The 140,663-nt window shown below is 54.3% G+C and overlaps 3 protein-coding genes across 8 annotated transcripts; 2 read left to right on the forward strand and 1 right to left on the reverse strand.

Moving 5' to 3' along the window:
* The first annotated feature begins 6,857 nt into the window (after positions 1-6,857).
* REN (renin) lies at positions 6,858-17,294 on the forward strand. The gene is made up of 9 exons (XM_008154219.3): positions 6,858-6,952; positions 9,740-9,890; positions 10,441-10,564; positions 11,395-11,513; positions 12,667-12,863; positions 15,340-15,459; positions 15,862-16,006; positions 16,246-16,344; positions 16,981-17,294. Exons 1-9 carry the CDS (start codon positions 6,858-6,860, stop codon positions 17,140-17,142), a joined length of 1,212 nt encoding a protein of 403 aa, XP_008152441.2. The 3' UTR covers positions 17,143-17,294.
* Positions 17,295-19,258: 1,964 nt separating this feature from the next.
* On the forward strand, positions 19,259-39,392 carry ETNK2 (ethanolamine kinase 2). Of its 6 annotated transcripts, none has more exons than XM_054712106.1 (9): positions 19,259-19,826; positions 21,694-21,953; positions 24,800-24,922; positions 30,409-30,551; positions 31,381-31,464; positions 33,807-33,878; positions 35,425-35,498; positions 37,213-37,391; positions 39,311-39,392. In XM_054712106.1, exons 1-9 carry the CDS (start codon positions 19,572-19,574, stop codon positions 39,339-39,341), a joined length of 1,221 nt encoding a protein of 406 aa, XP_054568081.1. In that variant the 5' UTR covers positions 19,259-19,571; the 3' UTR covers positions 39,342-39,392. The 6 variants fall into 6 exon arrangements, 5 of the variants coding, with proteins under 5 accessions (XP_054568081.1, XP_054568079.1, XP_054568080.1 ...); XM_054712104.1 differs by lacking the exon at positions 39,311-39,392 and adding an exon at positions 38,057-38,290 and having other exon boundaries at positions 19,260-19,826; positions 37,213-37,356; XM_054712105.1 differs by lacking the exon at positions 39,311-39,392 and adding an exon at positions 38,057-38,181 and having other exon boundaries at positions 19,260-19,826.
* Positions 39,393-42,217: 2,825 nt separating this feature from the next.
* On the reverse strand, positions 42,218-90,239 carry SOX13 (SRY-box transcription factor 13). Its single transcript, XM_054712070.1, has 14 exons — positions 90,195-90,239; positions 54,879-55,077; positions 53,441-53,552; positions 53,271-53,357; positions 49,286-49,458; positions 48,797-48,865; positions 48,374-48,488; positions 45,902-45,987; positions 45,600-45,762; positions 45,127-45,236; positions 44,874-44,970; positions 44,475-44,618; positions 43,386-43,602; positions 42,218-42,723 (listed from the first exon to the last, which is right to left on the reverse strand). The coding sequence occupies exons 2-14, from the start codon at positions 55,074-55,076 to the stop codon at positions 42,462-42,464; spliced, it is 1,833 nt and encodes a 610-aa protein (XP_054568045.1). The 5' UTR covers position 55,077; positions 90,195-90,239; the 3' UTR covers positions 42,218-42,461.
* Positions 90,240-140,663: the final 50,424 nt, after the last annotated feature.

Raw genomic sequence — 140,663 nt, forward strand, 5'->3', positions numbered from 1 at the left:
TGACAGAATCCCGTGGCTCAAAGCCATCCCCTAGCTGCCCCAGGCCAGTTCCTGTGGCTTCCGGGGAGAGCGCTGGGCAGACACGGACCCTGTGGCTGTAAAAGGTCTGGTCCTTGGATGGGGCGCTACATCCTGGAAGAGGCTCCTGCCCACCAGCTAGACCAGGTGTGGTGGCGGCAGCAATGGCTTCATCAGAAGGGACCAGAGAGCCAGCCCCAAACTGTGGGCCTGGAGACAGATCTGGACACCATTGCAGGTGGGCGGCTGGGCGACCATCACAAGGCCATCCCCATAGCTCGTCTATCGACGGTACTTGTGGGAAACAGCTCTCCCTGGCAGCACCCCCCGGTGCCGCCCCAAACCCCCAGTCCCACCCTGGGACCTGTCACCCTTCCAGTGAAGGCCTACATCTTGTTCTGTTGGGACAGCCAGCCCCATCTGACTCACGAGACCTCCCTGGGTGGGGGCTGTCTGACCCAGGCCAGGGCACCCTGCCACCCTGCTGCAGGGGGACTGTGGGCCCAGCTTCCTCCCCGGGCAGCCCACTCTGCTCCCAGGAAGCACGGGAAGCCAAGGGGAGCCCCTGGAAGACGCTGCCTGCACGGTGCTCGGCCCGGGGAGCAGCAGTGGGCTCGCTCAGAGCGTTCTCCTGTGTCCGTGGGCAGGCAGGTTAACCGAAGAGCCTGACCCTGGGAGGAGGGGGCTGGCACGCCAGGCTCAAGTGTCCAGGGGCTGCAGGCCCCAGAGCCCGCTGCCTCTTTGCCAGGATCTGCAAAACGCCAGGGACACACACCACAGCTGTCTTGGAGCTTATATTCTTGGAGTGGGGGGATGGAGTGGGGGGAGGGGAAGGAAGAGGGGTTAAACAACCAAATAGAGATGATTTTGAACAGTGACCCCCGCGCAAAAAAACAAAATTTCTATAAAAATTCCTGAACGGTGTCCTCTTCATTCTTAGGCTTCTCTCACTGTGAATGGGTAACAAACATTTTGCAGTGGGGCACGGGCCTCAGCCCACACGCCGAGGAGCCCTGGTCTAGGCCCGGGATCGGCAAACTGTGGCTCTCGAGCCACATGCGGCTCTTTGGCTCCTTGAGTGTGGCTCTTCCACAAAATACCACGGCCTGGGCGAGTCTGTTTTGAAGAAGTGGCGTTAGGAGAAGTTTAAGTTTAAAAAATTTGGCTCTCAAAAGAAATTTCAATCGTTGTACTGTTGATATTTGGCTCTGTTGATGAATGAGTTTGCCGACCACTGGTCTAGGCCTGGGGGAAGCAGGCGGCTTCAGTGCCTTCCCCTTTCCTGGGGAGCTTTCAGGAAGTTGGACAGCTCGATCTGGACGGTGATGCCAACCACGGCCCTGTCCACTGAGGCTTACCTCTCAGCCCAGCCCCACAGGTAGACCTGTGCTGGGTGCGCAGCCCCAAGGCACTGAACCCCACTCTGTGTACAAGGGGTGCCAACAGGGAGCCGGGCCATCCATCCCCCTCTCCCCACGGAGCCCTGGATGGGTCAAGTACGTTACACACATCACTCACCCCGCATCCTCGTAGCCACCCAGGGAGCTGCGCATGGCTGCCCCATTGTCACAGGTGAGAAAGATAAGGTATCCGGACGATAAATAACTCACTCGATGCACGCAGCCATTGAGAGGCCCGCCTAATCAGGCTCCTGACCCCAGAGCCGGCTCCCCGGCTGCCCTGTGAGGCCTCTCCGAGGTGGCAGTCTCCATCTCAGCCGGAGTGGACATCAGAAAAGGTCAGTCTGCCTGTGGGGACATTTTGGGGGCCCCCACAGCTGGGGAGTTGGAATTTCTATGAGCTCATGCCACTACATGGCGTGACAGGGGTGCTGTTTTTATTTGGGAGGGCATGAGACACCCTCAAACAGCCCAGGGTGTCTCTACCTCAGGGAGAGGAATCAGAAACCCGCGCCCACCCCCCCCCCCATTTGTTAAGGGCATATTCTCCAGCTCCCTGGACCACTCTTTCCCACTGTGTGGTGGGAAGAAGCTGATCGCCTCTGAAATCTACTCTGAGACAGCCTCATTGTACAGCAGGCCCTGTGACCCCTCGAACCCTGCCTCAGAGCCTGGGTTTAGGCAGATAGAAGGGGGGGCCGGGGGGGGCATTGCTTTGGGGCCAGGAGAGGGAAGCATTTCTCTGGTGTGAGAAGCACACTGTGGGTATGTGAGAGGGTAAATATGTGTGCATGTTCATAGACGTGTGTCTGGGTGACCCTGTGTGTGTGTGTGAGGTGGGCCCTTCGAACTACATTTGGGGCCTTAGCTCCCACTGCAACCCAAGTGCCCCAGGGTGTCCATTCTCCTGACTCAGCGGTGGCGGGGAGAGCGGGTCTGCCAGCCCGCACTTTCCTCACCTCCTCGGGTTGTGCTGCCTATTGCCGGGCAGATCTATTGGTTTCTAAAGCTAGAGCATTTATTTTTCTGATAAAAAATGATAGAGCCTGGCCGGTGTGGCTCAGTGGTTGAGCATCGACCCATGCACCAAGAGGTTGCTGGTTCAATTCCTGGTCAGGGCACATGCCCAGTTGCAGGCTCAATCCCCAGTGGAGTGTGTGTAGGAGGCAGCTGATCGATGATGTTTTTCTCTCATCATTGATGTTTCTATCTCTCTCTCTCCCTCTCCCTTCCTCTCTCTCTCTAAAATCAATAAAAACATATATTTTTAAAAATATATATAGGAAAGAGGGGAGGGAAGGTCCATTTCCTGGGAAATGTATTCTGGGGATACAACCACTTTCCCTAACAGCCCTCCCCGATCCTAGCTATCCTGCTGGGGACATTCTTAGCACACAAACCCCTCTCACCCTCCCACCAGAACCACTGCCCCTGTATTACCCCCATCCCGAGACACACATGCATATGCACACGCACACACACACGCGCATGTGCACATACACACACACAATATTCTGAGCTGCTTGACTGTCATGCCCTCCTCTGAAAAGGCTTTCCATTTTAAGCTTTTTAATGACGAGACAGACCTCCGGTGCCCTGTGGGGAAAGCGGTCTATGATGGGTCTAGCTGTCCTGCTCAGGATATGGCGTCTGGCTCCATTGCGCTGGGTGCATCTCATTTCAGGAGCACCTGGGACCGGGCTCTCCCTAAGCCCCAGCCCCAGCCCTCGCCGGGCCCCTCCTCCCCAGACCCCTGCGCTCCAAGGCCTATGTGACCTGCCTTCAATTTCCCCTTGAGCAAGCCTCCGGTTAGGATCACCCCAACCCCAACCCTGTGGCTGAATTCCTCTTCCTCCAGCGTCCCCAGAAAAGGACACTTGGTTCTCTCCCTCCCCAGCTCCAAGGCTCCCCTGGCCCCAGCGCCTCCCCAGAGCTCTCCAGGTAATTACTGCGGAGGGTCCACCCACACAGGCAGCCCTGGCTGCTTATTCCTCTCCATTCTGGGTCTTTCTTCTCCCCTCAAGGCCCCATCTGCTCATCTCTGCTGAGCTCAGTGGCCCCATCTGATCGACAAATTCCTCCGAGGAGCCAGCTGGGGCCTGAGCGTGGTGTGGGGAGGAGGGCGGGTGGAAGGAAGACACGTCCGTTTTTATCTTTCCTCCTCTTCCCTGTTTGCTCTTCATGCAGAGGCAGGGCTGGCCCAGAGGTGCTCCGCTCCCCAACTCAAAGCCTCAACTAGTCCCATTTCTACCTCCCTCCCACCTGCCCTGGGGCAGGGACCCTGGAAAGTATTCACGAAACAGAACGATGCCAGGCACAAACCCATGCCTGTTGTGATGCCAGGCACACACCCATGCCTGTTGTGATGCCAGGCACACACCCATGCCTGTTGTGATGCCAGGCACACACCCATGTCCATTCCACAGCAAAAGTCAGGCAGCGTTCTCTCCCTCCACCGTGACCGCTGCTGGCCACGCCCAGACTTGGTCTGAACACAGAAGCTCCTTGGGGTCATCGTAGAGCAAAATGGGATTTGGGGCCATTCTTAGAGAAGCCCCCTGAGCACCACTTGTCTAGAGGCACCCCTCCCCCGAGTCTCTGCCCCCACCCTGTACGCCCGGCCATGGGACCTGCAGCGAGACCAAGGCCGGGCTCCAGCTGGATTTATGCATCTCCTGACATCGCGGGTCTGCCCGTGGGAAAGGGCAGGTACCACGCAACCCTTCCCTCTGCTTCCGCCCGCTCCGCTCCCCCTGACCTCGTGGTGACGCAGCCAGGGGCCCAGATGTGGGTTCTGGGGGGCCTCTGTGAGAACAGCGGGACCCCTGGCTGATGGGGCTTGGGAGATGACCTGATAAGGGTCCCCACCCACGACCCTCCCGCCGGCAGCCCAGGGCATTGAAAGGCCAACTTCAGAGAGCAGAGACTCTCACGGCGGTTCCCCCTCCTCCTCAGGGTCCCCCCACCCCGGCTTTGGAAATGGCAGAGGAACAGGTCAGGACACACAGGACCCTCAACTGCCAGAGCTGACTGCCCCGGCCGAGCTCATGGAGCTCATGCCTCACAGGGCGCTCCTCCTGGTGGGCAGTGCTGACTGGGAGGCATGGCTTCCTTAGACCAGATGAACCAGCCCTTTCTCCTGGCCACGCCTCGGGCTCAGGCTGCAGAAGAGGCCTGCCTGGCTCTGCTTCCCTAGAAACTCCGTCAGGGCTTTAGGACCCTGGGCTGGATGGAGAGGTAGACTAAGAGGAGCCCAAAAGGCTGCCCCTTCCCAGCCTCTGAGCTGGAGTGTCAGAAAAACAAGAGAGACTGTTCTTTTCTTTCTTTCTTTTTAATGATGTTTTATTGATTTCAGAGAGAAAGGAAGAGAGAGAGAGAGATAGAAACATCAGTGATGAGAGTGAATCATTGATCGGCTGCCTCCTGCAGGCCCCACGCTGGGGATCGAGCCCACAACCCGGGCATGTGCAACCCAGTCCCTGACCGGGAATCGAACCGTGACCTCCTAGTTCAACAGCCACTGAGTCATGCCGACGGGCAAGAGAGACCGTTCTTTCCAGACCGGTTACCCTCATTGATTTCCTTGCCTCTCTTCTAGCCCCTGCAGCTCCTGGGTACAATTTGCCTGTGGCCTCCTCCGGTCATGTGTCTCTCCGGACGAGGTGCTTTGCACTTAGTCACCCTTGCCCCTGCTGCTCCAGGGCCAGCCTGCGCTGCGCTACACACACTGGCAGGAGGCGGGAGGCAGGGAGGTGGGGAGGGGAGGGTGCCTGGGTCCGTAGGGGGCCTAGACCTGCTGGCGGGCGCCCTGGCCCTGCCTTTGCCATAGAAGAGTGCCGTGTATTGATCTCAAATATGTGTGAGGGTCCTGTGCACTGGGCTGGGCTTCTGGCTATAGGGCTTAAAAAATGTCCTCGTGCCCTGGCCGGGTAGCTAAGTGGTTAGAGCGTCGGCCCTCAGACTGAAGGGTCACCGGTTCAATTCAGTCAAGGGCACATACCTTGGTTGCAGGCTCAATCCCTGGCCCTGGTTGGGGCACGTGTGGGAGGCAACCAATCTCTCTCTCTCTCTCTCTCTCTCTCTCTCTCTCTCCCCCCTCTTCCCTTACACACTCTCTAAAAATCATTAGTAGACACAGTAGCAACAAAGATGAGCTCCTCTGATTCCGTCTTTGCTGCCCACAGCTGGTGCAGAGAGCACTCTATACCCTGAAGGCACAGAAGAGACACTAGAGTGTCTGAGCAGGCAGGCACTCTGGGGGCCTCCGAGCATCTGTTTCCTTGCACAGGTTTAGGAACTGAGGCCCAGAGAGGGGAAGGGAGGGGTCCAATGTCACACAGCAGGTTGGTGATAGAGCCCAGGTCCCTGACAAAGAGCCCGAGCTCTCCGCACTGCCCGGCGCAGCCCACGAACCGGTTCAGTCGGTAAGGATTTAGCTCCAGAGGAGGATGCTCACATGCAGAGGAAACAGCTGAGGGCCGCGCTCTCATAAGAGGGCTCCTACCCCACATCAGAAAGCAGCCGACTCTGGGCTAAATCAGGGCCCGCTCCCTGGAGGAAGTGGTGGTGACTGAAGTGGGCCCTGAAGAACCAGCAGGAAGAAGATGGGAGAGGGCATCCGAATAAACAGCACCCATGCTGGGATGCAGGGCCGGGTTTGTGAGCTGTCCTGGGCTGCGTGTAAACGACAAGGTCCCGGGAAGGCGAGGGACAGCCCCCAGAGGGAGCTGGGGCCGTGCGGAAAGAGGATTACCGGTTGGACACGAGCCGCTGCCCCACCTCACTCTCCGGCAGAAGCCTCCGGAGCCCCTGAGGCTGCCACCAACACTACACAGTCCCTGCCCCCAGCCCCCTGCTTTCATAGGGCAACGCCAGGCCACTGATGACAGGCCTGGAAGGTCAGCGAGGGGCCCTGGGTCTGGCTGTGTCAGGGAACCAGCCCCGAGGAGTCACCCATGCTCCGGATGGGAACACTGAGGTGCAGTCTGGCAGAAGCCAGGTGGGGGCATAGCCAAGGCCAATGGAGACGATGAAGCTTCGAGGGCAGGAGGTGGAGCCGTGGTCGGGGTTGGAAACGCAGGGCCCATGCCTGGTCCCAGCCCTGACCTCACTCCTGAGCAGCGCTGTTTCCCATCAGCCTCTGTCCCCTGCGGGTCACAGGGCCAGGCTGAGACCTGGCCGCTGGCGTCACTGGGGAGCATTGGGTTCCCACAGCCCTACTTCCTCCAGCCCCTCCGCTCCGTGTCAGAAACCTGGCTACCCTTTCCTCACCCAGCTCAGTCCCCTGGGGGGGTTATTCTGGCTGCCCTGCCATCGGCCCCCGGCCATCAATCCAGTCAGGGCAGGCCTGCCACCCTCCTGTGTGGAGAGCTTAAAAGGAGGCGGTCCTGGGAGCGGCCGGCTTCAGGGGACCCTGGAGCGAGCCAGGGCGCAGGGAACATGGGCGGATGCTGCACGCCGCACTGGGCTCTCCTGCTGCTGCTCTGGGGCTCCTGCACCTCCAGTCTCCCCGTGGACACGGGCGCCTTCAGACGGTAACTCGGGCCAGAGAGGGTGGCAGGGGCGAGGGGCTCCCACCTCCCGAACACTCCTGGCTTTCAGATGTGTGGTGCCATCCAGTCCTCACCGCCAGCTGGGCATGGAGGCGCAGTCCCGTCCAGAGAGGCCAGGGGACTGGTCCGTGGCCACACAGCCGCAGTGGCCTGGAAGCTGGGGGAAGGGAAGCTGGGGGTGTCCCAGCAGCTTGTGCCTGGGTGCAGCCTCCGCCCCCGGGAAAAGGCAGAGAGAGGCAGAAACATCCTCCCTTACTCTCTTCAAAAAGAGAAGAGGAGAGGGACGGGGCCGGGCGTGGAGAAGGAGCTGGGAGCACAGCTGTGAGGACTGTGCCGCTGCTGGGGGCCGGCATTGAACACAGGATCCATTCTCAAGGCGCCTTCGCAGCCCTTTGCATACACAATTTACGTTTATTGAGCAGTGTGCAGGTCATGCGATTTGTGCAGTGACTCTCTGAGGTAGGTATTACCATTCAGTACCTCCCCGCTTTTTTTCTGTGTGGGGTAAAGTTTTTTCTAAGGCTTGCTTTTTTCCCCCCATTACCATGTATCCCCTCTATGCTGTCTTCCACCTCCCCCCATCCCGGGGTCACCACACTGTTACCCATGTCCATGAGTTCTCTCTCTCTCTCTCTCTCTTTTTTTTTTTTTCTTTTTTGCTCAACTCGCTGCCCCCTCCCCCACCCCCAAGCTGTCTGCCTATCTCTATCTATGAGTCTGTCGCTATTTTGCTCGGTCGTTCAGTTTGTCCATTAGATTCCACACATGAGTGAAATCATATGGTACTTGTCTTCCTCTGACTGGCTTATTTCACTTAGCGTAGTGCTCTCCAGGTCCATCCAGACTATTGCAGAGGGTAAGATTTTCTTCCTTTTTACGGCCAAGTAGTATTCCATTGTGTAAATGTGCCACAGCTGTTTTATCCACTCACCCACTGATGGACACTTGGGCTGCTTCCAAATCTTGGCTGTTGTAAATAACGCCGCAATGAACATGGGGGTGCATATATTCTTTTGAATTAGTGTTAAGTCCATTTTTAGAGAGGAGTTCGTGGGGGCTCAGACAAGGCCCAGAGAGGTTAGGTAAGTTGCTCAGAATTACACAGGGAGTAAGGGGGTCACGCCTGTCGCCGCCGCCACCGTGCCCTCACCAGCCAGCAGCCCCTCTGTGCGCGCTCAGCTGTGTCGTGCTGGCTGTGAGCACCGGGGAGCACAGAGAAGGAGCCTAAGCCGAGGCAAACCCAGTGGGAACTGGAGTTTATGGGCAAGTGTCCTGGCAGTGGGGGTGAATGCTGGGCGTGGAAGGATGGAAGAATGGGGGACAAGGGGGTGGAGAAAGGGACTTTCTGAAAGAAGAACGTTGAAAGGGAAGGGCCAGAGCAGAGGCTGTTCAGAGTAAATAGTGGAAAATGCACCCTCTTTGGGGTCAAGCCTTCTCTGCCCCTCCATTTCCCCATCTGTAAAATGGGAATAATAAAATTACCACCTTGTGGGATGACTGAGAATCGAATAAGATCATAATTGCACAAATACTTTTTGAATAGCAAACTGTGATGTATGACAAGTCACTGACAGGCATATGAAACGTGACTTCCACGTGGAATATAAAAGTGGCATCCATATTCGTGGGCATGATGGGGTGCGGACAATCGGGGGAGACTACATGTACAGGAGGACTGGCAGCTGAGAAGTCCCCATAAACTGGGCTGCAATCCTGGGACCTTCCACCTTCCCCACCAACAGCTAGGGACATCTGCCTTCAGGCTTCGGCTAACAGCCTTCATGTCAGAGTTCGGGGCTGGGGCGGAGGCGGGGACTATATAGGAAATAGGGCCAGACACGCCGCCTCCTGGGACTCTGAGTCACCCCTCCCTGTGAGCCTCCGTGTCCTCATCATAAAGGGAGGACAGCCCTAGCGTGGAGTTGTCCTGCCCGTTACATGGGGCATGGCAGCTCGCTCTGCTGGGAGTTCTTCGGGTCTCGAATGCTGCCTCCCACAGGTGGAAGGAAGGCCTCGGGGCAAGCAGCCAAGGGGCTGGGATGAGGCTCAGGAAGGCACACTTTCCAAGGACAGCGTGCACAGGCCCCCCACTCAGTGGGTTTCCTCCACCCTCCAGCCTGACTGAGCCCTGCCCCAGGCACCAGAGCCCCTCGGGGGGCTGTGGGCGTCTGCTGCCACCTACAGGCCGCAGGAGGCACTGCCTCTTCCTGCCCTGCTGGCGGGGCACTCCCAGCCTTCCTCTAGTTTGAAGGGATGCCATTGTCTTCCCTCTGCCTCCCCTGACGGAGCTCCTTAAAGGTAGCAATGGCCTTTATCTTCATACTAGAGGCCCGATGCACGAAATTCATGCAAGGGGCTCAGCCCTCGCAGCCCCGGCTTCATCCAGAAGGTCATCGGGAAGGTCGTTCAGCTGTCCTGTCTAATTAGCATATTATGCTTTTATTATTATAGATTATTATAGATAGATCTCTAATCTCCTCCAGAGGAGGTTTAAACATGTGATTATGGAATGAATGAATGAATGAACGAACAAACGAACGAATGGATCAAAGTTAGACAGCAGGAGGAAGGTAGTTGAGGGTCCTTTAGTACTAGTGCAGGAGTTCACCGAGGTGGGTAAATTCTCCTCCAGAGGCCCAAGGGCGCAAGAGTGATTCTTAGTCGCCTGGGCCAAGGCTCGGGGTGAGGGTCCTAGGTGCGCCAGGGATTCTACCGTTATTGTGGGGGGACACAGAGCTCTCCTCTTTTTCTGTCTTCGCTCTGGGCCAGGATCTTCCTGAAGAAAATGCCCTCCATCCGGGAAAGCCTGAAGGAGCGCGGCGTGGACGTGGCCAGGCTCCGGGCGGCCGGGAGCCAGCTCTCCGGGAGACCGCCCTTCACCAACAGCACCGCCCCCGTGGTCCTCACCAACTACCTGGACGTGAGTGCCCGCCAGCACCTCCCACCGCCTTCTGCTCCTGGGCCTGAGGCTTTCCGTGTTCTTTCTGGGTTGTCTTCCCCTGAGTTGCAGAGGAGCAAGCGCTGAGCATCCCACCAAATTCCCATTTCACAGCTGGGAAGCCTGAGGCACGGAGGGCCGGGGAGAGCCCAGAGGCAGGGTAGGTTTGGAACTCGGAATTCGGGGCCTCGAGCCCAGAGTCACTGGGGGCAGGTGTTCGTGACCTTAGATGCAGGCGCCCGAGATCAGGCTCAGCACAAACCATTGCTTCCTGTGGCTCCTCAAGGGGTGGGGGACCTTCCGACTTCATTTTCAGTATTTTAATGTTGCCTCTTGTCTCACTTCCTGGGAAGTCATAGGACAGTGCTCAGCCTCCCCATCCATGCCCTGCTGAACAATGGAAGCCCACAGAGGCTGTGTGATCTGCCTACTCTCACCCCAAGTGCCAAGGAGGTGGGGGGAAACCAAGGGAGACCCCAAGGTCCAAGGCTCCCCAAGTCCCTCCAGCTACCTCTTTCTTTCATCCCCACAGACCCAGTACTACGGCGAGATTGGCATTGGCACCCCTCCCCAGACCTTCAAAGTCATCTTTGACACAGGATCGGCCAACCTCTGGGTGCCCTCCACCAAGTGCAGCCCCCTCTACACCGCCTGCGGTGAGCCCCAGCCCCCTGCCTGCGTGCCTGGGCAGTCCTGCCTCATGCCCAGCTAAATCCCTCCTGCTCTCATTTGCACTATTTCTTTTCTTCCTCTGCTCCCGCTGCCCCTGAAAGGAGAGGAAAATGTTCCCCTTTTTCCTGATGGGGCCATCGCGGTCAAACAGCAAGCTTTGGGAGACACCTGCACCCCGGCCCCCACTCCCGGCGTCTCGCCCTTCCGGAGACAGGGCGAACTGCGTGCTCAGACCCGCAGGTTTTTGGGCTCTTCCACCCCTCTCCTTAGCCCAGTGGTCGGCAAACTGCGGCTCGCGAGCCACATGCGGCTTGCGAGCCGCGGTTTGCCGCTCTGTTGACGAATGAGTTTGCCGACCACTGACCTAGACTCTCGGTTCCAATAATTACAGGCTGTTGTTGTTCCTTGTGATTAAGCCCCTATCCAGTGATTGGCAAACTCATTCGTCAACAGAGCGGCACACCGCGCATGTGGCTCGAGAGCCACAGTTTGCCGACCACTGCCTTAGCCAACAACTTCCTGTGGAGTGCTGACTGTAACCAGAATCTTCTCCTCACCCCAGGGTTAGGGCTCACTTTGTCATGCTTCATCTGAGACAAAATCCTCAGAGGCCTGGGCACATAACAGGGGCCCAAGGAACACAGTCCTTGGTTGGTGAAACGCGTTTTTCCAAACCTCTGGCCGACCTCAGGACCACCCCATCCCTGCACCTAAGTCCTCACGCACACAGGCCATGCCCACGTGCACCTGCCTCCCAGCCCCCTGCCGGGACCTCCCTCTCGGGGACAGACCTGAGCCTGCGTCCCTCTTCCAGAGATTCACAGCCTCTACGACTCCCTGGAATCCTCCACCTACACGGAGAATGGGACCGAGTTCACCATCCACTACGGGTCCGGGAAAGTCAACGGCTTCCTGAGCCAGGACACGGTGACTGTAAGTGGGACCCTCCCGGGTCATCCGACCTCCTGCCCTTCTGGTCCCCAGACGTCCCTGCCACTCTAGGGCCCGTACTTGGGAGAGGTGCCACCAGCTCCCCCTGCAGTCTGAGAACAGGCTCTTAGCTGGACAGAGCGAACCCCAGCTGCCACTCAGCGCCGGGTGATTCGTAGAGGCTGTGCATCTGACTCACACGCAGGGCTTGTCTGAGCCCCACGGCCTGCAGTCGAGTAACCTGCCCCGGGTGGCCGCGCTCTGACTGAGCCCCTCCCCGGACCCTAGACCCGTGGTGGGCAAACTTCAGCTCTCGAGCCACATGCGGCTCTTTGGCCCCTTGAGCGTGGCTCTTCCACAAAGTACCACGGCCTGGGTGAGTCTATTTGGAAGAAGTGGCGTTAGAAGAAGTTTAAGTTTAAAAAATTGGGCTCTCAAAAGAAATTTCAATCGTTGTCCTGTTGATATTTGGCTCTGTTGACTGATGAGTTTGCCGACCACTGGCCTAGACCGAGGTCAGCGTCAAGGTCAGGGGCAGCAGTACAGTGGACGTTGCGGGCAGGGTTAGTTTGGGGGCCCGGCAGGGTCATAATTAAGGTTAGAGGTTAGGATTAGGGTCAGGGCCTGGTTTGCTTTTCCATTTGGCCTGTGTCTCACCCCTTCCCCATCCCAGGGCTTGTCCAGGCCCTGCTCGGTCAGAGTTGGGGAAGGGCTGCTTGTGGAACCTGAGAAACCGCGTGCGCCTTCCCCTGCCCTTGTCTGTGCAGTCAGGGGGAGAGGAGCCGGAAGATGAACCTGGCTGTGCTGATGAAACTCAGCCCACGATGGGGGTGGGCACTGAGCCAGTCCTGCCAAAGGGAGAGCTGGGCACTGGGGAGGGGGTGTGGGAGCTCCTGGCAGCTTTCCTATTACTGCTGGGCAGGACCCCCTTCTCAGCCTCTGCCCCGCCCCGTCACGGGCAACCCCAGTTCTCTGTAGTTCCGACAGCCTGGATGCATTAGAAGAGAGAACATTGTAGTTGCTGGGGGGGTGAGGGGGGTGTCGAAAGGTCTCACCCCGGAACCTGTGCAGCCCCGAGGCCCCGGGTGTGGAAGCCAGACAAGACCCTGGCGGGGTGGGCAGTGGGCGTGGTCTCCTCTGGTCCTTCCTCCCACAGGTGGGCGGAATCACGGTGACACAGACGTTCGGAGAGGTCACGGAGCTGCCCCTCATCCCCTTCATGCTGGCCAAGTTTGACGGGGTCCTGGGCATGGGCTTCCCTGCACAGGCCGTGGCTGGGGTCACCCCCGTCTTCGACCACATCCTCTCGCAGAGGGTGCTGAAGGAGGACGTCTTCTCCGTCTACTACAGCAGGTGGGCCTGGCCTGGGCGGGGGCGGGGGCAGCGGGCGGGCGGGGGGGGCTGGAGGGTCAGAGGAGAGGTGGCCCAGGATTTTGATGTTCGGGATCAGGTGGTATCCAATCATTCAATCCATATCTAGAGCTGCACTACCCAACAGGGAAGCCGCCTCTCAAATTTACATAAATTAAAATTAAGTAACATTAGGCACTCAGTTCCCGCAGTCGAACTAGCCACATCACAAGCGCGCAGCAGCCACAGTGGCTACTAACTACCGGATTGGGTAGGACAAACCTAGAGCATTCCCATCATCGCAGAGAGTTCTGTCAGCACTGCTCGGGGACAAGAGAACGTGGGGTGATGGGAGGTAAGCATTGCTGTGGCCTGGGGCCTTCCCTGTGAGGGCCATGTCCCTCCCACACAGAGAGAGTGGACATCATTCATTTGCATATTCAATGATTCAATAAATACTGGGCTCTTCTGCATCAAGCACTATGAGGTGCTGAGGCTGCAGCCAGGAACACAGTGTGCAAGAGAGTCCTGCCCTCACCGAGCCGGCAGTCTGGCAGGAGGACACGGAACATGACAGCAGGCAGCCCGGGGCTGAAACCGGAGGGCCTTCACCTCTGGGCTGGGCCTCTGTGCAGGTCTGTGGGCCTTGGGAGGGCCACTGTCAGCTGTTGAGCACGTTCGTGATCTGCTCCAAGCTGTTGGGTTCAGGGGTCCTCAAACTTTTTAAACGGGGGGCCAGTTCACTGTCCCTCAGACCGTTGGAGGGCCGGACTATAGTTTAAAAAAAAAACTATGAACAAATTCCTAGGCACACTGCACAGATCTTATTTTGAAGTAAAAAAACAAAACCGCAAAAACACCCGCCTGTGGCCCGCGGGCCGTAGTTTGAGGACGCCTGCTTTAGAGAAATGGTATGAGTTAGAGACAGGATCCTAAGGGCAAGAACACCGGGCCAGTGGCAGCGAGCATGGAGGGGAGGGTCAGACCCAGAGAAGCCTGGGGAAAAGGAAGAGGCGTGTCCGGTTGGGTGCAAGGGAAACCCTGAGGAGAGGCCACCGGTTGGCTCTGCGGCCAGAGGAATCTTGGGAAGGGCCGGTTCAGAGGTGGAGCGAGGCCAGATGGCAGGGAGTTAACAGGCGAACGCAGGTGCGAGAAAGCGAAGGGCAGGTGTCGGCCCTGCGAAATCCAACAGGGAAGGACTGTCAGGTGGGGGTGCAGGCGGAGGTGGAGAGAGCAGAGAAAAGACGGTGTTTTTAAATGCTAGAGGGCGTCTGAGCAAGCCTGCAGGTGGAGGGACGGCCACGGACAGCAAGAGATTGAACATGTGGGGACGGGATGATAGTGGAGGGCACAGGAGCCCGGAGACCATGGAAGGGAGGGCGACCCAGCAACCGGAGGGAACATCGGAGAATCGTGAAGTGTCGGGAGAGGGGCGGAGGGAACGTGTGCCAGCCCACACGCATACAGACTAGATTTGTAAAAATGCAATGAGTTGCACGTGTACAGATAGTATGTGCATAGCTGCACACCTGGGTGTACACATGAGCATGTACACATGTACACATGCCTCCTGTTAGGAATGCTGGAAGCCCCATTTCTCTCTCTCTCTCTCTCTCTCTCTCTCTCTCTCTCTCACACACACACACACACACACACACACACACCCTGGAAACCAGCCCTAAGGCAGGCTCCGTGGGAGGCACCGTGCAGTGTGGAGGAGAGGAAGGGGAGGGGATCAGCTTCAGACTGGGCCCCAGCAGCCCTGACTCGAGTCCCCCAGGTGCCCCACTCCCGTGCTTGGTGCTTGGATGCCTCCAGGCAAGTAGCTTCACCTCTTGGTGGCACCCTTGCCTGAGGGGCAAGAAAAGTGCAAAAGACCCAGCCTGCCCGGCACCTGGCTAGGGAGGGGCTCCTGAAACAAAGGCTTCCTTCTGCTGTGTCTCTTTCTCTGCCGAAATTCCAAGTAAGGAGAGGACCCCCCCCCCCCCCCCCGCCGCGTCCCCACCCCCACCTGACCCTGACCTTCCACCTGCCCAGAACTCACCTCACAGGCCCAGGCTCTGCTGGACACCGACGCACTCTCCCCGCTTCCTGCTCTCCTCCTGCCCCTGCCCACCCCGCCCTACAGCTCCCCCAGGTCCCTCCCGTGCACCCCTTCAACCCACAGCACCCCAAACCCGAGTGAGGGAGGGGCCAGTTGTGTCTTGTTTGCATTCTTGTCTGTCCTGGTGCCCGTTCTTTTCTGGGACCACGATGGGGGGATGGTTTATTGGTGCAGCTGGACCATCATCCGGGAACCTCCAAGGTTGGGCTGGGGGAGGGGCAAGGAAGGTGGAGAAGTAGCACTCGCTGCAGTTTCCCAGCCTGGCCCCCTGCCCTCCTGGGCCACATCGCCCCCCCCCCCCGCACCCCCACCCCGGGCCCACTTCCCTTGTCGCTGGGGTTACTGATCTCCAAGAACTTCGGATCTTTCCTTTAGGAATTCCCACTTCCTGGGGGGAGAGATTGTGCTGGGAGGCAGTGACCCCCAGTATTACCAAGGGAATTTCCACTACGTGAGCATCAGCAAGACCGGCTCCTGGCAAATCAAAATGAAAGGGTCAGATATACTCAACGCTGCCCGCTCCCCCCAAATGCTGCTGCTGCTGCTAAGTGGGGGGCGGGAAAGGGGTGCGGCTGCCGTCCTGCCCTCGCTCCAATGCAGCTACCTCTTAAGGCACAGCCAACCTTTGCTCTCTGCCTGCTCTGTCCAGGAATGGGGACCGATGAAATGTGAGGAGCAGAAGGGAGGGGGGTACTGAGAGGAGGTGGGGGTCACTAAGCACATGCCCAGAGGGGGCAGCCCCTTTCCTCCTCCAGCTCCTGCCTCAGTCATCCTTCACCGCGTCGCTGGGCCCGCATGGCCTCCCATCGCCTGCCCGCGCCCACAAAAGCCTTGCAGCCTGCTGGTGCCCCATGAGCCTGTCTGCCTGTCTGTCTGTCTGACTATGGCCTCCCCCAGGGTGTCTGTGAGGTCGTCCACCTTGCTCTGTGAGGAGGGCTGCATGGCGGTGGTGGATACCGGCGCCTCCTACATCTCCGGTCCCACCAGCTCCCTGAGACTGCTCATGGAGACCCTGGGGGCCAAGGAGCTGAGCACAGATGAGGTAAGTCGCTGGAGAGGCGGTGCCAGGGGTGGGAGGTGCTACCTGGTTCAGACCCCCAAACCACCCCAGGCGGCATCAGGTCCCAAATGAGGTCCTTTCAGGCCTTCACCTCCTCACCTCTCACACTCTTCACATGTGGCTGGGTCCCCGCCCGAGCGGGGGACAGGCCACAAGCACGGGGCTGGGTCTGCTGGGAGGTCCCCACTCTCAAAGGGCCTCCCTTGACTCTCTCTCCCCAGTATGTCGTGAGCTGTTACCAGGTGCCCACCCTCCCTGACATCTCTTTCCACCTTGGAGGCAGAGCCTACACCCTCACCAGCGCAGACTACGTGTTACAGGTGAGTTGCAGGCTGCCTCTCGGCGGCAGGCGGGCAGGGAGGGCGGGCAGGAGCCCTCAGAAAGGGACAAGTCATTGTGACCGTTTACCCACTAGCCCAGCAGTTCCCAAACCTGGCTGTTAGAGTCTCCGGGGAGCTTCTAAAGGTCCCAGGAGCAAGCCACGTCCCCCACCTATTAAATCAGAGCCTCTGGGGGCAGAGCCTGGGCGTCCGTGTTGTCACAACTCCCCAGGTGACTCCAATGCGCAGCCGAGTTTAGGGATCACTGCGCTCGGCTCCTTCTCTCCCTTTTCTCATCAAATGCTCCCCGTAATGCGAGGCTCCTGCATTCGAATCCCCCTTTTCACTCAATAGACTTAGAGACATGAGATAACTTGCCGGGATCAGCGGCTCTGCCGGTCAGCCGGTGGGGGTAGTGCTGTGCCTACTGCACCGTGTGCCCGGTGTCTAGCACGGTGCCTGCGTGCAGGCGGGGGGCGGTCCCTGAGGAGTGGAAAGGGCCAGGATGCAATGGAGGCGCAATATGGAGGGGGAGAAGAGGAGGGACGTGGCTGAGGAAGGCCTCTGGCGTCAGGCAAGATGAGGGCAGAATGGTCACATGCTGGGCAGTGAGGAAACCCCGGTGCTTCCGGCCAGGACCCCTACAGTAATGATGACCTGTGCACCCTGGCCCTCCACGGTCTGGACATCCCACCGCCCACTGGGCCTGTCTGGGTCCTGGGCGCCAGCTTCATCCGCAAGTTCTACACGGAATTTGATCGGCGTAACAATCGAATCGGCTTTGCTCTGGCCCACTGAGGCCCTCTGCGGGCCCTGCGGCCGCCAGCAGCCCTAGCGAGCGGGAGCCCTCTCTGGACCGCCTCTGACCACGCCTGTGTCCTCATGGGAGGGTTCAGGACACGGAGCTCCTCGTGGATGCTTGCCCTGCCCCAGCCCCGGCTCTTCCCCGCTTTGAGGACAAACAGAATAAAGACTTCATGTTCACAGCCCTATTGCACCTGGGTCCATTAGGGCTGGAAACGGAGGGAGGGGCAGTCACGTGATCATGTCCAGACAGGAATGTGGCACGGAATAACAAACACACTCACCTGACGTCTGCAGGGCTCCGATGGACTTGTTTACACAACCTTGGGTGGGAAGTCTGCAGAACGCCAGCCCCTTCCCCCCTCCGGCCCCTCCGGGAGCAAGGCTAATGCTGTGACCGGAGGCTGTGGGTCAGCAAGATGCCCCCAGCCACGGAAGCCAGCCCCCAGCTCAGGCTCTGCCCTGAGGAGCTAGCCAGGCCTGCCTCTCCAGCGCCGAGGACCCCAGCGACCCCATCCCACCCCCGTCCCAATGGAGCCATTTACAGTGCAGTCCAAGGCACCATCACCTGAAAAGGTGGAACACCAGAGACCTGAGCGATACGCCCTTTTTACATGTGGGGAAACTGAGGCTCAGAGAATGGAAGGCATTTGGCTGAGATCACTCAGTGAAGTGTGAACAATCAAGACCGGAACCCAGCCCATGAGACTTAAGTCTTAGGGGCTTTCCACCTTCCCACATGCAGGCGAACTTGGCAGGGAGACCCCCTTCCCCGCCCCCCCCCCCCACCCCCCCCCCCACACACACACCCTGAGCACAGACATACACACTCTCTCCACCTCCTGAACTTGGGACAGGCCGAGTCTCCTCCTACTCCTACCCCTGGGCGGTCTGCAGGGATGTCCAGCTCAGGTAATGAGGGCCGGTATGTATCCACCTAAAGCCACAGATGCTGTCCCTCTTCCTGGTAGCTGCTCACCCCTCTTTTGACCAGAAAGGGGGAGGCACTGACTGAGTCGCCTGACCAGGTCCTGGTAAACCTCACACCTCTAGAACACAGCCTCTCAGGATCGTGGGGGACCCCAGTCTCCTCCCGGGCAGCATCCCCGCCGGGACAGTGTCCTGCAGAAGCAGGAGCATGATTCTCTGAGTTTGCCTGCCTTGCTTTATTTCTTTACTGCAAAAAAGGCCGGGTCAGCAGCAGCGCCCTCTCCAGCTCCACCTGCTGGGGCACCCTGACCTTAAGTATGCAGCCCCCCATCATCTCCTACCCTGTCCAGTATGATAACCACCTGTGGCTATTTACATTAAAATTCACTGCCACACTAGTCATCTTTCAAGTGCAGGATAGTCACGTGGGGCTAGTGGCCGCTGCACTGGACAAGACTATATAGAACATTCCCATCGTCACAGAAGGGACTCTGGGCAGAGCTGGGTTCTGCACAGCAGCGGTGATGGGGCCTTGTGGGTGACAGGTTCCGGAACAGGACAGAGAGACAACTTGGGGAAATAGAAAGGGGCCCCTTCCCTTGAGGAGTTCTCTGGGTGGGACAGTAAGAGCTCTCCCTCCAGTCTGGTAACTAGTGAGATACCCATTGGGCACCCCGACCCCCAACATGCACCCCCAATGCCCCTTCTCCGTGTGTGTGTGTGGGGGGGGGGAGATATTTGCCCGGGGGGCTTCCCTGCAAGGAACCACCATTGAAATGCGGCAGGGGCTGCAGAGCCCTTTCCCAGGAGTCCAGAGACTGGAGGCAGAGACCTGGGCAGAGGTGGGCCACCCAGTCTTCTGGGTCGCGGCCGGATTCCCCCCCACAGAATGGAGTGGGGGCGCAGGAAGAGCCCCCCTCCCCCGGGCCTGCCCCAGAAAGAGAGAGGCGGCTCCAGCCGAGGTAGGAAGCCACCTCGAAAGCAAGGGAGCAAGCCCTGGGTGGAGGTGGGGGTGCCCCAGGGTGCGGGGGAGCTGGGCCCGAGCCGCAGGCCCTCCAAGCGCCCCGCCCTCCCAGTCAAGGCCACGGCCACCGCCCCGCCCCCATCCTTGCGTCAATGTCCCGGCCCCGCCCCCACGCCGGGGCCTCCCGGGGGGCGTCCACCCGCCCCGCGCTCCAGGTAGCGGTGGCCGTAGCGGCCGAGAGCGGCTGGTAGCGCTTCCCGGTCCTGGGCCGCGCGGGGGAGGAGGGGGCGGAGGGGGCGTTCCCGCGGCCCCCGCCCCGCGGCCCGCGCCCGTGATGTCACAGTCGCGGCCGGCCCCGGCGTCCCCGGGTCGGCTTGGGGCGGCGGGCTGCGAGGAGGCGGACGCGGCGGGAAGGGGCTCCCGAGGCATGGCCTGACCCCGGCCCCTCCCCGCCTACGCCGCCCCCCAGCCGGCCCCCCCTCCGCCGGGCTAGCGTGCGCGCGGCGGCTCCGAGGGGGCGGCCCCGGGAATGGCTGCGCCCCCTTCGGCTCCCGTGCCGCGCTCGCCCTTTTACCTGCGGAGGCCGGCGCCCGGCCCGCAGTGCCCATGGGGCATGGAGGAGAGAGCGGCGGCCGGCGCGCGCGGCCGGGAGCCTCCGGGCCCCCCGCGGGCTGCCGTTCCCTGCTTCGGGATCTCTGTGCACCCGGACGACATCCTGCCCGGCGCCCTGCGCCTCATCCAGGAGCTGCGGCCGCATTGGAAGCCCGAGCAAGTTCGGACCAAGGTACCCGAGCGGGAGTGCGGGCGTCGATCCGGGCATCCCTAGGGGCGTAGGGCCCAGGGCGCGCGGCGCTGAGCAGGAGGGTTGAGGCGGGGGGATTGCATGTGTGTTTCCTTATCCGTCCGCCTCTCGCGCCCTCCACACCCCCCTCCACTCGGGCCCGCGGGCGTGCACCCCGGAGGTCCACCTGTCCACTGTCAGCGTGCAGCGCGCGGGCCCCACCCCCTGTCGCGGCGCACTGCTGCCCCTGGCTGCCCACCGCTGCCCGGGGCGCGTACCCAGCGGGCTCTGAAGCCTGCGGGCAGGAACTTTTCAGGAACCCCCACACTCACACACGTTACTGCCCCCTCTGCACCATGTGGTGGTAGCAAAGCCTCCAGGCTCTGAGCAGCCCCTGCGCTGTGTGGGAGTCCTCCCCATCTCCCCTGGCTCTGGCTCAGCCACCCACCCCACTCCGAGAGACACACACACACACACACACACACAGCGCCTCCCACACCCAAATGGACACATGCGCAGGGAGTCTCTGGCGGACACCTCAGCTGACCTGTGTCCTCTGAAAAAATGTGTCGCCTGCCCACCCTCCTGTCCCTTCTGGGAGCCGCTTGTGGGGGGATGGCCCTGGGGAGGCGGGAGGCGGGAGGCACCTGCAGCTTGTGCTGGAGTGGCTCCTCCCCTGGGAGGTTCTGGACCAAGTGTGGAAGCTCACAGACCCCTCTTAGGAGAAGGGTGGGTAGGTAGCATTTTCAAAATAAAAGATCTCCCTTGGAGTATGAGTGCCAAAGCATCAAGCAGGCCCGAGTTACTTCCACTACTGGCCTAGCTTGCTATCTGCCAGTCCCTCCCTCTTAGGGCCTCAGTTTCCCCACCTGGAATTGGTTCAGAGGTCCTCTACAAGGCCCCTTCCAGCACTGACACTGTGCCCTGTAAATTCCATGGTTCATTCCGCCTTGTCACCCCTTTGGGGAACCTGGTCTCCCAGCTCAGGGTCGACGGTCTCTTCTGGTATGGAACGCAGAGGCCCTAGGGAGCTCTGACCACCAAAGCCCTGGGGTGGGTGCCAACCTCAAGACCCTGGATGGGCAGGAGGGACAGCAAAGTGCCCTCTGCCCACAGGCAGTGAGAGCTGGTCAGGTGTGGATGTAGTCATCCTGGGCACTCAGACCACAGTGAGTTCCCAGTCTCTCCTCTGCCACATTCTGGTCAATGGGGGCCTCCCTCAGGGCCAGGGTGGAGGAGGAAGGAGAGGAGGGGGCTTCTAACCCTCAAGTGGTGTGCAGACTCCCCACACAAATCCCATCCCTGAGGGGAGACGCAGGGTGCCTGGGCTGAGCCAGAGCTGCCACTTTTTTTGAACTCTCTAATCCAGTGGTTCTCAACCTTCCTAATGCCACAACCCTTTAATACAGTTCCTCATGCTGTGGTGCCCCCCAACCATAAAATTATTTTCGTTGCTACTTCATAACTGTAATTTTGCTACTGTTATGAATCATAATGTAAATATCTGTGTTTTCCGATGTCGCGACCCACAGGTTGAGAACCACTGCTGTAGAGCCTAAGACCATCGGAAAACACAGATATTTACATTACGATTCATTAACAATAGCAAAATTACAGTTATGAAGTAGCAACGAAAATAATTTTATGGTTGGGGGTCACCACAGCATGAGGAACTGTATTGAAGGGTCGTGGCATTAGGAAGGTTGAGAACCACTGTTCTAATCCATCCCAGGCGTTGGGGAGTGTTGAGCTCTGCGTTAACTGAGTGAGAAGGACGGGGTTCTGGGTGGTTGGGCTGGAGTTGGGCAGCCATGGGGCAAGAGGAGATATCCTGCCCCATGCGCCCCGTGCTGCCCTCTCCCCATGCTAGCGCTTCACCGACGGCATCACCAACAAGCTGGTGGCCTGCTATGTGGAGGAGGACATGCGGGACTGTGTGCTGGTCCGGGTGTACGGGGAGCGGACGGAGCTGCTGGTGGACCGGGAGAACGAGGTCAGGAACTTCCAGCTGCTGCGAGCCCACGGCTGTGCCCCCAAACTCTACTGCACCTTCCAGAACGGGCTGTGCTATGAGTACATGCGGGGCGTGGCCCTGGGGCCTGAGCACATCCGGGAGCCCCGACTCTTCAGGTGAGGAGGGTGCCCAGGGTCCTGTCCAGCTCCACGCTTTCTCAGGCCTCGGGCTTTGGAATCCTTGGCCAGCTTCCATGGTGTAGAGTGGAGTCCATGAATGAGTCATAAGATCTGTGAACTCCCTGAAATTGCATGAAAAATGGGTGTGTTTTTGTGCATTGCTGTGCAAAGAGGGACGAGATAGCTTTGTATAGGTTTGCAGTGGGGTCTGCCAGGAGTTCTCAAGGGAGGCGCTTGAGAACTTGGGTGAACATGGGACCAAACCAAGCGCCTGGTTTCCTAAATGCGGCAGGGAAGAGGTTCCTGGTCCATGGACCCATCTCAGCCTTGGAAATGAAATCTGAGCCAAATCCCCAGCCAGTCAGGGAGTTTAGCCCCTCCCCTCCTGCCATGAGCTCAGGTGTGCTAGGAGAATGGCCGTACTGGGGGGAGCAGGGGTTAGTAGCCCAGAGAGATGCCATCCCTCCCCCAATGTGAGCTCCTTTCAGATGTCCTGACAAGGTGAGAATCCAGGTTCGGGGAGCTGCTGAGCTTCTAGAGGCTCACAGAACCCATGGTCCCCAGGCAGCCAGTCCTGTGAAAAGCCTAGATCTATAGGATCTTCAAGCCCTGGGGCTGCGGGGCCTGGTGCACTCTTCTCTGTGCTGGGCAGGGAGGTTGGGCAGGATCCACCGTCCTCCCTCCAGTGCTACGGCCATGTGCAGGGCACTCAGACCAGAGTGAGTTCCCAGGTGACACTGGGGACAGTGGCACAGGGGTCTGCCCAAGACCCTTGGGCTCTGTCCTGTCCCACCCACAGGGAAGGAACCTCCCAGATTCCGGGGGGCAACAGCAAAGCCCGCCTGGGGAGTAGACCAAACAGCTTCTTTGCTCCCTCGCCTGCTGCAATTAACCCCAAGTTAGTGTCCCTGGCCCTGTTTGCAGGGAACCCCCGTCAGGCCTTCTAGGGACTTAGAAGGAGGGAATCTAAGAGCCTCACCCTCCACCCCAGTGCTCCTGACCACTGCTTCTGGGGCTGCTGAGGCCCCAGCAGATCCCCTTGCGTTGTAATTTGTCACTGTGTGTTTGTGTCTGGGTTTGGGGGATGTGCCAGCCCACTTAAGGGGCAGCTCAGGCTCCCAGCTGAGCAGCTGCCCATGCACCCAGGCTGGAGAGGGAGGTCTGAGCAAGGCAGAGGGTGAGGACCCCTGTCCTGCTTCCCCACCAACTCCTCCCAGCTCTTGTGCAAATAAGCTCCAATATTGGCAGGTCCTCGCCACTCCCAGTCTCACCACCCCTGTGCGTCTGATACTGTCACTCATCCTCTCATGAAAATAATTACCGTTGTCAGGAAGATGAAGATGGATTTGGGTTCAATAATAAGAACTTTACATTCGGGGGGAAAGCCAGAAATGGGGCGAAGTGTAGGAGGTAGCCTTTCCTTGATCCTTTTCCCAGGATAGACCATTATCTTCCTGGGATAAAGGCGGGTCTTGGAGGGAAGGCGGGGGTGGGAAGGGGGAGAGCTTTGAGAGCCGCTTCACCGCGTGGCCCCGAATCCCACCTCCCAACCTGGGCCTGTGGAGGCTTTGCGGCATCAAGATGCTGCGTGTTGAGGTTAACGTTCATTGCTATTCCAGACAGCATCCCTATTGGTATTCAAGGAAACACTCCGCTCGCGTTCTGTTTGGAATCCTCCTTTGGGGAGGGGAGGCCTGGGTCTCAGGTCTGCTTCTCGCCTCGCCCAGGCCATGCCCTGGGCTTCCTCCTCTTCCGGGAGGCCTCCGGCCTCTGAAAGCCCAGCCTTCGTCTCTCACCCACTCAGCTGCTGCCACACCCCTGCCCCCTCCACCCTTTCGGAGGTGGGAGCCTTGGGGGCTTCCAGAGGAGCCCCCGGAGTGGCCTGTTATCCTGTTGGGAAATGGCCTGCCCCTTCCCAGGACCTGGCAAGGGGAGGGGGTGTCCCTGGACAGCTCGGCAACAAGGTTTCAAACAGCCAGTGCCTTTGTTGTCTTTCCTAGATTATCGTTGGAGCAACAGGCAGAGGTAGAGGAAGCTTGAATGTTGGAGGCTTGGCAGCCGGTGGGGGTGGGGCTCCAGAGGGGGAGCTGGCCCAGGCCTGGGGGAGCCCAGCTGGGACCCAGGCCTCAGACGCTGGGTCCTTATCAAGGCCCTCCCTCTCTGAGGGTCAGCCCTCCACCCCCCTCCGCCCTCGGGCAGCAGCCTTCCCCTGAGCTGCTTTCTCCTCTCCCCACCGCCCCTCCTTCTCTCCTGGGACCTTGGATAATGTCCACAGGAGAACTTGAAAATAGAACACTGGTTTGTTTTGCGTCCTTGGCACCCAGCCGCCAGCATCAACTCCCTGCCACAGAGGAAGGGGCTGCCCTGGGCCCGCCTGCCTCCCTCCCCACCTTGGCCAGGCTGATAAGAGGCGGGCCTTTCTCCCTGCCTGGCATGACCACCCCTAATCCCTCGGTGCCCTGCGTTCACTTCCCCCGGAGGGTCAGAGTCCAAGGGGGGGAGGAGGGACACTGCCCCCATCCCCAGTGACCCCTCTGTCCTCAGGGGTTGCTGTGGGTACATGACCTTGGGGTGGGGCAGGGTCACTGACCAGTAGCCAACAGCCCGCTGCTTTGCCCTTCTGCTAGGCCAGCTCTAGTTCTGGAAAAGGACCTGCTAGGCCAAAGGCCAATCTCATTTTCATGCCTCTGCTGAGGTGTAGAGAGAGCTCTGGAAAGATATGTAATAGCCCCAGACTCTGCCCTCTGGCCAGCCCCCTCCTGGACAGTGTAGGGCCTCTTTCCGGTCAGGAGGGGCTGATGCTCTATCCTTCCTGTTTTGTTTTTTTTTTTTTTTTGCTGTAGGCTAATCGCCTTGGAAATGGCAAAGATTCACACCATCCACACCAACGGCAGCCTGCCCAAGCCCACCCTTTGGCACAAGATGCACACTTATTTCACCCTTGTGAAGAACGAGATCAGCCCCAGGTACAAAGATCTGGGAGGGTTCAAGGCTGCCACTGTCTCCTCCCCCTTAATGTGATCCTGCTCCCCATTCTTTTGCTCCACCCCACCCTGCAGGAGGGTTAGTGATTTCAGTCCCGATTGCTGAGCCTCTGTTGCCAAGGAGAGTTGGGCCAATGGAGAAATTTGAGGACCTTGAATCCACAGTTTTAGACCCATGCTTGTGCTTCTTTCTTCTTTTTTTTGATCCTCACCCGAGGATATGTTGTTTCTTACACTGATTCTAAAGAGAGAGGAGGGGGTGGGGGAGAGAGAAACATCTATAGGCTGCCTCCTGCACGCAGCCTGACCAAGGATCGAACCTGAGACCCTTCAGTGCACGAGATGGTCCCGTAAGCACTGAGCAACACCGGCCAGCGCTGCTTATTTCTTCTGGAGTCTGCTGGTGGTGGCAGGGCCTAGGGTCAGAGACAGTGTCCCCCATTTTACTTAAAGGGCACTGAGGCTCAGAGCTCAGCTCTGCCCAGTGTCAGGGCTACTTGAGCTGCCTTCTAGCCGAGGAGGGAAGCCAGCCCTCCGGGAGAGCGGTGAGGCTGTTACAGCCAGTCAGAAGTCAGCTCCTCCAGCCAGTCAGAAGTCAGCTCATCCGCTGAGAAGGTCTTGGGACTTCAAGACTCCTGCTGCTTGTCTGGATGCCTCTCATCCCCTCGTGCCCCACCCCCGCCCCCGCCCGGCAACCTCGCTTTCCACCTTATTCCGACTGACAGCTTGCTGTTTCCTCTCTGCTCTTTTCATCATCATAACATCACCTTTCCCCAGATAAGACAGGACTCCCAGGTCAGCCATCTGAGAGTCCTTCTAGCCTCCAGATACCTGACTCACCCACTTACCCTTGAGTGTTGAGTCGACAATGGGGGCAAGGAAGAAAGAGTGGTGTCACCCTGCCCCTTCTCAAAAAAGCCTTGAACACCCTTTTTCCAGATGTTCATGAGATGGGGTACCCAGGTCTGAGCTCAGGGTGCCTCCTCCCCTCCTTGAAGATGATAAGACATTAATGGAATCTCTCCCGGTCATGGCGTATCTCTGTCCCACTCTCGCACACAGGATGCTTTATCTGGATCCTCCCACTTAAGGGTTATCAGACACTGCTTTGGGACTATTTGTCCAGCATGGCCCATGCTCAGACCTCCTGTGTGAAGCGTTATCTCTGGGACATGAACCGCCTTGCCTCTTAGGACTAGAACAGCACGCAGAGAGTAGGATCCCTGGCATCTCAGCCGACAGGACCGGAGATCCCCCAGCCCTACCACGTCCATTTGACAGATTAAGAAACTGAGACCCTGGGTGGGGATAGGACTTGCCCAGGGTCATTGCTATCAGTGGCAACTCAAGGCCTAGAGTCCAGGCCTGATGCTCAGGCATAACGCTTGCTACTGCAGCTTCCTTTGAGTCCGCGGTCACTGTGTATCCTTTGGGGGAGGGGGTGACCTTGTTGGGAGGAGAGTCTTCTCTGGAGAAGAGCCGACCAACTCCCTTTGTTCTTGTCACACTTTTGACCTTGGGCAAATCAACTGGCTTAACTTTCTTGAGCCTCTTTAGGGGGTGATGCCTTCCCTGCCCTGCCCACGATACCCCAGAGCAGGCTGTGATGAGCAATCACTCAGACAAGATGAAGCACCTGAGTTCTGTAATAACCCTGTCTAATAATTTTCCTAGTGACCCTGATTTAGTCCATCCTTCATTTCACAAGCACGGATTGATTGGGATTTAAAACACACAACAATACCAAGGTGGCATTGGCTCTGCCTACAGAAGCTTAGGAGCCCTCTGGGTAAAGAGGACCTGCCCGTGCAGAGCCACAGAAGGAGGCAGGGTGTGCAGTGTGTGCCGGGGGGGGGGGGGGGGGGGGGGGGGGCGAACCAGGGAAGGTGTTCTCGGCAGAGATGGGAAGGGAGGCGCTCTGGCTGGAGGAGGTGGCCTGGGCACAGCTTGCCCCTGGATGCGGGGTAGACCAGTTGGCCGGAGCAGATCTTCAGGAAGGGTTGGGAGGGGCCTGGAGAGAGAGAGCTGCAGGGGTCCTGTGAGCTGGAGCTAGAGTGTGAGGGGGCTCTTCAAGGTCAAGTTAAGGAACGAAGATTCCATTTGGCTGGGGTGGAAAGTAATTGTGAAGGTGGTTGAGCTGGGGACTCGGGTCAGTAACCTGCCCAGGATGTGGTGGAGGTGGGAGTTAGGGAAGCAGGGATTCGGGGTAGGGAGACCAGCTGGAGGAGAGTTAAAATGGAATGGGCAACCGTTAGAACTAGGTGAAAGGTGAAAGTCGCTGATGCGAGGGCAGGCTAAATAGCCATCTCAGACGGTGAATAAAGAAAAATTGAATTTATTTAAGGAAAAGGGGATAGGGATGGGGATATCCAAAGGGGAGAGCTACCCAGCACTGAGCCAAAGGGTATTGGGTCCATAGATGACGGCAAAAACACACTTAGGACAGTGAAACAAGGAAGGGCATAGAAGAAGCAACAGGAGAACCTAGGCTGGGCTGCTCTGGCTCAGGGAACCTGCCTTGGAGACAGGTTCAGGGGGTTAGCCCGGGACGAGCTGCCGCTGCCCGTTGCTCCCCTGGTTGGGGTCTCTTATAGGGAAGAGGGGGAAGGGAATGCCAGGGCATGCTCCTTGGAAGGGAATGCCAGAGCGCACACTGGGTCCCTTGTCCTGAGAGTATCTCTCTCTCTTGCAGGTGGAGATCCTAGGGGAGGCCTTTGGGGAGGGTCTCAATAGAATATTCATCAGCTTTCCGGGTGTGCTTTGTTAGGTCGTGGTCTCCACTGATTGGCTGGTGCCAGGGCAGGGTCATTAGTCAGTGTAGCTGGTCCTGAGGCAGCTACGTGGTACTTGTCTGGTTTTGCTGCTTTTCTGGGCCTGGAGCTGAAATACAACTGAGGCCTAGATGTTATCTCCAGGGAGGAGAAGGTCATGACCAGCGATATGCTAGGGGAAGATAGATTACCCTGAGCACAAGGTTCTTGTTTTCCCAGTTTTGCCCCTTGCTAGGCCTCCAGAGCTTTCTGCCCTGGTGCGTTTCTGTGCCTGGCCCATCGCCCTTGCTCTCCTCGTGTCTAACGCTAGGGTTCCCCAAGCTTGAGCATGAGATTCCCTTGGGTGCTTGCTCAGTGCAGGTTCTGACCCTGGACCGTGACGGGAGGCCTCACGTTGGACCCTCGGCGTCCGCATTTCAGAGGCTCCCCTGGTGATGCTGAGGCGGGGAGCCAGGGACCCCTTTGGAGGAGCACTGCCCCCGCGGCCTCAGGGGGTGGAGTGGGCTGAGGCAGAGACCCTGTGGAAATAGTGGTAGCCTAGGCGTCTGGGTCGGCATGGCAGTGGCCAGGGTGGCCAGGAGGATGTGGGGTTGATAACGGCTTTGGGGCAACAAGAGGAGACTCAGATAGGCCGAGTGGTGTGAGGGCAAAGATCATGCAAGCTGAACACTTAGAAAGTCCACCCTTCCCCACTCCGATCCCGAGAGCTGGGTGGACACTGGCCAGGCACCAGTCCCTTCATCAGGAGGAACCCCAGGCCCTGTGACCCGCTCCTGTGGCCTCGGAGGGACAGGTTCAGGGAGGTGGCCCGGGACAAGCCACTGCCTGGCGTGTGAAAGTCTCCGATTTGAGACTCAGGCCCTCCGCCCTGGAGAGGATGGTGGTGTCGGGCCTGAAGGAAGCTGCGCTGGCGACGGTCCAGGTGCTCGGGGGAGAGAGGGAGGTCAGGATTGTTCCCACGGTAACCATCTCTGTGGCCTTGGGGTGGGTAGTGTGGGGGGTCAGACAGAGGTCAGGGCCTGGGCAGCCGGCATCTTGGATGTCAAAGCCATGTTTTTCAAGCTGAGACCGCGGCAAGCCGAAGGAGGCCTCCTAAGTTTTATCTTTGGATGGTCTCAGTCCAAGAAAAAGGAGAATCTTAAAAAAAAAAAAAAAAAAAGGTAGCTTCTTAGGGAGAGCCCAGAGGGAAACGCATGCTCTGCAGCCTGTGGCTACAGATAAACTCCAGTGAAGGGAGTGGGTGGGGAGGGGCCCTCCCTGACAGATGCCCGCACTCCGAGGGGCCTGCGCAGAGCCTCGGGGGGCCCCGGGCCCTCGTGGTTAGGAGGCCTGGCCTGACGCCCATCCTTGGATGGGCTGAGGCCCGCGCTCCTTAGTGAGGACGTGGAGGGTCTAGCTGTACAGGAGACAGCTGAGGCTGGAAGACTGCCCTTCCTTGAGCCTCAGTTTCCCCATGGGGTTGGTCTGGAGACCTAGGATCCTCTCTGTCACTCACCCATTCCCGGGGGGACATGGGGACACCGTAGTCGCTGAGAACCCTTCCGCACATTCCGGTTTCTGGGCTGGGGGTGTGGGCACCCGTGGGAGCATCAGGAGGACCTCTCTCCTCCTCAGGCCCCTGCCCATCCTCGCACTGCCCTGGACGAGAGAGCAAACAGGAGAGGGATGCGTGCAAACAAGACGCCAGCCCCTCCCCTTCTCCCATCGGTGGTTCTGGGGGCCTGAGGGCTGTGCTGACTCCTTGGCTTTTTAGGGTGCACGGAACCTGTGCGTCCTGGGACCACAGTTCAGAGCTTCTGTGCACAGTGGCTCCTCGTCGGCTCCCCAGGCCTCTGCGGGACCCATTCATTCACTCCTCAGCAGCAGTGCCTGTGGGTGCTGTGGGGGGCGGGGGGCGGGCAGAGGGGCTCCAGGTGCTTTGTTCCTGCCCTCAGGTGGCCCACGCCGTCCCACAGGGCTCTGGGACAAGGAAACTCACACTCCGAGTTCGGGGTGGAAGGGCACGAGATTGGGGAGCTACACAGCCGGTGCTTTCCTGCTGCACGGCCCTTGGCCTCGCAGGAGGGAGCTAAGAAGCACCTTCTTTGCTCGCTTATGTGGCCCGCATGGCTGTCTGTGGGATACGAAGTGAAACTGTGTGACCCCCGGTGCCGCCGGCTGCCAGAGCGGGAGGGACACGGACCAGCACATCTCTGCCTCCTCGAGAGAGAGCGTGCCAGCGCTCCAGCCCCTGCCCAGCTCTTCATCTGAGGAACTTTGCGGGGAGCGTTGTTTTAGAGCGGCCCCCTCCCCAGGAATCTTCCCTGCATCCCTGGCCAGCTGCCCCTGTTCTCACTCGGAGATAAGCGCGTTTGCTCACTCACCCTCACCTCCCCATCCTCCCTGGGCCTCCCTCCTTCAGCACCTCCCTGTCTCTTTCACGAAGGAGCAGGGACACGGTCCCGTCGGGGATTATGGTGCTTTGCAAAATGTTTTTAAGCCAATGTTTCCATCAGAGTAACCACGGGACATCAGGACAGGAAGCCCTAGTGCCATTCTGTAGATGGCCAGAGATTGGCCATTCGTCCAGGTTCCCTCTGCAGCTCGAGGTCGTGAGGAGGCCAGAGCCCAGGGCTTTGGAGGCCAAGCCCCTGCCTGTCCGTTCTCAGCCACCCCCTCTCGGTCCCCCCTCCACGGTCACCTCTCTCGCCCGCCCAGCCTTTCCGCAGACGTTCCCAAGCTGGAGGTGCTGGAGCGGGAGCTGGCCTGGCTGAAGGAGCACCTGTCCCAGCTGGGCTCCCCTGTGGTGTTTTGTCACAACGACCTGCTCTGCAAGAACATCATCTACGACAGCACCAAAGGTACGGCTTCGTCGGCGGGCGGGCGGCCGGGGCGGCCGGCAGGGCTGTTCCCGAGGCTGGTCCTGGGACAAGCACAAGGAGACCTTTCCACTGAGATCATAAGTTCGTTTGTCGGAGAGAAATGGAAAAGGAAACAAACTCCCACTTAGAAAAGTCATGCCAGGAAAGGGCTCACCGGCAGGGCTTGTGGGGGTCTTTAATGTTAGGGCGCCCGAGCGATCCCCGCCACAATGCTTTGGGCTTCCCACGCCTTCTCGGCTGTTTCAAGCCTTCCTGTGGCCTGACCTGAGCTTCCCCCAGGGAACCCTTTACTTTATTTATTTTTTAATATATATTTTTATTTCAGAGAAAGGGACAAGGAGAGAGAGGTAGAAACAGCAATGATGAGAGAGAATCATTGATTGGCTGCCACCTGCACGCCCCCCACTGGGGACCGAGCCTGCAAACCAGGCATGTGCCCTTGACCAGAATCGAACCTGGGACCCTCAGTCTGCAGGCCAATGCTCTAGTCTAGCCACTGAGCCAAACCGGCTAGGGCGGGAACCCCTTGGTTTATAAATCGGGCCCTCGACCATGCTGAGGACAGATGTCTTTACCTGGGGAGAGCCCCAGGGACTAGCTCTGTGAGAGGGACAGCTGGAGTGGGGGAGGGCAGGTGGACAGAGGGACAGACAGAAGGAAGCAGCTGAAGAATGCTGCTGAAGAGGTTGGGTGAGGCCAGCTTGCTGCGAGGCCCGCACAGGAGCGGGTGAACTCCGCACGTCTGCGGCGGCGTGACCGGGCTTGTCCAGGTCTCCAGGGCCAACCTCAGTGCTTCTCTACCTCACAGGTCACGTACGGTTCATTGACTACGAATATGCCGGCTACAACTACCAAGCTTTTGACATTGGCAACCATTTCAATGAGTTTGCAGGTGAGTAGGGCGTTGCTCTGTGGCCTGTGTCCAACATTCCCCCTGTTTGATGGATGGCCAGGTCAGGGAGAGGATGAGAGGGGTACCGTACTTGGGAGGTGGAGCCCCTGTCCCCCGAAATATCCCAGCTCGGGGCGGGGAGGGGGATGGGGAGACACAGACTGCCTTGGAGAGCTCCAAGTCTCCTGGGGGAGGCAGGGCCCACCTGCACAGAGCGCACCTGCTGGCCAGTCTGGCAGTTTGGTACAAAGTAGGAAGACATGCCCACGTAGGATCCCTTCGGATCCCAGGCTTGGCATGTGACTTGGAAAAAGACCCCGTCCTCTGGGTACATGCAGCCCTCGCCAGCGGGGCCAGCACAGGACAACCTCGGCCTCTCCTCACCCCCTTGCCCAAGCCCCTGTCTGCCCAGTGCAAACCTGCAGGGTTGTAGATGAGGGCCCAGCAGGCAGGTGAGGAGCAGAACAAGCTGGAAGCAGCTGCTTGCCTGGGGGCATTCTGAAAAGAACCTCGTTGCAACTGGTTAAAGTATGTGCTCTGCAGCTTGGCTCCACGACTTGAAATCCTGGCTCTGGTGCTTGCTGCCTGACCCTGGCCTTCTCTGTGCCTCTGTAGAACGGAGATAAAATACTAGGACCTACTTCATAGTATTGACATGAGACACACAAGTACGGCACATACTAAGCAGATACTAGCACTGGCTGCTGACACAGGGCGGGAAGCCTTCTGCAGCCCGGAGACTGGAGCAGGGCTGGATGGTGGGTGCGGAAGTGCTTCCTGTGAGCAGGCAGCGTGTACATAGAATCACTGTGTAAGGAAGCAGGGTGATTGTTGCCAGCTTGAGGGCTTGTTAAAAACAATTCCATGGGACGAAAAGCTAGCCCCCGACACTGGGGTTGGAGGGACACCCCAGGATGGCAGTGTGTGGTGCTCAGCAGCCCTGAGGCTTAGGATAAGCCTCACCTGGCCTAGCTTCAGCCACTCCGCAGCCCAATCTAGGCCAATCATGACCCTTCTGGAACCCCAGCTGACCAGGTCTGTTGGTCTGTCGAGTGCTAATTATACCTGAGGGTAAGACTCCCAGGGACCAGAGGCTCAGCTGGGCAGAGCAGCTGAACTGTGGGGGGTGGCACGAGCTGCGGCTGGCCTCTGCAGGGCACGGGGCCTATGCATGCTCAGCTGCCAGGCCCACTGACCTTTCCAGAAGGGATCATTCTTAAGCGTGTTAAGTCCTTCTCACCCACCACACAGAGCGAAGTCCAGCTGGAATTTCTCCAAAGGGGCAGGTTGCATCCTGCTCCTAAGTTGAGAATGAAGGAGGAGGACTGAGCAGTGGGGAGGGAGGAGGGCCAGGGAAGAGATTGGGAGCTGGGGAGAGGGCCCTCCAGGGTTCGTGGGAACAAGGGGATCTGTCTGTTACTGGGAGCTGGAAATCGGTGTTCCCATCCTGAACCCACCTCTAACCGGCTGCCTGACATTGAGCAAATGTCTTCTCTCTGGGCCTTACTTTCTACATCTGCACAAGGAGAGTCTTTCCAGCCGTACCTTGGGGCCCTAGGCAACTGAGTGTGTTTCTCCAGAAACCCAAGGGAAGCTTGGAAAGGAAAGGAGAGGGAGGAAGAGGCTGGGGAAGATGGTCCAGTCCTAGTTCTGTCTAAAGCCCAGGCCTCTGCCACTGTGCCCAGCATGTGTCCAGGTGCTGGGCTGGCAGCTTGAGGACTCAAGGAAGGGCGGACCAGAAGGGATGGAGGCCTAGTCCTGGCTGTTCCCCAGTCATCTGGAGAAGTGGGTGGGGGCAGGCGCCTTGGAATCTGCTGTGAACACTCTCCAGGGGATGTTTAAGTAGCCAGCCCTCAGGAAGCAGCGCCTGAGTCACACAGAGCCCTTCGTTTGCAATGGAGAGACTTGGGCCCAGGAGAGGAAAGGGCTTGTCCGCGGTTAACTGGAGGTCAGCATCGCACCTAAGACAACCGGGCCCTGACTCCGTGCTGTGCCCCATACCTCCTTTGTGGCATCGTGTTACAAAGGTGCTAAGGGGAGACAGGGGGGCTCAGCGGGTCCCCATCACTCCCAGGACTATCCCTTGCCCCTCAGCCAGTCTGCTTCTCTCAGCGCCCCAGCTGGGGTGGGGCTTGACCCTCTACACATTACAGCTGACCAGCAGGCGGCATTCTTAGACCCCGCCCAGCGAAGCAGGGAACACCTGGGCTGGAGGAGGCCCCGGGTGGGCCATCTCCCAGCCACTTCCGTGGTGCCGCCTCCCACCAGGTGTGAGTGAAGTTGATTACTGCCTCTACCCGGCGAGGGAGACCCAGCTGCAGTGGCTGCGCTACTACCTGCAGGCACAGAAGGGGATGGCCGTGACCGCCAGCGAGGTGCAGCGGCTCTACGTGCAGGTCAACAAGTTTGCCCTGGTGAGTGCGTGTGTGTGGCTTTGCGGCTGGCAGGGAGCAGGGCAGGGCGGAGCCAGGAGGTGGGACGAGGGACCCACCTCCTGGCTCCTGCCTCTCGCAGCCTGTGGTGGAGGAGGAAGCTGAGCCCAGGGCCAGGGGTGAGGTCCTGGGAACCCTACCCTAGAGGTGAGACTTAGGAAGAGCCATCCTGGGCACCCCGATAATATGAAGGTGCCCTGTTCCCTGTTTCCCCCACCCCCTCAAGTCTAGGTTCTCCCTTTCCTAGGAAACTACTTCCAGGAAAGACCTCCGCTTCTTAGTTTAGCAGATCGCTCACTTGGACCAGTAGTTCTTTCTAGTGTCTAACCTCAGTCTTTCATGCTACAGTTAAACTCGCCCCTTCTTTATCGTAGCCTTCGGAGGAGATAGAGAATGCTAGCTCTAATCTTCCTTGTTAGGGTCCTCTGCTGACTCAGAACTCGGTCAGCCATCCCGACAGGCTCTTCCTGCTCCAGTTACTGTGCTGTCCGTTCTTGATCCGGTGTGCCACTTACTCAGGGTCCGTGGTTCATGCCAGGTCTCCCCTGGTGTGTGCCCAGGAGCTTGCTAACTAGTCTTACTAATGTCAGCCACGCGTAAACAAGAGTAAGTCAGCTGCCCCGAGTTTCACAATCGGTCCAGGAGCTGAAGTAAAATCTTTGCTTACCGGGGAGTTCAGCTGCCCTTTCTGTCCTCACCCGCACAAAGCTGGTTCTCCCTCAGGCTCTTCCTCCTGACTCGTTTCACTCAATGTCTTTCTCTTGCTAAAGTTTTTAGTAATCATTCATACTTGCTAATTGGCCTACGTCCCCTTTAAGTCCTGAAAAAGGCAGAAAGGGGAGGGAGGTACCGGATAGTCAACCCCAGAGCAAGCAGGACTTGGGCCGGGGTGGGGGACCCCAGCAGGGAAAGTACTTGTGTCACCAGTTTGTTGGGGGGCAGCTGGACGCTCGGCTCTCTGGCTTCTTGAACCTGGGGTGACCTGGGCCCCTGGGCGCCTCTGGCTCCGGGGAAACAGCTGAAAGCGTAGCGCCCGGATTCTGGCTTCTTATTCCCACATCTACGCTCGTTTTCCAACCCGACCACCTCCTGATAGAAGGTAGGGAAAGGTCACTTTAAGGGGCCGTCTAGCAGACCAGGCCTTGATGGCCAAGTGGCCAGGGCACTGCTGAGGGGCACTAGCCCCGCTCCCCCTTCCACTGGCCAGTGGCCCGAGCTCTGGCTCAGAGGCTCATCTCGCCCTGGATCTGCTGGCCTTGAAGACTTGAGGAGGAGCTGCCCTGGGGCAGAAGCCAGGGGGAATCTCTGTGTGGGCCGACCCCCTGAGGGGGTGGGGAGAGAACCGACTCTGTTAGAGGGAGTGGAGCCCCCAGATGCTACCCAGTGACCTCACCTCCTGTGCTGGGGAGACCCCACCGTGTCCCTGCCAGCGTCCTGGTTCTGTTTGCCGGAAAGACTCCCCCCCCCCATACACGGGGTCAGGGCCTGGCTTGGCAGGACGCCGTGCCACCCTCTGCTCCGTTTGCAGGCTTCTCACTTTTTCTGGGCGCTCTGGGCCCTCATCCAGAACCAGTTCTCCACCATCGACTTCGATTTCCTCAGGTGAGCACGGGATGACTCGGGGCGTGCGGTGGGGGGAAGGAAGCTGAGGGTGTGGGGGCAAAGGACAGCCCAAATGGAACGTCCAGAGTCCACTCCTCTGCTAACGTGTCCCCACCGGCCAGCCAGGGCCCGGGGGTCAGTGCTCCAGGGGAGGTCAGGAGCCGGAGCAGCTCGGAGGAGCCTGGAGTTCATGCGCCTGCCCTGCCTGCCTGGCGGGCGATGACACTTTCCCTGCCTCCTCCTGCAACTCTGGGCCCTAGCCACAGGGCCTGGTGGGGAATGGGATGGTTGCAAACCAGTCTGAGAGGTCGTGAGCCCAGCCGTCATTCCATAGCCGCGGGGTCAGCGGGCCAGAGCGGAAGTGACTTGCTGAGGCCACTCGGTGGTTTCGTGCTTACCGTGGGGGGGTGTCAGACCCCACTCCTCCTTCAGTGGCCCCCAGTGACCCACTGCAGGCTGTACCGACACTGTACTCGGACACAGACTCCACGGGGGGTCGGGGAGGTACATCATGTGGGTGCATACGTCCCTAAGGGCCAGGAATCACTTTGTTCTTCATTCTGGTCCAGTCTCCTCACCTGCTCCTCCCCATCCACCCTCAGCCTAAAAGGCATCACTGCCCTGGTTTCAAGGTGTTCACAGCCATCAGAGGTAGGCAGTCAAAGGCACCATGAGCTCATCACCATCAGGATGGCCACTAGCAGATAAACAGGAAATAGAAGTGTTGGCAAGGACGCAGAGAAACGTGCTGTCCGTGCCACGACTGTGGGACACAATACTGAACTTCCTCACAAATTAGGGTGACTGGATGGCCCAGCAAGCTCACTGCTGGGTAGAAGGAGTGAAATCAGGGTCTCCAAGGGATACCTTGACGCCCATGTTCGTGGCAGCATTTTTCACAATAGCCAAGAGGCGGAAGCCACCCATGCCCACCGATGGATGAATGGGTAAACAGAATGTGGTAAATTCATACAGTGGGACATATGCAGCCTTAAAAGGGAAGCTCGCACCACATGCTACAACATGAATGGACCCAGGACATTGTGCTAAGTGAAATACGCCAGTTACAAAAAGAGAAGCTGTAGGATTCCACGTCTATGAGATAACGAAACTCAGCTTCACAGAAACAGAAAGAGTGGTGGTGCCAGGGGCTGGGGAGGGGACAGGGGGAGTCAGGGGCTGGTTAAGGGGTGTGGAGTGTCAGTTTTGTAAAATGAAGTCCTAGAGATCTGTTGCTCAACAGTATGAATGTACTTCACATTGCTGAACGGTAGAACATCAAAAATGACCTTGTTGGCTGAAACCGGTTTGGCTCAGTGGATAGAGTGTCGGTCTGCGGACTGAAAGGTCCCAGGTTCGATTCCAGTCAAGGGCATGTACACTGGTTGCGGGCACATCCCCAGTAGGAGGTGTGCAAGAGGCAGCTGATCAGTGTTTCTCTCTCATCGATGTTTCTAGCTCTCTATCCCTCTCCCTTCCTCTCTGTAAAAAATAAAAAAATATATATATATTTTTTTAAAAATGACCTTGTTGGAGAAGGGTAGGTTTTGTCTGTGCTGAGAAGCAAGTAAAATTATAGTTGAAGTAAAAAAAAAAAAAATCAGCCTGGGTTGGGGGTCGACCTGCACAGACCTGGGTGAGCTGCGCTGGTGAGCAGCTGTGTGAGCCCCCAGCACGCTCCCCTCCTCACCCCAGCCCCCTTCCGTCTTCGCAGGTACGCAGTGATCCGATTCAACCAGTACTTCAAAGTGAAGCCTCAGGTGTCCGCCTTGGAGATGCCAAAGTGACCCGCGCCCCCCTCCCTCTCCTCCCCATCTGCCTGGCAGGCTGGCTCTCCGGGACTCGGCTCTGTTCTGGGGTCTGTACCCTTGGACAAGGTGGGAGAGGGGACAGGTGGGTACCCGGGGAGGAGACTGCCAGCCCCTCGTGGGCGCTGCTGTGACCACATTCTCTTGTTTGGAGGGGGCTGATGGACCTAGCTCTGGGGGTCCCCTTTACCTGGCCAGACCTGGAGGGGGGAGTGCCTACAGCAGCCAGAACTCAGACCACAGCTCCTGGGAAGCCAGCGTTCTGAGCCCCAGGCCAGGCTGGAGTCTGGGCTGCCTTAGAGGCGTCTTCGACCACCCCCCCGCCCCCCGCTGGCTTGGGGACGGGGAAAGGTGGGAGGGTCCTATCTACCTCCAGTGCCCTGAGCCTGCAGCCATCTCCCACAGGCCCCAGGTGGGAGGTGTTGAGCCCAAACCAGCACCATGCCAACTCTGACAGGTGGATGTACTTATCTGGGGGGGGGGGAGGGTTGGGGGTTGTAGAAGGGTTTGAGACCTTCCTAGCAACTGCCTCATCTGCAATCATTCTCCGAGCCAGATCCAATCAAATAGCCCTTCCCAAACCTGTCCAGGGACTCCTCCTGTGCCCTCTGCTCTGCGCCGTCCCTCTGCAGCCTGCTGGGAGGAAGGCCGGGGAGCGCCACCGCCCTGGGCCTCCAGAGCCTGGCTCTTACTTCATGCCGTGGCCTGGCCGGAGGGGCCAGCAGCCTTGTTCCTCCCCCTGCCTTCCAGGCATCTGTCTCTCCATGGCCACCCCCTTGGGGCCGACTAGTGGGAGCCAAGGAGCGGGCCGGGCCCAGGGCTCTCCTGGCATGCTGGAGCCTGGGTCGGAACTGTCCAAAGGTGCTGACATCATTGACTCTCAGCAGTCTCCACCTCCTTCCTGCCCTCACAGCCCCTGGGCCCAAAAAGTGATTCATTTGTAAATTATCTTGATTTTTCTGCATTAAAATGGCCATTTCTGGACCACTCTGTGTCTGAGTGCAGCTGAGGAGGCTTTGACTGAGGGTGTGGTTAATATGCCTATGGTGGGGGGCGGGGGGTTCCAGCTCCCCCTGGGGTCCCCTCAGGTGAGCCAGGGGTCCCACGCACTGGATGCACCTGGCTTACCTGGCTCCGGCTCCTGGTTTGGGGTAGATCTGGGCAGGGCTGGTGGCTGCTGCCTTTGACCCTCTTGCTAGAATCAGTTGGCCCTGGGAGAATGCTTCTTGGAGGGGATAGGCCAGGCGTCCTCAAACTACGGCCCGCGGGCCACATGCGGGTGTTTTTGCCGTTTTGTTTTTTTAATTCAAAATAAGACATGTGCAGTGTGCATAGGAATGTGTTCATAGTTTTTTATAAACTATAGTCCGGCCCTTCAACGGTCTGAGGGACAGTGAACTGGCCCCGTTTAAAAAGTTTGAGGACCCCTGGATCCCATAGGCTGTGGACTCCAGAACGTGGCTTTATCCAGAGGAGGAACCAGTGGGACACTGAAGGGAAGTCCCGGGATTCTCCCCTGGTCGTCTGGCTCCGCTCTGGCCGGAACCAATCTGTCCCTTTCAGAAGGCTCCAGGGAAGGGAGCAGGAGCTCCAGGTGAGCTGGGGTGCCCCCTCAGCAGCCCAGACTGCTAGGGCCGCCCTCCCAAGACTGGGCAGCAGTGCCTCCAGGCGCCCTCCCCCCAAGGTGCCCCGTGCCCTTAGGGGGAGTATCGGCCCTGTCAGGTGGACTCTGGCTGTTTGGCTTTTGCCTGCAAAAGTACCAGGGTTCCATGGCAACTGCTGAGCCGAGCTGGCCTGCAGCCGGAACTGCCTCCCAGGTCCTGGTGATCCAGTGTGGCTGGGCCCCAGTGGGCAGCAGGACTGAGCCTAGGGGTGCCAGTGGCGCACGGGTGGTGCCAGGACTGGGCAGGGCAGGGCAGGCCCTGAGGGTTCTCTGTGGGGGTCAGGTCATGGTGCAGCCTTCCTGTGGACTGAATGGCAGTGCCCGCTCTTTGTTCCTCTCAGATCCACCTCCGGAGCTGAGGGCAGGAAATGACCATCCTCCCGGGCCTTGATGCCATAGTGTCGGATGGTGTTGCAGTGGTGAGCAGGGAATGGCTGGTCCAGGGACCCCCAGGTACGGTTCTGGCCCCTACGGCCCCTGGGCACCACATTCATGAGGGCATCTACCTGCAGGCACCTCCTACTCCTTCTTTGGAAAAGCATCCTTATTCCTCAGTTCTTCAGGGGAGAGGGCAGGTGGGGCAGGGTGGGTGAGAGTGTAGGCACATCCTCCATGACCCTTGGAGTCCCACCATCACTCCAGACGAGCAGCACCCGAGCCTCTTTCTAGACCCAGCAGGCACTGCAGACAAAGCATGCCTGGGCAGGATTCATCTGCTGGGCTCGAACCCTTGGCTTGGGCAGGGGGAGGCGGAGGCAGAGAATGAGCTTGCAACCCAGCCTTCCCAGTAATGATTCAGGACACTCTGTTCCTGGTCTTGCAACCAACCCACCTGCCCCCACCCTGCCTCTTCTGGCAGGGGGCGGGGCTCCAGGGCACCAAGACAGGGTCCCAGGGAGGGGAGGGCTTTTCGGGTCCTAAAATCGTGCAGGTATGTGGCTGTCTCTGTAGCTCCAATGAGGTTAGGACAGTGGTCGGCAAACTGCGGTCGCGAGCCACATGCGGCTCTTTGGCCCCTTGCGTGTGGCTCTTCCACAAAAGACCACGGCCTGGGCGAGTCTATTTGGAAGAAGTGGCGTTAGAAGAAGTTTAAGTTTAAAAAATTGGGCTCTCAAAAGAAATTTCAGTCGTTGTACTGTTGCTATGTGGCTCTGTTGACAAATGAGTTTGCCGACCATTGGGTTAGGACAAGGACTCCGGGAGTGGGAGGGGACAGTACTGGCCTCAGGTTCCGAGGCCAGAGGACCTGGGAGTAGGGGAGCAGGAGGAACTCGGGGTGGCAGGGGGTGAGGGTGAGCACAGCTGGGAGTGTCCTGCCCGGGCTCCCTGCGTTTGGTGTGGAGCGCACGGGGTGGTAGTGGAGGCTGGAGGGGTGGGGACAGATGGACAGAAGTTGAAATGAGCAACTCTCCCATGTGACCACTAGAGGGCAGGCGCTGCAGCCAGCCAGGCTTCTCTGCCCCAGGACCACCGGCATCTCCTCAGTAGCCAGGGAAGCTGGGCTCTGCTGTGGAGACACCGGGTGGGGAAAACCACCACAGGTTAGCAGCCAGGATGATCCCTAGATCAAAAGGCCGCAGTGGCTGAGTGTTGAACTATGGATAAGGCTTAACCTCCTTGTTTTTGGATGAGGACAATGAGGCCCAAAGGGAATTCCTGACAACCCCCACCAAAAATACACACAGCCATGTGGCTAGCTGTGGGAGAACCCAAGCTTCCTGGCTCATTACAGTGTTTTACCTTCTTTCCTGGGCCTGGGAGGACCCTTTGTGGTGAGGTCTGGCTCTGGCTCTCCACCCGGAGGCAGGGCAGTGTTTCCATCATTCAGCGCGCACTCTGGGCTGGGGACAGGGTCAGGGAGTGGCAGGCGGGAACGGGATGCGGGCGGCAGGGGGGGCAGCGTTGAGCCTGAGCCTCCCTTGCTGGCCGGGACGGTTCCTCTCCGCCCAACGCCTGGAGGTCCCTCGAGCTGCCACGAGGGCGCAGTGGTGCCTGAGCTGGTGGCACATTTAGGGTTCCCTGACTCGAGCCTGCCTTCCCCCTCCCTTGTGCAAGGGCCCGTGACTCTGAAACGGTCTGCCTTTATTATACCAACAGAAAACAAAAAATTCCCGAGTGTAAACAGGAGAAATGTGCTGGTTAAGTTACTCATCATTATCTTATTATTAACAAAATAAAGCACTATGTTTACAGTCATAAAAAAGGAAACAGCCTGGAGAGCTGGGCTTTGGGGAGAAGCTGGGGGTAGGCACAGACTCCACACCCGCCCCTGTGGGACTTGGGGTCCCCTTCCTCCTCTGACCCACCTGGATCTTTGGGGTCATGCCGAAGAGACTCACTTTCCTGAAGGAAATAACTTGTGACGAGATCAGGAGCAGAGGCAGGCCCCCAGTGTAGAGTGAGGGGCAGGCAGAGCTGTGTGGGAGGGCGGGAGAGCCCCCCCAGCCCCTGTGCACAGGGAGGGATGGAGACCAGTGCGGAGGGAGCCCGCTCTCCAGGCCTTCCGTCACTGACAGGAAGGGGACGCCACCCATCCTCCTGCTCCCGCTCCTGGCACTTGGATGCGGCCAGGGTCTGGGCCACCAGGACAGAGCTCCTCGGAGGCCGAGCACAATTCCCATGCTGCTGGGAACGGACAATGGCTGTGGGGACCCACCAGCAATCAGGGAGGGGGTGAGAGGGTGGGCGGGGAGGCCAGGGTGGCCCAGGTTCCTTCAGAGACCCAGAGGGACCAGGGCAGAGCGGCAGTCAGACACCAAGGAGGGGGAGAGAGAGAGAGACACAGGGCCCTGCAGAGACAAGGACAGAGAAACGCACACAAGGATGCACAGAACCTGAGACACCCAGACTGACAGAGGTAGCAATGTGGGGACAGAGAGCTCAGACAGAGGCCCCGAGAGAAGCAAGATAGCATCCAGGGACACGCAGGAACTCAGCCACAGTGCCTGGCACATAGTGGGCACTCAATAAATAGGCAGTGAATGACAGGGTGAGAACGCGTGCACACATGTGCACACACACAGCAGCCAGAGGCACACCAGGCTTGGCGGCGATAAGACAGAGAGAGGGCCAGCCAGACCCTTCTGCACCGAGTACAAAGTGATCCTGGTGAGAGAGGAGCCGTGTGCGCATGTGGAGGGGGGTGGGGGGTGTTGGTCCCATGGTGGCTGGGCCAGCCAGGACAAGAATGGGAACAAAGCGTGTGGCTCCGGGGAGGATGGGTCTGAAGCTGCCATGCCCCCGGGGGGGGGTGTAGACCTGCAGGAGGGGAGGGTCATACAGTGTCCCCTGGCCATGAGCCCCAAAGACCAAGGAGCTCAGCCATCACCACCATGCAGGCCCTGCCATGTAGCCCTGCCTGCAGGCGTGGTGGGAAGGGGGCCTGTGTCTACAAGGACACAGCCGTGCCATCTCCCAGCCACCCAAGTCCAAGTACCAACGGAGTCCAGACGAGCTGGCTGTGCCCCCTGCCTGAGGCCGGGTCCTCCCAGATCAGTCTGTGAGCACCACCAGCTCCCCGTCGCTCTTCTCCTCGCCCTCCGAGTCCTCGTCCTCGCTGTACCGGTACATCTCCCCGTCGGCCACCGAGTGCCGGTCCTCCGTGGCCTCGGCCTCCTCCCTGAGGCTGCAGGTGTTCACGATGACAGGCATGCTGGGGTCCAGGCTTCGGGGCACATAGTGCTCCACGGGGGGCTGTGCCACCCGAGGGTACAGCACTTCCGGGGCGCTCATCTGCACCTGGTCTGCCTGCGAGCTTCAGGGCAGACAAGAGGCGGGTTACTCAGCACCTTCACCTCCCCCCACCCGCTCCCCTCCAGGCCTCCTCGGGCCAGGCCCTCTCACTACCCCCCCCACCCCCCACCTCCCACCCCCCGGTCTGCTGATGGCCACACTCATTGTCAGCGACAGCCCCGCACGCACAGGTAGTCTCAGGGTCACGGGTGTGTTCAAGAGACGTTCCTGGAGGGCTGTGCTTGAATCCCACTTGTGGAAATGGTGTGTTTAAATGCTTGCTTTGGTCAAGTCAGGAATAGTACCCCTGGCTTTTCACTGGGTTTGTCAGAAAGGGGATCCACGGGCACACTTCTCCAGGTGCATGCCAGCCCCCCACTCAGTCACAAATGTATACCCGCCACACACGGAGCCCCAGCCACACACACATGATGCTCACACACACACACCTATGCACACATATATACACACAGCCAATAGACAGGCACATGCAGTCACAAAGGCATGTCACCCATCAACGCCCAGCCACACACACATGATGCTCACACACACACCTATGCACACATATATGCACACAGCCAACAGACAGGCACATGCAGTCACAAAGGCATGTCACCCATCCACGCCCAGCCGCACGCACGCACGCACACACAGTCTCAGCCACCGGGGGGAGGGCCTGCTCACGGCGTCAGGTAGCTCTGGCGGGCATCCTGGCGCCGAGTCCTCATCAGGGCCTTGTACTCGCCCACCCGCAGCCGTTTGCCCTCCACGATGCAAGTGCGCTTGGGCCGCGGCTTGTACTTGTAGTCCGGGTACTTCTCCAGGTGCTGCCGGCTCAGCCGGGCCTGCTCCTCGTAGTAGGGCTGCTTCTCCTGGTTGGTCATGGACTTCCAGCGGGAGCCTGGCCCAGCCCCCGGGGCAGGCAGTCAGCGCTGGGCTCTGCCGGCCACCCCCAGCCCCCTGCAGGCCCTGGAGGGGCCAAGAAGGTCCTGATCCCCAGATAGATGTGAAAGCACTTCGCTGCCCCTTGGATGTCGAGCAAATGCATGAAGGAAGTTGGCATGTATATGGGCATCCAACGGTCAGTTTTAAGATACAGCACCCACACACATCCCTCACTACCTACCCAGCAACTTCTTGGAGGCCTCTTGTCTGCATGATTTGCACAAGCAAAAGAGCAGCTACCGCAGGCCCCCAATAAAACAGGCTTCCCGCTCAGGACAGAATATCTGGTGTCTGTGCTCACAGACCAGCACAGACACTGAAGGAGCCTCGGTCTTGAAAACAACTGCCCTCTTCTCGCCCCACCTGCCCCACCCTACACCCCACCTTGGCCTCCCATCAGGAAACCTCATTTAAAGCTTTCTACTGCCCAGCCAGCGTGGCTCAGTGGTTGAGCATCAACCTATGAACCAGGAGATCACGGCTCGATTCCCGGCCAGGGCACATGCCCAGGTTATGGGCTCAATCCCCAGGAGGGGGTGTGCAGGAGGCAGCCAATCAATGGTTCTTTCTCATCACGGATGTTTCTCTCTCTCTCCCCCTCTCCCTTCCTCTCTCTGAAATCAATAAAAAAACTTACTTTTTAAAAAATGGCATAAGTCCCAGCTGTCCCACATCCCGCCCGACACCCACACCCCATCAGATTCCTCCAGAGTTCAACACGGTGTGGACTGTCGCCCAGCAAGCCCCAAATGGACCCAGGAGGCCCCCGAAACCATGTCCCGCTGGACCGTGGCTCCGGGAGCCCGAGCTCCGAGCTCGTGCCCTTACCGAGGATCTTGCTGATGCTGGAGTTGTGCATGTCCGGGAAGGCCTGCAGGATCTTCCTGCGCTCATCCTTGGCCCACACCATGAAGGCGTTCATGGGCCTCTTGATGTGGCTGCTGTTCCGGGACTCGGGGAAGTGGCGGGAGCCTGGGGGACAGGGGCGGAGTCAGCGGGGCAGCAGGAAGAGGGAAGGGCAGTCTGTCCAGGCCAGCAGAAAGAACACCCCACAGTTAACCACTAGGGCGCGCCAGGGGCTCCCACAGCACCCAGGGATGGCCAGCAGCAAGATGCCGGCAGAGGCCAGGCCAGGGGCCCAAGGACAGACAGATACATACGGGACTCCACAGACATGACCTGCCCACGCTGGCCCTGGTGGGAAGCAGAGGGGCCCAGAGCCCTCACCGTCCACGTCACAGCCCAGCATGGCTTCCTCCAGGGGGTGCACACAGGTCTCCTCCAGTCGCTCCTTGACTGGGGACATGTCCAGGCTGATGAGGTCCTGGGATTGACAGACAACCTGTACATCAGCCTCTCTCTGTCACCCCACTTCCCTCCCCCCACCCCCACCTCTCCCTTTGGTGGCCTCCAACCCTGTTTTCCACCCCGGCTACCATCTGTTCCCTGCTCCCAGGCACAGGGGAGTGGGGGCCCCTACCTTCCGGAAGGGGGTGTTGGGGGAGCTGTCCAAGGCCCCGCTGTGGCTGTGCAGCAGCTGCCGAGCATCCTGGATGGCCTTGGTGACAGCGTCCCCTTCACCAAGGAACCCTACGGGGCAGGAAGAGAAGGGACAAGGGAGAGGAGTTGAGGGGTACATGCCATGCCCCTCCTGTGCTCCCTCTGGCCGCTTCCCAGGGCTGTTGCACTGCACATCCTCAAGGGGGTGCCATTTACACGGGCTGTTGTGTCAGTAGACTGGAAGTAAGGATAGTACGCCCTGAAACTGTGCAACCCAGGGACCTGAACCACCTGAGGCCAGGGTGCCAGGTGGGGGTGAGGGGAAGGAACAGAAAGGGGCCAACCAGAACAAGTCTAACCTAGAGGGGAAAGGTCATTCCCAGGGTCCTATCACACTCCATACTCGCCCCTAGATGAGGGCTAAGGGAAAGGTACAGGAGGTAGAAAGCTTACCCAAAGGCAGGCTGGGGGGGCTGGACTGCAGGTCCCGTGTGGGAGCCCCGTGGCTGGGGGGGCGGGGTCCACAGTTGCTCATCTTCAAGCTGGGGGAGCTGGAGGTGTTGGGCAGCTCAAGGACCTTGGGCTTGGCTGTGAGGTTCAGGGGCTGGGAGGGTTCCTAAGGGAGACCCAGAGGCACAGGGTGAGACACCGAGGGAGGCCCCCCCAGAGAGGCAGAGGGGATAAGCATGCCCAGAACAGCCCAGGCGGCAGCCAGCCAGCCCACCAGCCCGGCTAGGGAGGGGGCAGGACAGTACCTGCAGCGGGTGGTGGGCGGCCATGGCCCCAGGCCTCTTCACAGCCGGGGCCTGGGGGCTGTGCAGCAGCTGGAGCGGGTACTCCACTGTGGAAAAGGCAGCAAGGAGAGAAGTCCTGGATGAGCACAGGACGGCTTGGCGAGGTCCCCTGCTTGCTCCCCACCACTGCACCCCCAGCCCCGAGGTGCTGCGAAGGACCTCCTGGGCCCTCCTCCCACCACCGCCTGCTCGCCAAAAGGCATCACCACCGGTCCTGCCCTTCCCAGCCATGGGGCCTGGGTTCCCAGCCCACGGTGAAATGAGAACAGGACACCATCTGCTCACTCTGCAGACACTTGTGTTTTGGACCTACTGTGTGCAGGGTACAAAAGCAGCTACCTGTTGTGTAGCCTGTCTCCTGTGCCTTATCTCACAGTAATCCTTACTGAGTGCTCAATAGGTGCTCAATGCATTATCCCATTTTACAGATAAGGCAGCTGAGACCTGGAGGAGTTACATGGGCTGCCCACATAATCAATGGGAGCACTGACATGTGAACCCGGGTCCTCAGCCTGTCCTCTCCCCTCTGCACGGCACTCTCTTCTTCCTCGTCTACCTCCGTCTCCTCAGCCAGGCCCAGAATCAAGGAGTTGGCAGTTCAGATGGAGAGAGAGCCATGCATACAAATCACTGACCACGTGCGGCCCGTGGTCGTATGGGCCGAGTAGCTAGCATTCGAGAGAACTTTGTTCCAGATGGAGGGGTTGGAGCAGGCTTCTCGGGGGCTGACCCCGGCAGGTGCACGGGGGAGCCAAAGTGGTGGTGTATGGGAGCAGGATGTGGCCAGTGAGACGGGCACAGGGTGGGCAAGGTGGGCTTGGGAAGGCTTAGCTCTGGAGCTTGGACCCCAGGCTATAGGCGATGGGGCTCTAGGAAGGCGCATGTGTCGGCCTGCAGGACCCCTACTTACTAGAATTCTGGAGCAAACGAGGCAGGTGGCAGCCTGGCCAGTCCAGGTCTTCCGCAGCTTATTTCATGCCTCCCTTGTCCAGAAAGTACGTGGCCCCTCCCCTGAGCAGGCCCCTGCCCTCCTCACCCCTGCAGCTCTGCTCTGTGTTCACCTGGAATTGCCATGGTTTGTGCTGCTGTCCTCCCCTCCCCCTCTTCCCCTCTCCCCACAGCCCACTGGAATCTTCCCTCAAGGCGGGGTCAGGGGGGCTGACAGGGAGCGGTGCCCATGGCCAGAGGCGTGGTGGGGACCCTGTCCGACTCCCCGGAACAGGGAGGGTGGCCGGAGGAGTGGACGTGAAAGCTACTCCCCTACCTGGGGCCATTGCAGGCAGTGCTTCTGCCCTGCCCGTGACCACTCACAAGGACTCCATGTCGTGGCCTAACGCTTCTCTCTCTGCCTCTGTCCCACTGTCCCTGCCCTAATTCAGGCTGTCACCTGCTAGTGCTGGAGTCCCCTCAGCAGCCGCCTACCCGGTGTTCTACCTTCAGGCGGTCCCCTCCATCCCCTGTCCCCCACAGCCAGCACGACAACACATCCTCTACCAAAGGTTCAAGCACACCCCACAGCCTACAGAATAGAGCCCAACTCCGCGCTCGGTCCCCACTGCCCTCCCCAGCACGTCCCCACCACCCGGTCACACGCTCGCCTCAGGTCCAGGGCCTCTGCCTGCACCGCCTCTCCCGTGCCCTCCACCCGCAGCTCCCACGCCACCCTCACAAGTCCACTCTCCCAGGACCCAGGCAAGCGCCAGCTCCTCACGACGCCGTCCCAGATTCCCTGGTTGCTGGCAAACTTCTCCCTCCCTCCCCAGACTGAACTCAAGTCCACGCCGTGACCCCCATGGCCACCCCACAGCTCCACAGCGCCTGGCGCGGCCGGTGTTCAGGGACAGGGCAGAGCGCAAGGGTGCCGAGGTGAGAACAAAAGCATTCATTTGGGAGACGGGTGTGGACGGAGGGCTCCGAGGTAACGTTGAAAGTATTAACGTTCTGCCGGAACCGGTTTGGCTCAGTGGATAGAGCGTCGGCCTGCGGACTCAAGGGTCCCAGGTTCGATTCCGGTCAAGGGCATGTACCTTGGTTGCGGGCACATCCCCAGTAGGGGGTGTGTAAGAGGCAGCTGATCGATGTTTCTCTCTCATCGATGTTTCTAACTCTCTATCCCTCTCTCATCCTCTCTGTAAAAAATCAATAAAATATATTTAAAAAAAAAAAAAAAAAAAAAAAAAAAAAAAAAAAAAGAAAGTATTAACGTTCTGGTACAGTAAGTGTAACAGAACCGGGGAGACTAGACCAGGATTTGCTCAATGTGGAAGGCACTTGTGGTTTCCAGTGTAACTAGTGTTCATTCTCCCAGTGACAGTCAGAAACAAGGGATTCTTCTTCCACGGGGCGAGGCCCAGAAAGGCTACACTGCAAGTTTATGGATGAGAGTGGCCCGGGCCTCCCCCGTCCCCGCAGGGACCTCCCCTCCACACTCACCTGGTTTGCAAGGGATTGGCTGAAGGGGCAAAGCCAGCTGGGAGTCGGGGGTGACAGGGAGAGGTTGGTGGCTTGGGGGGAAGGCTGGGATCATGACATAAGGCATATTGACCTGCTGAGAGCAAAGAAACCCTGTGTGAGTCCCCCGGAGGCCCCAACGGCTGGTCGGCCCTGGGCAGAGGGCAGGCACACTCTTCTGAAGGATCTACCTGACCCCACGCCACCTCCGTGGGCTGTCTACCTGCCCTCAGGTCCCAGCTGGGAGGAAGAAGACGGGGGAGGGGAGGGGAGCAGGACTGAGCCCTCTCCTCAGGGTCACGTCTGAATGATCCTACCTGTCCCTCTGTGTCCCAGCCCCTCTCCCAGCAGGTGCCAGCCCCTCAGCTCCAGCTCCCCCATCGCCCAGGCTACCCCTCTCATCACCTGGATCTGCTGCTGAAGGACGTTGATTTTGTGCTGCTGCTGGATTAGCTGTTGCTGTTGCTTAGCGATCTGGCAGAGGGAAGAGGAGGCAAAGGGGGCGTGGGCTCGGGCCCCCGGTCCCACCTCCCAGATCCCTCTAGGCCCCACCACACCCAGCCTTCCAAGAGCCCAGACACGGAGGAGAGCTGAGCGGGCAAGAAGCAGAACAGCCACCCCACAGCATTTCTTCTCCTTTTGCTGGGAGCTCTACCTTCCCTCAGAGGCCAGGGGTGGAGGTCGGCAGGACCCTTTAGCATCCCCTCCACCTGGCTTACAAATAGCCAGGTGGGAATCCTTCAGCCCTGGCCCACTGCCCCCTCCCCCCAGAGGCTTCACTCCCTCCTGCCCATCCCCTGGGGGCCACATCGGCAAAGCCTGCCCCCAAGGTGCTCCCCTCTAGGCCCTGAGAGTCCCGCCCCCTGGAAAGAAAGCCACACCGAGCCGGCCTACCTGCTCCTGCTGCTGCCGGGCCAGCTCCATCTGCTGCTGCTGTTTCTCGAACAGCATGGCCGCCATGTTCTTCTGCTCCGAGTGGGCGGTCAGGAGCTGGTCCCGCAGGGTGGACAGCTGATGGATCATGACCAGAAGCTGGAGCTCCTTCTCGGCCAGGCTCTCCTGGGTCCCTGTTCCGAGGGAAGCGTTTCTGTTGTTCACCTGTCTACATCCATCGTCTGATACGTAGGAAACCATTATGCAGTCTCAGGCCCGTAGGGGGTGACAGAGGTGGCTGACACAGGAGCCTTGCCCCGGAGGGGGCTCCGCATCGTGCTGTCGGACAACTAGCTGCCCCTGGAAATGCCGACGGTGGGGCATCTGGGCCCTGCCCACCCCTTGGACACCCTCAAGTGTCCAGGGCCACAGGGTCAGGGTGCACAACCATCCCCCAGGAGCGGCCCAGCGGACATGCTCGGACTCTGGAGCAAGACAGACCAGGGGTCAAATCCCCCTTTGCAGCCACCGTGCCTGGGAGCTGCTGGCAAGATACCAACTTCTCAGCGCTTGAGTTTTTTAATCTACAAGTGAGCACACAGGGTTGAAGGACAAGGAGTGCAAAAGGTTTAGTCCAGGATCTGGCAACCGACACCTGCTAGTGCTTCCCTGCCCTCCGATTTCGCCAACGCAGATGCAGAAGCGCCAGGCCAAGGCCCTGTGCCTCGGAATTACTCGGGGCCTCTGGAAAATACAGACGCCCGGGCCCCCGCCCTCTGCGGTTCATTCGGCAGGTGGGGGTGGAGCCTGGACATCTGCATTGTTCTAAAGTGCCCTCTGTGACCGAGACGCACACTTCACTGAGCAAGACATACGAACCTCGACGGACGGCCTTGCAAAAAACTTCTTGGAATTAGCACTGACCCTACCGCCCTCGTCAGCAGGCAAGGTCAAGACAACTAGTGGCGCGCTGGCTGGTGTGGCTCAGTGGATGGAGCGTCAGCTTACAAACTGAGGGGTCCCGGGTTCAATTCCAGTCAAGGGCACATGCCTGGGTTGTGGGCTCGATCCCCAGTAGGGGGCGTGCAGGAGGCAGCCGAACAATGATTCATCATTGATGTTTCTATCTCTCTCTCCTTCTCCCTTCCTCTCTGAAATCAATAAAAAAAAATACACATATTTTTTAAAAAAAGAAAAAAGACAACTAGTGGCAAAACCGGACTCAAGCAGAACAAGTTTAACCACAGGAATGAATGAACTGGTGGATTTGGACTTTTTTTTGTTTGAGTTTACTGACGTTTTAGATCTTTTGTTTTCCAGATAAAAGGAAACTACCTGTGACTTAACAAGTTAATAAATTACTAGTATACCTTTGTAAGCAGCAATGAAACAGTTATATTTTTCTCCCTACCTGATCTCTCCAGAATTTGGAAACTCTTAGTATTTTTAATTTATGGCAATATGGTTATTTGCATTAGTTCAGTAAGACTCTCTTCTCTCTATAACAGGACACAATTGAAAACTGGTTTTAAGGCTTTGATGGCAATGTCGTATTTGAGAGAGATGCATAGACTCAGATATGAACAGACAGCTTTAAGAAATTAAGATTGAGCTATGGAAGCCAGTAAGAACTTTTGGAAATATTGGCCTGGCCCCCTGCTTACAGGGTTCCCAGCAGCATTACCATGTGGGTCAAGAATGTCACTTGTTGGCAGGTGTAGAAACCTCAGGAGAAGAGAGGAACCTATAGGTATTGCAGTCGACATCTGGTGGCAAGTCCTTGCCTTGGCTTGTCAGGCCTGGAGAGGCCTTGTTAAACTCCGTCTGCATATTTTTTATGAAAGATTCCAGCAAAGCAGATTTAAAAGAGCTATGTGGTGCCCAGTTGGTATGGCTCAGTGGTTGAGTGTCGACCTATGAACCAGGAGGTCATGGTTCAATTCCCAGTCAGGGCTTATGCCCTGGTTGCAGGCTCGATCCCCAGTAGGGGGCGTGCAGGAGGTAGCCGATGGATGATTCTCTATCATCGATGTTTCTATCTCCCCTTCCCTTCCTCTCTGAAATTAATAAAAAATATATTTTTTAAAAAGAAGCTACGTGATTAATTGCTATTCTTGCTGAACTTATACAAATAATCAGGCCAAATTTATTGAAACTAGACTTCTTTTGCAAGTCTTAATGTGGCTTTCTTTGGTAAAGATGGGAGTGATTTTAGAGAGAAAACATGTTTCAATACAAACTATAATAGACCCTGTGGATAGGAGATTCTAATGCTGTTCATTGTCTTTTGAGGTTTTAAGATTTTCTACCTATAAACTGGACTGGATCCCGAGTTCTTCGTTTTCTTAAATATTTGGCTGCAACCCTCCAAACTAACATTTTCACTTTCCCATCCTTTGACTTAGAATCACTGAGCACTAAAACCGCCCTTTCCCAAGGTCACAGAAGCTAAGGAGGGACAACTTAAAGAGACCACCACTGCCTTCTCTCCATCTGAAGGTGCTTTGAGCCAGACATCTAAAAATCTTCTCAGCTGCCTGCCTTCAGAACTCAGAAATCGAGATCACAATCTGCTTCAATCATTATCTTTTTTTTCCCTTTTGTTTCCATAGCTGCCTCTTTTTTTTTTTTTTTTTAATATGTTTTATTGATTTTTTACAGAGAGGAAGAGAGAGGGACAGAGAGCCAGAAACATCGATGAGAGAGAAACATCGACCAGCTGCCTCCTGCACACCCCCGACTGGGGACGTGCCCGCAACCAAGGCACATGCCCCGACCGGAATCGAACCCGGGACCCCTCAGTCCGCAGGCCGACGCTCTATCCACTGAGCCAAACCGGCTTCGGCCATAGCTGCCTGTTAATGAAAACGTGGGTGCTTGCACCGTGGGCTTGACTTTAGGAGCCCACTGGCACCTGCCTCCTGAAATGAGATACAACTTTGGCCACCCCAAGATGTGCTGCTGCGTGTGGATGGTTTTGAGCTAAAGGCAATTTTAGCCTCAGGCTCAAGAGAAACCTCTGCCCCACCCTTTACTAGTAACTTCCTAAAAGAACTAGAATGAGGGGCCTTGTCCAGAATAAGAAATTATCAGCAACAATCTCTTTTTAACCCACCTACATGACAGGGAAACATTTACCATACTTTCCGGCGTATAAGACGACTGGGCGTATAAGATTTTCCTGGGTTAAAAAGTCGTTTTATACACCGGAAAATACGGTATATTGGACTATATTGATGGGATTAGATATAATGGATTAGATATATTGGACTACCGTATTTTCCGGCGTATAAAACGACTTTTTAACCCAGGAAAATCTTACATGCCCAGTCGTCTTATATGCCGGAAAGTACGGTACTGAACATCGGCTCTTCTTAGCATCCTCCAGTGACCCTATGACGCTCCCAAGGCACCTCACCTCATCCCTAGCTCGGTGTCTTATAACCTCACTTCCCCTTTCTATCTCTGAACCTCTCCTGCAAGTGGGGTCTCTGACTCTCCTGTATGTGGGGTCCCCATACATATGTATGTATTACATTTGGTTATTTTCTCTTGCAGATAAAGTGCCCTGTGTGAGTGTGATCCACCACATGGGGAAAATGAGCTCCAATGAACCACTCAGCGCCCTTTAAGTCCCTCCGTGGGGTCCTGTGACCTAGATTCATTTCCAAAAGAAGGTGAAAAGGAATGTTCAGGTCAGTGTATAGTTAGGCCTGGGAAGCGACACAGGCTTGCCTAGGTCACAAGGGTCCCTGCTAAGAGCCCAAACCCATATCCATGAGACTCACTTCCCGGCAGGCCCCTCCCGCCTGGGAGTGAGCAGACATGCTCATGCTTGGGCCCAGGTGTGTGCTGGCGGAAGGCAGGCAGGAGTCCGGTGGCACAGGCCAGCGCTGAGACACAGAGAGCCCCGAGAATTGCCCTGCCGGCCTAGACTGCGTGGCCAGGCTGGGAGAAGAGGCAGGGGTTCAGCCATCCCTCCCATGCCCGCCCCCACGGCCTTCACCTTTGACATCTTTTGTTTCCACAGAGCTTCTTCCCAGAAACCTCTCCTTCCAGTCACTGGACAGCAGCTTCTCGATGGCGGGCACAACTAGGAGATACCAAAGGCGTAAGGACCACACCGCCCCACACCGCCCCGCCCCAGGCCCCATCTCTAATAAGGCAGGTGCTCACCTTCCTTCAAATTTCGGTTGAAGTCCAGCTTCTCCTGGCTCCCAGAAGCAGCCTCCGAGTCGCCTGGCCTCCTGGGTTCGGGGGACACATTGCTCTCTGGTGAGCTGCAATCCTGTAGGACACACCGGATGCCCACTGTCACCTCCAGGAGAGGGGGGCAGGCTGCAGCCAGGGCCGAGCACCCCGGAGATGTCCACCGTCGGGCCCTCCCTCCCACCTTCCCTACCTTTGCTCTGATTTGCCTGATTTCCTAAAGAGAACAAAAGGCTTAAAGACAAGCAAGCGACCAGGCTCAGTCCAGGCTGTGACTCAGGTCCTGGATCTCACACGAGTCCCTGAACTTCTCTGAACCTGCCTTGGCCTCTGCTGAGAATGGAAACACGCCCGTCACGGGATTGTGCTGGAATAAAGGGAGCAACGCCTGTGGCCAAAAGCCAGCTTATTACTCCCTTGCATGTACATACCCACCACTCCACCCAGGTGGGTTACCCCAAGGGCACCCACCCCACCTCGCCAACACGTTGCAGACGGATCACGAGAATTCTCGTGTTTTCTGTTCTGAGGCTTGTGGTCAATGAGACTCCTTTTAAACGATATTAGCTTGCAAGAACATGTAATAAATAACTTCAAAATGCAATGGGTATTTAATTGTAAAGCGTGCCTTTAACATTTATGTAAAACGCTTTTTGTACTCGTTCAACAGAAACTTATCTGGCCCCTGGGTAAAGCTAGCAATAGAGCCATTGGTCCGCAATGTGTTAAGACACTGACCCCTCTTCTCCTCTGACTCCTCTCCTCTAAGATCCAGCTTCAGGCCCCACTCCTCCAGGAAGTCTCCCCTGATCACCACCCAGCCTCCTAACCTGCTCCCACACACTCCTCCAAGGCTGGACCCCTGCTCAGCACCCCACAGCTCTCCTATTTTCTCCTCGCTTGGCTTTTAATTATAGATTTATCCCCTTTTTACATCTCTTCCATGGAATCGCAGAATTTCTAAGCGCTGCAAGAATCCTTACTGCTCCTGTATAGTTCAGCTCCTTCATTTTAAGGAGAGGCATTGTGTTGTCCTAATGGCAACTTAACCCTGGCTGTGGTAATAAGACTGAATTTCTTAAACCAGATGAAAAAGCTGGTGGATTGCCTCTCAGCTAAACTTTGGGTATAAGTATCCTCGCTTCCCAACCAGTCCTCGGGGAAGGCCTGGTCACACAGGTGAGCGTCAGTATCAGGGGAGCGAGTGCAGGTGTGAGTCCGTGTCCACTCGGACAGGTGGCCCCAATGAACTTGGCAGCTCCTCCCCACTCACCTAAGTCTTGCCCCAGAGAGGACAATTTCTGCCTGCCCCTCCATCGGGCTGGGGGGCTGGGGGCGGGGGCGGGGTGGTGCATGGATGTGGTGGGGACACTGACCCAGGAGCCCCCGGGAAAGCGCTGGGCACCTGGGCTAGAGCTCGGGGGTCAGCACCATCCTGGGTGGCTGGGGCTGGGTCTCCGGGCTGGGCGTCAGCGGTGGCAGCCGAGCCCTGGGGGGCCTCGTGGCAGGGCTCCTTCTTCCCCTCGGACTTGACGGCACAGTTCACCATGGCGCCACCGCCATCCAGGGCCAGCTGGGCAGAGCCGGGGCTCCTCATGGACATCCTGAGGGAGGAGGGCAGCGTGAACAAGGCGTGTCCTGAGACCCGGGGCAGCTCCTCCTCCCCCCGCCCCCCCGCCCCCAGCCCCACACAGGCACTCACACAAGACGGAAGCTCCCGCTGGGGGCCCCCCCAGTGTATACACATTTGTAATGTTACCGAAATTTAAAAATCAAGAAGTTATCACATAAAAATCGGGATTTGAACTTCTGTGGCAGCAACTGGCTGGAAATGAGGTACCCCCACGGACAGGCCAGTCTGCCGTACTCCCCACCACTCCCCAAAAGGGAAACCAAGTATCGGCTACCCTATATAATACAGTTACCCTTTGTTTTCCTTATAGTAGAGATGACAAGACAGAACTGTTTCGTATCTCCACGTATCTACCAAAAGTGGGGAAATAACAGGCCGAGAGTGGATGAGGGGCTGTAAGAAAGCATGTCCTTTTATGTACGGACAGCCTCAGGGAGAGCTGGCCCAGCAGCTTCTGCAATCCCTGGCTTAAGCACTCTGAACCCACTGCTGCCTCCCTAACCCCCACCCCCTCTAGAGGAGCAGGGCAATCCCAGGATCCTGGGGAGTGGTTTCCGGGGGCCATGCCAGGCTCAGGGCCAGAGAGGCAAGCAGATCCCCACAGCTTCCCTGCTCACCCTCCACAGTCACCGAGATGAGGCCAGCGGGGTCCCAGAGCAGGTTCCACCAAGTAATGCCTGGGTCCTGCCTTGGACACTCAACTAGCTGCTGAGTGACCTTGAGGGAGTTACTTATCCTCTCCACACCTCAGTTTCCTCATCTGTAAAATGGGCTGCGAACTGTTATCTGTACAGTGTCTGGACACTACCAGGCAGCAGTAAGCGCCGATGTGGTCTGTTAAACCACGGCCATCGGGGAGGCAGCACAAGGAAAACCATCTCGGCAGGGCCTGGAGGCTGGAGAGGCAAAGTCACGGGTCCCGCACGCATCAGACGCTCTGTGGGTGGGGCGGGGATCTGTTTTAACAAGCCCTCCAGGTGGTTCTGAAACACACTGGTTTGAGAAGCACTGTTAAGTAAAATTGTTTTTACGTGGGCATTAATTTTTTTAGGAGGGGAGTGCCAGGCAAAAATCGGATGCAGTAAAACATCCCTTAAATTAAACTGCAGGTGCACTGTATTTGCACATCGCATCAACTCTGTGCAACCCCACGTTTCTCGTGACCTGTAACACATGACAGAATGTGCCGCATACAACACGCTAAGTAAGCGAGAAGGCCTTACAGCTGAATAAGATGTATTTGATTTGGTGCCATCCTACAGGTCAGCCCAGACTCTGCTGCCACTTTCAGAGGGCAGGGTGCCCTGGGGCTGGTGCAGGACCCAGGACAGGGCACTGCAGGGCGAGGGGGGGCAGGCCTGACCCTGGGAACGCCAGCCCAGGAGGCCACACCACAACCGGCTCACCAGGGCTTTGGGGTCCAGCTCCCGGGTGCCCTCCCACCAGCCAGGGACCTGGAGAGCATCCAGGAAGTGGGCGGCTCAGCCCATCCGGGCACAGGGAGGGGTGCAGAGCCAGGTCCAAGCAGGCGGGCCGGGTGGGGGAAGGGGTGAGGGGGGGTATTATCCTGAAGCTGAGGGCAGCAATTACATAACAAACAAACCCCGGCTCAAGCTGTGAATTAATCAAACCGCTGAAAATAAAACCTTCCTCTCAGGAACTTCAGACAAAAGAAATGAAAACAACCAGGCAGGCTGGGAAATAAAAGGCAGCGGCGCTGAAAGGGGGACAAAAGGAAACCAGACAATAGGGTGTTGGACAAAGGCAATAAAGCCAAAGGAAGTGTGACAGGCGAACAATGCGGGCCTGTGGGCTCTGATCCCGCCCGGCCGCGCCACCTCGGCCCACACCGCCTCGGCCCACACCCACCGCTCCGCCGGTCTTGGCCGGGGCAGGGCAGGCCACCGGGTCGCCTCCTTCTCTGGACTCGGGTCCTAAGGGCCTTTCTCCTCCACTGGGTCCCAACCTTGTGGCCTTCCGGCTCCCTCCGCCAAGCCTTTCTTCCCACGGCAGCCGAGAACCCACGCAGCGACGCGTGGTTAGACGAGCGGGTCCGAGGCCTCAAAGGCCTGGGTGGGACTGGGCTGCCGCCTCCCCAGAGCCAGATGCTGACCGTCCGTCTGTCCCCAGAGCCAGATGCTGACCGTCCGTCTGTCCCCAGAGCCAGATGCTGACCATCCGTCTGTCCCCAGAGCCAGATGCTGACCATCCGTCTGTCCCCAGAGCCAGATGCTGACCGCCAGACGCTGACCATCCGCCGCCCCAGAGCCAGATGCTGACCGTCCGTCTGTCCCCAGCTAAAGTGGGAGCAGGAGAGAGGATTCTCCATCTGAATTAACCCACGAGGCTACTGAGAACGTACAGCTGCCCAGTCCCAGTGGCAACGGGCTCCGTGTGAAATACACCTGGGCTTTCAAGCATTCGCATGTGAAGTAGCGTGTAAACAGCGGGTCCTGTTGAACTGACACTATTTTGTACCCGTGGGGTTAAATAAAACACCTGTGGGAGTTCAGCTACCTGCTTCTCCGTCGGGCTACTAGAGGACTTACTGGCCCGCGTGGCTCACACTCCATTTCCGGAGGCAGTGCCGCCCTTGGACACGTCCCTCCTTTCTCTGTGGCCTTTCCCACCCACACCTCGCCCCCAGAGTCCTCCGTGGGCCGGTGAGTACCTAGCTCTATGGGAGCCCGTCTCCTGGAGCTCCCCCTGGCCTCTGGCCCAGCATCTGGTAACCAAGAAATGGCTTCTGGTAACCAGCCAAGCTGACTGGGAGGCGTCCGTCTGTTCACCAGGCCGGGGTGCCCACCAAGTCACCCTGCCAGAGCCTGCTGCCCAGACAATGGCCCTTTACTCCCTCGGCCTCACGTCCGACGCTGGGCCCTGGTTCTCGGCCGGTCCCCCCTGCGCCCAAGGGCTGATGGAGCAGCAGCAGTGCGGGTCCTCCTGGGAGGCACCTCCCGGGTCTCAGCTTTGGGGAAGAAGGTCCTTGGGCCCCCCTTTTCCTTCCTCTGCCCCCTGAGCACAGGCTGCTCAGGAATAGCCTTCTGCCCTTTCAGGGCCTGAGGCCCACAGAGATCCAAGTCTGTCTGAGGAACGTGGGTACCAGGCTCTGGACCCCGACCATCCCAGCTCTTCGCGAATGCAGAGCCCAAGCCGTGTGTGATGAACTGAACAAGGGACGGCGAGGTGGAGGGTCCGGAACTGACACAGCCCTGCTCTGTCGCTGCGGCTGCCGGCCCCTTACAGGTTGCTGTCCCTCTGCGGCCTTTGTAAAGCAGGGAACCCGGGGTGGGGGTGGAATAGAGTGGAAAACCCACAGGCTTTGGGTTCAAACTCCTGCCCTACTACCAGCTGACTTGGGTGACCTTGGGCAAGTTAATTCACCTCTGAACCTCTGCCTCCTCAACCATATACTGGGTATAAGAACGCAGACTGGCCCCCGCCGGTTTGGCTCCGTGGATAGAGTGACGGAAGGGTCCCGGGGTTCGATTCTGGTCAAGGCCACATATCTCGGTTGCAGGCTCCTCCCAGCCTGGGCCCTGGTCAGGGCGCGTGGAGGCAACCAAAATCGATGTTGTTTCTCTCACATCGATGTTTCTCTCCGTCTTTCCCTCTCTCTCCCATTCTCTCTAAAATATCAATGGAAAAATATCCTCGGGTGAGGATTAAAAAGAAAAAAGAAAAAGAACCCGGACTGCACAGGAGTCCATGAAGATGGAATGATACGGGGTGAGCACCCATTAAGTTGTTGGATAGCCCAGGATGCAGAAAAGCCTGTGGGGTCACACAGACCTGAGTGCATTTGAAACCCAATTCTGCCCAATTGCTGTGCAACTTTGAGCAAGTGCCTTAACTTCTCTGAACCCGTTTCCTCCTCAGTAAAAAGGAAATTAAAAAGCCCACTATGAAGAGATGAGCCTTCCACTAACGCTCCAGACCCTGTAATATATGCCCGTTTTTACATTCTCAGGGCACCCTGAACTTGGTGTTCAACGTACTTACGTGCTTAATTTATTTCTGACTCGCACTCAGCCCCACTCAGGGTCCTGTTTTGGCTCATCACCGTGGCCCCGGGATCTAGCACAGTGCCTGGAGCAGAGAGTAGGTGCTCAATAAATATTCGTGCAGCGATCAGAACGTATCATACAGCTCAGCAGCATAGCAAGGCAGACCTGGATGCATCACAAGTGACAGCTACAATTACCCTCATTACTAGACAGATGCCGCTCTGGGCGGCTTCCCTCCCACAGCCCCACCTCCCACACGGTTATCCTCAGCTGCCTTTTCCTCGCATCTAAGATCTTCCTGTGAGTGACCTGAATCCCCCAGCAGCAAAGCAAGTCCAGTTCCTCTTGTTTTTACCTTGGGACAGGTGAGAACATTTCCCGTAACTTTCAGATTTAAAAACGCTGTGGGAGTCTTCCCTACAGACTAAAAACTCCCTCAAATTCCTTCACCCCTTTCTTTTTTTTAAAATATATTTTATTGATTTTTTTTTATTTATTGATTTTTTTACAGAGAGGAAGAGAGATAGATATAGAGTTAGAAACATCGATGAGAGAGAAACATCAACCAGCTGCCTCCCGCACACTCCCTACTGGGTATGTGCCCGCAACCAGGGTACATGCCCTTGACCGGAATCGAACCTGGGACCCTTGAGTCCTCAGGCCAATGCTCTATCCACTGAGCCACACCGGTTAGGGCCCTTCACCCCTTTCTTACCACGCGTGCTCCACGCTTCACCCATCCACGTGGTTCCACAGGAGGTTTTAAGCTCAGCAGCCACACACCCCTCTCCCCAGCCACCCAGGAGCCAAAGGACTCAGCCCACAGGAGATGTGCGTTATTGGGCTCCCCCAGGTCCCACCGGGTCCAGGTCAGAGGCCACAAGATCACAGGCCACCCACTCTGGAGCAAGTGCTCCTGCGGACCTGCCCTCCCTCCTGCCCAGACTTACTCCACATTGTCAAAACGAGAAACTGAGGCCCGGGGAGGTCAAGTCCACATGGCTTTGGGGGCAGTGCTGCTTCAGAACTCGAGAGTCAGAGAAGCCTAACCAGCAGGGACGCGAACAGCATCCCTACTCTATCTACCCTCCTTCCCTCCTCGGGAACCCACCCGGGGCCCTCCGCTGCCTCCTTCTCCTCGGCCTTATCTCACCTGAGCATCACAGGTAAAGGCCCCTAAGGGGAGAGGGCTCCGGCCATCCTCACCCTTGATGCTGCAGCACCTTGAGTCTCAGCTGGTGCCCGAGAGGCCCTGGGGCCCCGATCCAGTGGCCAGGACGAGGCACAGAGGCGCCTGCCCTCCACGGAGGAGGGCCAGTGGCTCAGAGCACTACAGGTGCCGACTCCTAGTCCTCCTCCCCACAACCAAGCCGCGCCCGGCCCACCCACCCACAGGCTGAGCCCCTTCTACCCAAAACAAATCACCAGCCGCTTCCTCTCCCGATCAGCCAACGAGCAGCCCAGCTGGACTGGAATCAAAGGAGTTTTCACTCAGCCCTTCCTCCCTCCACAACGAGGGCCCCCAACCCGCCCCCTTCCCCCCCCCCCCCCACTCCCCGCCGCAAATCTAGATGCAGATAAAGACGGAGATAAATTCCAGTCATAGAAGCATGACGGTGACTCAGGCCCCGGGTACAGGAAGACTGCCTGGACAGACAGGCAGGCAGGCCCTCCTACCCCTGGGCACACACCAAGTCCCTCCAGGCAGGCTCCCAGTCCCAGGCCGGCCCTGAGTGGGTGGTGCCAAAGGCATTGCCAGGGAGAGAGGGCCATGCCGCAGGGGTGGGGCAGGGCCCGAGTCCCAGGGGAATGGCACTTCCTCTCAAAGCTCCAGGGAGTTGAGAGCCTCGGGCAGCCCGAAACAATAGCCCGAGGCGTGGGTGCCCAGAACGGTGCCCCGGTGCCACATCCTGCCATTCTTCTCCCAGGCCGCACCCTGCCACCCTTCCTGGCTCCGCCCGATCCTATCTCTGATGTTTACTGGGAGCTGGGGGGCTGGGCTGGCTGCAGACTTGAGACAAAGCTTTCCTGAGAGGCCCCTCACCTTGCCCAGCCTCTGTGGGCCCAGGGCGTGTGCCCATCTGGTTAGCCCAGCTCAGGAGGGGGCACAGCCACCAGCCAACACCAGCCGACGGAGGCTCCCTGAATGCCCAGCGCCTGCAAGAGGAGGCAGCGCCCCCACCCCCACCCCCAACCTCTGGTGCAGAACCAGCTCCAGACAGAGCTTCTTTGTAGCTGACCCCTCCCCCCCACCCCACCCCGCAAGGGCATGTAAGACTGGAGGAGGTGGGAGAGGCAGGAGCTGTGATGTTCCCATCCACAGCCCCATCCGGCTGTCAGACCCCTGAGGCAGCCGAGCCTGCTCCCAGCCCAGAGGGAGAGCCCAGGAAGAGAGAGGAGGGACAGAGGGGACTTCCAACAGTGCCCCTGAGGTTCCCGGGGCGATGGGTGCCCTCCCTGCCTTCGGGACCTGATGCTGTCTCCAGCCCTTCCCACGCCCCTAGGGTCCTGTCCCTGTCTCCCAGGGGCCGGGGCCACGCCTGCAGCCTGGACAGGGGCGTGTGTCCGGTCTCCTGCGTGAGCAGCGCCCAACCCGGGGCCCGCACAACAGAAGCGCTGCTGCCGGGGCTGACTGGCCTGGCCAAAGGCCTCCCTTCCGGGATAGCTCTGAATATTGACCAAAGGAAGGGAGGCAAAAAAATACATAGCCCGGCCGGCGTGGCTCAGTGGTTGAGCATCGACCTATGAACAAGGAGGTCACGGTTCGATTCCCCGTCAAGGCACAAGCCCGGGTTGCGGCTCAATCCCTAGTGTGATTCTCTCTCTCATTGATGTTTCTCTCTCTCCCTCTCCTTTCCTCTCTGAAATCAACAAAAACACACATTCTTAAAAAAAATAAAAATAAATAAATAAAAGCGTGCCCCTCACTCGGACTCACTACTGAGTGGGGGGCTCATCACTCACTCCCCGTCCCACCCAGGCCAGCAGAGGGGGCTCTGAGCCTCGGCCTCACCGATGCCCTGACCCCACTCTCCCTCTACCCAGGGAACACGCTCCGGCCCAGCAGGCAGATCTGCCACCGTCGCCGGGTACAGGATTCCGGTTGTTTTTGGTCGCAGCCAAGGAAGAACGAGTCCAAAGAACCCAGGGCCGCTGTGGGAACTCCCGGAGAAGCCTCGCCTCTCAAACCCTGGCTTCTCCCTGTGGAAATGAAGGCTCCAACACCTACTTAGTGATTAGTCGGTAACACACAATTCAAGAATCTGGTGCAGAGTATGTGTTCAGGGAAGGAAAGAGGGAGAGAGACCTAAAGCAGAGAAGGCTGTCTGTCTCGCTCCCCAGAGTTCCCGGCAGCAGGCAGGCCGTCCCGGCTCTCCGGAGGCGGAGGCGGGCAGGTCAGGTGTGACCCTCCCTTCGGCGGGGGGGGGGGGGGGGGGGGGGGGGGGGGGCGTCCTGGCGAGGCTGACAGACAATGGGCTTTGTTGTCAGCCAGACCTGAGTCTGAAGCCGCGCTCTCACCACAGGCTCCCTGTGTGAGAAGTATCCGCTTCTCCAACTCCAAAACCAGCCAAATAACGACCATCTTGGAAAGTTATCAGGAGTATTAGGAGGATCGAATGTGATGTTTGCCGAAAGCAAAAATAAAGCAGGCTCCCTGATCCCTCCCCACCACCCTCTGGGGAAGGCTCCCCGAACCCCAGCGTGGGCATGTCGCCCTCTTCCTTCTCCACCCGCCCCTGTAGGTCTCCCCGCTTTACCCTCTCAACCCAATTATCCTGGAATCTCCCCGGCAGGTGCCTACGCCAGGGTCAGGGGTCCAGGCCCCACATGCAGCGGACTGGCTGAAAGGACCAGAATTGGCCAGGGGAACCCCACATACTCGGCGCCGCTGCGCATATGGCCAAGCCCACGTGCCTGCCCTTCCCAGCCGATGACCGAAAGCTTTGCAGAACTCCTGAGCCAATCAGCCCCGCATCTCCTCCTCTCCTCCGGAGCCCCCGGAGCCCGAGGGTATGGAGCCCGAGGGTACGTGTTCTGCTAGGCCCCCCCCCCTGCGGCGCCCCCTGCGGAGCTGGAGGAAGGACCACAGAGGGGAAGGCTCCAGTGGGAACCAGGCTGGCTGACGTCTCAAGGATAGAGTGACGCGGAGGCTCTGAGACTTTCTAGTTGTTTAAACCCCAGACCCTCTCGACAGCAGCACAGACACGCTCACTTCCTCTCTCAGCCCACCACTCTGTCTCCAGGCGGGACTGGTAATACAGACCCAACAGTGTGGCTGTGAGGAAGAAGCAATACCGTACAGGCAAAGGCAGTGCAACCTCTGTCAAGGGCGTTGCCATCATCATCGAGGTGGCGGGAGAAGTGAGGATCCCCAGTTCCATACTGCTCTAAGGAGGAGCCAGGGAGCGCTGGAGATGTCAGGGTAACTTGTAACTTCCCTTTAAAGACGTAGCCTCTTTATGCCACGAATTCTTAGAGTAAGTGCTGTATATAAAACCAGAGGCCCGGTGAACGGATGCGTGCACCGGTGGGGTCCCTCAGCCTGGCCTGCAGGGGTGGGGCCGGGGAGGGACCACGGGAGGGCTCCAGGCATGTCGAGTCAGTCTCACCCAGCCCTGATCAGCCAGACCCCAGCAGCAAGCTAGCCTACCGGTCGGAGCGTCTGCCCCCTAATGGTCAGTGCGCATCATAGCGACTGGTCGAAAGGTCGAAGGAATGGTCGGACATTCAGCATGTTAGCCTTTTAATATATAGGATGCTTAGCACAATGCCTGGCCCATAGGAGACCACCCTTAGTACTGCTGCTGTCAAACGAATGAATGAGTGAGTGAATGAATGAATAAATGAATGAATGATCGTGCTTCCAAGGAACCTCTGCCAGCAGAGCACTCAGCCCCAAGCCACTGTTACGCTTTGGGGGCTGTCAACGTAAGAGCATGCAAACCTGTACAGACTGTTTGTGAGTTTATTTGAGCCACACTGTCGACAGTTGCCGGGAAGCAGAATCTCAACGTGTACTGAGATAATGCTCCGGAGAATGGCAGTTTTTCACCTTGTTTTATAAAACATTACAATCCAAGGAGCCATAAGTGGGTTACATGAACTCCATTGGTGATAGATTAGGGAGGCCAGGAAAAAGCCACGTGGGGAAACCTCTGGGATTAGATAAAAAGTAAAATGAAAGGCACATACTTATTTTTTCTTAGGTGGGTGCAGGATAGTTGACAGTCAACAATTAACAGCCCTGGCTGGTGTGGCTCAGTGGATAGAGCATCGGCCTGTGGACTGAAGGGTTCTGGGTTCGATTCCGGTCAAGGGCACATGCCTGGGTTGTGGACTCCAGCCCCAGTGGGGGGGGTGTGTAGGAGGCAGCCGATCAATGATTCTCTCTATTCATTAAAGTTTCTAGCTCTCTCTCCCTCTCCCTTTCTGAAATCAATAAAAATGTTTTTAAAAACAACAACAACAATTAACAGATAACAATAACAATGAGGCAATCGTGGTCTGCTCCCCGCCCCCATTGGTTGTGCCCTGCGGGGACGGAGAAAGGGAAGTTACAAGTTACCCCCGACATTCCAAAGGTATGTTATCTTAGATGCAGAGAGACAATAGGCTCAGTAAAGATCAAGTTGATCTTTGCCAAGGAAGATAATGGCCTAAGACAGGACTACCCACCATAAACTGCGTTTTAATTAAAAAGTTTCATTTCAGACCATCCTTCGTGGTGACTTTAGGCCTCTGAGTTTGCAAGACCGCCATGCAGGCCTCCCCTGAGTTAGTCAGGCCAGCATGTGGCCCCTTCTTGTCCTCAAGACCTTTCTTAAAGGCGTTTCCAGTATCAGCCCCCCCACATCCGTGGGCCCACAGCCCCCTCTCAAAGTGGGCACCTCCCCCACTGCATCCTGGGGGCTCACACCTCTCCCTCTTCCTGCCTCAGCCACCCACTGCAGGGGCAGGGGAAATGGGCCAGCAATCAAGACGGGTGAGTGGTACAAGACAAAGAGGAGTTCGTAAACTGCCTCCTGCCTCCTGCCTCCTCCCTGCGTGTGCTTCCCTAAGGCTCCACCTAAGCTAGACCTCCAGAGAAGGCCTGGGACTTCCAGAGGGTCTGACCATAAACACCCACGAACATCGAGCTCCACAGCTTGAGCAGACAATGGAGGAGCAAGGAGACCTGCAGCCCCAGGGGCTGGACCTGGGTGCTCTGGCCTCACCTTTGGGCACCCCACTCAGGTCTGCTGCTCCCCCCCCCACCCCTCCCCGCTGCAGGGGTTCTGAGTGGCCGCCCCCTCTGCCTGTGGAGGCCTAATCACCAGCATCTCCCCCAGACAAGCTCACTCATCGGAAACCGGTGCAGCTGCTCGGGCTCAAGCAGCATTCATTCTTCTGGCGAACAAAGTGTTCCGTGCTTTTTCTCGGCAAAGGCCACGTTTCCTCTCCCATTATCTGCCCCATCGACAGCCAAGCCTGCCGCAAAAGCAAGATTTCTTCCCTTTTTTTTTATTTTCATGGTCCCCTTTATTTATGGGTGATGTTTTTTTCTTGGCTTTGACTCCTCTCCAAAAGGGCAGGGAAGCAAGGGGAGGAGAGCAGCAGCATATTCTCCGATTTCATCCAAATGCTCAGCACACAGCCCCCAAAGCAGCCAGCCTGCACCCCAGCCAGCCTGCACCCCAGCCAGCCTGCACCCCAGCCAGCCTGCACCCCAGACCCGGCCTTCCAGCACCAACACCCCTCGCAAACTGAGGCTGGACCACCCCAAGCCAGACAAGAGTCAGCTCTGGCAAAGGGGTGGGGCGAGGTGGGATTTGGGGAGGGACCGTAACCTCCGGAGCCCACGGTGCTAACAATAACAAGATAATAACTGTACACTCAACGCATTTAACACGTGAGTAATGGTCGCTAATCCAGTAGATGGGACTCTTGGGACAATCAGATGAGTTGGCAGATGCCAGCTGCCAACAAATGGGCCACTCTGGTGTGTAGCAGCTGAAAACCACCCCCCCGGGTCAGAGCTAACGTTTACTGAGCATTTACTTGGCACCCCCAGCACTGTTTGAATCACTTTTACTCATATTAATGAGTTTAATCTTTGTAATAATCACCTTAGGTAGATGGTATTCGTCTCTCTAGCCCGAGCAGCCTGGTGTCTGAGTCTACCTCTCAACCAGCCGACAGGAAGGAGCACACACCACGCTCAGTGCCATCTGCGGGAATTAGTTCTCTTCATGCTTTCAGCAGCCTGAGATGCAGTCACTATCAGCATCGGCTTACCTATGAGGACACAGCGGCTTCAGGAGGCTAAGCCAGTGGTCGGCAAACTCATTCGTCCACAGAGCCAAATGTCAACAGGACAACGATGGAAATTTCTTTGGAGAGCCAAATTTTTTAAACTTAAACTTCTCCTAACGCCACTTCTTCAACATAGACTCGCCCAGGCCGTGGTATTTTGTGGAAGAGCCACACTCAAGGGGCCAAAGAGCTGCATGTGGCTCGCGAGCCGCGGTTTGCTGACCACGGGGCTAAGCAATTGCCCGAGGTCATAGCCAGTGAGTGCAGACCCGAACCAAGAGACTGGCTGTTGAGTCCCTTCTTTTTCTTTTCTTTTTTTTTTTTTTATGGCTTTGTTCTTTTTTTTTCTTTTTTGTTCTTTTTTAATATATTGATTTCAGAGAGGAAGGGAGAGGAAGAGAGAGATAGAAACATCAACGATGAGCGAGAATCATTGATTGGCTGCCTCCTGCACACCCCATCCTGGGGATCGAGCCCGCAAACCGGGCATGTGCCCTTGGCCGGAATCGAACCTGGGACCCTTCAGTCCACAGAATGCTCTACTCACTGAGCCAAACCGGCTAGGGCGAGTCCCTTCCTTTAAGCGCTGGACTGGTCTGGCTTCTCTGTCCCAAGAGCCATGGACAGTCATTCCTGGAGCCTGAATTGCCTCCCCCCAACCCCCGATCTCTGCTGGGCCACTGCATGGGGTCAAGGGCCCCAGGCAGGTCCCCGAGTTCAGTTGATGCGAGCGAAGTCAAAGGTCAACTTGGGGCCCCAAAAGCCCTGGTCTCACAGGTTGCAGGCCTCCCTCCTGCCAGCCACACCAGGAGACCAGCTCAAAGGTGGGAGGGGTTACCACCTGCCCTCACCGCGCAGAGACAAAAGGACTCAAAGCCAGGGCCCTACCACAGCATCTCCCAGGGGCATGGTTCTGGAGGTCACAGGGCTGCCCCACCCTTGACCTCCCGTAGGTATGCCTTCTGTATTTCCTGGGCCTCCCTGTGCGCCACCTGTCCCCAACCTCCCCTGCAGCGCCCTCCCTTAGTTTCTCATTCACGCCTGGCTCTCAACAGCACTGAGCAGCTATGCCCTTCAGAGACCCTGCACCCAACACAGAGGCCTCATGAATGGCTGCCGTCATTCTTATTTTCCTATCAAGCTTTTCTAAATATAAAAGGAATGCGTGCTCATTGTAGAAAACCTGCAAAATTTATAATAAAAAGAATAGAAAAATTAACAAGCCACCCATTTCCCATCACTCCGGAAGAGGCTGCTGATAACAACGTGGCACACCTCCAAACCTTTTTTCCATGCGTGGCTTTCTTTTTCATCACTGAGCTCTTAAGCGAGTTTTTACATCGCCCCCCCCCCCCCCCCCCCGCGCGCGCGCGCACACACACACACACACACTTAATAGAACATATAAGGGGAGTTTTCATGCCACTGAAAATTGGAAATTATGAAACACTCTTTACAAAGCCATGGTAATGGCTGCACATCCTCCACTCCAGGGCTGCTTCAGCGCACTTGACTTGACCAATGCCCATGGTCGAAATGGTCAACTCATGAAGCCCATGTTACTGACACCTCTGACACGGCCATTCTGCTCCAGTGACAGATGGAAAGGGAAGGGCCCCGATAGACAGCAGAGAGCGAGGCAGCAGAAGGACCCCCCCCCCCCCGCTTCCTGCGGATGGGCTGGGGAGTACTTAGAGTGGAGTATGGAGGCTATGAGGGGGGCCGGAAGCCGGGGTCCAGGTCTAGCTGCCTCTGCAATGGGGAGGGCCTGTCTCAGCACATGTCTTGGGGCCTTGACTTCCCCTTAAAAAGATGGAGAACCACAGTGAGATACTGCTTGACCCCCATTACAATGACGGAAATAAATCTAGGAAGTCTCGGCAAAGATGTGGACGACTGCTAGGAGGCGTGTAAAATGCTACACTCACCGTGGACAACAATATGGCAGCCCCTCAAAAAATTAAACCCAGAAAGACCGTAAGACCCAGCGATTCCACTTCTGGGTGCGAACCCAGAAGGATGGAAAGCAGAGTCCTGAAGAGAGGCCTGTACACTGACGACGCTCATGCACAACAGCCAACACGTAGCAACAACCGACACGTCCAGGGACGGATGAGCAGGTGCGTACAATGGAGTGTTAGCCTTCAAAAGGAAGGCAGTTGTGACACATGCTACCGTGTGGATGCGCCTTGAACACACTACGCTAAGGAAAGTAAGCCAGACACAAAAGGGCTGGTAATTCAGGATTCCACTTTGGAGAGGAACTCAGAGACAGAAGGTAGAATAGAGGTTACGGGGGCTGCGGGCAGGGACAGGGGAGCTGCTGTGTCATGGTGCCGAGTTTCTGTCTGGGATGCGGCAAAGCTCTGGAGTGGCCTGTGGTGAGTGGTGACAGGTGAGGTACTTCATTAAGGCCAGTGAGCTGTACACTTAAACAAGGGTGACCGTGAGACATTTTGTTATGCATGTTTACCACCAAGAGGGAAAGGGTGGAGGACATGAAACTGCTAATCACTTGCACTTTCCCACACCTTTTATCTTGCCGACGGGCAGAGGCGAGAGCTGAGACAGGGCCTCCAGATTGGGAACCATGTCAGACGGGGCATGGGGAGAGCGGCGGGCGTGCTCACAAGGCCGTAATGAACAGCGCTAATTGAAGCGTCTAGAAAAGGCCAGAGCCAGACAGTGCCAGACCTGCCCCACCAGCAGCGAGAAGGCCTCTCCCCGAAGCCTCCCTCGCCTCTAGGGACGACCGAAGGCTGCCACCTGCCTCGCAGAGAGAGACACGGTGTGCTTAGGGTCCTTCAGCAGGGAGGTGAGGGGATCTGGGGCAGTAAGATGGGGACAGAGGAAGAGATTTGGTCTTCCCTTAAAATCAGCTTCCCTGGAAATCCTTTCTTCAAACGCCCTTCTCAGCACTGGGCCGACACCGGGGTCCAGGTAGGTGTGCACCTGACCTGCAGACCAACCTGGGCGAGGTGCCCTCCTGCTGGGGCCCCCTCTCCTGCGGTTTACTCCTGGTGTCCTCGCCATCTGGAGAGGACACGGTGACAGTGGTCCAAAGGGAAGCTCTAGACCAGGAGGTCTGTGCTAACAGAGGAGGTGACCGGGGTGGGAGCCACCTGGGGAGAGAAGGAGGGAGACAAGGCCTCGCCCGTTCGCAGGGACTCCATCCACCTGTTCCACCGACGCTGGCTTCAGTGGGCCACCAGATCACCCCTCTCCCCCTCGGTGACTGGCAAGCCGGTGTCAAAGTCTCACTAAGCCCTAAGGTTCATTGGATCGTTCCATTTTCTATGTCTAGCGCCTTTAGGGGTAAAAGTGACCCCCCAGAACCCATCCCAGGGCCTCCCGTGTCTCTAAGAGCTGCCTGTGCTCCGTGGCACTACTCAGCGATAATGCATCCTTATGAACACGTGTGAACACGTGAATAAAAAATAAAAAAAAGTGAATGAGTGCAGGCCACCACCAGGGACCCTTAGGGGTTTCCTATGGAAACCAAACAGCCACCAGCATCTTTGTCCAGAGAGGAAGAGGGATGAGTGTCCCCGCCCCCGCCTCCCCAGGCCCTCCCTCTGCCCTTCCCCCCACAGCCTGCTGCCCTGACCCAGGGGATGGGGGTCAGTGATGGGGTCAGTGGAGGCGCCAGCTCAAAACCAGCTCTGAGGCTTCGGAGGAATTTAACCCTCTTCCCGCCAGCTCATGGCTATGCACCCTGACAGGCCTACCTGCGTGGGGGCGGGCAAGTGCAGGGGATGTAGCCGGCTGCGGGGAGACTTCCTTCTGCGTGCACGGCGGAAATCAGCACTGGAGCTGGAGGCGGGCCTGAGCGTAAGCCCTGGCTCTGCCTTAATTCTCTGAACCTGGGCTTTCCCCTCGGGAAACTGGGAGCCAAAATACCACCAGCTTGCTGGGAGCCTCGGCCGAGGGGTTTTCTAAATGCCAAAGCACCTCGTGCCCTCGGTGGGTGGTTTACAGAGCCCCATGCCCGAGGAGGGGGGTGGACGCCTTGACTTCACGGCGGGATCTGGGACACCCCACCCCGCCTTCCCAGCTCTCCGCGTCTCCACCTGCACGTGGAATGAAGTCTTCCTTCTTCCCCAGAGATAAGGTTGTCAGTGGGGGAGGCGCCCCGGCCTTGGATGCTGTGAAATAAATACAGGTGCTGGGGAGCCCCTGCCTCCACCCACCTCAGGATGCGGCCAAGTGGGAGAAGGATACTGACAGCACCTGCCACGCCCTCACCGTGATTACCACAAGCCGGGCGCTACACGGGCGTTTTCAGCCACGACAAAACCCGTTTTATAGACGCGGCGACTGAAGCCAGGGCGAGGAGGCAGGGTCCCACCCAAGGCCTGCCTGGCCCCAAGCTCGGAACCACAGCACAAGGATCTGGGAGGAGAGGCTGTACCCACAGGCGCCCCAAGCCCCATGAGCCCTCTGGTTGTGGGCGTGGGTGCGACGGGGCAGCCTTCACTTCCTGCCAGGCTCCTGCAGGCGGTTCCAGGGCGCCCAGAGTCCAAAGATTAGCGACGGGCTGCTGACGACTGTGAATTATTAAAGTCCACCAGCAGCTGGGTTTTGTGACCGTGGTCGTTGCGGGGCTTCAAAGCGATCCCACCTACATGTGAATTTCTTTGGTTTTTACAAAAATCCATCCTGCTTGGTGCAGAGCTGCCCCCCTTAGTGACCGGCTTCGTTAAGGGACCACACAAGGTAGGGTGCTCTGAGCCACGCTGACATTTCGGCCACACCTGGCAATGCCCGGCCCGAAGCTAGTGTGAGCAGCGGCGGTGTGTTCCCTTTTCTGGGCTTCTCCCCAGCACCAGCATGCAAGGCCCCTCCCAGCCACCCCAACCCCACCCCACCCCACGCTCCCAGCTCCGGACTGGGAGAGAGAGCGGCTCTCGCCCTTTGAGGAGACGGCTCCCTCCAGGTACACACTCACCACAGCACCAGCACCAAACACCTGGGGAAGAGTCCCACGTGCCAGACGCTGTTCGGAACACTTCCCTTGGAATCCTTTTTAATCCTCCCCAACAGGCAGGCCTGACTGTCCACAGCACTGCACAGCTGAGGGAGGTGAAGCACAGAGACGCTAAGTAACTGGGCCAGGGCCACACAGCACGCCCGCGGGTTGCATCTGAAGGAGGAATACTGCGCGAGGCTGACAGTCTGTCCCCCCCACACACACACACACTCTGGAGAGGTGCGCCTCCTCCTATCCCAGATCCAGAGGCCATACTCCTGACCCCAGGGAGGGGCTGCCCCCCATTCCAGGCAGCCCCAGGAGAGCCACACCCACTGCACCCGCCACCACAATCGCCACAATTCTAGTATCGGCTCCCCCCCTCTGCGGCCCCCCTCCTCCAGGCCCTGTAATAGACACAGCCCCCCCCCCCCCTCCCGCAGGCCCTGTATGCACAGCACTTCCCAGAATCCTCTTCAAAACCTTGTCAGGTATTACCCTTTCCCCACTTTGTAAATGAGAAAACTGGGCTCCAAGAAGGTTCTGGTATTTGCCGGAAATCACGCACCTTGGAAGAAACATAACCAGCACTCAAACCTGGGTCTGAGGCTCCGGCTCGTCCCCAGCCTCCAACGCAATGCTGAGGGGACGGGGCCGTCACCATCAGCCCCGGCGCCCTGGCCAACTGGGGTGAAAGGCTTTGTTCCCACAATGCAACTCGGTTTCCTAGGATTTCGCCTCCCCAGACAGATGACAGTTCCCTAAGGACAGGGTCTGGTCCTCCCCTGGCCTCACCCAGTGGACTTTACATGAGGACTTATCCATTCCCTACCTCATTTGTCCAAAACACCTCAAACCACTGCCTTTTAAAAAGACACCCAGAGATTAATTGCTACCCCTCGATCCTGAACCATGTAAATCTGTCCCCCTTCATCGAGAAAGGGCACATGTCCGATTTCCCAGGAAAGCCAGCCACACTCACGCACTTGGGCCCAGGCCCGAAGCCCAGGGCAGAGGGGGGAAAGGAACATCCGTCCCACTGCCCAGGGCTGCCAGCTCGGCCCACACCTGGGAGCCCGCTCGCCCTGGCAGGGAAGGGACAGCTGTCTCCATTCCCGGCCGGTGTGGCACCATTTGAAGGCAGCAAACAGGTCTTAAAGGAAAGAAAGAGAGCAGGGGTCTATGGGGAATGTCCTAGAACAATGCGAGAAGGCTCAGCCCGAATGAAGGGGCCCGGGTTCCGGGAGCTCTGGAACTTTCTCTGGTTCCTCCTGGTCCACGTCCGGGCGGTCCCCGCCGGCCCCGGCCTACCTGCAGGCTCAGCCACGGCCCCGGGTGTCCCCAGCGGGACTCCGCTCAGCACCTGCTACAGAGGAGCCACCATGTGTCTCTGCAGGACTGGGGCTGCTAGTGGAGCCCCAAGGCTGGTGCTGGGCCCAGAACATGTGCTCCCCACACACTTTACCGAACTGCATCTCCGAGTTCATCCTTCCGTGAACCCCCGGCGAGAGCCTCGAGCCGGCCAGGGAGGAGGAGGCCAACACCAGAGGACAAGTCCCCGCCCAGGCTGCGTGAGCATCACAGTAAGATAACAGTCCAACCCTCCCAGCTGGCGGCCAGGCCCTTCACTGCCCCGGCCCTCTCCCCCACCACCCCATGCACACATTCTCTGCCCTGGCTCTTTCCAGAACCCCACGGGCGCCTTTTCTCCTCCAGCGAGTCTGCCCTTCCCAACCGTGCGACCTGCTGGACTGCAGGATTCGACCGCTTAAGAGGTGCACTCTCCTTAAAGACCTGGGACCCTGCCCGCCTGGAGACAGAAGCCAGGGGGTCAGGCACCACCAGCCCTCACCCTGAGAAATCCCCCCCCCCCCCTCCCCCCGTTCCCTGAAGAAAGGCTAACCAGCCAAACAGCCCGGAGGAGAACGAGGGGGAAACAAGGGAAAAACAAGACCAACTTACATGAGGGGTGGGTGGGTGAGGAAAGGGGACTTGCTTCCAGGAATGGGGGCTGGTGACAACCCCGGGGAAGCGCGGAGGCCGGCCTGGTGGAGGGGGCGCCCCGGGTGCGGCTCCTGCCCTCTCCACTGTCTTCCGGGAGCCCCACATGCGGCCTCGCACGCACAGCCCAGGCACACAGCCCAGGCACCGCAGAGCTCTATCTGCCGCCCCCATCTCGCGGCCGCGGGGCTGAATTCCACCAGCTCAGCACTTCTGCGGGGAGCGGGGGTGTTTGGCTTGTGCGCCCTTCTTTCCACACAGGGGTCCATCTGGCCCGCGCCTCCTCCTTCCTTCCGGGGCCCGCTCACGCACGGCGGCTCTCCTCGCCTGGTAGGGGTCTTCCCGGCCCCGCCATACAACGAACTCGACAGCGACTCTGTTCCGGATGTCCGTGCCCTGACTCCATTTCACGGGGAAAAATCTGGAGCCCGGGGCCCGGGCGGCATGAGTTTGGAGGACAGCCCGCCACCCCGCTTACAGGAGCCATTCGGGCTCACCGGGGAGGCCCTGCCACCCGGAAGGGTGTCTCCCCACACAGAACTGGGCTCCAGCTGGCCCCAAACGAAAACTGCGCCCTCGCACAGGGGTCCTCCAACTTTTTAAACGGGGGGCCAGGTCACTGCCCCTCAGACCGTTGGAGGGCCGGACTCTAGTTTAAAAAAAAAAACTACGAACAAATTCCTATGCACACTGCACATATCTTATTTTGAAGTAAAAAAACAAACCGGCAAAAACACCCGCCTGTGGCCCGCGGGCCGTAGTTTGAGGACGCCTGCCCTAGCACGCACGCTGGTCGGCAAACTCATTAGTCCACAGAGCCAAATATCACCAGGACAACGATTGACATTTCTTTTGAGAGCCACATTTTTTACACTTAAACTTCTTCTAAAGCCACTTCTTCGAAATAGACTCGCCCAGGCCGTGGTATTTTGTGGAAGAGCCACACTCAAGGGGCCAAAGAGCCGCACGTGGCTCGCGAGCCGCAGTCTGCCGACCACGGGGCCAGCACAAGCCCAGGCACCACAGTCCGTCACAACGTCGTTGACTTGTCTTCTTTCCCGCTCAGCCTCGCGCCGTGGTCCCTCGTCTCCCCGACACTGGGGAACAGAATGTGCTTGGCTGGAGCCCTGGATGTCATAAATTATGCTAATAACAGACTCTCGATCCGGAAAACAAAGTAAGAGAGGGCCTGGCCCTTCCTTTCTGCTCCTCTGACCCCCAACACGACTTCCTGCAAAGCCAGGAGAGAAAGCAATGCCCCTTTGGCCACGGGCGGAGAGGGAGATGGGAAATGGATCCCACCACCCCAGGACCCCAGGGGCTCCCTTCTCCCCACCAGCCTCTCCAGTCCCGGGCACAAAACCCCGGCCCCAAGGAGCAACTTCGCTCATTTCACTCATCCTCACGTTCCCGAAGCGCCAAGCTCCGTGTCCCTGTGCGCAAAGGCGCCCGGTCCCCCCGCACGGATGAGGGCTGCCTCTGGGAGCGGGGACAGCGGGGCCTGCATGTCCCTGCGGAGGAGCGGTGGCCGGTCCGGCCCTCGGTACTCCCCCCAGGGAGGGCGACTCCATAGCGGGTGACCCTGAGCGGACTCTGTCCCCGGTCGCCTGCCCTCTGCGCGAGGGTCAGGGGAGAAACGGGACAGGAGTGAGAAGGCGTAAACAAGATCAAACAGCCAGGAGCGGCCATCTTCACGAAGGACAAAACAGTGTAAAAGGCAAATCTGAGTGTGCCCGGAGATGGATTACAAAACTGTTCGGTGTTCTGGTTATATGCAAATTGCATGTAAATATGTCCACGGACCTTAAGGAAATCCAAGGGTCACTGCGGCTCTCTCTGCCTCTCTCTCACTCAGGGCTCCTGGGAAGCTGTCTGCCCGGCTGGCCAGGGCATCCCTCTGCACCCAGTTCTCTTCTTGGCCGCACCTCGCCTCACAGCCCCCCGAGACACCTGAGTGCGGAGAAGGAAGAGAAAATGGAGGCGCGCCCGTGCGGGGCACAGCCAAAGTGGCCAATGAGAGAGGAGACAAGGGTGGCCCCTGCCCAGGCAAACACACTTCCCATCGGGTCTCAGGATGGGCTCCCTGGAAGGTCAGGAGACCCAATGGGCTCCAGATAGTCTCCAGTGCCCCTCGCCCTTCCCATCACCGAGCCCTCAAAACCAATGGGGGGGGGCCAGGGGGCGCTGCAGCAAACCCCAGCGTGGTTCCACCGGCTCTGCTCAGGGTCAAACACGCCACGCGGAACAGCGGCCCCTGCACACCCACAGCCCCCACGGCCACCGGGGGACAAGGAAGCCCCACCACTTGGACGAGTTCCCATCTCCAAACCTCAGTCTCCTCATCCACAGAATGGGCAGATACTCCCGGCCCTTCCTGACTCGTTCTGGGGGGCGCCCGAGGCCGGCCATGGGGAGGCCCACCGGGGAAGGCACTGGGCCAAGTGGAGTTTGACATGACCAGGGTGGCCCTCCTCATCCTCCTCTGACGGCGGCCCCGGCAGCGCGGCGGCCTTCTCGTTTCATCGGGGTGGGGTCCCGCTGGGCCTTCCCAAGTCGCAGACGGGAAAAGCGAGGTTCCAAGAGGCCAAGGGACAGGCCTGAGGACGCACGAGCTGGAGGCGGAGCAGGGCCCCCGTCTCCTCGGTGCCCACCGGCGCCCACCGGCCTGCAAACACCAGCACGGCGTCACAGGAAGGTGTCCGGGGCCCCTGGAGGGCTCCACCCCGGGCAAAGGCAGGATGGGGGCCCCACCGCCCGACGCCTGGGGAGCAGCACCTACCCCGGCTCCCTGCCACAGCCACTGTGGGTCTGCTCCCCCGCCCTCAGCCCCGCAGGCCCAGGGCTGCCCCGGGGGCGCCAAGGCCGGGCCCTCTGGTCCTGGGCTTCCCGCGGACCGATTACCCATAGTCCACTGGGGAACAAGGTCCTCGAAATCATGGAAGGAAGGAGACGCACGGTTGTTTCAATATTACAGATAGAGAGACGGAGGCCCCGACAGAGAGACGGAGGCCCCGATAGAGAGAAGGAGGCCCCGATAGAGAGACGGAGGCCCCATAGAGAGAAGGAGGCCCCATAGAGAGAAGGAGGCCCCATAGAGAGACGGAGGCCCCATAGAGAGACGGAGGCCCCATAGAGAGACGGAGGCCCCGATAGAGAGACGGAGGCCCCGATAGAGAGACGGAGGCCCCCATAGAGAGACGGAGGCCCCGATAGAGAGACGGAGGCCCCGATAGAGAGACGGAGGCCCCCATAGAGAGACGGAGGCCCCGATAGAGAGACGGAGGCCCCATAGAGAGACGGAGGCCCCATAGAGAGACGGAGGCCCCATAGAGAGACGGAGGCCCCATAGAGAGACGGAGGCCCCCATAGAGAGACGGAGGCCCCGATAGAGAGACGGAGGCCCCATAGAGAGACGGAGGCCCCATAGAGAGACGGAGGCCCCATAGAGAGATGGAGGCCCCATAGAGAGACAGAGGCCCCATAGAGAGACGGAGGCCCCGATAGAGAGACGGAGGCCCCGATAGAGAGACGGAGGCCCCATAGAGAGACGGAGGCCCCAATAGAGAGACGGAGGCCCCATAGAGAGACGGAGGCCCCATAGAGAGACGGAGGCCCCCATAGAGAGACGGAGGCCCCATAGAGAGACGGAGGCCCCATAGAGAGATGGGTGCGGATGCAGGCAGGCCCACACAGAGGGACCCTCACAGCTCCCGTCTGCTGTGCACCCGGAACGGCAGGACTTGGCACACCTTTCTCTCTAATACTCATCACCCGGCCCCGGGGGGGATCGGATTACACGGCTCAAAGAAATTAGGTAAATGGCCCAAAATCAAGATTCAAAATCCAAAAGCTTCCAATTCAGAACTTTCTGACCCTAAAACTCAATGGTGTTTTCGCTACACAATCCTGCTTCTCTGTAAATTGAGGACTATTCCGGAGCGAGCGAGACTGAATTTTTCATCACGGATCAGAGTGGGGAGGCAGAGGAAAGACACTGTGACGACCCGAGTGGGCAGCTCGCCCTGCAGTAGCCTGGGATGAGCCTCGTCTTTCGCCTGCCTGCAGGCCCTTCTCAGCCTAGGACGCCCCCCCCCCCCCCATCCTTCCAGCTGTTGTCCTCACAAATCTATAATCCTATATAATAAAAGCCTAATATGCAAGTTGTCCCCTCGACTGGGAGTTCGACCAGGGGGCAGGGCCAGCCAACCGAGGGAAGGGAGGCCCAGGCCGGCAGCCGGCAGCTGCTAGGGACCCTACCCGTGCACGAATTTCGTGCACTGGGCCTCTAGTATAGACATAAACATGCGCTCTGGGCGCTGGCTCACACGGTGCCCCTGCCTAGAAGGTCCACCCTGCATTCCTGATTGGAAAACTCCTACACCTCACTCAAAGCCCAGTTCAAATGTTCCCCGCCTTCACAAATCACTCCCTGATAATCCCAGCAGAGTTAGGCCCTCGGACATCCTGGTCTCTCAGTACATGGCCGGAATGCAATTATCTCTTACCTGTCTACTTCCCAGGCTCCGGCTACTCTGAGTCAGGGACAATAATGGCCTTATCTTACCCAGTCCTTACTGTAAAACAGGCATCACACCAGGCATCTCTTCCCACACTTAACCACCTCAACAGCCCCACCGGCAGCGACTATTACCTCCCCCACGTTACAGCCGAGAAGACCTAGACGCGGCGATTGTTACCTACAAAAGACCACACAGGCAGTCGGCTCCAGAATCTGCCCCAGAATCTGCCCGTCTGTGCTGGCACCGTGTTCTGTTTCCCTGCCTCCCCAAGCCCGAATACATGGTAGGTGCTCAGTCAAGGTTTGTCTCCTAAAGGGGTACGGAGGGAGGAGGGTGTTGCCACACCCCAGCCACCTGGAACCCCTCGGCCCAGGTCGCCCTACTTGTCGCCCCACTTCCATCACCACCGACCTTGTTCTTGCCTGACTACCTGCTCCTCATTCTCCAGGTCTTTACGTTTCCTCCCCAAAGCAGCAGGTGCCCTTCCCATCTCCCACCCTTTCCCTCCTTGGGCACCCCGCGGGGGTGAGGAGTCCTGCAGGCCTTCCGGTGGGCGACAGGCTCACCGTGGCCTCGTGATGGGTGGGGCTCGTGGGGCCGCCTCCCCCACCCCACCTTCCTGCACCCAGTCAGCACAGGTTTCACCTCATCTCGGACAAAAACAAAAACAAAACCAGCACCCAGGGGCAGGGGGCGTCTGGAGGTCAGCACCCGCCCCTCCCTCACCCCCAGCAGCCCCTGGCTGACCTGACCCCTGGTCGTGGGCTGGGAGGAGGGGGCTGCTCCCCGGGGCCAAGGGGGAGGAGACAAGAGGTCCTTTGTGTCTGCCTCGCTCCTGAGACACCTGTTCTCCCTCCTGCCTGCAGCCTCCCTCCCTCCCTCCCGGCCGCCTGCCTGTGTGCGGCCGTGTTTATCCTGCAGCCCTGGCAGCCAGGCCCAGCCTGCTCCCCGGTGGGGCTCCGGCTCCGGCAGCCCCTGCCAGCACCTGCCCAGTCCTGGCAGCCCCGGAGGCTGCCGGCCAAGCACAATCACCCCGCTGTTGACACAGTTGTTGATTTTGGGGAGGGGAGGAGGAAAGCAGCAAAGGCATCTAACGCCAGCCTGGCTCATGTGCAGTTGGCCCTGGCAATCCCGCCACCGCCCCTCCCACCCCTGCACCCTTACCTTCCAACACCTGGGCGGCTCGGGCCGCACACCACACTGCGCCTAAGTCCCACTTGAGCCCGCAGCATCACATGTAACCACAGGCAGTCAACACCCCCCCCCCAAAAAAAAAAAAAACCCCTATGCTCCCCCCTGGGCTGGCCCACACAACGCACAGCTGAGCAAGGCCTCTGGGTGCCGGCAGCCCCTAGCCACCCTGTCTTTGAACGCTCTACCCTCCCCCTCCCCCCAAAGTCAGGATGACCAGGGGATCTGCCCTTAAAACCTTCTCTTCTGACTTGTTCTCGCCAAGCGGTCTCCTCCTCGTTCTCTAGGTCTTTGTGTTTCCTCTTACAGGGAGCCTTCCCTGACTGCCCAAATCTGGTTGTGGTGCCCCTCCTGGGTGCTCCCGGTAGCCCTCTACCCTGCACCTCCCTACCTTCACTTTTGTCAGTATCCAACCGATGATGGACTCCTCTTTATCTTCCTCAAAACGGTGTAACGGCTAGGCTGGTCTCATAGCCCCGGGGTAGCGGGCACGGCCTCGAGGCAGGCGCTCCCTACCCGCATGCTGAGCGTACGGGTGAACTGAGCAGGCCCCCACACGCCCCAACATCCACTCCACCCCGCACCTTCCCGCTCTGTCAATCACCTCTTGGCTTACTAAGGCGCGTGGCTGGTTACGAGGCTCGGGTGGCTCAAGAGTTACCTGCTAATTTGTCACCAGGACGTGAATTCAGGTTGGTAAACCCCCATTAGTGAGATCAAGGGTCCTGAAGGGCAAGGGGTGGGTGAGCTTTCATGACAGGAGAGGGAGAAGGAAGGAGGCAGCGAAGACCCTTGGGTTGGAGACCAGCTAAAGGGCCTGCCGGTCAGGCTTTCCCGGCCCCTCCTAAACCCAGCCGGCCTCGACTGAGGAGTCACAGGGCCCTTTGTACCTGTGGCCAACTACCCAGCTCCACAGAAGGTGGGGACAGCCCAACTCGAGACCCTCTCCAAGCCGCCCAACACACTCGCACCCACGCCGGCACGCAAGCCCTCCCGTCGATTCTGGTTCCCACGCTCTGTGTCAATCAATAGCCAAGAATCACCTCCAGATTGGGGGTGGCATGTTGAGGAGGATGGCTCTCAGTCCAGGTGGTGGAAGGGAAGGGAATTTACATTATGAAAACCATAGGTCCCAACCTCACACCCGTCAGACAGCTCTCCCCAAAAAGGCAACAAATAACGAGTGTTATCGAGGACGTGGAGAAGAGAGAACCCTCACACACTGCGGCGGGGATGTAAATTAGTGCAGCCACTATGGAAAACAATATGGAAGTTCCTCAAAAAAATTAAAGATGGAACTACAGTATGACCCAGCAATTTCACTTCTGGGTATTTATCCCCCAAAAACAAAAATGCTAATTTAAAAGGACACGTGCACACTTATGTTCATTATTGCAGCACTTTTTACTGTAGCCGGAACTACGGAAGCAACCTGGGTGTCCATCAACAGATGAGTGGACAAAGAAGATGTGGTATACAAACAATGGACTATTACTCAGCAATAAAAAAGAATGAAATTTTCCATTTGCTACAACATGAATGGACCTAGAGGGCATTATACTAAGTGAGCTAAGTCAGACAGAAAGACAAATACCTGCCTGGCCGGTTTGGCTCAGTGGTTGAGCGTGACCTACGAACCAGGAGGTCACAGTTCAATTCCCAGTCAGGGCACATACCTGGGTTGCAGGCTCAGTCCCCAGAGGGGGTCATACAGGAGGCAGCCAATCAATGATTCTCTCTGATCACTGATGTTTCTCTCTCCCTCTCCCTTCCTCTCTGAAATTAAAAATATACACACATTTAAAATAAATAAATAAAAATTGCATACACAAAAAAAGAAAAGAAAGACAAATAACTTACCTTTTCACTTATATGGAGCGGGCAAAAGTAGGTTTACAGTTGTTCGTATGGAAGATAATAAATAACACAAGAATAAACTCTGCTTCACGTACTCACAACTGTAAACCTAATTTTGCCCACCCTGTATGTAGACTCTAAAAATCAAAATAAATGAATAAACAAACGAAACAGAAACTCACAGATACAGAGAACTCCTGGTTGCCAGAGAGAGAGGGGGGTTGGGTAGAAAGGGGGAAGAGGATTGAGAAGTACAAACTTCCAGTTACAAGTCACAGGATGTAATGCATAAGGAACAGAGTCAATAACAATGATAAGTATGTATGACGACGGACGGTTCCTAGACTTCGTGGGGGACCACTCTGCAAGGTATACAAATGTTGGTTCACTATCTTGTACCCCAGAAACTAATACACTATTGTGTGCTAACTATAATTAAAAATAATATCTACAAATTAAAAATCAACAAGAAACAACCAATAGTGGCATTAGAGCAACCATTAGAGCAACTGGCCCCCGACGCTCTGAGCCAGTTCCAGCAGAGCCATCGAGAACAGCTGTGCAGACGGCCTGGCATGTCGGGAAGAGCCTCATGCACCTGGACTCCTATCCTTACTGCAGTCGCGCTCTGGCAGATAGCAGTCAAGTTCATCCCTTCGCTTCCTCCAAAGAGAAAGCTCTCCTGCTACACACACACCTCTGCCCCGGGCCCGCTGGGACACAATTCCCTTCCTCTGTCCTCTGACCCTGTTTCCTGGCGAGGGTCCGGGTGAGTGAAGGCTGGGCCCATCTCCCGAACCAAGAGGAGAGGCCTCCCTCCCTGCCCCCCCAGCCCCAGCTAGCAGAGCCCACAGCCCCCACCACTAACTCTTTCCCTCCCACCCCTCTCTCTGGCCCCTCACCCTGGCCAGACTCCCACACCACCCACTCCTGGTGTGAGGGTGGCCGTGGCTCCACGCTCCCAGGACAGCAGGAGGAGGCTGAGCTCAGAGACGGGAGGGAAGGCGGGTGACTGCCCACTGCCTGCTGCTCTCCAGACAGACTGGGATGGAAACCCCAATTGTGTGGGGCCCCGAGGCTCCGGGGGACTGGAACTCAGCGAGGAGGGCAGAGAGGAGGGTCCCCCTTCTGCCTCTCCTCGGCAAGGCCCCACACCACTGCCTGGCTCTCTTTCTCTGCCTCCCAGTCCACTCTCCCCTTTCCTGCCTGGTCTAAGGTCTCCACCGTCTCCCTGGGGCTCTCAGAGACATTGCCTGTCCCCCAGGCGCCAGAGGGGGCTGACTGGGCCCCCACCCGGCTGCCTATACACACACGTGCATGCACAACTCTCTCCGCCAGCCGAGAAAAAGGGAGCCGGGCAAGCCAGAGAAATGGCCGCGGCTGGAGGGGCCACTCCCTTCTTCTTTCAACAGCTCCCTATTCACTCCCCACTCCCCTCACCCCACCTGCCTTTGCGGGCCTGGTAGTACCTGCACGCGGGCTTCCTTCCAGCCCCTCCCACTAACCTTTTATTCCCCCTGCCTTCCCCACCCACCGCACCCTCCGGGGACAGGCCCAGGACCAAAGCCTCACAGGGTGAGTGAATGGCTTCAGGCTCTCAACGGGGCGGTGAGGGGCAAGGTTTCCAGAGCTTCACACCCCACACCCTGAAACAGAAAACTTTCCTCACTCTGCACGCTGAGGAGGGCGCAGGACCTGCCTCATGTGGCCAGACAAGAGTTCATTTTATTTAATCCTCACAGGAGGACATGGAGATGGAGAGAGAGAGAGAGAGAGAGAGAGAGAGAACGAGAAAGAGAGAGAGATGAGAGTCATCTATTGCGCCCTGTGTACATGTCCCAACTGGGGATCGCACCCCAACCCAGGCATGTACCCTGACCCGGAATCGAAAGGGCAACCTTATGGTGCACAGGACAACGCTGCAGCCAGGCCGGGCAAGAGTTAATTCTTTGGAGTCATGTGAGGTCAGCTTCAGCCAAGGCTTCTCTCCACTTCCTAGCTCCTCCCAGGTGCCAGGCCAAAGCAGGAGGCCTCAAGGGCCTGGGTACTGGGGCCGCCCACCCCAGCTGAGCCCACCCTGGGGCCCACTCAACTGTCACCTAAAGGCATCCGTCCGGTCTTTCAGGCTTCCTCTCCTATCCCACTGTCACCTCTCCCCACAGGGCCCCTCTTTCTGAGGGAGATTCTAGCGTTGGTCAAGCCCCATCTTCCAGGGAGCAAACTGGTGCCTGCTTCTTCTGTCTCGCTGTCAGTTCTAGATGTATTTCAAATTCTTTCCATCCTGATCACAAAAGTACAACATTGCTGGACTACTTTTGGAAACTATAGAAATAAGAAAATAAGTATGAGCCACAATTTTTAAAAGTCACCCCCCCTAACTGGTTTGGCTCAGTGGATAGAGCGTCAGCCTGCGGACTGAAGGGTCCCAGGTTCGATTCCGGTCAAGGGCATGTACCTTGGTTGCGGGCACATCCCCAGTGGGAGGTGTGCAGGAGGCGGCTGATCAACATTTCTCTCTCATCGATGTTTCTAACTCTCTATCCCTCTCCCTTCCTCTCTGTAAAGTATCAATAAAATATATTTTTTTAAAAAAGAGAGAGATATGTGATACCTTAATCAATAAAGAAATTAAAAAATAAATAAATAAATAAAAACAAAAAAAAAGAGAGAGAGAGAAGTCACCAAAGGCTGTGGGACCAGGGCAGGCCACCCCAACTACAGGAGTTGGGGGAGGGGGTCTGCTCTGCCTGTTTCACCCTGGCCTCAAATTGGCCACCCACCCTCATCTTGGACTAACCCCCTTCCAATGGCTGAACCTGGGCCTCTGTGGCATGTACCTCTGCCCCAACTCAGCACAGGATCTGGGACAACCCGGGGCACCTCTAGCCCAGCCAAGGAACTGGACCTAGCCCCAGGGTCCCCCACCCCCCTGCGGAGGGGCAGGAGGGGGCCGGATCAGGCCCTCAGGGAACCAGTTTTTACCCCATCCAGTTCCACAGGCTGCACATTCCATTCTGAGTCAAGCAGGGGCGGGGATGGGGGAGTGAGGGCCAGGGGAGGAGCCCAGTCTGGCCTCCTCTGGGGCGGATCCCCCAGGGAGCTCTGGGCCTGGCAGGGATCACAGAGCTAAACCACCAGGGGGAGGAGGCCCAGGGTTCCTGCTCAGTCTGTGGCCCCCTCCAGTCTCCTCTCCTCAAGTTTAAAGACTGAAATGCACCCAACCTTGGACATCTCCCCAGAAGACACAGGGGGGACAAGGTGGGCGTTGACTCTAAGCCCCTCCCCCCAAACCGAGCCACAACCCCCCAGGCTGTTAATAGGGCTTTCTGCCAAGGCCATTTAAATGCTAAGGCCACTTCTTTAGGGAGGGGAGCGGAATGCTGGGGTGTATCAAGGACAAGGGAACCGAATTCCTATTTCAGGGCCTGCTCAGGCTTCCCGGTGACAAAAGCACCTGGGCAGTGATGCTATTTAGGAAAAAGGGGGCCGCTGGAGAGACTGTCCCCCCATCTTCCTGCCTCTCCTGTACGATCCCATACACACCTCTCCCCCCCACCTCCCTGCACCCCCCCAGCCCCATAAAACTTTTCTGGCTGGAACCTTCAACCTTTGGGTACAATTCTCAGCCCCTGTCCTCCTAGCTGGTCCCCACGTGCACACGGCACATCCTGGGCAGCCTCCAGGCCTCGGGTTTGCCCACAGGTGACCTTGGGAGGAGGCAGGGGAAGCCCCAGCCACTTCCCACTCACCTCACAGCCTCTGGGTCTAGCCACTGGTGCTGTCCCTTCTCTGGGGCCACCCAGATCCTCCCTTACAGCACCGAGGGGGCCCAGGCTTCCGGGCCCTCCCAGCCATGGCAGGTCACCACACCAGAGGGGTGTCAGGGGCAGCCGAGCAGCCGGTCACTGCGGGGTTCGGTGCTGTGGGCCGCGCGGGTGGATGAAACCTTTCCCTGGGGGAGCCGCACGGGCCTCAGCACCGGGAGGCTGGCGCACAGATGGTCCCGTGGGTTTCTGGGGGTGGGGGGTCCGTGGCACTCCGGCCGACCAGCACTCACTCCTCCCCACTCCACCCCACCCTCAGGCGGGAACTCCCGCATCCCCGCCGCTCAGAGAGAGCACCTGAATTTTTTAAAGAAACTGCTACCTGCCAGAGCATGACCCCAGAAACCAGAGGAGGTTGAAGGTGGCCCTATGGGCTGCCTATAACAAACCTCCCCACCAAGTCTTTCCACGGAGCTGGAAGAAGGACCAAAGAAGAGGCGCTCCACACGGGGCTGCCCTCGGCCCCGGCTGGGTAGCTCCGCTGGCTCGAGTGTCGTCCTGATACACCAAGGTTGCAGGTTCAATTCCTGTCAGGGCGCATACAAGAAGCAACCAACGAATGCATACATAAGCGGAACAACAAATCCGCGTTCCTCTTGCTCTACCTCTCCCCCCTTCCTCTCTCTCTAAAATCAATTCATAGGTTTTTTAAATTTTCACAACGGGGTCACCCAGGCAAAGACTCCCATCCAGGGCATGTCTTCCTGTTTGGGAACAGGAAGGTGGCAGGAGCCCTTCCTGGAGTCTTGATCCTCATGGGCCCAGGTTCCCCGCCTGGCAACAGGCACGGTGACAGCCTACCTGGCTAACACATCCGGTTCCAGAAAGGGGACCAGCAAAAGTTCCGGCAGGAGTGAGCCCTCTTAAGCAAACACCGAGCACAAAAATCATTCGCATTCAAAGCACGATTTGCTGTGGGCCTGGCCAGGCCTTCCCAGCACAGAGCCCTTTGCAAACACTCAGCTTTGCCCCTGAATGTGGCGGGGGGAGGGGCGCACGGGCACAGCTGCATTTCCATTCCACTTTTTCCAGAGGCACCAGCTTCAGCTTCCTAGTGACCTATACTCAGGGAGCTACCCAAAAAGGCCCAATCTCAAAGCACCCCCAGAGAGGACGAAGCCTTTGCAGAATCAAGGGTAGCCCAAGCAAATACTTGTCTGGCAACAGCAAGCTCCAGACCCATGCCATTCACGGCCCCCTACTGCAGACACTGACCAGATGTTCTAAGAGATAGGGATTCTCGCTGTTATTGTCCCATTTCACAGATGGGAAAACGGAGGCTCAGGGATGTTACGTACTGCATGTACCCCACGGCCCTTTACACATCATGTTGCCCTGAATCTGCTAATAAAGTAGCAAGATATTCAGGAGGGGCCCCACGTCAACCTCTCCCACTCTCCCCCACTCCCCATCTTTACCAGGAGTTAAAATGGGGATAAGAATGTAGCTGAAATCTGAGTCATTTCCAAAGCCAAGGCAGCACTGGAAATGGCCCCTCACATCCCTGATTCCCACACTCCTGGTTACAAAATCTCCAGGCAACAGCAGAACATCATTTTGGGCAATGGCGTTAGTGAGACCTGTTGGCTCGCCCTCCAGAACAATGTCCCGCTGGCCCCCCTAATCCAAGACATATGCCAGTCCCGCTGGCCCCCCTAATCCAAGACATCACACTTCAGTTCCGAATCAGCCTCCTAGCAGGCCTCTCTGCTCCTGTCCTTGCTCCGCTTCGCGCTAGCCTCTCAGCAGCTGAAGCAATCTTTTTAACATTTTTTTTCCACCTATAAAAGCAGATCGGGACCATTGTAGAAGATTGGAAAAATCAACAGAAGATACAAAAGGAAGTGAAAACCACCATATGTCCAGTATCTAGAATTAACCTCTGTAAAAAGGCAGCCTTCTAGTTTTCTCTCTGTGTGCATCCTGCACGTGTGCATACATCTAATTATCTCTATGAAACCGGTACTATATTATAGCTTTATGCCATTTTCTCACACTCTTTATTCTATAGTTTCCAGTTTATAAACTAACCTTTTTCTAACGACGCTTTTTGGTTTGGGCTTGGGCGAGAGGGGGGAATGGTTGATACCTGCGCATGGTCCTCCAGTCAGAAAGGACAAAAGAGTCTCCAGTGAAAACACCATCTTTCCTCCATCCATCCCTCAGCCACCGCTTCCCTCCCCTGGGGCAACTCCGGTTACCACGTCTTGTGTACCAACTAACCTTTTAAAACCGTAAATCAGACCCTGTCACTCCCCTCTCCAGTGGCTTCCATCGCCCTGGCCATAAAACCCAGCTCCTAACCAGTCAGTCCGACCAGGTCCCCGTGACCAGGCTCCGCACCCCGCTGAGTTCTCCAGTCCCCCTCCGGCCACGCTGCGGTTGCAAACCCAGTTGTGGCCTCAACCATTTTTCCTTTGCTTCCTTCCTTTCTGTGCCACTGGCTCCTTTCCATCCTTCAGGCCTCACTGAGCTGTCCTCTCCCCAGGGCGGCTCTCACTGGCTTCCCGAAGTAGGGCCACCCCTGCCCACCCCCCACACCTATGTCCTCTATCCTATCACCCTGTTGTAGCTCTTCCACATCACAGAGGATCCAATATCGTCTTGGATACTTATTTCAAAAGCATTGCCTGTCGCCTCCCACTAGAAAGAAGTCTCCCTGGAGGCGGGCACGCCACCTGACCGCTCACCGCTGGAGCCCCGCTGGGCACGGGTAGGTGGTCAACAAACTTCTGTCACAGGGATGAAGGGGGATGGCCGCAGTGGCTGGTTCTCATCACTGGACGCCCACCTGCGGGATCTCCAAGCACCAAGAACCAATCACCTGGCCATCCTCCCTCATGCCTGGGGTGGGAGTCAGAGGGTCAGAGGAAGGAGAGAAAGCCCATTGTGTGAGACAGCGTGGGTGGCCAGCAGCTGCCTGCTCTTCCCTCGTCCCCAGCTCAGAGTCCTGAATCAAAGGAGCTGTGACAGACCCAAATTCCTAGAAAATACTCTACATACAAGTGGAAAGTTGGGGGTGAAACTGTGGCCCCTCATGTACCCAAAATCCCATATCCATTCTACCCGGGCAGCTGGCATATTCGAGGTTCCCAAGTGAGCCGCAGCCAACAGGCAACACAGACGCTGCCTTCCCCAGGAACAGCCCAGCCGGCCCACCTGCCTCTTCCCCGGGGCCCTAGACACCTGGGCTCCTCCCTCTGGAAATTCACCCAACCCCAGAGGCACAAATGCACATCCAATCCAGGAGCCAGCAGCCCATGCCCTGTACTCAGGGGGCGCCCTGTGGAGACACTTCCTGGGGCCTGATTTCCACTGAGAACACTGCAGTTGGGCTAAGATTGATTTTTTTTTTTTAAAGGAGGGAATGAAGTACCTTTCATAAAAACTGTGAAGGAAGAGAGGGAGGGAGGAAGGGGAGCAAGAAAGAAAAGATAAAAGACTTAACAAGATGGAACTAGAAAAGGAGTAAGGGAGGATTTGACAAGCTGAAAACAGGACAGGGTGGGAAGTGCGAGGTTTCTTCCTTCTCAGAAGTGGACAATTATTATAACTGATTCAATGAGCACAATCCAGACGTGCTCTCTGGGCTCTGTACGAGGTCAGGTCAGTAATAATGACAAGAACAGCTAACATTTCCCCAGCACTTACTATGTGCTGGGCACCCTTCGCTTTATTAACACTTTTCATCCTCAAGACAGCCCTATGAGGTAGGCACTGTTCATAGTAAACCCATTTTACAGACGAGCAAAGTGAGGCACCGAGTAGTCAGGCCAAATTGCTCAAGATCATGCTGCCAGGGGCAATACCTGGGATCTACTCCAGAGCCTTGGCGCTCAACCACTAAGCGATGCGGACTTTCAGGGCTACAATTAGAGGGGTCCCTGCCCTCCTGCAGTTCCTGCCTTGCAAACCACTATTTTTTTTTTTAATTTTTCTTTCAGACCACTATTCTTTAACTAATTATTGGATACCAATTTCAAAGATGTGTGCATATCCCTGCCCACTCGGCATAAGGGGAAATCTAGAAAAGTTAAAGGACCCGCCCAAGCTCAGGCTGGTGGGGAATTAGGTCCCACAGGTCCTGAACCCCAGCATCTGGACCGCCGCCTGCAAAGGGGGCCCGTGGAAGCCAGGGTCCCTGGAAACGCCTCCCGGCAGCATCTTTCCGGGCTGCTTTCGCCAGACCCTTCACCAGCGCCGGGGCGCCCTGCCCGGAAATTCCCACAGAATCCAAGCAAACTTCCCAGGAAAGCTCGCCGGCTTCCTCCTCGCCCCGGTCCCGGAGGCGGCTGCCAAGAGCGCCGCTGGAGTCCTTGCAGCTGCCGTCCGCCGTCCGGGCGGGAGCCGCCGCAAGTGCGCCGGGGTCCTCCCGGAGAGGTCCGGGGCTGAAGTTCAAAATTCCCTTCCCGCCCAAGCGCAGCCCGCGGCCCCGCCCGGGGCTCTCCGGCCGCCCCCACGCCCCCCGCCCGCCCCCCGCCCCAGCTCCGGAGAAGGAACCCAGCCGCTGCCCGGCGGGGTCCGGCGGCTGGAGACCCCGCGGGCGATCCCCGCGCGTCTCGGGACTCGAAGCAGAGGGTGTGCACGCGAGTGTGAAGCAGAGGGAGCCCCAGAGACAGACAGAGACAGAGAGAGACAGAGACAGAGACAGAGACAGAGAGAGAACGAGAGCAGGAGAGAGAGGTTGTGTGTGTGTTTACGTACCGAACGCGCGGGGTGGGAAAACAATGGCGAACTGCTGGGACCAGGACTGCCCCCCACCCCCACCTCTCCACCCCCAGGCACGATTTGCTCTGACGGTGAAACCGGGAAGAAAAGGCTCACCTACGCCATTCTCCAGGCGGGAGGTGGGGGTCGTAGGGAGAAGACGAGGTGGGAGGTGGGAGGTGGGAGGTGGGAGGGGGTGAGCCAGGAGCAGCGGCGCAGAAAACAAACAGGATGCAGCGCCCGGCTGGCCGGCGGGGGAGCCGACCTGGAGGGTGGGAAGGGTGGCTCTGGCGGGAGCCCCGCACCCCACACCCAGGGCGGGGCGAGGGGGAATCTCCGTCTCGGCGCCGGCCCCGGGGACCCACTCGGGGCGCTCACAGGTCGCCTCGGCTTCCTGCTGGGAAGTCCTGGAACTGGGCGAGGGGACAGGATGCTGTGCAAGACCTGGTGCCGCTCGGCCAGGAGCGGGCGCGGGGCGCACAGCCACCGACCCGCGCGGCCTCGCCAGGCGGCCACCCCTCTCCACGACGACCCTGCCTCTACCCGCGAGGAGCCCCCGCCGGCCGGCGCTGCTGGGGTCGGGAGGGGACCCATCCTTCTTGGGAAAACTTTGCAAAGGATGGAAACTCGCAGAGATGAGAGCCGCCGTGTGCCCAGAACCGTGGGGGCGCGAGTGTCAAACTTCCGAGGGCGGGAGGGGGCGCGAGGGGAGCACTTACTACTCAGCCGGGCGCCGGGCTCCGGGCTCCGGGCTCCGGGCTCCGGGCTCCGGGCTCCGCGCTGCTGCTGCCGCTGCTGCTCCGCCGTCGTCCTGCGCCGCGGCCCGGCTTCCCGCTCACATGCCCCGCCGCGCAGCGGCCGGCGCGGGGCTGGGAGGGGCACGCCCCCCGCCGTCGGCCAGCGACTCGCTCCGCACTCCGGGCCGCCCGGGTGCGCGCCCAGCGGCCGGCTGCGTCCCGGGCGGGGCTCTCCGCGGGCCAGGCCGCTCTCCGCCCTCTGCCCTCTGCCCTCGGCTGCGGCCGCCTTCCTGCCCCGGACTCGCCCGGACGCGGCGCCGGCCCGCCGCCCGGCTCTCCGGCTCTCCGGCCCCGCGCCCGGGCTCCGTCCCGGACGAGCCTCCGCGCGGACCGCTGCGCCGGCCTCAGCCCGGCCCGCCGCTCCGGGCGGTGCCGGCACCCGCACCCACACTTCACTCCCCAGCGGGACTGCGAGCCGGGCGCTCGCGGCTCGCGGCGGCGCGGCGGCTCCACAGCCTCAGAGGAGAAAGAGGGAGGGAGACACAGCGGGCAGGGGGAGGAGGAGGGAGGAAGGGTGGGGAGATGGAGGAGGAGGGAGGGACAGAGAGTTCCCTCCTCCTCCCTGCAGCCAGGTCCATCCTGGCATCAGGCGCTGGAAACCTCTGGTGGGAAGGGGAGAGCTGGGGCTCCTGAGCGGCGGGGGCGGGTGGGGGCAGAGAGAATATTAAAAAGACGTGGGTTCTGCCTACTCCCACGGCCCAGGAACGAGGGTCCCACAGAAACTCTTAGCTCCTTAGGGCAAGCCCCAAGAAGTTGTCCATCCAACTCCCAGCGTCCTAACAACCCCTTCAGTCAGATAAACTCGATTTCGGGTTTTTAAAAACCCCATTTCAGAACCTCCCTTGGGCACCGGATCCCTCCGGCAGCTAGACAGCTTCCTGATGCTTCAGACCAGTCCCTAGTCCCGTCACCTTGCACTCCTAAACGAGTCCTTGGTGTGTTTTTCCTGGCCTGTTCTGTATAGAGGGGTGGATTCCTTTAATTCAATGTATTTTTTTAAAAAAAAACCTGTAATACGCCTGGCCCAGCTGGGTGCAGGGGACAACGGGATGAATGAGAGAGCGCCTTGCCCTGTCTGGATTCCCACGTAGTGAGGGAGACAGATGAGTGGACATACCATGACAGTGAAGAGCAGGAGTGCTGAGATGGGGGAGCACAGGAGGCAGGGAGCCCACCTAAAGCCCGTGGGCGCGGAGCGGGTCCGCATCTTCCTGGGGAAAGTGTCATGTGGACGTTGGAAGGACCTGTGGGAGTCAGGTTAAAGGAGGGGCAATGGTGGAACTGCAAGCGATGTGCCCACGGTGTCGGTGACCAGGGTCTCAGCAAGTGATGGTCAGCTGGCCACACAGACCTACTAAGGGCCACATAGACCTACTAAGGGCCACACAGACCTACTAAAGGCCACATAGACCTACTAAGGGCCACACAGACCTACTAAGGGCCAGATAGACCTACTAAGGGCCACACAGACCTACTAAGGGCCACATAGACCTACTAAGGGCCACACAGACCTACTAAGGGCCACATAGACCTACTAAGGGCCACACAGACCTACTAAGGGCCACATAGACCTACTAAGGGCCACACAGACCTACTAAGGGCCACACAGACCTACTAAGGGCCACATAGACCTACTAAGGGCCACACAGACCTACTAAGGGCCACATAGACCTACTAAGGGCCACACAGACCTACTAAGGGCCAGATAGACCTACTAAGGGCCACACAGACCTACTAAGGGCCAGATAGACCTACTAAGGGCGTGAGAGTTCATCATCCCCCATCGCCTTCGTTGGCTAACTCTTTCCATTCAACTTTTCGTTCCCGGCGTAGATACCAACTCTTCTGGAGCCTTTGTGGACAGGCCAATCCGGGTCAGGTACCCCGTCTGTATAAGGGCTCCAGAGGCCCCCTGTCGCAGATAGTGTGAAAACAGTCCATTTGTCTGTCACCCCCACCCCCACCCCCTGCACTGGGCTGTAAGCTCCACAAGGGCGGGGATGTGTCCACCGGTTGGCAAAGAGCAGGCCCTTGAAAAGTACTTGCTGCCGAGCCGGCATGGCTCAGTGGTTGAGTGTTGACCTATGAACCAGGAGGTCATGGTTCGATTCCAGGGCAATGCCCAGGTTGCAGGCTTGATCCCCAGTGGGGGGCATGCAGGAGGCAGCTGATCAATGATTCATCATTGATGTTCTCTCTTTCTCTCTCTCTCTCTCTCTCTCTCTCTCTCTCTCTCTCTCTCTCCCTTCCTCTCTGAAATCAATAAGAATATATTTTTTTAATTTTTTTTAAAGAATATATTTTTAAAAAATACTTGTTGACCATTCGGTTGATTGAAGGGAATGGGGAGTCAGTGGGGGATCCTAAGCAGGGTCTCTGCCGAGATCATCCTAGCCGGAGACAGGGAGAACAGCGACCCGACAAGGGCAGTCCCGGAGGCCGGCTTGGGCCAAGGTAGGGGTAGGGAAGACAGAAAGGAGGAAACAGGTGGCGATAGGAAGGTCAGAGAAATCAGTATTAACTCATCACAGCCTGGCTTTTGGGTGACTGTGGATGAAGCCATCTCAGAAACCACGAGAGTTACCCAGGGGCCACCAGCCAACATGCCTGTGTTTGCCATATACTTGGATGTTTTTTCTCTGGCTCCTGATCAAGCGTCAGTGGGCAGGTTCATTATGGTTCCCTACCTATCACTGTCCTTAGCCACAGCAGACTGAGAGAGGGAGAGCAGAGAGGTGAGAGGTGGGAGGTGGGCTTCCTCTCTCCAACACCCCCCCCCAATCCATTATATTTCCCTTCATAGGTGTCCACTCTTCCCTAGCGCTGCCACTAACGTGAGGTATTTTTAGTATCTGCCTACTGTGTCTTACGGGTGGAGCTACTTTCATACACAGTATCTACTTCTACCTTATCCTAATTCTGTGAGTTTGGTATCATTCCATCTTAAAGATGAGAAAAATGAAGCTCAAGGTCATAACCAATAAGTGATGGGAGGAAGTTACCTGACTCTGAAGATTCTAGAGCTTTCTATACTATTATACCACCACTAGAGGCCCGGTGCACAAAATTCGTGCACGGGAGGGGGCGGGGGTTGTCCCTCAGCCCAGCCTGCAACCTCTCCAATCTGGGATCCTTCTCACAATCCAGGACTGCTGGCTCCCAACCGCTCGCCTGCCTGCCTGCCTGATCACCCCCTAACCACTCTCCTGCCAGCCTGATCAATGCCTAACTGCTCCCCTGCCGGCCAGATTGCCCCTAACTGCCCTCCCCTGCAGGCCTGATGGCCCCCAACTGCCCTCCCTTACAGGTCTGGTCCCTCCCAACTGCCCTCCCCTGCTGGCCTGATCTCCCCCAACTGCCCTCCCCTGCTGGCCATCTTGTGGCAGCCATCTTGTGTCCACACGAGAGCGGCCATCTTTGACCACATGGGGGTGGCCATCTTGTGTGTTGGAGTGATGGTCAATTTGCATATTACCTCTTTATTATATAGGATTTCCTAGGAACACCCATCACATTTACACCACTTAACCCAGCTGAAATACTCACTTCACAACTTCACTCTCCCCTGAATTTCCTCTGGCCTCCTGGCTGCCTTTCTCGGCCCCCCCCCCCCCCTTATTTATATCCCTTCCTCTACCCTTGTCTCCAAGTGGGTGTTTCCTGTGGGTTCTGTCCTGTGCCACGTTTTCCTTTCTCTGTACCTTCTGTCCCTAGGTGAAATTTTATTAATTCCCATAGTTTAAATAACAAATATATGTTGATTATTCTTTCCATTTTTTTTAATTTAAATCATTACATCTGTTTAATGTACTTCAGACTCATGTATCCAACCAAACACTGGACATTTCTACCCAAGGATCTCACACACACCCTAAACGTCACATGTTCAAAATTGAACCTTTAGCTCCTACTCCCAAGCCTGCTGACACACGTCACCATCTGCCCATCTCAGTAAGAGGTCCTACCACCTCCCCAGTGGCTGAGGCCTAAAACCTAAGACTCATCCTTGATTCCTCCTTTTCCATCTAATCCAATCAGTGCTGTTGACCTATCTCCAAAAATACGTGCCAATCCATCCCCTTCCCTTTCCTCGCTGCCCCCACCCTGGCCCAGGCCTTCATCCTCTCTCAGCTGGACTCCCACAGCCTCACTGCCTTTCAGAGCTGAGACCACCTGCAGCCGCATAATTTAACGAAGACTGTTGCCATCAACACGACTTTAATATTTGTTTCAGAAATTTCTCGTCCGGGAAGATAAGGCTGTAAACCAGTAAATAACTTCATTATTTGCTTCAGAAATTTCCTGAAAATCCATTTATCTGAACAATAGACTGCTCCAACAACCCCCTCCGCGGGATAATAGTTTGCTTAACCTGGCAAACCACCAGCTTATCGAACAATTGTTTATTTTTCAAGCTCCTTCCCTCGCTGTGTCCTCCAATCCTAAACTGTTATCTCGCACATTTTGCCCAGTCTCCATCAGATCTTCCATATTGAAAATCTGCCTTAAACTAGGCTTCAAACCCTGTAAGTACCTGTTTACCTGGGGAGCACCGCCCCACACACACCCTGCTCTTCCCAGAGCTGGCTCCTCTTCATCCTCTGGTCACAACAAACATGTGCCTTCATCTGTCCTCTTCCCCATCGGCATCATCCTCTCCCCTTTTATCCTCCTCGGACCCTGCTCCCTTCAGCACTTAGCACGCAGTTGGGACTCACTTCCTCTGTTTTCTTTGTCTTTTTCTCTCTCCCCTGTAGACTGGATGTCGGCTCTGTGAGGGAGGAACCTTGCCTGCTCTAATTTCCACTTAATTTCCAGAGCCCAGAGGACAGTTAGTCCTCACCTAATGGTGTCAATAGATTCTTGGACTTTAAGAAAAAGGAGGTGTAGAAGCCAACGTTACTGGAAGCTAATGGATATAAAGAAGAGTCAGGTTCCTAGGACATCTCAACAACCCTATAAGCAAATGATGTGACCTGAGGACCTGCTGTAGATGCTCAAAAAATACTTGCTGAAGGAATGACTTTGATTGGCTTCAGTGAGTGAGTCTCCATTTCCTGTGGCTGCCAAGCCTGATCCTGAGACGCTGGTGGGGGCTGCAGGTGCCCCAGGGTGCTGGGGTGCCCCACACTTTTTTAACCTCTGAAGTTAGAGATAAGATGTAAAATGCAAATTCTCTTGGGAGAAGTAATGCCAGGATTAAATTCCCAAAATGGTGTGAATAGCTTTCCTCAGTGCTCCAGGAGCAGGGTGAGGGCTAGAAGGCTGGGAGCTGAGGAGTTGGGAGAAGGAGGGAGCCCCGCTGAAAGCCTTGTCTCACTGCTTTGCCTGAAGGCCTTCCTACTCCCCTCTCCCCTCTCCCCTGCCCCCACCTCCCTGGCAGCTAACCAAGGGCCATTTTGTCTGTGACGTGGAGAGGAGGGAACTTACAGGTCAGGTCAGGTCAGGTCAGGTCAGGGTAGGCCAGCCTAGTGGAGCTTGTGTGGGTAGCAACTCTTCGTCCTACTGCCTGGGGGAGTGGTGGGGTTTTTTTTAAATTATTTTTATTTTAAATATATTTTTATTGATTTCAGAGAGGAAGGGAGAGGGAGAGAGAAATAGAAACATCAATGATGAGAGAGAATCATTGATTGGCTGCCTCCTGCACACCCCCCACTGGGGATGGAGCCCACAACCTGGGCATGTGCCCTGACCGGGAATGGAACCATGACCTCCTGGCTCATAGGTCAATGCTCTCTGTAAATTTAGTTATCGGTAGTCCCACATGCTGGGAGTAAAGATCGGGCTGCATATCTTACTTGGAAATGGGTGCAGGGCAAAGACACACACACACACACACACACACACACACACACACGTGTGTGCATACACACAATGGCTGTTTTTCTTTTCTCTCCCATTCTCTCCTGTCCTTCCCCATGGAGCGGGTGGACACTGGGCCCTACTTGAAAAGGAAGCTGATTGAGGCAGGCAGGTAAAGAGGTGAAGAGGTGTGCCCTTCCCAGAAGCCTGGGCAAGTTAAAAAACCCTGCGGCTGCCTCCTCTCTCCTCTTCACCTCCACCCCCTCCACCTGGCCATATGCCCCACCCCCACCACCTAACTTTTGTTCTTCACCCTTTTTCCGGTCTTGAGGAGGCCTAGATCCTCATCCTGGGAGGGACTGGCAACAATTAACAAAGGCACCATGGAGAAAAGACAATTAACAATCCAGAAAAGAGGGGAAAGAGAGGCTTTGTTCTGGTCTCCATGGCAACGATGGTGGGGAGAAGGGGGGGGGAGGAGGAGGAGGAGGAGGAGGAGGAGGAGGAGGAGGAGGAGGAGGAGGAAAGGGCCATCCAGAGAAGCTGATACTTTCACTTTCCTTTTATCCTTCCTCTCACCAGCCATGTGGGAGACAGACTGAGGGGATGGGGATCTGGAAGAGAACAAGGCTGGGACAGGTCCAGGCTGCCAGCTGAAGATGAGAGATGGGTGACCTCAGGTTCATGCCCTAGCTGAAACCCCCCTGGGGGATTAAGGCGAGCCAGAGAGCCTTGGGGCCTCAGTGAAAGGCACCCTCCCCTTTCTCCTCCTGTTCTGAAGAGCTTGTCTTGTGCTAAAACTGGACCCACAATCTCTGCTCTGGGCAGCTCATGGGCACACGGAGCGCGGGTGGCTGTGGCGCCTGCCTCCTCGCAGCACAGTGGGAAGGGGAGCCGGGGTAGGACGGCCACCACACGTTGCAGGGCCCGCTGCAACATGACACATAGCGCCCCTTGTTCCAGAATGTTTACCAAGTCAAGATGGCGACAGCGGAGCATTCAGTCAAGCTCAGGGCTCTTCTGAGCACAGGGCCTTATTCAACGCTGAGCTATGAAGCCAGCTCTGTCAGATGGCAACTTGGGGCCTGGACTCTGTCTGCCCACTGTGTGTGTGTGTGTGTGTGTGTGTGTGTGTGTGTATGAGAGAGAGAGAGAGAGGAAGAGAGAGGGAGGGAGGGAGAGAGAAAGAGAGGAGAGGAACAAGAGCATTTATTTTGGCGGGAAGTCTTTCCTTCCTAGATTTCTATTTCTTCAACTACTAACTAGGAGGTTGAGCTAGTCAGTGGTCGGCAAACTGCGGCTCGAGAGCCACATGCGGCTCTTTGGCCCCTTGAGATTTTAGCAAAGGCCAGCTTAGGAGTACCCTAATTAAGTTAATAACAATGTACCTACCTATATAGTTTAAGTTTAAAAAATGTGGCTCTCCAAAGAAATGTCAGTCGTTGTACTGTTGATATTTGGCTCCGCTGACTAAGGAGTTTGCCGACCCCTGAGCGAGGTGACCTCGGCCTCGCGTCCCCCACGGCCCTGCGCTTCCTGCACACCGTTCTGAGCTCCGCCTTTGTAGCAAGAGAGAAACCGAGAACAGGAAGGCCATGCCCGCGAGAACAGGAAGGCATTCTGGTGCCCAGCTCTGCCAGGCTTCCCGTTCGGGAAAGGCCACCAGCGAGCTTGGGTTTCACGGGCGTTTGTAGCCAAAGCAGACGCCCTCCGGCCCGAGGAGCCGAGCGCACCAGCTCAGCCTCCTGCGGGGGCCGCAGCGGGAGCCACAGGACACTGGCTGCCGGGACAGTTCCTGCTTGCAGCCACCCTAACATCATGCGAGAAAATGGGTTAGGGATTCCAGAGCCTTCTGCTAGGGCTCAGCAGGACCGCCCTGTGTGGTTCCAAGTGAAATGAAGAGTATTAACCAGAAACTAAAATCAAGTCAGTCGTGTCAGAGGCCCCCAAACCAGGCACGGGGTCAAAGGTCCTGCTCTTTGTCTTCCTCTCTCTGCCTGGAGGGGCTCCTCCCGGGGACTCCGGGCCGGGACGATGTTCTGGGCTGAAGCGCATCCACCATCCTCCCCAAATTCCTGTGTCCTAACTGGCTTCACAGAGGTAATGACGTTAGGATGGTGTCTTAGGGTGGGTGCTCATCCAATGTGACTGATGTCCTTGTAAGAGGAGGAGATTTGCACACAGACACCAACAGAAGGGACGCGTCTGGAGAAGACGGCCATCTGCAGGTCCAGGAGAGAGAGCTGGGAAAGATCCTTCCCTGGTGGCGCTCAGAGGAACCAACACCTTGATCATGAACTTCTAGTCTTCAGAATGGTGAGGGGGTACATTGCTGCCGTTCAGCCCCCAGTCTGTGGTTCTTGGTTAGGGCAGCTCTAGCGATGAACGTGGATGCTTAGAGGTTGGGAGGTCAGCCTAACGTGGAGGCTGCCTGGACGCATAAACTATGTCTGCACGAGGAGCAGGCTCCGGTCCTTGCACTGAAGCCTTATTTTAACTTGAGACAAACTGAATCTATGACGCTGCTCCCCATAGCCATTCTTTTAAATTTTTTATTTCTTGTGGTTTGGGTTTAACACATTTTATTATTTTAATCCCTTTAGTCTTTTATTTTTCTGGCTTTAATGATTTCACTTATCTCAGTCGTTTTTAATCTTTGTTTTGTCTTTCTTCTAGCTGTTTTATATTCTCTCATCTTATCTTCTAGATTTATTGTTATTGTATTCTCTCTTTATTCTCCATCTTTTATTTCTAACCTTTGCCTTATTGTGTCTTTGTTCTATCTTTTCATTTCTTTTAAGTTTATTTGGTTTATTTTTAGGTCATATTATCATTTTCCTGCTGCCTTTTTTTTTTCTCTTTTTTTTTTTTACGGTTTTAACCATCTTTTTATTTCTTCTTAGTTTGTTTTATCTTTTTATGGGCTGTTGTATTATCTCCCACATTTTACTGTTTTCGATGCCCTCAGCTTATTAAATGCAGAGGCTGGAAACACGGCCCTCAGGGGAGAGCTGGGAGGCTAGCCCAGGCCCGGGCTGAGGGGGCTGGGGGCTCTGCCTGCTCAGCTGGCCCTTCAGCACCTCCCGGTAGCTCTCCCCTCCTCCAAGGCTGGCCCCTCCCAGCTAAAAGAATTAATCTGTGCAATATAGGAGACCTTGGGATACAATTCTCTCAGGAAGGCACCGGGTTTGCTTAGAGCGATAACACATTAGAACGGCCGGAAGAGCCTGGCTTTCTCACACCATTTGCCATCAAACTGCTCTTTGTGCACTACGTCACCTAAAACTCGCCATCATTAGACATTAGACCAAGGCTATAAAGAAATCATACGACCTGTCAGGGTGGGAGTGCCGGGTAGGAAATTTCACTTCAGGAAGAACTTTCAACGTACCTTCTGAGATTTAATTTTAACGAGAAACCAAGCTTTTTTTTTTTTTTTTTTTAATATGTTTTCATTGATTTGAGAGAGAGAGGAAGGGAGAGGCAGAGAGAGAGAGAGACAGAGAAACATCAATGTGAGAGAAACATTGATTGGCTGCCTCCTGCACAGCCAACACCGAGGATTGAGCCTGCAACCTGGGCATGTGCCCAGACTGGGAATCCAACCAGGGACCTTTCGGTGCATGGGACAATGCTCAACCAACTGAGCCACACTGGCCAGGGCGAAACCAAGGTGTTTTGATCCTAGGAACAAAAATCCTTGGGAAGAAGCACAAGGAGGGTCTTCTGGAACTCTTAAATCCAGCTGCCTCTCATCCGTTTCTTTACTTGATAAATATTTGGTAAGAACCTGCTCTGTGCCATGGATTGTGCCAGGCAGTGACAGTGAAGTGAAGAGCAAAAACAGTCATAGAGTTTAAAGTCTAATGAAAGGGTATTTGCCTGACTAGGACTGATCTCCTTGGCCTTCCTTTCCGGCAAGGTTACAGGAGGTTATTACGTCAGAGGATGATAGCTGCCCCCCAGGATCTGTTTTTCCCTTGTAGAGTAATACAAGATTTAGCTTCGAAAACGACAGCCAATCCTCCTTCCCATTCTGCCATTTTCCCTTCATGCTGGCAGGAGCTGTCATAGCTCTCCCAGTCCCCGTGATGAAAGGAGGCATTGGAAAAGGAGTCTGGGTCTCGGATACTATGGATCCCCTGAAAGCTTTGTACTGCTTATTCTTGGACAATTACTGGAGATACTAATAACCTGTTATCTATACTAATAAAAGGGTAATATGCTAATTAGACCGGGAGACCTTCCAGATGTCCTTCCAGACAAAGCCATGGTGGTGGGGCCGAGGCAGAGGCGGTTAGGGGCGATCAGGCCAGGAGGGGAGGGCAGTTGGGGGTGATCAGGCCGGCGGGTGGGGCAGTTGGGGGCGAGCAGGCTGGCAGGGGGGGGCAGTTGGGGGCAAGAAGGCTGGCGGGGGGGGGCAATTGGGGGCAAGCAGGCCGGTAGGCAGAATGATTAGGGACAATCAGGCAGGCAGGCAGGTTAGCAGTTAGGAGCTAGCAGTCCCAGATTGCGAGAGGGATGTCCGACTGCCAGATCGGGCCTAAACCAGCAGTCAGACATCCCCTGAGGGGTCCCAGATTGGAGAAGGTGCAGGCCAGGCTGAGGTACTCTCCCCTCCCCGTGCACGAATTTTGTGCACTGGGCCACTAGTCTTCCATAAGCCACTGTGACATTGGCCTTTATTGCAGCAGCTGAATCAGTTCTCCTTAGCATGTAGGTCTCCCCTAAAACTTTCTCTTATTTTGAGGTGAGTCTGGAATCATATATTTCCAAAAACTTTTAGAGAAGAATTAGATATATCCCTACTGGGTTATTCCTGGAGGCAAGAACGAGAGTCCTTCCTGGTCACCAGGCTGCATGAGGATGGGTATCAGCTTAGTTCATGGTTGAACCTCTGAGTCCGCCAAGCCTCCCACTGTGTCCCATTCTCCCGAGTCCTGGAAAAGAAGTCTAGTGCTCGTTCCAACTTCAGATATCTTTTTCATGACAAAATGTTTTGCAAGCTGAAGAATCTATTCTGTTAAAAAAAAAAAATTCACCAGTGGAAACTACACCAATAACGATACTGACCCCACCCTCCTACCGACAATGTGATTCTTCTCCAATTTCTACTACTGACTTAGAACTCCAAGTTGGCCCTTAAAATGTTTACTTCCCGGCTCTCCAGTCACATTTTCAGTCACTTCTTCAGTGGTTGGTGCTCCCTGCCATCAGTCCTGCCCCTCTGCAGACAGAAGCTGTTGTGAAACTCTGAAGATTCCTCCTCCAGTGCAAACTGTAGACTCCAAACACTGTGACTTTAGCCTTGCATGTACTCAGTCAGGTGACAGCAGTCTGCTTGAGCTGTCATAACAAGATACCATAGACTGGGTGGCATAACCAACAGAAATTTCTTTCTTTTCTTTTTTCTTTTTAATATATTTTACTGATTTTTTACAGAGAAGAAGGGAGAGGGATAAAGAGTTAGAAACATCAATGAGAGAGAAACATTGATCAGCTCCCTTCTGCACACCCCCTACTGGGGATGTGCCCACAACCAAGGTACATGCCCTTGACCAGAATCGAACCTGGGACCCTACAGTCCTCAGGCCAACGCTCTATCCACTGAGCCAAACCAGCTAGGGTCAGAAATTTATTTATAAAACTATAAGGGTCAGAAATTTATAAAACTATAAGGTTCTGGATGCCAGAAGTCCAAGATCAAGGTACCAGTCAATTGGATTCCTCGTAAGAGGTCTCTTCCTGGCTGGTAGAGGGCCAGCCTCTCCCTGTATCCTCCCATGGTGAAGAGAGAGAGCTCTCAGCTGAATGATGGACACTAATTCCATCATTCCCACTTTTATAACCTCATCTAAACCTAATTATCTCCCCAAAGTCCCACTTCCGAATTGGGGGTTCAGACTTCAACATACAAATTAGGGGGGACATAGACATTCAGTTCATAACACCCCTCATCCCCACTCCCCTCTGTCTTGTTCATTGCTGCATCCTCAGTCTCTGAAAGAAAGAAATAGAGTCATAATCCTGCATAATTTTTAAATGTCAAAGGATAATGGTTAAACCCTTCCAGAAGGTTCATTGCCTGCTAATATCTAAGGTATTTCTCTCAGCATGGGGCTGGATTTGGTTCTCAGTAAAAACTTTGTACTTTCGGATGTAACAGTGTAATGTTTATAAAGAGGACTAGATTCTACAAAATAATTTCATTGCCAAGAATTAGACCCTTTTCTTCACATTTCTATGTGGAAAAATGAGACAAAGATTAATTGGCTATTTCAATCTTAGTGTCACTAATGTTCCAGAATTTTAAACTGTGGCTGGTTTAGGAGGGTTTCTGTGGTAAGGAAATATCCAAGATGGCCCCCAATAATCCCCACCTCTTGGTGTACATGTTTCCCTGGTGTAATCTTCTCCCATGGGGTATAAGATGGATTTAGTGACCCACGTCTAAAGCAGAAGTGATAATGTGTGATTTGGAGACCAGGTCATAAAGACAGAGTGGCATTTGGATCGTCTGCTCTGGGGGAAGCCACTGCCGTGCCCAGCAGCCCTTGGACAGGCCCACGCCCTGAGGATCTGAGGCCTCCTGCCTGCAGCTCTGTGAGCGCCTTGGAAGCAAACCCTCCAGCCCCAGTTAAGTCTTCAGAGATTGAAGCCCCGGCCACGAACTTCATGAGAGACCTTGGAATAGACACTGATTCAGAAACACTCAGCTAAGCCACTCTTGGCTTCCTGACCTTCAAAAACTCTAAGATGCCTAGCCAGCATGGCTGAGTAGTTGAGTGTTGACCTATGAACCAGGAGGTCACGGTTGGATTCCAGGTCAGGGCACATGCCTGGGTCTTGGGCTCAATCCCCAGTGGCATCGTGCAGGAGGAAGACGATCAATGGTTCTGTCTCATCATTGATGTTTCCATCTCTCTATCCCTGTCCCGTCCTCTCTGAAATCAAGAAAAAAATATTTTTAAAAAAGTGTAGCATGACAATGAAGTTGTAAAGATTTGAGGTAATTTGTTTGCAGCAACAGGTAAGGAGATAATAGATAAGGACATCAATATTGATACTCCACAGCTTCAAGTATATTTACTTTCTATGGATGGGACAGGCCATCTGCAAAAAAAGAAAATCTGGAAATAGGAACCTGAGAGAATATTTATTCTCTGGAAAGCATGATTGAGTCATCTGCATAATCTGTATTCTCCCGAACCTCCTAGCGTGATGCTGGACACAAAATTAGCTAGTTGATTAATTGATGGCTGTTTACTGAAACTTGCATTGTTTTCGATTTGCCTTATTTAAACCAATAGTTAGTAGATTCGCAAAGCTCTTTCTGGGGTAAAGAAGAGTGAATTCATTTTGCTGGTGATTCCATTTTAAAAGTCTTCTCTGACACCTGCTCCCACCATCCTCTCCTCCAGCCTCATCTTCCCGGTGGCTCTCAGGCTTTGTCACTCTTCCCTCTGTGCCTTCATGGCGCTCTGAGAACACCTCTGTCACGGTATTTAGCTCTGTAATTGTCTGATTATTTACTATCTCCCTCATTAGGCAGGGAGATTTTTGAAGGCAGAGACTGTGACTTATTCATCTTTGTTCTTAGTACAGAGCACAGTCTCTGGCCCATAGTATAAGTTCAACAAATATATCTTACATGAATGAATAAGAATATATTACTAAAGGAAGGAATAATCAACAAACCAGTTGGCCTGGGAAGAAAACCAAGTTGCCTGAGGAAAATGTCTTCCTCCTAGGATTTCTGTTCACCTATGAAATAAAAGAGGTTGGACAAGATCATGTCTAAGACCCCTTTCCATTAAGACCTCCAATGACTTGTGGTTGAAGATGGGAGAGGGAACTTGTGCCCATCTACAACATTCAAAGAGTAATGTGAGGAAGAAAATAATAAAGATAAGAGTGGAAATCAGTGGACTAGGAAACAGTCGAACAATGAAGAAAATAAATGAAAGCAAAGGCTGGTTCTTTGAACAGATCAGCAAAATTGATAAACCTATAGCTAGATTGAGCAACAACAAAACAGAAAAGACACAAATTACCAATTTCAAAAATGAAAGGGAGGGATCATCACTTCAGATCCTACAGACAGTAAAAGGACAAAAAGCGAGTATTATTAACAACTTTATAGAATATACCTTGCAACTTACATGAAATGGACAAATTACTTGAAACACACATAATAGAAAAATTGGTCCAAGAAGAAATAGAAAATTTGAATAGCCCTCTATTTATTGATTAAAGACTTTAACTTAAAATTGAGGGAAAAAAAAACTGGCAAAATTCTATCAATCATTTATGGATGAAATAATACTAATCATTCATTAATTGTTTCATAAAACGGAGAAGAAAGGAACACTTCCCAACTCATTTTATGAGCCCAGCATTACTCTGATGCCACAACCAAATATGTGATAAGGAAAGAAAACTACAGACTAATATCCCTCATGAACAAAGCCTTAACAAAGTATTTACAAATAGAAACCAGAAATATATAAAAAGGAGAATATATCAGGACCAAGTATCATTCCAGAAATGCAGGGCATACAGACAGTAAAGGAAGAAATGAAACTGTCTTTACTCACAGCTAAAATTATATGTATGCAGAAAATGCTGAGCAATTTACAAAAAACCCTGCTAGAACTAATGAGTCAATTGAGCAAGATAGCAGGACACAAGTCAATACACAAAAAATCAGTTGTATTTCCATATACTTGTAATAAACTATTGGAAAATGAAATGAAAAGTTGCCATTTTCAGTAGCATCAACAAACATGAAATACCTAGAGATAAATGTAATGAAAGATGTATGAGACACTTATATGAAAAATTATAAAATACTGCTGAGAAATTAAAGAAGATCTAAATGAAGAGATGTGCCATGTTCATGGATAGGAAGACTCAATATTGTTAAAATGTTAGTTCTCCCCAAATTGATCAAGTCAGTGTAGTTATAGGTGTAAGAATGAATATATCGATCAGTAAAAAGAATAGAAAGTCCAGAAATAGGCCCACACATGTTTTGTTAATTTATTTTTTTAAAAATATATATTTTTATTGATTTCAGAGAGGAAGGGAGAGGGAGAGAGAGATAGAAACATCAATGAGAGATAATCATTGGTCAGTTGCCTCCTGCATGCCCCCCACTGGGGGGTGGAGCCCACAACCTGGGCATGTGCCCTTGACCGGACTAGAACCTGGGACCCTTCAGTCCACAGGCCGATGCTCTATCCACTGTGCCAAACCAGCTGGGGCTTGTTAATTGATTTTGACAAGGCTGCCACAATAACTTAAAGAGGAAAGGGTAGTTTTTCAACAAATGATATAACAACTGTATAGTCTTATAAAAAGAAAACACCTTGATCCAAACCCTCATAATACATAAAAATTAAACTACATATTGATCATAGACCTAAACATAAGAGATAAAATGATATGATTCTAAAAGTAAATATAGGAGAAAATCTTTGTGATCCTTGGAATAAGAACATAAAAAAATTTTACTCTATTGAAATTAGAAACTTCTTTTTAAAAGACACTTTTATTATTTTTAAATATTTTTAAAAAAAATTTTTTTTTTTTTTGAGAGAGAGAGAGGGAGACAGTGATGTGTTGTCCCACCCACTGATGCATTTATTGGTTGATTCTTGTATGTGCCCCGAGGATTGAACCCTCAACCTTGGCATATCGGAACGATGCTCTAACCAACTGAGCTACCTGGCCAGGGCCAAGGACACATTTTGTTGTTGTTGTTGTTAATTCGTACCTGAGGATATTTTTTCCATTGATTTTTTAGAGAGAGTGGAAGGGAGGAGGGGAGGGGGGAGAGAGAGAGAGAGAAACATCGATGTGAGAAAGACACATGGATTGGTTGCCTCCCACAAGTACCCTGACTGGAACCAGGGATCAAACCTGAGATTTATGTATGTGCCCTTGACTGCGGATGGTCTAACCACTGAGCATATCAGCCTGGGCAGCTGAGAACACTTTTTTTTTTTTTTTTGAGAACACTTTTAAAAAACAAAAAAGGGCCCTGACTGGTTTGGCTCAGTGGATAGAGCGTTGGTCTGTGGACTGAAGGGTCCCAGGTTCGATTCCGGTCAAGGGCATGTACCTTGTTTGCGGGCACATCCCCAGTAGGGGGTGTGCAGGAGGCAGCTGATTGATGTTTCTCTCTCATCAATGTTTCTGACTCTCTATCCCTCTCCCTTCCTCTCTGTAAAAAAAAAATCAATAAAATATATTAAAAAAAAAAAAAAAGGAAGTCACATATCAGCCTGGGAGAGTATTTACATTATATGACAAAGGGCTTATATTCAGAATATATAAAGAACTCAGCCCGGCCGGCATGGCTCAGTGGTTGAACATCGACCTATGAACCAGGAGGTCACAGTCTGATTCTGGTCAGGGCACATGCCTGGGTTGTGGGCTCAATCCCCAGTGTGGGTTGTGCAGGAGGCAGCTGATCAATGAGCCGATCTCTCATTATTGATGTTTCTAACTCTCTTCCTCTCCCTTCCTCTCTGAAATCAAATATATATATATATATATATGTATCTTACATTCAGTAATAAGAAGACAACCTATTTTTTTTAAATGGACAAAAGAACTGAACAATCACTTTGCCAAAGAAAATAATGGCCAATAGGCACAGTCAACATCTTTAGTTATTAAGAAAATGCAAATTAAAACCGTCATGAGATTTTACTGACTCCTCTTGGAATGGCTAAAAGAAAAAAGATGGGCAATACCAAGTGTGAGAAAGGGTGCAGAGCAACCGGAATGCTCATTGCTGGTGAGCACATAAAATGCTACAGCCATTTTGGAGAACAGTTTGGCAATTTCTTATAAAATTAACATATACTAACCATACGACCTGACAATTCTCCTACTAGATGTATACCCGAGAGAAATAAAAACATATATCCACAAAAACTTTTGCACTAACAATGAAGGAAGTTTTATTCATAACATCTCCAAACTGGAAACAATTCAAATGTCCATTAACAAGTATGGATAAACAACTTGTGGTAAAGTCACACTTGGAATACCACTCAGCAATGAAAAGAAACAAACCACTGATACATGCAACAACTGTGTGAACGGCCCATGCTCCATGCCTTTGTTTATATGAAAATCTTGAATTTGCAAAACTATTCTATGGCGACAGAAACCAGGTCAATGGTTGCCTGGCCAGTGGCTGGGGAAGGCTAGCTGCAGAGGGCCAAGAGGGAACCTTTTGGGGGTGATGGAAATGTTCTGTATCTTGGTCATGGTGGTGGATCCATAGGGTTAGAGATCTGTCAAAACTCACTGAATTGTATACTTAAAACGGTGTATTTTACTTTAAGTAAATTATATCTCAATAAAGTTATTATTTATTTTTTTAAATATATTGTATTGATTTTTTACAGAGAGAAGGGAGAGGGATAGAGAGTTAGAAACATCGATGAGAGAGAAACATCGATCAGCTGCCTCCTGCACATCCCCTACTGGGGATGTGCCCGCAACCAAGGTACATGCCCTTGACCGGAATCGAACCTGGGACCCTTCAGTCCGCAGACAAACGCTCTATTCCACTGAGCCAAACCAGTCAGGGCAATAAAGTTATTATTATTATTTTTGTCTTGCAGGTATATTTATTCACGCCAGCAAGGAAATGGGAATTCTACAATATACAGCATGTCCCACATTCTCATCTACCAGAGCTGTGATTTCCAGCCAGACCCACGCTCCACCGCTGTCCACTCCCAGCTCAGCTGGTCAGTGCTGGGACTGGGAGCTTTCAAAGCTTTAGCTCTCTCACCAGCACTCCTGGTTTTGTACATGCTGGAGCCCATCAGCCCCCTTCCGACCCAGATCTCCGGGTACACCTGGGTGTAGGAGGGCTTCATGGGGACCCAAACATTTTTAATGAGGCTTTGAAACATCTCACGGAGGGTCCAACGGCTCCAGTCACCCCAACCCGCACAGCCAACTATGAGGGAAGGTCACCGAATACCTCAATGAAGTTAATTTTTAGAGAAAAAAAAAATGCAATATTGCTGTGTCCTACGTTGAAGGAGTGAGGTTTGAAGCTGGTCTCAGTGTCCTTCTTCCCATCCCCCTCCAGCATCTGTCCAACGTCTTTACCCAAAGCCACAGCAGGGACTCATTTCTCTGGAGGGTCTCTTCCCAGCATGTCCTCCCTCCCGCCACGCCCAGCCAGGACTTCTCTATGAGCCTCCGCCATCCCCAGCAGGCTTGAAGGATGAGCTGTCTGTGCTTCCCCAGGTGAGGGCTAGGGGCCAAAACGGAGCAGCCCTAACCAACTGTGTTCAATTAAACATATTAGCCTCACCAGCTCTTGCTGGGTCTTGGCAAGAACAAGAGACTGCACACAGAGCCGCTGGGACCTCTGCCTTCAGACCTCAACATCTCTTCTCCCGAGGACCACCTGGGCCGGGCTCTCTGGTCTGTGCATTAGGTTGCACAGACCCGTCCCAGGCTGCTTGGTCTCCCCTGCACCCTGAGTCTCATCTTATTTTCAGATTCTACCTTACTCTGGCCCAGGTTGTCTCCTGAGCTGGAGACATCATTCCATTTAAGAAACCCCAAATAGAACTGTTTAAAAGAAAGAAACCCAGCCCTAGCTGGTTTGGTTCAGTGGATTGAGCTTCGGCCTGAGGACTGAAGGGTCCCAGGTTCGATTTCGCTCAAGGGCACATGCTTGGGTTCTGGGCCTGATCCCCAGTAGGGGGTGTGCAGGAGGCAGCCAATCAATGATTCTCTCTCATTGATGTTTCTCTCTCTCTCTCTCCCTCTCCCTTCCTCTCTGAAATCAATTAAAAAATATATATATATTTAATATATATTTTTTATTTATTACAGAGAGGAAGGGAGAGGGATAGAGAGGTAGAAACATCGATGAGAGAGAAACATCGATCAGCTGCCTCCTGCACACCCCCTACTGAGGATGTGCCTGCAACCAAGGTACATGCCCTTGACCGGAATTGAACCTGGGACCTTTCAGTCCGCAGGCCGACGCTCTATCCACTGAGCCAAACCAGCCAGGGCAATAAAAATATATTTTAAAAAAAGAAAGAAAGAAACCCATGTGGGCAGTGACTGTGGCATAGGTCCACTGAGGACCCGGTGGAATCCCTGAGAAAGAACCCCCTGGGCTGGCCAGTGCTCCTTCCCTCCAGGCAAGGGCCCTGCTGGACCGTTTCCTGTTGCTCACATTACCGATGGATCCCATTTCCTGCTTCACTCAGCCCCTACCTGGGGATATATAAACACCCCTTTGGGAACATAGGGAGCGATCCTAGCCAAACAGAGGGAGAAAGGGGTGCCAGGAGGGCTGAGAGGTTTGGTCAGGGCTTCTTCGCAGCCCTGATCCAGGGAGAGACTGAGGCATGAAATTCAGCTGGGAGCAGAGAGGGTGGCCAGCCCAGGGGGGCTCTTTCTCAAAGGAAAGGCAACAGACTTCCTGGTCAGGGACTGTGGGGATCTGGGCATCCTTCGGGAGCGATGGCCCTCTGGCCCTAGCCCCTGGTCCTCCTATTTTGGGTGGCAACGAGGATGCCATTCCCCTGGTCATGGGAATGGCTGGACGCGTCTGACTCGGAGACAATGGCTTGGCCAGAGCACGTGGGCGAGCCCAGGAGACTGGCTCGGGTCTGTGGCTTCCTGGAAGGAAGCGAGGCATTGTTTCAGGGGTGTGTGGGCCGCTGGAACTCCGCACAATGCAGGGAGCGGCGGGTGCCAGGGCCAGCCCACGGCAATCCAACCATCCGGGAACTTGTTTATTGCTTTAATGACCCCACGGTGGATCCACCTGGAAACAGACCTGCTAATGAGCGGAGACGGAGCTGGCACACCCCCAAGGGAAGCCTGTCGGGCCAGCTCCCCGGGAGGCGCTATGGGTGTGTGGTCTGAGACTGGGGGAGCCGGAGGTAGAGACCTGGGTTCTGTCTGGGAAAACCACAGAAAGATCTCATGCCTCTCCATCCCCTCTTGCTGGGGGGCCAGGAGAAGGCTGAGAAAGAGGCATCATTGGCTCCCATTCCAGCCTCTGCTCCAAACTGCCGGTGGCCTGGACCACTCTTCCTAAGCTTTCTGGGCCCGGGTCCCCATCTTTCGGGAAGATACCCAAATATTCCCCACTGTCTCCACACTTTCCCAGGCTGTTGGGAGGATAAGATCAGACATAACTGCTTTGAACTCCTTGGAAGAAAACCCCTTTTAAACATCAAGGCCTTGCTTCTCTACTCTGTGGTTGGGACCCGAGAACTTGGGGAGATGTACTGTCTGGGGCTTGGTTTTCCTAGGCTGTCAGACACCTGCCAGGGGCTGAGACAAAATTAAAACCTTCCCCTACATCAGGACATCTGGGAGCCAAGGGTGGGCAGCGCAGGAGGCTGATGGTGTGCTGGGCCCAGCCCAGGCCGGCTCCCAAGAGTGTGTTGAATGTTCGGGAATGTTAGGCAGCTTGTATTAGGCCATTGTAAGTTTTTACACCATAGCAATCAGCAATCTCTACAATTCAGGGCTGTTTTCCTTTTTTAGAGCTGGTTTCCCAGATAGGGTCTCACTCAGAGTTGCCCTGGCCCCACCCAGGTCTCACCAGGCAGGCCCAGCCCAGGTGTGGCATGTTTGCCCTCTGGACACAGACCCCAGGGATGGGAGGCTTGAGCGGTTAAGAAGACGACTCCGTCCAGGAAGTAGTGGGGCAGGAGTAGCCAGTGAGTTGGAGGTGACAGGACTCCAGCGCCAGAGCTAGAAGAGTTGTCTCATCGGAACCACACTGGGACTGAGAGCCCAGGAGCCTAGTCCTGCTCTAGCTGTGCGCTGAGGACTCAATGCTCTGCCTGTTTCCTTGTCCTGGTTCAAACACCGCAGGAATGGGGATGGAGAGATGGGGATGGGATGAAGGGATGGGGATGGGATGAAGGGATGGGGATGGGGATGGGGATGGGGGGGATGGGGATGGGGATGGGGATGGGGATGGGGATGGGGATGGGGATAGAGGGATAATAAGGATAGGAATTGGGATGGGAATGGGATGGAGGGCTGGGCATGGGGATGAGGATGAATGAATGGGGTTGGGAGGCAATGTGAGTTGAACATGGGCGTCTATGAGGACACTCTTGTAGGGGCATAGCTCAGAGACCTCATTCATTATTTGAGGAATTGTTTGTTTGCTTGCATGTGTTTTGGGGGGTTTCTCTACAGTCTAAAAAGGGGCGATGCTCACAGATTCTGCTGAAGGCCTCTGACGTGGCAGGCAGTGGGGGGTGAAACTGTAAAGCTAGAGGAGCAAGCTGCCGTGACCAGGGAGGAGGCAAGGGGCAGCTGTGCGCCTGGAGGCCAGGGAACCTGGGCTCAAGTTCTGGCTCTGCCACTTGATCCAGGACCGTGGTCGGCAAACTGCGGCTCGCGAGCCACATGCGGCTCTTGGGCTCCTTGAGTGTGGCTCTTCCACAAAATACCACGGCCTGGATGAGTCTGTTTTGAAGAAGTGGCGTTAGAAGAAGTTTAAGTTTAAAAAATTTGGCTCTCGAAAGAAATTTCAATCGTTATACTGTTGATATTTGGCTCTGTTGACTAATGAGTTTGCTGACCACTGATCCAGGACAAACCACTTCCTGTCTGTGGGCCTCCCTGTCCTCACCTGTACCCTGTGGTCATCAGTAGGTGACCTCTCGGGGCCCCGCCTGCATTCACGTTTCCTGACATTGAATTCATCTTTGCTGTTCGTTGCTTTCTCTTATCAATGTCCCTCCTCTAATGGGTGGCACATAAGCTTAGGTGTGTTATCTCCCACCCCCATCCAGGGAATATCTACTCGGGGCACAGTACATCTTTCACGGTTACAGGCATTTGCTCCAGAGCCCAGGGGGACTGGGCTTCTATCTCAGCTCTTGCCTCTTACTAGTGGTGTGACCAAAGGCAGGTTGACTTCTCTGAACCTATCATCTCATCTCAGAAAGAAGAGTGGCCAGCCCGGCCGGTGTAGCTCAGCGGTTGAGCATCGACCCAAGAGGCCGCCAGTTTGATTCCCGGTCAGGACACATGCCCAGGTTTCGGGCTCAGGCAGCTGATTGAGAGTTTCTCTCTCACTGTTTCTATCTCACTCCCTCTCCCTTCCTCTCTCTCTAAAAGAAAAAATCAATAAAAATATATTAAAAAAAAGAAAGAAAGAAGAGAGACCAGAGAGCCCTCTCTGCAGGGTTACTGGGAGATGTCTGTGGGATAATCTGTGTAAACCCTTGGCATAGCCCTGGCACTCCGTGGGTGTCAGTCATGGTAGGTGTGATCGCCTCTGCATTCTGAGGGACGCTGCTCTCCAGAGCAAGATGCCATAGGTGGGCCCAGGAAGCACCTGCTGCTTACTTACTTATTTATTATTTTTTAAACATATTTTTATTGATTTCAGAGAGGAAGGGAGAGGGAGAGAAAGATAGAAACACCAATGATGAGAATCATTGATCGGCTGCCTCCTGCACACCCTCTACTGGAGATTGAGCCCGCAACCTGGGCATGTGCCTGTGACTGGAATCGAACCCGGGACCCTTCAGTCCTCAGGCCGACGCTCTACCCACTGAGCCAAACTGGCTAGGGCAGGACCTGCTGCTTAAAAGAATAGGAGACCTTGCATCCTCTGCCAGGGGAAGCAAAGCACCTCCAGGCAACCTTTTTATTATTATTATTATTATTATTAATATACTTTTATTGATTTCAGAGAGGAAAAGAGACGGAGAGAGACCGAAACATCAATGGGGAGAGAGACATACTGATTGGTTGCCTCCTGCCTGCACTCGAACCAGGGCCAGGGATCGAGCTTGCAACTGAGGTACATGCCCAGGACCCTTCTTCAGTCCACAGGCTGACGCTCTATCCACTGAGCAAAACTGATGAGGGCCTCCGGGCAACTTACCAGCAAATTTCAACCCAGCAAGTCAAAGTCATGGCTTCCCTGAGGAGATGCCCATATATCACAAGGAAGCGACATCACTGAGCAGAGACAGAGGCAGGGCACGGGTCTGGTTTTGACTTGGGCAAGTCGCTTAGCTGCTCTGGTCCCAGTTCCCTTGACTCGGATCTCGGCCCTGCCTCATTGCCCCAGACAGATGAGGTCATGCTGATGAACAAAATGCAATCAGCTAGAATGTTTTTGAGTACTCGACAACGTGTATTATTATCACAAACAATAATATCTCCGTGGCCCAGGACAGCCCTTAGAGGTTCATTTGTGGGTAGAAGAATTTTTTCTTGCCCGTTCTGCTCCAGGGAACCTCTGCACCTTGGAAGCGGAGTGGAGCTGAATGTCCAGTGTAGTTCAGAGTCCCGGCCTCCCCCCTCCCGCTCGCCCCTCCACTGGGAAATCTAAGTGTATTTTTAGGGAACCTCATTCCTCCCGCCCCAGTTTCCTTTCCAGGGCAGGCCTGGGAAAGCGCTTAGAAGTCGGAGTGGAGGCTTCTCAGGGCCCTTCTGAAGCCGATTCCTCCTGGACCCTGGGCTCTGGTCCCCAGGAGGGTGGATCAGGGCAGGATGGCCAGAAAGACAAAAGGTGTGGCAGAGACCGGACACGGAGAAATGCAGTCAAGCCTGGGGGTGGGGCACACAACTGCTGAGGCCCCCACGGAGAGCAGAGCGAATGAGCCAACAGCCCGGGCAGCCCCTGGTCAGGGCTCCAGGCCCGGGCAGGTCAGCTTCAGCTTCGGAAGGCTGGGGGCGGGGCAGACGGTGACAAAGGCTCCTCTGGGAGCGGAATAAATAACCTTCAGCGGCAACAATAAAGATCAATTATGACCTAATCACCAGCCGATTCCCAAGGCCCAGCGGGTGGGCCTCTTCCTCCTGGTCCCTCCAGGTTTAATTATCCCAACCGTCTTTGGACTTTGGGAGACTCGAAAGAGAAAGAAGACCTGCAGATAATGAAGCCGGGGAATGGCCTTGGAAAAAGAAGGGTCTGTGGGTGTGGGGTGAGGGGCAGAGACTATGGCAAGCCCCCCCTTGGTGCCTCGGTGTGGGCGTGGGGCGGGGACAGAGACGGAGAGGCAGCTGAGGCAGACAGGAGCTCCGGGGACGGAAAGAAACCCGGATGAGCCCTCCGAGTCCTCCAGCTGCCCAGTTAGGCAGCCCCTGGGGAAAGCTGCCCTCTGCGGAGCCCTCTCAGCCTTCTCTGCGGTGTTCACGGCACTTTCGCAAATACTGCAATTGTTGGCGGTATCCTTGGAGGGACTCAGGGAACTCAAAACAACACCAAGCAAGTCAGTACCATGATTTCACCACCCACGGCTGCAGTCCACATAGACGCAGAGGCCAGGGGCGTTGGCCCCTGCTCTCCCGGGCTTGGGGCGAAGCCGTCTCTCTCGGACAGCACCCTGGCAAAGCCCGGGTGTGCTCAGCAATGCCTCTCGCCTTGATCTGGCAGCAGGTTGTGCCTTACTTGGTACCATCTTACACCACTATCCCAGGCCCGTGTTCTGCAGGACACACATCACTAAAATGTATGGACATGCACGGCGGGGGCAGAGGTCAATTTCACAAATGATCAAATGCTGGAGGATGAATGCCTAGCACACAGGTGGCACATCCTGCTAGGACCTGGGCCAGACCCATGGGTTTGCTGTCCTTAGAAGAGTTGGGGGGTTGCAATTCATTTGGCCTGGTCCTTAGTTTCTAACAGGGGTACCTATTATGAGCCCCCAATGGGCTTTTCATATCTCTTCTATCATGTTTGCCCCTGCATTCCAGAGTAACCCCTTTATTTTATTTTATTTTATTTTATTTATTTATTTTATTTTATTTTATTTTTAACATATTTTTATTGATTCAGAGAGGAAGGGAGAGGGAGAGAGAGATAGAAACATCAATGATGAGAGAGAATCATTGATTGGTTGCCTCCTGCACACTCCCTACTGGGGATCGAGCCTGCAAACAGGCATATGCCCTTGACCAGAATCGAACCTGGGACTCTTCAGTCCAAAGGCCAACGCTTTATCCACTGAGCCAGACCATCTAGAGCCAGAGTAACCCCTTTAGAATCACGCCTGTTAGTGCCTGAAGGAACAGTGGAGGTCACAGAATCCATTTTCCAGATGAGAAAAGTGTTTTCTTACCCAAAGCTGGGTCTCTGGACTCCCATTTGCTAGTTTCTAAACTATTTTTCCATTGGTGTTTGCTAATCGAGTTTATCTTTATTGATGACAGTTTTACATGTACCCCCAGATCACATGGTCTGGTAACAGGACGGTGGAAGTTCACCTTGGATTAGACCGTGGCTCCAAGCAGCCTACACAGAAGACAGAACACGAGTTGCCTGCGAGCATTGGACCCATCCCCCCCTGTAGCACTGAGGTTCTGCGGCTTTAAAATTACCTCGGTGTATTTATATATTAGTGTTCTTTTCTATTTTAAAAGTGCGTTCCCATTGTGCTCCGGCTCACTGGGGCAATGCTTTTCTCCTGGTTGTGCCGATAGGCTTTTCAATCAAAAACAAGAGGAAAATCCACATGTTTCTATTTCTTTCTATCTCCCCGCTTTCTCAGGAAAATAAATATTTGTTGAATTGAATTGGAAAAATTCTTGAGAAAAATGTTTTTGTGCCTTGTGTGTTTTGCTGTTATTGTTGTTAAAGAAATGCTTTTGGTGACAGGCCTTTTGTTCTGGGAAAGGGCTTTCTGTGTGGGGCGATGCTGTGTGTCCAGGGGGCTGAACGGGGGGTTTTAAAGTGAAAGAGTCTCCCATCCTGCAATGCAGCCATGGCCCCCGTCCTCCTCCTCCTTCCTCCCCACTTTGTTTCTGCCTTCTAATTCTTCTGTTCCCTACTGTCACCCATCCCCTCACCAGCACGTGGCCTTCTCGCCATGATGCGGTAGGAGAGTAGGGCAGACAGTTACGCAGTGCATTAGTTCCCCGGGGGAGAGCAGAGGTCCCAGCATCTTGGGAAGCTCCATAGAGCCCATGGGACCCAGCAGGAGGGGCAGAGGAAACAGTAGCCTCTGCTGTTCTGGGGTGCAAGTGCCTGGCCATTGAGCTGGCTCCTTTGCCCCCCGCCCCCCAGGCTATTTCCGGTGCCCCCAGTTCGCCTGGCTCTCTCAAGGGTCACTTCGCACAGGGAGTTTCACTTGGGTGGGGACTCTCATGTCTATGGAGGTGCAGAATGGGTCCCAGCCCTTCCTCAGCCAGCAGGAAGCAAGGCCCTGCAGACCCAAAGGCCAGAAAGCCTTGCCTCACTATAGCATCGGCTGTATCTCTAACTCTAGGCCCGGTGAAGGTAAGGCTCTCAGGCACGCTTCCTTACGTACAACGCTTCCTCCTGACCAGTTAAACAGAGATAAGCTCAGCCGGTGGCTCCGCGGTTGAGCGTCAACTTGTGAACCAGAAGGTCACCACTCGATTCCTGGTCAGAGCGTGCACGCGCTGGGGTTGCTGGCTTGATCCCCAGTCCGCGGTGGGGGGGTGCAGGAGGCAGCTGATCAATGACTCTGTCTCATCACTGATGTTTCTATCTCTCCCTCTCCCTCTCCCTTCCTCTCTGAAATCAATATATATATATATATTTTAAAGAGTACATGCTATATATACAAAATCAGTTTAAACAAAGAGATGTTATCTGGCACTCCCTTCACACCCGATAAACAATGTGGGAGAGGTATAAGATAGCTGTTATATAGGGGTATTGGTGCCATCAAGATATGAACAGGGCCCTAGCTGGTTTGGCTCGGTGGATAGAGCGTCAGCCTGTGGACTGAAGGGTCCCAGGTTTGATTCCGGTCAAGGGTACATGTCCAGGTTGCAGGCTCAGTCCCCAGTAGGGGGCATGCTGGAGGTGGCTGATCAATGATTCCCTCTCATCATTGATGTTTCTATCTTTCTCTCCCCTCTCCCTTCCTCTCTGAAATCAATAAAAATATGTATTTTTAAAAAAAGTTTAAAGAGCCCAGATGCAGATGTGTAAGAAATAGCTGGGTATCTGAGGCTGGGGCTCAGGAGGGAGGCCTGGGGATGGAGGTCCAGGGTTCCAGGAGCCATGGAAGCCATGGAAAAGCATGAGGGGTGAGAGTGCAGAGGCGGAGGATGGAGGACGACTAGAGGGCAGGCCAGGGGGAGAAACAGAGGTGCCCTTAAGAAAGAGAGAAGGAACAGGCAGTGAGGATTAATTAGGGGATTCACATCCCCTAGCAAAGGTGGTAATGTGATGACATAGTTAAAACTCAGCTCCATTCTGCTTCTTCCCTGGGGCCTGCTCTTTATATTCCAGGCTGCCTGCATCCCCAGAGTTTGTCTGGAAAGCCTCCTGGGGGGGGGGGGGTCGTGTCTCATTGCTCCCAGGAACCAGGAGAGGGAGGGCGGAGGCGCCGCAAACCTACGTGCCTCTGCAGCAGCCCTGTCATCGCCCTGGGAGCGAGGCCCAGGGCTGGCTCACGCCTCAGGAGTACACTGTGGGACCCTCAGGGAAGAGGGCGGCAGAGAAACCATCAGGGTGACGCTGTCTCTTTTAGTTCTTTGGCATTCAGCCCAGAGGCCTAGATTGATCCTGTAGAGTGAGCAATACAGAGCCCTTCATCAGGGGGCGCGATGAAGGCCGCACGGGGCATGTGAGCAGAGCTCCCTCCGAGGGCCAGGTGGGCTGTGGAGGGAGAAAGCTGCCTTCCAGACATCTCCTTTCCTAGACGGAGGCCATGGGGACTCATCTCCTCTGTTTGGCTCTGGAGGCTGAGGGCTCCTCTAAGCCTTCCTCCTGATGCAAACATCCACAAGCAAGTTTATCACTGAGGGATGCTTTTCAATGGCAAGACCCAGAGAGGCCAACTAACAAAGGTTTGAATGAATTGGGGTTTAATTTCCTTACATCACAACATGTCTGGAGGCTGTCGGTCGCTGGCATTGGTGTAGGGCATTACAATATTGGGATAACATCTTGTGCTTCCCTTGGCCTTTCTCTCAGCGTCACAATCTGATGCCATAGCTCTGGGTGTCATATTCCCATTCCAGCGGGACCACAAGGAGAAGGGATGGTACCAGGTACAAGGGGTTCTCCAAACCCAAACAGGTTTTTGCTTGTGTATCATTGACCAGGACATTATCGGAAATCACCTACAGCTACAGAAGACAAAAGAAGTGACTTCCGTATTTGCATTTTTCGGTGAAGACTTTCTAAGTAAAAACAGGGTGAACATCAACTCCCAAGTTCAAACATGTTATCAGTACATGTCAATATATTATCACCTCTCATTACCCCAGGGGGGATTCTGGCGTGGGGGCTCCTGCCTTGCACAGGTTGAAGTTTGTGAGCCACTGAGGACAAGACACACCTGGTAAAGGGAAATGGGGTTCAATCCACCAGGGCAGAGCAGCCAGCCTCTTTGCTTGGGTGGCCTCCTGGCACCCAGTTTATTGAGGTGAAGAAAATAGAAATTAGGAAATAAAAAATAGTACAGTCGTCCATAAAAAAGATAAAGTGAGTTGAAGGAAATAAAAAGATTATTAAAAAGATATAAAAAGCAGTATGCAACTAAGGGATGGAATGAACTAGAAATAACCGCCCCGGTCAGCCCTCAGCTCTTCAGCAGTCAGCCCCGAGGCTGCCCTGCACACTGACCCCGGGGAATCAGACTTCCCCGCAGCTCCTGGGAGCAGAGCTCTTGCGCTGTCTTTATAACATGACTTGTCTGAGATTGGCACGGGAGAATGAAATGTGGTAAAAGACTTGATTTGCAGGGAGTTCCATTCCTCGGGTTGTAAAGTCCCATCCCCTTAAGCCAGTCCTGGAAAATGTGGAGCTGGGGCCCCAGGAGAGCGAAAAGCAAGGCCAGTGTCCGGAGCTTCTGTTCCATGTTGCAGCCAGTTCTAGTTCAACTTCAAGTCATTCAAGTCCACTAGTCCATTGTGTGGAGTCCCACAGGGGCGCTCACCCCCTGCAACAGGAGAGCCAGGAGCCTGGCGTGTGAGAGAGCGTGCGCTCTCCTTTGCTCAGAAGTTTAAATATTCAGGTTTCCCGCCCTTGTGGTGGCCACGCCTATTCTGGCCACTGACTTGCTCCCAGGTGTGATTGGCAGACCCCCCCCCCCCACCTCGCAGCAGCTCCCCACATCACTGAGACCTTCCTGGGCATGTGTCTAAACTGCTTTTGACCAGTCCCTTCCCCCAGTGGTCAGTGGGTAACAGACCTGGAGAGTGTTCAATTAGCAGAGCTGTGTAAGTGGCATGCCTGTGTTATCTAGTCTTCCCTTTACCCCTTTCCTGTTAAACAATAACCCGGCTATTACAGCAGCATCACAACCACAGACTCTGTGGAGCCCGCATTGTCCTGACTGCACTGACCTGGGAGGACGGGCTGGAGAGGCAGGTCTCCACGCAGGCTGCTCCCTCCTGCGCACAGCTGAGCGGGCATCAGGTGGGGCTGCTCAGACATAAGCTGGGTGAAGACTTGAGCCCATCAGAGGGGCCTGAGGATGGAGAGACCAGTTAGAACCAGATGCACTGAGTCGCCCAACCCCATGTTCCCAGGCCTGCCTTCTCCCTCCACAAAGAGCAGATGTGGGGAGCGGGGGACATCCAGGCTTTCTTATGAGGATCCTCAGAGCCCCAAAGCGCTGTCAGGCCCCCGCTCCCAGATCTCCCTCCCTCTTCGGGTCTGACCTATCGTAGAACAATTGAGAGAATTGTTCCTTGGGATCAAAGTGATAGTCTAGGACTTGACCCAGCTCTGAATAGAGGGTTTAACCAGTCTCTCTCTCTCCATTTAATACACTTCCCAAAGTCAGGGTTCTTCATTCTGCAGTAACCTCAGGAGGAGATGCCAATATTCCCCCCAGGTGGGTCTTAGGTCCCCTCAATCCGGCTGGTAAAGGGTATCTCTGCCACGTGGGGAGACATATAGTGCCTGGCCCTCCTTCTGGCAGCTTCTGTGCCCCATGTAGCAATAGCTAGAACGGGATCCTTCCTCCCTTGTAAGTCTCTGAGACTTACAGGAGCAACATCCTCTCCATCCCTGCAGAAAACAAACACCTGTCACGAGGGGGAAGATGAAACACATGTTGCTGTGTCCTCACTGCGGAGTATTCTTGAGCTCGAGAAAGGGTGATGAGAACTTATATGTGGGGACAGACAAGGGTTTATGCATCTGGGTCTGGTCTCCCAGAACAAAGAAGTATTTGCCCAGAAATAAACGCCCACCACTTAGAACAGCTTTCTGTTTTTAGCCTGGGTGTTTTCCAAGGCTTTGAAAGTCCCAGAACCAATTTTTGGTTAAGGCTTGAGCTTACATTTTGAGGGCTGCCCACCACCCAGCAATCTCCTCAGAAAGACACTTTCCCAAGCACAGAGCGATATGGCTCCAAGGGAGGGGCCCCTCCAAACGCCGGGGTCTTCTCCCAGTCACCAAAAAATAGCGCAATAACAATAAAAACAAAAAGATGAGATAAGAGAATCTACACTAATAAAAGAGCAAGATGCAAATTGACCATACCTTCGCAACACCCACCAGCCAATCAGGAGTGAGTATGCAAATTAACCCAACAAAGATGGCAGGTTAATTTGCATATGCAGGCGCTGAGCTGCTGGGGGTGGGGCGGGACGCAGACGTTCCACACGGCCCCAGTCGCTCCGGGCCTCTGGGCAGCGTGGAAAGGTGGCTCCGGGCCAGAGCGAAAAGGTGGCTCAGGCTGGAGTGAAGGCAGTGCCTGCAGCCAGGGGAAGGAAGGCCCATTCTTACATGAATCTTCGTGCATCGGGCCTCTAGTGTAATATAAAATTACAAAGGACAAGATAGAGATAAAAATGATCAAGATAAATGAAATAGAACTAAAGGACTAAAAGGATAAAAGAAAGAAATGAGCTTTCAAATTAAACAAAAATGTAATCAACAACTTATAAGATTAGGAGCTGAGGTTTAAAAACAAAGAAGGTTTCAATGATCAACTAGATCAGGGATCTTAGCAGCCAGCAGTACCGGGTCTATCCTATCTCACACACTGAGGCTTTGAGCCCTGATTTAGCCAAATCCAACTCCCCTCCCAGACCACACCTCACTGCTTACACATCACGGGTCCGTTGTTTCTGATTTTGGCTGATATACATAAAGCGGTATCCAATTTGTCTTTATGCCAGGATTTCCCAGAGCAAACGTGATTGGGCACTAGTGAAGTATGGGTTCTCAATTCTGAGATCCCCAAACCAAAAATGTTGTCATCCCTTATGTGGAGGCATAACCTGATCTGGCCTGCACTTATTTGGTGGCAAAACCTGAGCCGAACTGGGGTGAAGCTATTTCCAGAATGAATAGCTCGTGCATTTCCTTGCAGAAACGCCGATGTGTTTGATGACACGGTTCTAGCACAGACCCTGCATAGGGAGCTGCATGCACCTTATTATTTTTCTAAAGTTCTGCAACACTTCTGGGCCTGATGTTTCAGATACAAGATTGTGGCCTGATTATAACCCTCCACCAGATAGAAGAGTGAATATAAAAATTGTGACAGCCCTGGCTGGTGTGGCTCAGTTGGTTGGATCCTCGTCCCAATCACCAAAAAGTTGCATGTTCGATTTCTGGTCAGGGCGCATACCTAGGATGTGGGTTTCATGCCTGGTTGGGGTGAGTACAGAAGGCAACTGATCAATGTTTCTCTCATCAATGTCTCTCTCTCTCTCTCTCTCTCTCTCTCTCTCTGTCTCAAATCAATAAAAATATATCCTCAGGTGAGGATTTAAAAAATTGAGGCATATTTACATAGTGGAATATTATATAGCAAGCATAATGTCGAGAGACAGAAGCCAGGCACAAAAGCAACTGTTGGAAGGCTCAAGACCACCTTGCTTTTGTTTGCTCATCTCTTAACACCTATATATAAAGTTCAAAAACAAGAAACTTAATCAGGTAGGATTTCTTTCACCAAATATAGGCCACCTCGTGAACGCACTGCTGACCCCATGCTTACAGCCCGCAGCTAGAGCAGGACCCCGGTGCTGCGTTCCCTCCCTCCCCGCCTTCCTCGCGCTGCTTTGTCTCCAGCTCCTGCTTGCTTTGCCCAGGTGGACGGCTCAAGGGATGGAGGCAAATCTTGTCTTTTCATGCTTTTGTCCCATCTCCATTTGGGGTCCCGCTCCACCCTCTCCCTGGCTGTTCACATAGGCGTTTTATCTTCCCTCCTTCCCTCTCCTCCTGGGCCCATGGGTTGCGGATCCCCACGCGGCCTGCTCTCTTCCTGTCCCTGTGTCTCCACTGTCTGATCCTTGGGATCGGCTGGTTTTAGGCTTTTGTTTGGGCCACAGGGCTTCTCTCTGCCTCTCTCCCCCACTACCCTCCCTCTTCCCCCCTCTTCTCAACGTCCTTTGTGGGACATGCACTTTTATCTCCCTTTGATTTGCTCTATCCTCTTTGTACAGGAGAAATAAAAGGCTCAGCTAATTGTAGCAGGAGGGCGGTGAAGCCCAGTTCCCCTTCCCAGCACCTTCCCCACAAGGCTGAGCAGGAAGGAAAATGAGGGCAGTTCAGACTCCCACCTGCCCCCGAGTCAGCTCCAGATCTGTCCTCCACGGGCAGTCCTGGGGCTCCTCACCCGTCGTCCACTGATACAGGGTGGGGCAAAAGTGGGTTCACAGTTGTATGGATGCAAAACACAGAGTTTGTTCTCGCGTGATTATTTATTAATTGTATTATTTTCCATACGAACAACTGCAAGCCTACTTTTACCCAAGCCTTTTCATTCACTGTGCACAGGTGTGTGTCAGCCATCATACCAGGTGCTGGGTGCCCCACAGTGAACAAGAGAGTTGTTCCATCTCCGAGTTCACCAGTCATAGCAAGAAAGTGGCCTGGGGCTTGGAAAAGGAAGGGACAGCTATGGTAATGCCTTCAGCACAGGGACCCAACTCAGAATGGGGGCAGGGCCATCACCGAGGAAGTGATGTCTAACCTGGGAAGTTAGTCAGGTGACAGATGGGGAGCATTGAGTCTAATGGGGGGAAGGGGGGAGTGGAACTTATTGTATGACTTTATGGAGCATAAACTGCTAGGGGCCCAGTGATGGAGTTTTGTAAGAAGCTTGGAATTTATCCTAGAGATACAGGGGGAATCACAGAAGTGTTTTAGATGGGTATGTGACAGATCATAGTGTGTTTGGGTGGTGTGGAGAATAGACTGGAATAGAGCAAGACTGGAGGATGGGTTTGGAGGTGTATTCATTTCCTGTTGCAGATGTAACAAATTACCACAAATGTGGTGGCTTAAAACAATATAAATGTATTATCCTGCAGTTCTGGAGGTCAGAAGTCCAAAGTCAGACTCACTGAGCTAAAACTAAGATGTTGACATGGCTGGTTCTTTCTGGAGGTTTGAGTGGAAAATCTGCTTCCTTGTCTCTCCAGCTTCCAGAGGCCGCCTGCATCCTTTGGGTTGTGGCCCCCTCCTTCATCTTCAAAGGGCATCACACCAATCTGTGCTTCTATCATCACATCCCTTCTCTGTGTCTGCCCTTTCGGCCTCCTCTCATAAGGACCCTTGTGATTACACTGGGGCCCGCTTAGATAACCCACGACAATCTCAAGATTTTTAATTTAGTCACAAATGCAAAGTCCCTTTAGCTATGTCAGGTGGCGCATTCCTAGGTTCTGGGGATTAGTCCCTTGTTCATCTCTTTTGTCAATCTAATTTGCAGGGCCCCAGCCAATAAACCTACAAGGGCATCTTTGGGGGCCACTGTTCTGCCACCCATGGGAGGCTACTGTGGTATCTGAGGCAGGAGGGAATGATAGCTCACACTGAGTAGTGGACGTGGACATGGAGCCAAGGGAATCGCTTTGAGATGATTTTAGAAAGTTGACTGATGGGATGTGAGAGATGAGGGAGAGGGATGAGCAGGGATCACTTCTAGGTTTCAGGCTCCAGCAATTGACCAGATGGGAATGTCATTTATAAGAGAGAGAACACAAGAGAAAAACCAGGTGTGGCAATCCAGTTCACAGGGAGTTGAGTTTGAGCTACCTCTGAGACATCCAAGAAGAAATACCTAGAGGGCAGGTGGGAGTGAATATGGAGTCCAAGAGAAGGGTTTGAGAGGGGGACATATCTAGCAAGTTAGAGTAGCCGTCAGCAAATTATGGCCAGCAGGCTGGCAGCCCGTTTTGCAAATAAAGTATTGTCAACCATTTATTTATGCATTGTCTATGGCTGTTTTTGCACTGCAGCGGCAGAGTTGAATATTTGCAATAGAGATCATTTGGACCACAAAGCCATATGTTCCTTTCTTAAAACATATGTATGCCAACTCCTGGGTTAGAGAATTATCAGCCCACAGGTGGTATGTAGGAGTGTAGGATGGTCCAGAGCAAACATGTGGAGTGAGAACAGAATGCCCAGAAACCCAGCATTCAAAGAAGAGGAATAATACAAGAAACCATAGGTAAGCACTGGGAGCGAGACGCCAGAGACATAGGAAGACAACCAGGAGGGTTGAGTTGCTGCAGAAGGTAAGTGTGGCAGTTTAAAAATATGTCCACAAATTCTTTGATACTATAGGGGATCAGAATATGCCACCCCAAAATATGTCACTTTGTGTGTTTTGTTTGTTTGTTTGTTTGTTTTTGGTTTTTTTTTTATATATATATATTTTATTGATTTTTCACAGAGAGGAAAGGAGAGGGACAGAGAGCCAGAAACATGGATGAGAGAGAAACATCCATCAGCTGCCTCCCGCACACCCCACACTGGAGATGTGCCCGCAATCCAGGTACATGCCCTCGACCGGAATCGAACCTGGGACCCCTCAGCCGGCAGGCCAACACTCTATCCACTGAGCCAAACCGGTCAGGGCAAAATATGTCACTTTGGCATAAGAATTATTTTGAGCTGAAGACAACCGAGAAACAGCAAATACCAAAAGAAGCTCTCTGGTAATTTGCCTAAAAGCCCCCACTGTTTGCCTAAAAGCAGGCTTAGGCTCTTAATCACCAGAGACAGCACTGAGAGGAATCTACATAAGAAACCTTACTGAAATAACTCTTATCGTCCATTAGCTTCCCCATTTATTTATTTGCCCCTCTTGGAAGCCTAAAGCCTTTTCCTTTGTCTTCTCACTTCTCTACAGATTTACTGTTTTTTGCTAAGATGTTACAAGCCTAAGTTCTAACCACCCCTTTGAGTTACTCATCACTGTTTCTCCTGCATGCATGAGCTCTGTGTGTGTTAATAAGCTGTTTGTCTCTTGTTCATCTCTTTTGTCAATCTAATTTGCAGGGCCCCAGCCAATAAACCTACAAGGGTAGAGGGAAAAGTTTGTTCCTCCCCTACAATATTCCTCCCTTTAAAGGACAGAGTCTAGTTCTCCTCCCTTTGAGTGTGGGCTAGGCGTATAGACTCACTTCTAAGAAATGGAATAAAGTGGAAATGGCAAAATGTTAATTTGGAGACTCAGTCATAAAGAGACTGCAAAGTCTTCCTTTTTCTTTCCAGGGGAAATGTTGCTGTGTTGTGAGGACTCACTAACAGCCTGTGGAGACATCCACATGGCCAGGGGCTGAGGCGTCCTGCCAAGAACCAGAGGGGAACTGAGATCTCCTGCCCAAAACCATGTGAATGAGGCATCTTGGTAGGTCCCCAGCCCTCGCCAAGTCTTCAGATGACTGCAGTCTCGGCCAACATCCCAAGTGCAAGTAGATGACTTTTGAACAAAAGCATTCAGCTAAGATGCTCTGGAATTCCTGCCCTACAGAAACTGTGAGGTAATAAATATTTGTTGTTTTAGGTGACTAAAGCATTGAAGTAATTTGTTACACAACACACATAACTAATACAATAGGGAGGAAGAGTTTCAAGGGGAGAGTGAACAAGGATGCCCATGCATCTAGGAAGTCAAGCAGGATTTAGCAGGTTGTGCTCACAGTGACCTTCTGATGGGCACTGGGTTCTGTAGGATTGTTCCAGAGGCGAGGCAGTCCGACTAAGGCTTATGGAAGTCCCTTGGCAAGGAGGGGTACAATCCTGTGAAACTAGCAGACACTTGTTTTTTCATTTGTGTAATGTTAGAGGAGAAAAAGAGAAAGGAGCATCGTGGGCTGGTTTGGCATTAATCCTCACTTACACGATGGTTTGGCCCATCACAATGTGAATTTGGAAAAGCCTTATTTATTTATTTATTTATTTATTTATTTATTTATTTATTTATTTAAAAGTCCTCCCTTGTGCCTTTGGCCAGGAGGCTGATGGGAGTATAATCAAATACATGAATGTTCTCTGCTACCTCTCTGAATTCCTTTGGGTGAAGTCAAGACATCTGTTGATGGCTTTATTATTTGCAGTAAACGGCCCTAAATGACTTGTCCTTTTAGTCAGTCATCACCTGATTGAGCAGTTCCTGAGGAGAAAAGTGTCCCAGGAATCTGACTTTAGTTTCCACCTGTCACATAACACTTGTCTCTCAAAACATCACAGAACTCTATGCCAAATGGATGGATCCTTTCTCATTTGCATACTTTTGGACATAGATCAGCCAGTTTGGTGAGAGAGTTAAGCCCTACTGTGTGCAATTAATTAAATTATCTCCTTTGCACTTAAATGGTACTAGCTTATGTACCATCCTTGGGACAATTGAGAAAATAGTTCACTCAGATACTTTTCTATGTTTTGTGGTTCAGATGAGGAACCCTAGCTGAGAAAGACACTCACATAGTATGTTCGATTTTATGGTTGCTTCAGCTTAAAGAACTCTGGTTAACTTTAGCATGAGATTGCTAGGCTTTTGAATTTGTTGTTGCTCCATATTTAGACTCTTACAATGATTTCTTACTTCTTAGTTTCTTCTATTTTATTTACTTTTATTATTTTAGCTTTTAAAAGTTATTAGATCTTTTTAAGCATTCACTTTTTAAAAAATACATATTTTATTGACTTTTTACAGAGTGGAAGGGAGAGGGAGAGAGAGAGTTAGAAACATCAATGAGAGAGAAACACCAATCAGCTGCCTCCTGCACACCCCCTACTGGGGATGTGCCCGCAACCAAGGTACATGCCCTTGACCAGAATCGAACCTGAGACCCTTGAGTCCGCAGGCCGATGCTCTATCCACTGAGCCAAACCGGTTAGGGCTAATCTTTCACTTTTGATCATGGACTGATTTGGCACAGTTTAATTATTCTTACTAGTAAAGTGCTGCTTTTTCTTACTATTTTATACCTCTTTTATTCACTTAAACTTTTTGTTCTCATATTTTTTTGTTTCTTCTTATCACTTTTAACTTTATGGTTTACCTCTTTATAGCTTGTCTTTAATTACAATTTTGATTTTCCATTTATTTTAATCTCTCCATCTCTATGAATTGCTTTTAAAAATAACTTCTTTCCTGTTAGTTTATTACATGGGGGTCATCAATACTGTTCTAAGGCGAGCTGTGGTATACATGATCCAAACCTTGAGCTAAGGAGGCTGGAGGGTCTTCCCCCTCTAGTTCATCCATCCAGCCTTCTTTAATGGGCACCATATTCCCTTCCATTCAGAAAAATTTAACCTGAATGCTACAGGAGACTCACTGGCCAGAGTTACCCAAGATCAAGCGAGGTCGGCAGAATTCTAAGCTGGCCCCTAAGATTCCCCTCCCCTGGCATCCGTGTTCTGCAAATCCTCTCCTCTTGAATGTGACGGGACCTGTGAATAGGATTGATTTCACTCCGTGATTAGGTTATCTTATCTAACAAAGTTGGAGGGATTCTGCAGATGTCATTAAGATTCCAGATCAATGGACTTGGAACTATTCAAAAGGGAGACCATCCTGGATGGACCTGACCCAATTAGGTAAGCCCTTAAAAGGGACCGGCCCCATCCTAAAGTCGGAATTTGAAGCATAAAAGAGATTCTGCAGCTGGCCCGGAAGACGCAGCTGCCGGGTGTAAAGGGCTGTGGAGAAGGCTACACAGTCAGGGCCTGAGCGCACCTCCTCATCGCTGAGACCAGCCCCCAGCTTCATTCGTGTGTTCCTTTCGTCCCTTCACACAAACATGCTGCTAAATCTTCCATCTTAAACAACAACAACCCCATCTTGACTCCAGTTTCCCCTTCATTTGTGACTTTTATACCTTTCACACAGAATTATTTGAAAGAATATTCAGTCTCAAATTTCCTTCCAATTTATTCTCTCTTCAACCCATTGCACTGAGGGTTTCACCTTCATTACTCCACCCAACCTGCTCTGGTCATGGCAGCTAATGAACTCCACAGGCTACACCCAATGGACAGTTCACATTCTCTCAGCAGCATGTGATAATGGGGTCTCTCTAAGTCTGCCTTGAAAGACATCTTCACTTGGCTGATAGGACAATGTGCTCACCTGGCTTGACTCCTACTTCTCTGGCCACTCTTTCACAGTCTTTGTAGGTTCCCACACGCACGATTCCAAATACTGGAGTGCTCTGGGGCTCAGTTCTTGGGCCTCACAGCTTTCTAGCTGCACTCACTCCTTAGGGGATTTTATCCAACTTGGAGCTCTAAAGTCCATCTGTATCGGATGATTCCCCAGTTTGTATCTCTAACCTGAACCTCTTTCCAGAACTCCAGCCCTGATTATCCAATTGTTTACCCAACATCTTGGCCTGGATGTCTAATAGGCATTTCAAATTGATCATGTCCAAAATTGAATGCCTGCTATTTATCCTAACACTGCTCCTTCAGTCTTACCAAGCACAGATTAATAGCAGCTTCATTCTTCCAGTTACTTGGACAAAAAACCCTTGGTGTTATCTTTGACTCCTCTTCCTCTCACATCCCATAGCCAATCCATCAGCAAATCCTATCTGTTCTACCTTTAAAATGTTTTTAGAATTAGGCAAGCATCATCTCTCACCTCCTAACCATCACCTCTTACCACTACCTCTCGTCTCCTAACTTGTCTTCTTGCTTTTGACTTTGCTTCCATTTGGTCTACTAGTGTTCTCAACACAGCAATCAGATACACTGTTAAGTCCTAAGTCACATCATGTCACTTCTCTGCTCAACTTGTACTTCACTCAGCGTAAAGGTAAAATCATCCCCCTGCCCCATCATTTCTTTGACATCTTCTCTTCCTTTTCCTCTCATTCACTCTGCTCCAGCTCATTAAACCCTGCTGTCCTCCATTCACACCAGGCATGTGTATCTGCTCATGTTCTGTGAGCAAATGATCTTCTCCCTGATGTTCTAGAGGCTACCCCCTCACTTCCTTCAAGGGTTAATCCAAAGGTCATTTTCTTTTTCTTTTTTAAATTTTTTAAAAATTGATTTCAGACAGGAAGGGAGAGGGAGAGAGAGATAGAAACATCAATGATGAGAGAGAATCCTTCACACCCCACACTTGGGACCAAGCCCACAACCTGGGCACGTGCCCTGACTGGGAATCGAACCCAGAACCCTTGAGACTGCAGGCCAACGCTCTATCCAGTGAGCCAAACTGGCTACAGCGGTCATTTTCTTAATGATCCCCATTCCTAATGTTTGTAGTCTCGGGTTTTCCTGTTGTCCCCTCCCAAGTTGCACCAGGGTCAGTTGGTGTGATGACAAGTGATGGTGTGCCTTTTGGAGATTAGGTTACAAAGGCCTGCTGCTTCCATTTGAATCACTCTCTGGGGAAAACAAGTTGCTATGTCATCATCAGTCCTACGGAGAAGCAAGGAATTGAAGCCTCTTGCCAAAAGTCGTGTGAGCTGAATATGGACACTCATAGCCATGACCTTGACTGTGATTTCATGAAAGATCCTGAGCCAGAACCATTTCAGGTAAGCCACTCTGTCTTCTTTACCCTCAAACGTCTGTGATATAGTAGTCTTCAGCTGTTAAGTTTGGGGGTAACTTGTTATACAGCAATAAATAATACTGACATCATATCTGAACCCATTCCCTGACACATCATATTGACTTCCCCACTTAATTTTTTTCTTCTTACCATTGATTACTATCTAACATACTAGATATTTTATTTATTTACCTTGTGTTGGTCTCTCTCCTCAATTAGGATGTAAACTCCTGGAGGGTAGGGATTTTTCTCCCTTTTCTCCCATATCCCCAGCAATTAGAACAGAGTCTGGCATATAGTGGGCACTCAACAAATATTGGCCAAATGAATGTATAAATAAATCTGATTTCTGTCTGAACTTCTCCTACATAAATTCAGTTATAATCTTAATCATTTACTCATGGTACTCCAAGTATTATTTTTATTCTAAAACCTGTATAGTCAGTCCTGCTCTAACATAACATATATGCTCCTAAAAATCGCCACACTATTTAAAAGTTATGCAATAAAACAGGGCTTATGGGGAAAATGGGATTAGAGGTCACAATACTCAAAAACTTTGCCAGTAACAACAACAACAACAAAATACAGGAACCTAATAAAATGGTAGCACCGTTTACACATGTTAAATAAATAAATTAAGCGCTACACCTTGAAACTGACCCGGTTATTCATATGGAAGTGGTATTGGAAGGGGTGTAGCTTATGAGTTACAGTGAAGTGATGGAAGGAGGGTTACAAGACTGGAAAAGAGCGTTATAACAGCAGATATGGACAGGTCTGGTTATAACACTCTGAACTTAAGAAGGGGTAGGAAGTTGAGGGTGTGCTTATGTACATGTCACGTATTGCTTCCTTCCTTGGTTCAGCTGGGTGCATTTTCCTTCATTTCCTGAGTGTTTCTCAGAGCAAAGTCAAACATAGGCAAATGCAGACTTCACCTTATGCTCAAACTGCTCCCTAATATATGACTCAGGTTGGAACAAATCATGTTTTAAATACAAACCTTAGAGCAGAACTGCCTATAATTTGTTTATATCATTTCCTGAGGCCATACTTCGTCTTCTTTCTCCTCTTTGTCTGGCTAACTTCACCTTTGCTTCAAGGTCTATTTTCCATGGTCTCTTTAATTACCTACATGGACTTTATCTTTGAACATTCTCCTGCTTCCTTCTCACTTCTGTTTTACTGCCATCTTGAAATCTCATAATATCAATTCACTCTATTACATGTGATTATGCTGATCTCTCTGACTAGCTGTAAGCTACCTGGGACAAGGGTACCCTCCAACTCATTGTATGTCTTTGCTCATCTCCTAGTACTCATCACAAGACTGTGTCTTGTACACAATGGCTGTTAAAAAACTTTTTGTTGATTTTTTTTTTTTTCGAACCTGAGGCAGGACTAGATGAGGCATCTTTCTGTCATAGTTCTATGCCTAATGAAACAGGAAGCTAACTCATAGAGAAAACTTGGACCAGGAATGAGTAGAAAAAAACAAAACCTGAGAGCAAAGATGAATGTGGGGCTTGGTCGGTAATGAGTCCCAAGAAAGGAGCTGTGTTCAATGACCACAGCTCGGCCAGTTTAGTCAGGGATTTAATCCTAGAATGCCTGCATTTTTTGTTGTTGTTTTTTGTTGCTTTATTTTGTTTAATATATTTTTATTGTTTTCAGAGAGGAAGGGAAAGGGAGAGGGAGTCAGAAACATCAATGACGAGAGAGAATCATTGATCGGCTGCTTCCTCCACACCCTGTGCTAGGGGATCGAGCCCGCAAGCCAGGTATGTGCCCTTGACTAGAATTGAACCCGGGACCCTTCATTCTGCAGGCTGACGCTCTATCCACTGAGCCAAACCAGCTAGGGCTAATGCCTGAGTTTTGAACAGAACTTTGAAGAAAAAAAAGATCATTTTTCCCTATCACCCATGAATTGCATTGAAAATATATCTGCACTTATTTAAATATAAGATAATTTTTACTCAGGATTTGAAACTTCTTACTTAGGACCTGGCCGGCATGGCTCAGTGGTTGAACGTCGACCTATGAACCAGATAGATCATGGTTCGATTACCAGTCAGGACACATGCCCGGGTTGCAGACGCAAATCCTCAGTATGGGGTGTGCAGGAGGCAGCCAGTCAATGATTCTCTCTCATCACTGATGTTTCTATCATTCTCTTCCTCTCCCTTCCTCTCTGAATCAATAAAAATATATTTAAAAAAATAAAACTTCTTACCTAGAAAAATAGTAGTCCACTACCACAGCCTAACTTCTCCTTCCTGAGAAGTGAAGGGTGGGCTGAGATTATTCTTCTCTCTGAAGATGACAGAGTCATAAAATAGACAATAAGAGCGATCTAGGCACCAAAAGTTAGGGTTATGGAAAAGAGTGTGGTAACTTTGGTGCCTCACCAACGGGGCATCAACCTGAGAAGCAAAAATGGGGCTAGCTCCATCATTGTTCATTCCAGCAGGCATCATTCAGATGGCAGTCTCTGTGAACCTCCTGTATGCCAGCTGGAAATGAGTCTTTAAAACTGACAACCTACCTGCTCCCACGTGTCCTTCAGGTCGGGGGAGGGAGGAAGAACATGTCCTTCAGGTCGATGGGGGGAGAGGGGGAGGAAAAACAATAATACAGGGAGGGTGCAGATAGTGCATAATGCTAGAACTTAGGGGTTTAATTAGGGTCTGTGGCAAAACAAACAAACAAACAAATCCCTGTATTATTTACTCTAAAATAAGAGGTCAAGTTTACAGTTATTTTATGTGTGCCCTACATTTTCATCAGCAGAAGCTAAAATCCCTTCTCCACCTTTCACAACTTATTTTATTTTTTAAAAAATATTTTTTTTATTGATTTCAGAGAGGAAGGGAAAGGGAGAGAGATAGAAACATCAATGATGAGAGAGAATCATTCATTGGCTGCCTCCTAAACATCCCCTGGGGATCAAGCCTGCAACCTGGGCATGTGCCCTTGACCGAAATCGAACCTGGGACCCTTCAGTCCACAGGCTGATGCTCTATCCACTGAGCCAAACCAGCTAGGTCACCTTTCACAACTTATAAGGCTTTCTTTTTGGGGGTCACCTTCCCCTCATCTCCATAAGAGACCCTTGCATTTCTCTAACATAGGGGAGGAAAACTTTTATTCTACCCATCTTAGCTTAATTGGCTGGGCCCTGTAAATTGGACTGATAAAAGGCAGATTAACAAGAGAAAAACAAATAGAAGTTGATTTAATATGTATAATGGAGTACCCAGTGATGAGTAACTCAAAGGGGTGGTTAGAACTTAGGCTTATATAGCATCTTAACAATAATTTTTTGAAGAAGCAACCAGACAATTGGTGGGAAGGTAAATATATGGAGCACTAACGGATGATAGGGCTGTTTTAGTCAAGTTTGTTATGTAGATACCTCCAGGGCCATTTCTGGGCTGTTAAGAGTCTCGAGTTGTCTCTAGTGATTTACTTCTGTCCTTCCTGATAGAACAGGGACATCTTTGCAAATTTATCTCTGGCTTTTAGGCAAATAGGGGGAGGACAGAGAGCGTTCCTTGTGTCTGATTCTTCTCAATTGTCTTCAGATCAAAGTAATCCTCATGCTAATGCTGCATATTTTGAGGTAGCATATTCTGCTATCTTCATGAACATTCTGTGAGTAGACCCCCCAACACCCTGGTAACTTAACTTCTACTTTGTTGAACTTCCTTGAGGACTTGGAGCTGTTGCTTAGCAAGAGCTGCTTGGATCCTATAGGACCGTTCTCAGACTCAGGAAGGCGGTGCCATCCTCTATGCCCATACCCTGTGTGGGTTGGCCAGAGGACTACCTATGGGCCAGAGGTCGCTGTTCTGAGATGGTTAGGTTATGTCAGAAAACACACAGCAACGTGCTGAAGGGGTGAGAGAACATATGAGGCTCTTGTTATCCCAGAACCGCCCAGTGGCTGTGCTGCTGTGTGGTTTAGGGGAGCTAAGAACACAGCGGCTGCTGTGGCTGCTGTGGCTTGCTAAATGTTGCAAAAATAATAATAATGCCGCTATCCTTGTCCTCCGTTGCTGAGAATTCAGAATGAATTATAAATATGCTGAATGGCAGTCTATCCCAAACCTTAATATTTTTTTCTCTGCTCTGCCTTCCCCTAATCTGGGGAATAGGGGTGTAGGCTAGTTCAGATAAATGGCCTAGGTGGAGTCAGAGGGAAACTTCTGAAAAGCTGATTTTCCAGTTTGACTGGTTGGTAGATTGCAAGCCCAGCCATTCTCCGCTCCTTCCAAACCATGGCTGCTCATAGATCAGAAAGGACACCACTATTCATTTCATCCGAGAGAATTAACTGGTTTGATAGAGGAAGACAATCAAATGAACACTTTGCAATGGGAGTCATGATAATCTTTATGGAAGATGGTAAAATTTAACATATTAGGATTAAAACCATGTGAATGATGCTTTTTATAAGTAGGCACCAACAAAGTTGTTTTGAGTTTGTTTGTTTGTTTTTAAATCTAAACTATGGGAGAAAAAAATTAAATTTTAATTATAAGTATTTGACTGTATTCATTTGTATCGTTACCTCCTACAAGTTGAGAAGATAGCACCATTGTCTTGCTACCAGATAGGAGAAGTCCTCATCTCCCTTGGTTGCTAGTGGGGGTGGATTTCTTGCAATATCCTATTTTCTGAGACTCACATGGGAGAACAAGTGATTTTTATTTGCATGGAAGTAAATCCCCGCGTTCCCAAAGTCCCATTTCCCTTACTCCAGTCATAGAGGAAGTGTAGCTGGGGCTTCCGTAGAGCTAAAATCAGAGTCAGTGTCCAGAGCTTCCTTCCCATGTCTGCACAGTCCAACACAGCATCAGACTAGCTTAATTTGTGTTTCCCGCCGCAGTTTATCAGTCCATTGGGCCACATGGCTATGAAGGAAACACGGGCAAATGCAAGGAAGCCGAGAGAGTGAGCTACAGGCAACAAGACAACCAAGAGCCAAGAGTGAAGAGCAACAAGAGAGCGAACTCCTTTGTCCAGGAGAGCATGTATTACCAAATTTTCACATGCTTGCAATGGCCACACCCATTCTGGCCAATGATTTCTGTTCCCAGGTGTGACTGACAGACAAGTACCTTCCTGTGTCACCCCAACTTTACTGGGCATGTGTCTATCTTCTCTGTTAGATCCCTTTCCCAGTGTTTTGTAGGAAACAGGCCACCTCAATACTTTGCTTGGAAAATCTCCTCAGCTAAATACCCAATATTATTGCTTGCAAGTTCTACCTTCCACAAAATACTAACAGTGATGGGCAACCTTTTGAACTTGGTGTGTCAAACTTCGCCAAAAAACTGAGCATAACTCGGGTAGTGTGTCACTTTGAGGAAAAAACATTATTTCACAAATGTTTCATCCTCAGGAGCAGCAAACGTTTCATCCTCGGCATGCGGCCGCCTCAGTGGCTGCGTGTCATCAGAAATGGCTACGCATGTCAGTGCTGACACGTGTGTCATAGGTTCGCCATCACTGTACTAGAACACAGTTCTGCCAAGTTTTTTGCCACTTTATAATAAGGATCACCTTTCCTCCAGTTTCCAGTAGCATGTTCATTTCCACCTGAGACCTCACCTGAATCGCCCTTAATATCCGTATTTCCAGCACACATGACAAAAAGGCTGCCAGCCTCAACACAGTTCCCAGTTCCCACTTCTTGGTACCAAAAGTCTGTATTCGTCAGGGTTCTCCAGAGAAACAGAACTATAGAAAGAGAGATTTATCATAAGGAATTGGCTCACTGATTATAAGCCCCATCATCTGCAGTCTGTAAGCTGAAGACTCAGGAGAGCTGATGGTGTAGTTCTCTTCCAAGTTCTAAGGCCTGAGAACCAGGAGAGCTAATGGTGTAGGTGGGCGTTAGTCCGAAAGCTGTCAGGCTTAAGACACAGGATGAGCTGATGAGTCTAAAAACAGGAGAAGACCAATGTGACAGCTCAGCAGGCAAAGTTCCCTCTTACTCAGCCTTTTTGTTCTCTTCAGGCCTTCAATGGATTGCATGAGGCCCACCTCCATTGGGGAGGGCGATCGGCTTTACTCAGTCTACCAATGCAAATATTCATTTCACCCAGAAACACCTTCACCGACACACCCAGAATAACGTTTGACCAAATGTCTTGGTACCCATGTCCAGGTCAAGTTGACCCATAAAACTACCCATCAGAGGGATTATCCAGGGAAGTCATAGTAGATGATGTAAACCTTTTCCTTAACAAGCTGAGATTGAGCATATGCTAGGTGCAAGGTCACACTCCTAGGACTCTTTGAATGCTGATTTAATTCTGTTCAATCTGATTTGATTCCAGCTGTGGAACAGATTGTTACCACAGATGGTGAGGTCATCTCTACCGAGGTCTTCCTGTAGATGGGATTCAATGGCCTGGTCTGGCTCAGAGTTTCTATAATTCCAGGCTCAGGATGGCAACACTGTCATGAAATGGGCAAGAGTTGTGGGGAGGCGGAGAGGAAGAAGCTGTCCTAGATCCATACTTCTCAAGAACTCTATGAATTACTTGGGGAGTTTGTTAAAATGCAGTTCAGAAGCTGTGAGGTGGAGCCTGAGACTCTGCATTTCTAACAAACTCCCAGGTGATGCTAATGCTGCTGGTCCAGGGACCACACTTTGAGGAGCAAGGCACTAGATGAGCTTTAAGGTCCCTTCTGATTCTCTAAATTTGGTCCAATTCAGCAAGTATTTGTTGAGAGCGTATTATGTGCAATAATGCAATGAGGAAGCCAACAGAGGTATAAAATGTGTTTCCTGCCTTTGAAGAGCTATTTATATTGAGAAAGCTGAACAAATAGCCACAAGTCCCACAAATTAAGTGATGGCTCAACCTTCTGGGTCAACCTCTGCGTGTCTAGTCTCTTAGGAAGGCATTCTCCCTGAGCTTTTTCTATCAATGCCTCCCCAAAAACATATTTGAGGAAGGCAGGGATCTGAAATGTAGGTTAGCCACTTAGAAAAACAACAACAGAATGAGGATAATACTAAGAAAGATCAGTTAGATGAAGAAGCATAGGTTCTTTCTAATCCCCTGGGAGCATCTGTAGTGGGCGACAGCCCTGAGAAAACTAAGTGATACTTAGTGGGGAGCGGCTAACACTGAGGAATGGGGTCATTTTGCTCCAATGGGAATGGCCATTGGGCCTACAGAAAGTCTAGTGCTACCGATCTATCTTTCCCCAAGCTAGGACTAGTTACCCTGACCTCTTAGGTTCCACTTGGAGTGGCAGAGGTGATGGTGGTGGGGAATTGGGAGCTAGTCAAGGAAACTGGTAAAGCTGTAAACAAAGATAGGAGACAGCTCTTTGGGAGGAGGAAGGAGGAAGGAGGCAAAGAGCCTTATGGCCTTTGCTATTAAATGAACAGCCAGCCACAACAGGCAGAACACTTGATGAGTGGGCCTTTCTATAGTGAGTAGCTCAGGCTAGTCTTGTGATTGTTGCCAATGGGCAGAACCTATTTCCCTGAACAATCCTACCCACACACCCCAGTTCTCCAGCCCTAATCCCCACTCTCTTTCCTCCATGGAGATCCTGGTGAGGTTGAGGGCAACGAAAAGGCCTGATAGAGACCCTCCCTGCTTGGTCCCTTGGTCCCCTCCCAATACACACACACACACACACACACACACACACACACACACACACACACACTCATAACCAGGCCAGTGCCTTGAGCTCAGAATGCCTGGAGCTGGTGGGGGTTGGAAACGGGGGAGGGGGAGGGAAGGAAGAGGAGAATCACACAGAAACCTTCTCATCTTTCTATCAGCAGCCATGCAAGGAATATTGTTCAGCGTGGCACAAAAGCGACACTGAAAATAGCTGCAGCCAGCGCGGGGCTGCCAACCACTGCCTGAGATAACGTCTACTGGAGACAGTGGCGTCTTTGTGGGGCTGTCAGTGTCCCTATTGTTCCCCAGCCTAGTGCCTGGGGAATATTGTTCCCAGCTTTTGTCTCCCCCGGTTCACTTTTGTTTGCCTTTACTTACCATTTCATTCCTCACTCCCTTTGTGCTCTCCATTCCCTCCTTTGTCTCTCCCTCTCAGAGCCTGGCTGTGGCTGTGGATTGGTGCCCAGGGAGACAATAGGCCCTACCCCTTCCCAACCTGCCTCCCCACCCGAACCACGGTGAACCACACACAATGCACAGTTCCCTTCCTTCTCTCTCTCCCAAGGGGCACCTCAGATGTCCCAAAGGTGGGAGAGCCTTAAGGGAGGGTAGGCTCCAAGCTACCCACGCCCCTCCTAAAGGCTGGTGGAATATCTGGTTGCCAGAGGGTGTCTGAAATGCCTGGAGTGGGTCTCTTCCTCTTTCTGGATCTCTTTTTTTTTTTTTTTTAATAGGTTTTCAGTCCAGTCAAAGGAATAAGGACACATTCACTCTCCAGATTCCCAAACTCTCTTTCAAGTACCCAGCCCGCATTTCTCTGACCAGGGCACTCAGCCTTCCTCCCCTCCCTCCCAGCCCTGTGGATCAAAGCGACTTCTGTTTATTTGCACATTCAAATCCAGACTGCCTCCAGTAACCCGATCTAGTCAGGCGCCAGGATGGTGCAAGCCAAGCCCTGCCTGCACCCCTCCCCCATCCAACAACCCTTTTGGCAGAACTGGGTAAGAAAGGGGACAGGGTCTCCTGGGGTCAGAGTTGGGAGTGGAAGAGGAGCTGGGCAGTGAGAATAAAGTGAGACCTCCAGTCCCTTCAGAGTGGCCTCTGGTCCCCTCACCTCAGAGATTAGATGCACAGGACTCAAGCCCTAAGCTTGCCTGTCAGCCCCCAGCACACTCAGGCGTCTAATTGCAGTCCAGTGAGGATCCTTCTTTTTTTATTTTTTATTTTTAAGATATATTTTATTGATTTTTTTACAGAGAGGAAGGGAGAGGGAAAGAGAGTTAGAAACATCGATGAGAGAGAAACATCAATCAGCTGCCTCCTGCACAGCCCCTACTGGGGATGTGTCCACAACCAAGGTACATGCCCTTGACCGGAATCGAACCTGGGACCCTTGAGTCCGCAGGCCGAAGCTCCATCCATTGAGCCAAAACGGCCAGGGCGATTCCTTCTTTTTTTAAAAAAAAATATATATTTTTTTTATTGAGTTCAGAAAGGAAGGGAGAGGGCGAGAGGGATAGAAACATCAATGATGAGAGAAAGTCATTGATCGGCTGCTTCCTGCCTCCTGCAGGCCTCCCACTGGGGTTCGAGCCTGCAACCCGGGCACTTGATCAGAATTGAACCCAGGACCCTTTAGTCTGCAGGCTGACGCTCTATCCACTGAGCCAAACTGGCTAGGGCAAGGATACCTTCTTAGTTCTAGCTAAGAGAGGACAGGCCCCAGGTAGCACTTAGGGGCTGGAGCTGAATTGAGGTTTCAGGAGCAGTTAATAGAAAGTGCTTTTTCTTTTACCTCCCATAACTTCCTGCCTCCATACAGATGGGGACAGTGATTGGAGACTTGAGGAAGCTTTTACTTTGGGGGGCGGGGGGAGAAGGGGAGGCTGGGATCAGAGGCTCTACTTTCTCATTGTTCCAGTTCCAAGGACAATGGGAATACTCTCCAGAGAGTCATTGTTTCCAAAACTGAAAATTGGGTAGGGGATTTCCGGAAAGTTTGAATGGAGGCCAGGCTTGGCTGAGAGGAGACCTGAGGAGCAAGAAGGGGAAAAGGAAGCAGAGGGCAGTCTGGGGTTAGGGGAAGCTAGTACCAGGCCCTGAGGACAGAACTGGCCTCCTGCTCTCACTGCTCTGAAGCCAAGACTGCTTTTGGTTTGTTTAAATCCTCACCCGAGGATATTTTTCCATTGATTTTTTAGAGAGAGTAGAAGGGAGGGTGAGAGAGAGAAACATCGATGTGAGAGACACACATTGATTGGTTGCCTCCTGCACGCGCCGCCCCCCCGCCCCCCCCCCCGCGCCCCCCAAACCCCCCCCCGCGCCCCCCAAACCCCCCCCCCCCCCCCCCCCGCCGACATAGCTGGATGGAGCCTGCAACCAACCAAATACTTGGCCTTGACCAGGACTCAAAACCCCAACTCTTCAGTCCTTAGGTTTACATTCTAACCCCTGAGCCAAACCTGCTAGGATCAAGACTGCTCATTTTTGTTCTGATTCTTGCTCTGCCCTTCTGCCTAGCCCCATTCTCTAGCCAAAATTAGCTCTAGATTCTTACTACTTGAGCATAAAGAGAAGCAAAAACAATTTGTCCATGCCTTGAGGGCAAGAATTGAGTCTGATCCACCTGCAACCCTAGGCCATAGCACAAAACCTAGAGCCCAGAGCATAGTACAAGCTCGGGGAATGTGTGAAAAATGAATAAGTGAAGACAGCATAGGCTCTTGGCCCCAGAAAGTCCCTTTGACTATTCCAGGATTCCTAGGAGGGTAGACAGGAATTGAAAGTTTGAGGTGAGAAAACCTAAAGGTAGGGATAATGAGGAGTTGAGGGTAGGGCAGGCGCATGGTACAGAATGTGAGGTGGATGTGATTTGGACAGCAATGAAGACAATATTTTGCCTTTAGAATGAAATCCCCTATCTCAAGCCTCTTTCCCAGTTCACCCAACTACCTGAGCTATCTCTCAGAGATACAGATGTGATCACATTTCTCCTCTGTGTAAAACTATTTGGTGGCTTCCCCCTGCCTCCAGGCACATGTGAGTCTTTGAAATTGGAACTCCTTAAGGACAGAATCATCTGGATTGTTCCCTGTACCCACCACAGGTAACTGGCACCTAGCCAGCACGGGAGCCATCAGTACTAGTAAACCTGGAGCGAAATC

The sequence above is a fragment of the Eptesicus fuscus genome, chromosome 22, assembly GCF_027574615.1.
Source record: "Eptesicus fuscus isolate TK198812 chromosome 22, DD_ASM_mEF_20220401, whole genome shotgun sequence".
NCBI lineage: Eukaryota > Metazoa > Chordata > Mammalia > Chiroptera > Vespertilionidae > Eptesicus > Eptesicus fuscus.

Coding starts and splice junctions, on each gene's coding strand:
- REN (XM_008154219.3), top strand. CDS start 6,858: ATGGGCGGATGCTGCACGCCGCACTGGGCTCTCCTGCTGCTGCTCTGG. Junction 9,891..10,440: donor TCCTCACCAACTACCTGGAC/GTGAGTGCCCGC, acceptor TCATCCCCACAG/ACCCAGTACTACGGCGAGAT. Junction 15,460..15,861: donor TGGCAAATCAAAATGAAAGG/GTCAGATATACT, acceptor GGCCTCCCCCAG/GGTGTCTGTGAGGTCGTCCA.
- ETNK2 (XM_054712103.1), top strand. CDS start 19,572: ATGGCTGCGCCCCCTTCGGCTCCCGTGCCGCGCTCGCCCTTTTACCTG. Junction 31,465..33,806: donor CCATTTCAATGAGTTTGCAG/GTGAGTAGGGCG, acceptor TACTACCTGCAG/GCACAGAAGGGGATGGCCGT. Junction 37,392..37,896: donor CAAGGTGGGAGAGGGGACAG/GTGGGTACCCGG, acceptor AAACCTGTCCAG/GGACTCCTCCTGTGCCCTCT.
- SOX13 (XM_054712070.1), bottom strand. CDS start 55,076: ATGTCCATGAGGAGCCCCGGCTCTGCCCAGCTGGCCCTGGATGGCGGT. Junction 48,866..49,285: donor CCCGGCAGCAGCAGGAGCAG/GTAGGCCGGCTC, acceptor TCCCTCTGCCAG/ATCGCTAAGCAACAGCAACA. Junction 44,619..44,873: donor GCTGGGCTGTGACGTGGACG/GTGAGGGCTCTG, acceptor CCTGTCCCCCAG/GCTCCCGCCACTTCCCCGAG.